Raw genomic sequence first — 112,003 nt, forward strand, 5'->3', positions numbered from 1 at the left:
CTGTGGAAAGCTGGTCGCACTTGATGCCAAATATAAACACACACCCAAAACAGCACAAAAATGGTAATGCTTGGTCAAAAGTGGCAATCTATGTTGGGTGATGCAGAATGTCAGATAATCACCTGAACACACAAAGGTCTAAAAATTCCCCAAGAATCCACAGGACTTTTGTATACATTCACGAAAGTATCCTCACCACCACTCTACCCAGGGTCCACGTGACCCACTTTGGAAAATCATGCATTGATTCAGGCTAGTCAGGACGTGCTTGCAGGAATTTTAGAATTACAAGCTTAATGTAGGGCAGAAATGGTGGTGACAGAGAAGGTTCTGAGGGGAACTGAGAAAGAATGGATAAGAGGCAACAGTTTGCCTACCCCTTACCAGGTGGTGTCCTCAACCTAGGGATAGAGTGACCTAGGGATAGACAGGCACAAGAGTTAAATGCCTGTCCTCCTGGGGCTTCTGCTCCAGTGGGAATACCAATAAGGAAAGTAACAAAATTCTTTCCCATGGTGACGGCACCTTGAAGGAAGCAGTGTCCTAATATAGAATGTGCTGGAACCACACAGAAGGGAGCTGCTGTACATGGGATCGTTCGGGAAGTTCCCAAGGGAGAAAAGGGAAGGGTGAGATGACCTGTACTCTGAGGGATCTGAGGGAGAAGCCTCTGGACAGAGGAAACAGCTCCCACAAAGATCCTGAGGCAGGACCAAGCTTGGTGTCCACGAAGGAGGCAAACATGTTGTGCTTAGGGAAGGCAGCAGCCAGGATGTGAGAGCAGTGGTGGAGCTCTGAGGGCATCTGAAGTCATCAATCTGGACTCCCAAGTGGAGGCTGGGCTGAGAGGTTGGGATGTGAAGTCTGATCGCTGGGAGGAGGCACAGGAGACCAGGAGAGGTTTTAAAGTTGTCTAGGAGAGACTTCTCTGGTGGTTCAGTGTTTGACTCCAGCTCCCAACTCAAGAGGCCCTGGGTTAGATCCCTGGTCAGGGAACCACATCCCACACCCTGCAACTAAAAATCCCGCCTGCCACAACTGAGACCCAGTGCAGCCAAGTAAGTATTTTAAAATGTTAAAGTTATCTAGACAACAAAATGACTAGGATGCTAGCTGTGGGGATGGAAATAAATGGAGGGAGGGTCTGGGACCTATTTTGGTGCGGGTGGCTGACAGGACTCTTCAGTGGATTGGGTGGGTGAGAGATGAGAGTTTTGGTTAGGAGTTACAGAAACCCAGATCAACATGAACAATAAGCAAATAGATTAAATAAGCAAAACCATGACAGTGTTCCACACTGGGGGATTCAGTGGCTTACTGTATTATCACAATCACAGATTCTTTTCTACCCTCTGTCATGCTCTTGACTCCTCCCTCCTAAGCCAGCTTCCCCTTTGGTCCAGATGTTACATGCAGATTTATAGCATCCAGGAAAAGCATGTCTCTTTTATCCTAAGCCCTGACTAATTGCCTTTATTACTGGTTGGAACTGTCACATGGAAGGGAAATGGGATATCCTTAGAGAAAATCAAGCCAATCCTGGATTTGGGCATAGGGCCAAGAATGGGAATGGATGCCTGAACAAAAGAAGGGTTGTGTGAGGAAGGACGAAGAGGGGAACGGGCTGATCATCACCTGTGTCTAGTAGGCTGTGTGGTTAGACAGCCACTCGCCAGGCTAGGGACCTAGGGAGTTTTGGGGGAAGCAGGTGGGCTTGGTATTGACACACTGAGTGTAAAGGGCTTGGGAAATATCCAGAGTCTGGCAGGCAGTTGGATCTACAGGTTTGGGGCTCTGGGGAAGGACAGAGCTGAAAGAAGTGATGTGCTCTGGGGGCTGAAACCAAACGGATGTAAATAGTCAACCAGGGTTTGGAAAGTGTCACCACACTGAGAACTAAGCATGTCACCAATTGTCCTGATGAAGCTGTTTCAGCAAGTGGTAGGGAGGAACCAGACTCAAGTTAGAGAGTAGAAAGGAAGGTAAGAAGCAGAGTGAGTTTCAAACCCTACTGTGCTGGGCTATACTGTACTGCATCCCAAGAAGCCCAGTCTCGGCCAGTTTGTTCATGTGGTGAAGACTGAATATAAACAAGGACAGGTGTGAGCCAGCATGCAAAAGAAGGTGAGAGGGAAGACGACGGCCAGAGACTCAAATGCCTCTGTTCACTGCTATGCTGGATATCCAAGCTGCAGAAGGATGAGATGTAAGGGATGCAGAGAACAAAGATATGGGCCCTGATACGGGAGCTCTTGAGGACCACTTTGCTCAATAAGTTGGCCGGAAATGCTGCAACACAAAGAGCCCAAGGATGAACAACCGATATAGATCTTACCATGCAATACTCGTTTCTAGCCTGCTTGCAAACTTTATGGATACACGACTGTATAAATATTTGTTACTAGACAAGATCACTGGCGTTATTATTGTTACAAGCTTTCCTTTCCAGCAGTCCAATGTACTTACTGTTATTTTAAAAAGAACATTAAGCCAGGAGGAACCTGGTCACATTATTCTTTCCTGCTCCCAGTGAAGTATGCCTTTCTAAATATGGAAAGGAAGTGTTTTAATATACTGGGGCTGCTATAACAAAAATGCCATAGACTGGGTGGCTTATAAACAACAAATTGTTTATTTGGTGCAAAAGTAATTGCAGTTTTGGACCATGAATTTTAAATTATTATAACTAGGCTCAAACACATCTTTATTAGTCAAAATAGGAACCATTACAATCAACACATTTTTGCCAACGAGAAGTAAGTTCGTTTATTCCTGTAGCGTAAAAACCCGTGCTTCGGGATTCGACAAACTCTTGGAAAGCATTTTCTGCATCCTGCTGGTTGTGGAAGCGTTTACCCTGCAGAAAGTTGTCGAGATGCTTGAAGAAGTGGTAGTGGGTTGGTAATAGGTCAGGTGAATGTGGCGGATGAGGCAAAACTTCGTAGCCCAATTCATTAAACTTCTGAAGGGCTGGTTGTGCGACATGTGGTCGGGCATTGTCGTGGAGAAGAACTGGGCCCTTTCTGTTGACCAATGCTGGCTGTAGGTGTTGTAGTTTTTGGTGCATCTCATTGATTTGTTGAGCATACTTCTCAGATGTAATGGTTTCACCAGGATTCAGAAAGCTATAGTGGATAAGACCGGCAGCAGACCACCAAACAGTGACCATGATCTTTTTTTGGTACAAGTTCAGAGTTTTCCCTCGATCCAACCTCTGAGCTGGTTGTTGCTGTTTATCAGATAAAATCCACTTTTCATGGCATGTCACAATCCGATCGAGAAATGGTTCATTTTTGTTGCGTAGAATAAGAGAAGATGACACTTCAAAACGACGATTTTTTTGAATTTCGGTCAGCTCATGAGGCACCCACTTATTGAGCTTTTTTACCTTTCCAATTTGCTTCAAATGCCGAACGACTGTAGAATGGTTGACCTTGAGTTCTTCGGCAATTTTTCGTGTAGTTTTAAGAGGATCGGCATCAATGATTTCTCTTAATTGGTCGTTGTCAACTTCTGATGGCCGTGCACTACGCTCGTCGTCTTCAAGGCTCTCATCTCCTTTGCGAAACTTCTTAAACCACCACTGCACTGTACGTTCCTTAGCAGTTCCTGGGCCAAATGCGTTGTTGATGTTGCGAGTTGTCTCTGCTGCTTTACGACCCATTTTGAACTCGAATAAGAAAATCGCTCGAATTTGCTTTTTCTCTAACATCATTTCCATAGTCTAAAGTAAACATAAACAGCAAATAGTAAGTCATTAGGAAAAAAACATACATCAAGAAATGCCCATTAAAATGATGTATAACAAAACCACATTTAAGAATATACTGCATTATCAAATGGAAAATTTAAAAATGCAAAAACCACAATAACTTTTGCACCAATCAATATAACAGTATTTTTGGATACCATCCACCAATGGGGAAGGAAAAATTTAACAAATATTTAATATTTATTTCCTTTAAGTAGAGAAGGTAGTTAACAGCCAAATTAAGTCACTAATGAGTTTTACAATACTGACCAATACCTACATTAAACAGCTACAAAAACAGATCTCACAACTCCAATGCTAAGATGGGGAAAAAAATCAGTGGAATGGATTCTGTGCCAATAGTGGCATTTCATACATGATAGCATGACAACAACTAGCAATTCAGTATCTTTAGAATAAATAATAAATTACCTAATAACAAACAGAATTGGGACAACACTGCTACACACACTGACACCATGAAGTGTCACAATTGTTTCTGTATTTAAAAACATTCTTAATCTGATTTCTTTCTGATTTCTCATTAATTTTATAACCACTATCACAGTAACATACAAATGTGAAAACTGAAAATATCCTACACTGGGATAATACCACTTTTAACTAATAGCTAGAAAGCAAGAGGAAACAAAATAAATCTACATGTCTGCATCATGGTATTAAAGACACCAAAAGCTTTACCTTCTGTTTAAGCCTTCAAATGGATCAATTACAAAGATGACTAAAGGGAAAAAAGCTCCTTCCTTTCCCCATCATTTTTCCCTTGGGAAAACTAAACCAACAGGTTTGTTTCTCAAGGAACATGTAAAAACTTACCTGTTGGCCTCTCCATGGGAGGAAGAAAAACATTATTTACATCTGATGTCCAAAGCCAAACTGGAAATAAAATCTTTTCTTCCCCCCACCCTCTTTTGGCGGCTCAGATCATCATGTGGGATCTCAGTTCCTTAACCAGGGAAGGAATCTGGGCTCCCTGCATTGGGAACTTGGAGTCTTAACCACTGGACCACAGGGAAGTCCCTAAACTCTTTTTAGGGACTCTTATTAACAACAACAACAACAAACTTTTAGGGCAGATCAAAATGAAGCCAGGTAAATAAGAAAGATGTAACAGAAAATAGGCATACTATTTCAGCCAACTGGTTTACTGAAAAAGCAAATAGATACATAATAATAGTAAACTTTTCATGCAGATATTTTGCAACAAGATCCACTATTTTTTCCCCACCTTCATGAAATTTCCCTTTACTGCATTTTTGTACAGAATTCTTACAATTTTTCTGGTCAGAGAAATTCCAAGTTGACATACTATGCCTATACCTTCCCTGGATCCTTTTATAAAAGATCACAAAACAGAACCTTCTTTTGGAAAAACGCTAAAAATTTTACACTCCACTCTGTAGTTGGTTGCCAAGTTGTGTCCAATTCTGTGACCTCATGGACTGCAGCATGCCAGGCCTCCCTGTCCTTCACCATATCCTGGAGTTTGCCTAAGTTCACGTCCATTGAATTAGTAATGCCATACAATCATCTCATCCTATGTCATCCCCTTCTTCTTCTATCTTTCTCAGCATCAGGGTCTTTCCCAGAGAGTAGGCTATTCACATCTGGTGGTGAAAGTACTGGAGCTTCAGCTTCAGTCTTTACAATGAGCATTCAGGGTTGATTTCCTTTAGGATTGACTGGTTTGATCTCCTTGCTGTCCAAGGGACTCTCAAGATTCTTCTCCAGCACGAGAGTTCAAAAGCATTTCTTTGATGCTCTGCCTTTTTTATGATCCAACGATCACATCCATACATTGACTACTGATTTGACTATACAAACTTTTGTCAGCCAAGCAATGTCTTTGGTTTTTAATACATTGTCTAGGTTTGTCATAGCTTTCCTGCCAAGAAACAATCGTCTTTTAATTTCACGGCTGCAGTTACCATCCACAGTGATTTCAGAGCCCAAGAAGAGGAAATCTGTCACTGTTTGCACCTTTCCCCCTTCTATTTGCCATGAAGTGACGGGACCAGAGGTCATGAACTTAGATTTTTAATATTGAATTTAAAGCCGGCTTTTTCACTCCCCTCTTTTCACCCTCATCAAGAGGCTCTTTAGTTCCTCTTCACTTTCTATCATTAGACTGGTATCATCTGTGTATCTGAGGTTGTTGATATTTCTCCCAAAAATCTTGATCCCAGCTTGTAACTCATTCAGCCCAGCATTTCCCATGATGTTCTCTGCATATAAATTTAAAAAGCAGAGTGACAATAAACAGCCTTGTCATACTCCTTTCTGAACCCTGAACCAGTCAGTTGTTGCATAAAGGGTTCTAACTGTTGCTTCTTGACTGGCATACAGATTTCTCTGGTATTCCCATCTCTTTTAAGAGTTTTCCACAGTTTGTTATGATACACAGTCAAGGGCTTTATGGTAGTCAGTGACACAGAAATAGGTATTTTTCTGGAATTACCTTGATTTCTCTATGATCCAGTGAATCCTGGCAATTTGATCTCTGGTTTCTCTACCTTTTCTAAACCCAGCTTGAATATCTGGAAGTTTCAGTTTATGTACTGCTGAAGACTAGCTTAAAGGCTTTTGAGCATAACCTTACTAGCATGGGAAATGAGTACAACTGGCCAGTAGTTTGAACACTTTTTTACTAATGCCCTTCTTGGGAATTGGGATGAATTGATCTTTTCCAGTCTTGTGGCAACTGCTGGGTTTTCCAAATTTGCTAATATATTGAGTGCAGAACTTAAATAGCATCATCACTTAGGATTTTAAATAGCTCTGCTGGAATTCCATCATCTTCACTAGCTTTACTTGAAGCAGTGCTTCCTAAGGCCCACTTGACTTTACACTCCAGAATGTCTGGCTCTGAGTGAGTGACCACACTATCGTGGTTATCTGTGTCATTGAGATAGTTTTTGTACAGTTTTTCTGTGTATTCTTGACATCTCTTCTTGATCTCTTCTGCGTCTATTAGGTCTTTACCGTTTCTGTCCTTTATTGTGCCCTTCTCTGCATGAAATGTTTGATATCTCTAATTTTCTTGAAGAGATTTCTAGTCTTTCCCTTTCTGCTGTTTTCCTCTATTTCTTTGCATTGTTCATTGAAGAAGGCCTTCACGTTGCTCTGGAACTCTGGATTCAGCTGGGTAAACCTTTCCCTTTCTCCCTTGCTTTTTGCTTCTCTTCTTTCCTTCATAGGTCAGTGCCTTGTTGTGGAGAAGGAGCTTGTGTAACTCAATGAAGCTATGAGCCACGCCACGCCACGTAGGGCCAGTGAAGAAGGACGGGTCATAGTGGAGAATTCTGACAAAACGTGATCTACTGCAGAAAAGACTGGCAAACCACTCCAGTATTCTGGCCGCGAGAACTCCGTGAACTGTGTAAAAATGCAAAAAAGATATGACACTGAAAGATGAGCCCCCCATGTTGGAACATGTCCAGTATACTACTGGGGAAGAGCAGAGGACAACTACTAATAACTCCAGAAAGAATGAAGAGGCTCAGCCAAAGCAGAAACAATACTGTTTTGGACGTATCTGGTGAAGAAAGTAAAATCCAATGCTGTAAAGAACAGTATTGCATAGGAACATGGAATGTTAAGTCCATGAATCAAGGTAAATTGGACGCGGTCCAATCAAGGTGAATTGGAAGCAGATGGCAAGAGAAAACATCGTCTTAGGAATCAGTGAACTAAAATGGGTGGGAACAGGCAAATTTAATTCAGGTGACTGTTATATCTACTACTGTGGGGAAGAATCCCTTAGAAGAAATGGAGTAGCCCTCACAGTCAACAGAAGAATCAGAAATGCAGTACTTGTGTGCAACCTCAAAAATGACAGAATGATCTCGGTTCCTTTCCAAGAAAAACCATTCAACATCCAAGTCTATGCCCCAACCACAAATGCTGAAGAAGCTGAAATTGACCGGTTCTATGAAGACCTACAAAACCTTCTGGAACTAACACCAAAAAATATCCTTTTCATCACTGGATTGAAATGGAAAGCTAAGGAAGTCAACATGCACCTGGAGTAACGGCAAGTTTGACCTTGGAGTACAAATGAAGTAAGGCAAAGGCTAACAGAGTTTTGTCAAGAGAATACACAGGTCATTGCAAACACCCATTTCCAATAACATAAGAGACTACTCTACAAATGGATATCACCAGATGGTTAACATTGAAATCAAGTGATTACATTCTTTGCAGTGAAGGATGGAGACGCTCTATACAGTCAGCAAAAACAAGACCAAGTTAACTATGGCTCAGATCATGAGTTCCTTATTGCAAAATTCAGCCTTAAATTGAAGAAAGTAGGGAAAACCCGGAGAAGGCAATGGCACCCCACTCCAGTACTTTTGCCTGGAAAATCCCAAGGACGGAGGAGCCTGGTGGGCTGCAGTCCATGGGGTCGCTAAGAGTCGGATACGACTGAGCAACTTCACTTTCACTTTTCACTTTCATGCACTGGAGAAGGAAATGGCAACCCACTCCAGTGTTCTTGCTTGGAGAATCCCAGGGACGGGGGAGCCTGATGGGCTGCCATCTATGGGGTCGCACAGAGTTGGACATGACTGAAGTGACTTAGTAGTAGCAGGCCATTCAGGTAGGACCTAAATCAAATCCCTATGATTATACAGTGGAGATGATGAATAGATTCAAGGGAATAGACTCTGGAAGACAGAGTGCCTGAGGAACTTTGGACAGAAGTTTGTAAAAGTATACAGGAGGTGGTGACCAAAACCATCCCAAAGAGAGGAAAACAATAGACTGGGAAAGACTAGAGATCTCTTCAAGAAATTAGAGATCTCAAGGAAACATTTCATGCAAGGATGGACACGATAAAGGACAGAAACAGTAAGGATCTAAGAAGCAAAAGAAATTAAAAAGAGGTGGCAAGAATACACAGAAAAACTATGCAAAATAATCCAGATACCCACAATGGTGTGGTCACTCACCTAGAGCCAGACATGCCGGAGTGTGAAGTCAAGTTGGGGTTAGGAAGGCTTACTGCAAAGAAAAGTAGAGGAGGTGACGAATTGCATTTGAGCTATTTCAAGTCTTAAAAGATGATGCTGTTAAAGTGCTGGACCCAGTATGTCATCAAATTTGAGAAACTCAGCAGTGGCCACAGGACTGGAAAAGGTCAGTTTTCATTCCAATCCCAAAGAAGGGCAATGCCAAAGAATGTTCAAACTACTGCATAATTGTGCTCATTTCACATGCTAGCAAGGTAACGATCAAAATCCTTCAAACTAGGCTTCAGCAGTATGTGAACTGAGAACTTCAGATACACAAGGTGGGTTCCAAAAGGCAGAAGAACCAGAGATCAAATTGCCAACATCTGCTGGATCACAGAAAAACAAGGGAATTCCAGAAAAACATTTACTTCTGCTTCATTGACTATGCGAAAGCCTTTGACTGTGTGGATCACAACAAATTGCGGAAAATTCTTAAAAGAAATGCACAGACCAACATAGTTGTCTCCTGAGAAATCTGTATGCAGCTCAAGCATCAACAGTTAGAACGAGACATGGACCAACCCACTGGTTCAAAATTGGGAAAGGAGTATGTCAAAACTGTATATTGTCACTCTGCTTATTTAACTTCTATGCAGAGTACATCATGTGAAATCCTGGGCTGGATGAATCACAAGCTGGAATCAAGATTGCCAGGAGAAATATCAACAACCTCAGACATGCAGATGATACCACTCTAATGGCAGAAAGTGAAGAGAAACTAAAGAGCTCTTGATGAGGACTAAAGAGATGCATGAAGAAGCTGGATTAAAATTCAACATTCAAAAGACTAAGATCATGGCATCTGGTGCCATTTCTTCATGGCAACTAGAAGGGAGAAAAGTGGCAACAGTGACAGATTTTATTTTCTTGGGCTCCAAAATCATTGTGGACAGTGAGTACACTCATGAAACTAAAAGACGCTTGCTCCTTGGAAGAAAAGCTATTACAAAGCTAGACAGAGTATTAAAAAACAGAGACATCACTTTGCTGACAAGGTCCCAAGAGTCAAAGCTATGGTTTTTCCAGTAGTCACGTGCAGATGTCACAGTTAGACCTTAAAGGTGGCTGAGTGCCTAATCCTTTCAAATTGTGGTCTTGGAGAAGACTCTTGAGAGTCCCTTGGACAGCTTCAAACCAGTCAATTCTAATGGAAATCAACCCTGAATATTCATTGGAAGGACTGATGCTGAAGGGGAAGCTCCAATATTTTGGCTGTGTTAGGTGAAAACGCAGCTCACTGGAAAAGATCTTGATGCTAGGAAAGATCAAGGGCGAAGGAGAAGGGGGAAAGAGGATGAGCTGGTTGGTTAGCATTACCGACTCAACGGACTTAAGTTTGAGTAAATCTAGGAGATAGTGAAGGACGGGGAAGCTTGGTATGCTGCAGTCCACGGGGCCACAAAAAGCAACATGACTTAGCAACAATACACATTACTGTACATAAAATAATTTTAAAACATTGTTGGTCATGTTCTCAAAGGACACACCTCTTGATCTCCCCCTGCATGTAAGGTATGACCCCCTATCTTGCCCTGGGAACATTACTTGCAAAAAGTTACACATTCCCCATTTCCTTGCCTCAGCTCTAGCTTTGCTGATATTGTCATATGAGGAAGTACAAGCATGTAACCAACAGATATACTAACCAAAATGCACACAAAGTAAAGAATGGATTTCTCTGGTAAGTGAAGGTTATGCTTCAGTATTTTCAGCTGTCTTAAATTTCCCAAATTCTGCAGTAGCATTAATCTGATACATTATATTAATATTACCATAAGCCAGGTAATTGACTGTGCCAAGTTGCTTCAGTCATGTCTGACTCATTGCGACCTTATGGACTGTAGCCCACCAGGCTCCTCTGTCCATGGGGTTCTCCTGGAAAGAATACTGGAGTGGGTTGCCATTCCCCTTTCCAGGGGATCTTCCTGACCCAGGGATAGAACCCACATCTCCTGAGGCTCCTGCACAGCAGGGGGATTTTTTACCTTCCCTTGAGCCTCTAGGGAAGCCACAGGACAATGACTACATCTACTGTATTTTACCCAGACCAGAAACAACATTGTTCCAAAGGAACATTTCATGCAAAGATGGGCTTGATAAAGGACAGAAATGGTATGGACCTAACAGAAGCAGAAGATATTAAGAAGAGATGGCAAGAATACACAGAAGAACTGTACAAAAAAGATCTTCATGACCCAGATAATCATGATGGTGTGATCACTCATCTAGAGCCAGACATCCTGGAATGTGAAGTCAAGTGGGCCTTAGAAAGCATCACTATGAACAAAGCTAGTGGAGGTGATAGAATTCCAGTTGAGCTATTCCAAACCCTGAAAGATGATGCTGTGAAAGTGCTGCACTCAATATGCCAGCAAATTTGGAAATCTCAGCAGTGGCCACAGGACTGGAAAAGGTCAGTTTTCATTCCAATCCCAAAGAAAGGCAATGCCAAAGAATGCTCAAACTACCGAACAATTGCACTCATTTCACATGCTAGTAAAGTAATGCTCAAAATTCTCCAAGCCAGACTTCAGCAATATGTGAACCGTGAACTTCCTGATGTTCAAGCTGATTTTAGAAAAGGCAGAGGAACGAGAGATCAAATTGCCAACATCCGCTAAATCATAGAAAAAGCAAGAGAGTTCCAGAAAAACATCTATTTCTGCTTTATTGACTATGCCAAAGCCTTTGACTGTGTGGATCACAATAAACTGTGGAAAATTCTGAAAGAGATGGGAATACCAGACCACCTGACCTGCCTCTTAAGAAATCTGTATGCAAGTCAGGAAGCAACAGTTAGAACTGGACATGGAATAACAGACTGGTTCCAAATAGGAAAAGGAGTACGTCAAGGCTGTATACTGTCACCCTGTTTATTTAACTTATATGCAGAGTACATCATGAGAAACGCTGGACTGGAAGAAACACAAGCTGGAATCAAGATTGCCGGGAGAAATATCAATCACCTCAGATATGCAGATGACACCACCCTTATGGCAGAAAGTGAAGAGGAACTAAAAAGCCTCTTGATGAAAGTGAAAGTGAGAGTGAAAAAGTTGGCTTAAAGCTCAACATTCAGAAAACAAAGATCATGGCATCCGGTCCCATCACTTCATGGGAAACAGATGGGGAAACAGTGGAAACAGTGTCAGACTTTATTTTTCTGGGCTCCAAAATCACTGCAGATGGTGACTGCAGCCATGAAATTAGAAGACGCTTACTCCTTGGAAGGAAAGTTCTGACCAACCTAGATAGCATATTCAAAAGCAGAAACATTACTTTGCCAACAAAGGTTTGTCTAGTCAAGGCTATAGTTTTTCTTGTGGTCATGTATGGATGTGAAAGTTGAACTGTGAAGAAGGCTGAGCGCCGAAGAATTGATGCTTTTGAACTGTGGTGTTGGAGAAGACTCTTGCGAGTCCCTTCGACTCGTGGCTTGAGATCCAGCCAGTCCATTCTAAAGGAGATCAGCCCTGGGTTTTCTTTGGAAGGAATGATACTAAAGCTGAAACTCCAGTACTTTGGCCACCTCACGCGAAGAGTTGACTCATTGGAAAAGACTCTGATGCTGGGAGGGATTGGGGGCAAGAAGAGAAGGGGTCGACAGAGGATGAGATGGCTGGATGGCATCACTGACTTGATGGATGTTAGAGTCTGGGTGAACTCCAGGAGTTGGTGATGGACAGGGAGGCCTGGCGTGCTTTGATTCATGGGGTCACAAAGAGTCGGACACGACTGAGCGACTGATCTGATCTGACCTGATTATAACACAAACTTAAAAAGTGGTAAATGAACTCCTACTTTTCAAGAGGTTATGACACCAAACTCTGGTTGGTTTTGAGATACTCATAGTCAAGATGTCAGTGGCCAGAAGTATGCATTAGCAGCACTGGAACATTTTGAAGACACCATGGTCTTTAAAGGTGAGTTTGAAATCTACCTTTCCGGCTGCTGTTTTGGCTTCGTTTCCACTTTTGAAGGAGCAGATTTGTAAAAGGTAAAGTTATTAGGTTGGTGCAAAAGTAACTGTGGTTTTGCACTGTTGGACTTTGCTGTTTGATATAGGGATACATTCTAAAATTAATGAGGTTATGCTATACATGAATGTAATATGCATTTATCGCTTTTTAAACTTTTGTTATGATTTATTACTTGCTATTTATATTTATTTTAGATTACAAAAATGATGTTAGAGAAAAAGCAAATTAGAGTGACTTTCTTATTCGAGTTCAAAATGATTGCACACACATTTGGCCCAGGTACTAAGGAAGGTACAGTGCAGTACCAGTTCAGGAAGTTTAGAAAAGGAGACAAGGGACTTGAAGATGAGGAGTGTAGTGGCTGGCCATCAGAAGTTGACAGCTACCAACTGAGAGCAGCATCAAAGGTGATCCTCTTACAACTACCAAAGAGTTGCCCAAGAATTCAACATCAACCATTCTACTGTCATTTGGCATTTGAAGCAAATTGGAAAGGTGAAAAAGCTCAATAAGTGCGTGCCTCATGAACTGACTTCAGATCAAAAGAATTGTGATTTGAAGTGTTGTCTTCTCTCATTCAATGGAACAACACTGAACCATATCTCAATCCAATTATGACGAGCCACAAAAACTAGATTTTTATCCAACAACCGGCAGTGACCAGCTCAGTGGCTGGATCAAAATGAATCCCTGAACTTGTACCAAAAAAGTGTCATGGTCACTGTTCGGTGGTCTGCTGCCAGTCTGATCCACTATAGCTTTCTGAATCCAAGTGCAAGCATTACATCTGAGAAGTATGCTCAGTAAACCGAGATGCACCAAAAACTGCAGCGCCTGCGGCCAGCACTGGTCAACTAAAAGGGCCCAGTTCTTCTCCACAATGCCAGACCATAGATTGCACAACCATGCTTCAGAAGTTTTACGCACCGGGCTACAAAGTTTTGCCTAATTTGCTGCCATATTTACCTACCCTCTTGCCAACCACTTCTTCAAGCGTCTTGACAATTATTTGCACGAAAGCTGCTTCCACAACCAGAATGACTAAGAAAATGGTTTCCAAGAGTTCATGGACTCCCAAATCAGAGTTTTATACACTAAAGGAATAAACAAACATTTCTCATTGGCAACAATCTGTTGATTGTAATGGTTTCTACTTTGATTAGTAAAGATGTTTGAGCCTAATTATAATGATTTAAAATTCACCTTCTGAAGCCACAGTTACTGTTTGCAAAGACCTAACAACACTGAATTTCTTTCCTGGGTTGAACCCCAAGAAAAAAAGAGGTTAGGGGCCTTGCTTTAGTTACAGCTGATAGCTTTGCCAATCTCCTCTTGAGCTTTGGAAGTATATAAAATGAGCCAAATTGCCAATATCCATTGAATCATCGAAAAAGCAAGAGAGTTCCAGAAAAACATCTACTTCTGCTTTATTGACTATGCCAAAGCCTTTGACTGTGTGGATCACAATAAACTGTGGAAAATCCTGAAAGAGATGGGAATACCAGACCACCTGATCTGCCTCTTGAGAAATTTGTATGCAGGTCAGGAAGCAACAGTTAGAACTGGACATGGAACAGACTGGTTCCAAATAGGAAAAGGAGTACGTCAAGGCTGTATATTGTCACCCTGCTTATTTAACTTATATGCACAGTACGTCATGAGAAATGCTGGGCTGGAAGCACAAGCTGGAATCAAGATTGCCGGGAGAAATATCAATCACCTCAGATACGCAGATGACACTACCCTTATGGCAGAAAGTGAAGAGGAACTAAAGAGCCTCTTGATGAAAGTGAAAGAGGAGAGTGAAAAAGTTGGCTTAAAACTCAACATTCAGAAAACAAAGATCATGGCATCTGGTCCCATCACTTCATGGGAAATAGATGGGGAAACAGTGGAAACAGTGTCAGACTTTATTTTTCTGGGCTCCAAAATCACTGCAGATGGTGACTGCAGCCATGAAATTAGAAGACGCTTACTCCTTGGAAGGAAAGTTATGACCAACCTAAATAGCATATTGAAAAGCAGAGACATTACTTTGCCAACAAAGGTTCATCTAGTCAAGGCTATGGTTTTTCCAGTGGTCATGTATGGATGTGAGAGTTGGACTCTGAAGAAAGCTGAGTGCCGAAGAATTGATGGTTTTGAACTGTGGTTGTTGGAGAAGACTCTTGAGAGTCCCTTGGACTGCAAGGAGATCCAACCAGTCCATTCTGAAGGAGATCAGCCCTGGAAGGTGTGATGCTAAAGCTGAAACTCCAGTACTTTGGCCACCTCATGCGAACAGTTGACTCACTGGAAAAGACTCTGATGCTGGGAGGGATTGCGGGCAAGAGGAGAAGGGGACGACAGAGGATGAGATGGCTAGATGGCATCACTGACTCGATGGACGTGAGTCTGAGTGAACTCCGGGAGCTGGTGATAGACAGGGAGGCCTGGCGTGCTGCGATTCATGGGGTCACAAAGAGCCGGACACGACTGAGCGACTGAACTGAAAATGAGCAAGGAATGTGTGGTATGGTGCAAACCGAGACCACCCCCGGGGAACGGAGCGGGATGGCGTCTCACCTCTTCCTTTACTGACCCCTCCGCGGAGATGACCTGCAGGAGGAAAGAGACGACCAGTGGGCGCAGCTCGCGAACAATACTGCTCTGACGCCCAGCAGCCACGGGCGCGTGACATTAACGGCCTTCACCGCACCGGTTCGAATAGCCCACCCAAGCTCCTCCGGCAGCCGAAAGTCCCAGAATCGCCCGGCGCCCGTTCAGGCTGGTCCGGCCGCCTCCCCGGCCCAGCGCAGCGGGCCTGGGCCTCGCGGGGCTCTGGGGACGGCCGGGCGGCGGAGTAGGCGTGTGCGGGACGCGGCCACTGCTCACCTTCCTCTTGGGCATCGTGGCGACGGGGCGGGCGAGAGCCGGGTGCCTGAGGGCCGCGGCGCGCCGAGAGCCTTCGCGAAGCTGAGTAGCCTGACCGCTGCCGCTCCTCTCGCCGCCCGAGCTGCTGGGACCCGCGGCGGGGGTGGTGGGAGAACCGGATGGAACCAGATTGGGAGCCCGCCCCCTCCTCCCCCTGCGTCCGCCGGCCGCGGGCTCCCCCTCCCCGCCGGCCGGGCCGCCCCTCGCCCTCGCCCCCGCCCATTGGCTGCGGGGTCCACCGCTCCGCGGCCCGCACCCCGAATAGGTGAGGCCGGCCGTCACTCGACCACTGCGCCCCGCCCCCGCTCTCGGCGCCCCCACCCGCCCGCGGTCTCGCCGGGGCCCCCAGACCCAGGCGAGGGGGCGGGGCCCCACAGGCCGCTCTCCCCTCTGGCCGCTCTCGCCAGACGGTAGTTTGTTTGAAGCCGAGCCGCAGTGTGCGGTCTTGCGCTGATTGGCGGATGCCGGCCACGTGGTCTCCGGGTGCGCCCACCCACAACCCTCCGGGCTACCGGTTGGCAACCAGCTACAGAGAAGCCCCGAGGAATGAGTCCCTTCTGTGTAGAGTCGGAAGGTTTATAGTTCACAGAATGGGAAGGGAGAGACAACGTGTTTAACTATGAACCAGTTTTTCGCCTCACTCAGTTGTTTAGTCGCTCAGTTGTGTTCGACTCTTTGTGACCTCATGGACAGCAGCACTCAAGAAAAGGTATGACTCAATGAACATGAGTTTGAACAAACTCCCGGATATGTGGACAGGGAAGCCTGGCGTGCTGCAGTCCATAGGATTGTAAAGAGTCGGACACGACTGAGCGACTGAAGAAGAAAACGTCCCCAGGGTGGGTGGTCTGCGGGAAGCGAGTCTTGGTGCGGGGACGGGGAGGTGGGGGGGCATCTTGGAAAGTTGGTGTGGGGCGCCACTGCGCAGGCGCGGGTCCTGGCCGTGCTTCCCTGATAGGTTTCTGGGTGGGGTCTTCGTGAGTAGCTTCTCTAAGTCGTGCATTGAGGGACCAAGAGTGCTGGCAGTTCGTCTCAGGAGCTTAGTGGGTTTCTGAGTCTCCCCCCCACACACACACCCACACCAGGCCCAGGATGCTCACCCTCTCTCAGACCCCACCTGGACCACCGATCCCCTCCTGTGCAGAAGGGAAAGCACATCCACCCAGCTCCTGCCTGTTTGTTTTATTTTTTTTAAACACTGGCTGACCTAAACACCTTTCCGAGGTGGAAAAGAGCTTCAGGCTGGAGGTCAGAGCTGGAATTCCATAACTGGTGAGATCACATCACCCAGTTTCTTTTCTTGCTGTTGTTCACTCGCTGAGTCGTGTCCAATTCTTCGGGACCCCATGGACTGCAGCATGGCCAGCCAGGCTTCCCTGCCCTATGAGTTTGGTCAAACACATGTCCATTGAGTTGATGATGCCATACAACACTTTCATCCTCTGTCACCCACTTCTACTCTCAGTCTTTCCCAGCATGAGGGTTTTTTCTAATAAGTTGGCTCTTTTAGCAGGTGGCCAGAGTATTGGAGCTTCAGCTTCAGCATCAGTCCTTTCAATGAATATCCAGGGTTGATTTCCTTTTGGATTGACTGGTTTGATCTCCTTGCTGTCCAAGGGACTCTGAAGAGTCTTCTCCAGCACCACAGCTTGAAAGCATCAGTTCTTCAGTGCTCAGCCTTCTCCATGGTCCAACTCTCACATCTGTACATGACTACTGGAAAGCCCATAGCTTTGTCTATATGGATCTTTGTTGGCAAAGTGATGCCTCTGCTTTTTAATATGCTGTCTAGATTTGTCATAGCTTTTCTTCCAAGAAGCCAGGGTCTTTTAATTTCATGGCTGCAGTCATCATCTGTAGATTCTTTGCTGAATAAGAAACTTTTGTTTAAAAGTACCGCTTGAGAACACAAGGGAACACACTGGAAATATAGGAAATACCCTCTTTGAACAACACAAACCTTTCTACACATGGTCATCACCAGATGGTCAATAGCAAAATGAGATTGATTATTTGCAGTCAAGGATGGAGAAGCTCTATACAGTCAGCAAACAAGACCTGGCGCTGACTGTGGCTCAGATCATGAGCTCCTTATTGCAAATTTTAGACTTAAATTGAAGAAAGTAGGGAAAACCAGTAAGCCTTTCAGGTATGACCTAAATCAAATCCCTTATGATTATACAGTGGAGGGGATGAATAGAGTCAAGGAATTAGACCTGGTAGACAGAATGCCTGAAGAACATGGACAGATTTTTTTTTGTAACATTATATAGGAGGTGGTGATCAAAACCATCCCAAAGGAAAAGATAGACAGGAAAGTAAAGAGGTTGAGAAGGTTTTAGAAATAGCTGAGAGAAGAAGAAAAGTGAAAAACAAGAAAGGGAAAAATACACCAAACTGAATGCAGAATTCCAGAAAGTAACAAGGAGAGATAAGAAAGCATTCTTTAGTGAACAATGCAAAGCAATAGAGGAAACCAACCAATAGAATGTGAAAGATGAGATCTCTTCAAGAAAATTGAAAATATCAAGGGAAGATTTCATGCAAAGATGGGCACGATAAAGGACTGAAGGTCTTTTTGTTAAGGACCTAATGAAAGCAGAATAGTTTAAGAAGTTTTGGCAAGGATACACAGAACTGTACAAAAAAGTCTTAATATCCCGGATAACCATGATGATGTGGCCACTCATCCAGAGCCAGACATCCTAGAGTGTGAAGTCAAGTGGGGCTTAGGAAGCATTACTAGGAACAAAGCTAGAGGAAGTGATAGAATTCCAGCTGAGCTATTTCAAATCCTAAAAGATGATGCTGTGAAAGTGCTCCACTCAATATGCCGCAAATTTAGAAAACTCAGCAAAGGCCAAAGACTGGAAAAGTTCAGTTTTCATTCTAACCCCAAAGAAGGGCAGTCCCAAAGAATTTTCACACTACCATGTAATTGGGCTCCTTCCACATAAACAAGGAGTACAGGAGTACATCAAATACAAAAAATGATCAAATAAATAACCTTTGGGCTCTTTAAAAAATAAAATATAATGTCGGACCATGCACCAGTTCTTGTACTGGAGGGAAGATGTTACAAAGGACGTTATTTGGTTAACTGACAAAACTGGAACACAAATGGCAGATTAGATAAAATACTGGATCAACGTTTACTTCACTGTAGTTGATAAATGTACTGTGATTATATAAGGGAATATTCTTAGTTGTATATTGAAAGATATAAAGTAAATGATAAAGCATAGGGTAAAATGTTAAATGTTAAAGTAGGTGAATATTAAAAAAAAAGGGTACTGGGTTTTTTGGACACCATTTATATATTTATGTTTGAATTTTTTTTTACTTGTTTATTTTGCTGCATTGGGTCTTAGTTGTGGCATGTGGCACTCATCTTTCCTTACAATGCAGGGGCTCTCTAGTTGTGGCATTCAGGCTGAGTTGCTCTCAAGCATAAGTAAGTGAAGTATCTCAGTCATGTCCGACTCTTTTCGACCCCATGGACAGTAGCCTGCACCAGGCTCCTCCGTCCATGGGATTTTTCTAGGCAAGAGTACTGGAGTGGGTTGCCATTTCCTTCTCCAGGGAATCTTCCCAACCCAGGGATTGAACCCAGGTCTCCCGCATTGTAGACAGACACTTTACTGTCTGAGCCACCAGGGAAGTCCATGAGGGATCTTAATTCCCTCACCAGGGATGGAACTGGAGTCCCCTGCATGCTTAGGCAGATTGTTAACCACGGAGCCACCAGGGAAGTCCCTGCTATTATTTTAAAATAACTTTTTAGAAGAAAAAGCTCATAACAGTTTTATTTAGAGATGCATTTCTGGACACAGTAAAAGCCTATGAAAAATCGAGGTCTAAATGAGATTTATTGCACTAACAACAGTAAGAAGTTCAATTTTTACCCTACTGAATTTTGCATCAGAATGGCTTAGCATAACAAAGAGAATGGTTCTAGCAATATTTTTCTTAAATAGAGGTGAAATTCACATGACATGAATTAATGCCTTTAAAGCATGCAGTCCTATTCAGCCATAACAAAATATCGAAATAATGCCATTTATAGTAACACAGATGGGCCTGCTGCTGCTGCTGCTAAGTCGCTTCAGTTGTGTCCGACTCTGCAACCCATAGATGGTAGCCCACCAGGCTCCACCGTCACCGGGATTCTCCAGGCAAGAACACTGGAGTGGGTTGCCATTTCCTTCTAGAGATAGTCATATTGAGTGAGGTAAGTCAGACAGAGAGATAGAAATATCATATGATATTCCTTATATGTGGAATCTAAAAAAGTACAAATGAACTTATACAAAACAGAAAGAGTTACAGATGTAGAAAATAAGCTTATGGTTACTGGGGGGAAGGGGAAGGGATAAATCAGAAGATTGGGATGGACATATACAAATTAGTATTAATATTTATAAAGTATCTAACTAATAAGACCTCCTGTATAATACAGGAAACTCTACTTAACCCGCTGTAATGGTCTATGTGATAAAATAATATAAAAATTTAGGTATCAATAGAAATGGTTCTTGATACAAATTGGAAAAAAAGTATACAGTCCATTGTCATTCAGTACATTCATGATGTTGTTCAACCACTATCTAGCAATAACCTCTCTGCCTTGAAAGATATTTAACATTTGCACTTTAAAATTCTGCACAAATGCTTTTTAAAAACTAAGAGTCAACAGTTAATAAAAAACAACAGCTCAAATTACAATCTGCTACACTTTCCTTTCTAATTAGCTCCTTATACACACATGTGCAGGCACATGCATACACACATAAGAATGCTTGAATATTCAACTATCATAGAATGCAGTTTTTCAAGAGATCCTAATTCATTCATTGTTAGCCATCTTGGACCTAGGACTGGCTGCCAATATACAGACAAGTTGAAGCCTCTGACAGCCACTGAACAAGATGATGACTATAAGATTTGTGTAAGCGAGGTACCTGCCTGCACTTCATTTGTGCCAGTCAATTACTGAAACAAACACTGCAGATTTTACTTAACTTACTCTGAATATCGATGTTCCCCTAGCTCCCAGTGGAAAGACTGTGGGTCATTTCCTTGGTTCAACCTTGTATGTGATCATCGTCATTATTTAGTACAACCAAGTGGGCAAAGCTAAGAAGAGGTGAATTCAGTTCCCACTAAACTGTTTCTTCTCTTTATTGCTTCTGTTTTCCCTGATTTGAGAATCCCTGAAGCTCATGGCATCTGGTCCCATCACTTCATGGGAAATAGATGGGGAAACAGTGGAAACAGTGTCAGACTTCATTTTTTTGGGCTCCAAAATCACTGCAGATGGTGACTGCAGCCATGAAATTAAAAGACGCTTACTCCTTGGAAGAAAAGTTATGACCAACCTAGATAGCATATTGAAAAGCAGAGACATTACTTTGCCAACAAAGGTCTGTCTAGTCAAGGCTATGGTTTTTCCTGTGGTCATGTATGGATGTGAGAGTTGGACTGTGAAGAAAGCTGAGCACCGAAGAATTGATGCTTTTGAACTGTGGTGTTGGAGAAGACTCTTGAGAGTCCCTAGGATTGCAAGGAGATCCAACCAGTCCATTCTGAAGGAGATCAGCCCTGGGATTTCTTTGGAAGGAATGATACTAAAGCTGAAACTCCAGTACTTTGGCCACCTCATGTGAAGAGTTGAGTCATTGGAAAAGACTCTGATGCTGGGAGGGATTGGGGGCAGGAGGAGAAGGGGACGACAGAGGATGAGATGGCTGGATGGCATCACTGACTCGATGGACATGAGTCTGAGTGAACTCTGGGAGTTGGTGATGGACAGGGAGGCCTGGCGTGCTGCGATTCATGGGGTCACAAAGAGTCGGACACGACTGAGCGACTGAACTGAACTGAAGCTATCTCATTTTCACCTTGCAGTTAGTTCAGTGTTGCCTTCTGGGTGTGCCTGTCTTGAGAAGACTCCACAGGTGGGCCGCCCTCAGTCACTGACCCTAAATCACTCGGTTCTGGGCATGTCTCTGGTTCCTGCTGAAGTTCCTCCAAGTATCTGACCAAGATTTGGTCTCCATTAGAAAACTCATTTCTCCAATTGTTGCTGGCAAAAATCTCGGCTTTCTCTACTCACCAAAGCCAAATAAAAAATACGGAGAGTTTGGAGGAAATAGAAAGGTGGCTTTAATCCTCAGCTGGACGAGAGGGGAACACAGTAGGTTTATGCCTCAAGAACTGTGCCCCCCTCCCCATTTCCATGAGGAGTGTTGGTGTCGTCAGTCACTAAGCCGTGTCCAACTCTTTGTGGCCCCATGGACTGCAGCATGGTTGGGTTTCCCTGTCCTTCACTATCTCTTGGAGCTTGCTCAAACTCATGACATTGAGTCAGTGATGCCATCCAACCATCTCATCCTCTGTCATCCCGTTCTCCTTCTGCCCTCCATCTTTCCCAGCATCTGGGTCTTCCAATGAGTCATCTCTTCCCATCAGGTGACCAAAGTGTTGGAGCTTTAGCTTCAGCATCAGGTCCTTTCAATGAATATTCAGGGTTGGTTTCCTCTCTGTATGAGGAGTCTAGGGACTGATATAAGATGAAGGCTCAAAGCTAGGGGTCGATGATAAGGAGCAAAAGTATTAGGGCCTCATATTCTTCCATTTGCAATGTTTCAAAAACAGTCATTGGCTGGCCTCTGGTAGCCTCTGACAGTCTGGTATCCTGGTAGTTTGATCCATTGTCTTTTGTTTATTGTACTGTGGCCTTCTTTCTGATTTGTAAAAAGAGAAAAGGGGTGGTCTGTGAAGAGAGTGCTGCAAAGGTGAACAACAGCTACAGGTTGTAATTAGCACAGAGTCAAAGGAGAATAGGTGCAAAATGGCTTAAGGGGCAGAACAGACACTTAGTTACAGACAGGCAGAGTCAGGGGGCAGAAAAGCAAACTTAGTTACAGACTACCGATTAGGAACAGTTAAAGTAAAAAATAGGAATGTTTAGGTCTGCTCACTGTTCTCAAGAAAGGGAAAGAAAAACTCATTCCTCTTTTTTCCTTTTCACTGCAACAGTCTCAGTAGTGGTTTAACATTGACATAAAAGCCACTGATATAGGGCAGGAATACACAGAAGAACTATACAAAAAAGATCTTCATGACCAAGATAATCACGATAGTGTGATCACTGACCTAGAGCCAGACATCCTGGAATGTGAAGTCAAGTGGGCCTTAGAAAGCATCACTATGAACAAAGCTAGTGGAGGTGATGGAATTCCAGTTGAGCTATTTCAAATCTTGAAAGATGATGCTGTGAAAGTGCTGCACTCAATATGCCAGCCAATTTGGAAAACTCAGCAGTGGCCACAAGACTGGAAAAGGTCAGTTTTCATTCCAATCCCAAAGAAAGACAATGCCAAAGAATGCTCAAACTACCGCACAATTGCACTCATCTCACATGCTAGTAAAGTAATGCTCAAAATTCTCCAAGCCAGGCTCCAGCAATATGTGAACCGTGAGCTTCCTGATGTTCAAGCTGGTTTTAGAAAAGGCAGAGGAACCAGAGATCAAATTGCCAACATCTACTGGATTATGGAAAAAGCAAGAGAGTTCCAGAAAAACTTCTATTTCTGCTTTATTGACTATGCCAAAGCCTTTAACTGTGTGGATCACAAGAAACTGTGGAAAATTCTGAAAGAGATAGGAATACCAGACCACCTGACCTGCCTCTTGAGAAACCTATATGCAGGCCAGGAAGCAACAGTTAGAACTGGACATGGAACAGACTGGTTCCAAATAGGAAAAGGAGTACGTCAAGGCTGTATATTGTCACCCTGCTTATTTAACTTCTATGCAGAGTACATCATGAGAAACGCTGGGCTGGAAGAAGCACAAGCTGGAATCAAGATTGCCGGGAGAAATATCAATCACCTCAGATATGCAGATGACACCACCCTATGGCAGAAAGTGAAGAGGAACTAAAAAGCCTCTTGATGAAAGTAAAAGAGGAGAGTGAAAAAGTTGGCTTAAAGCTCAACATTCAGAAAACAAAGATCATGGCATCTGGTCCCATCACTTCATAGGAAATAGATGGGGAAACAGTGGAAACAGTGTCAGACTTTATTTTTCTGGGCTCCAAAATCACTGCAGATGGTGACTGCAGCCATGAAATTAGAAGATGCTTACTCCTTGGAAGAAAAGTTATGACCAACCTAGATAGCATATTGAAAAGCAGAGACATTACTTTGCCAACAAAGGTCTGTCTAGTCAAGGCTATGGTTTTTCCTGTGGTCATGTATGGATGTGAGAGTTGGACTGTGAAGAAAGCTGAGCACTGAAGAATTGATGCTTTTGAACTGTGGTGTTGGAGAAGACTCTTGGGAGTCCCTTGGACTGCAAGGAGATCCAACCAGTCCATTCTGAAGGAGATCAGCCCTGCGATTTCTTTGGAGGGAATGATGCTAAAGCTGAAACTCCAGTACTTTGGCCACCTCATGTGAAGAGTTGACTCATTGGAAAAGGCTCTGATGCTGGGAGGGATTGGGGGCAGGAGGAGAAGGGGATGACAGAGGATGAGATGGCTGGATGGCGTCACTGACTCGATGGACGTGAGTCTGAGTGAACTCCGGGAGTTGGTGATGGAGAGGGAGGCCTGGCATGCTGCGATTCATGGGGTCGCAAAGAGCTGGACACGACTGAACGACTGAACTGAACTGCACTGAACTGAACCCCATTCTGTGAAGTGGTATGAAGAGGAATTGTTGTATTATGTCAGAGGTTCCAGTTTTTCTTTTTTTTTTGAGGGTCCAATTTTGAAAAAGAAATGGTTTGGTCAAAGCCCCCAGTGGTGATAGTATCTTCTTCCAGTCTTGCTCTGGACTGAGATGCATTTGTGGCATTATCACAATCTTTATTTTCTAAGGGATGGCTGCTTTCTTTTTTTTTAACTTGAAAATAGTGTGATGCTTGGATAGTGTTGTCAGCCTCCAACTGTTGGTGCTTTTTTGTTGTTCAGTAGCTGAGTTATGTCTCTTTTCGACCCTATGGACTGCAGCACAACAGGCTTCCCTGTCCTTCATCTCCTGGAGATTGCTCAAACTCATGTCCATTGAGTTGGTGATGCCATCCAACCATCTCATCCTCTGTCATCCCCTTCTCCTCCTGCCATCCATCTTTCCCAGCATCAGGGCGTTTTCCGATGAGTCAGTTTTTGAATCAGGTGGCCAAAGTATTGGAGCTTCAGCCTCAGCATCAGTCCTGAGAATGAATATTCGTGGTTGATTTCCTTTAGGATTGACTGGTTGATCTCCCTGCTGTCCAAGGGGACTCAAGAGTCTTCTCCAGCACCACAGTTTGAAAGCATCAATTCTTCACCAGTCAGACTTCTTTATGGTCAGACTTCTTTATGGTCAGACTCTCATGTCATCCATCCTCTATGGTCCATCCTGTATGGTCATCCATGACTACTGAAAATACCATAGCTTTGAATATAGGGCTCTTTGTCTGCAAAGTAATATTTCTGCTTTTTGAGAGCTGCCCAAATAGAGCAATAGGAGAGAGCTGAGTTACTCGAATTGGGTTGCCTTTGAAGACCAGGTACTGCTGGTCTTTTCTCACCACTGTTGTACTATCCTAGACTGGACACACTCCAGGTTTTTTTTTTTTTTAAACCAAATCCTGGGGAGCAGGCAATACTGTCCTCTTCCTCCTGAAAGTGGAGACTGGTTTCCGGGAAATGGACACAGGAGGACCTGCCTTCACTTTTCACAAGGTTGTTGCTGCATCCAGTTCTAAACTTTTAGTGGATAGAGGTAGCCAGGGTGCAGCCTTGGCTGGTCTGGCTTCAGGGTAAGGCTATGGAGAAGAAGCAGGCTCCAAGCCTGTGTTTTGGTAAGCTTAGCCACCTTTCCATGAAAATAATTCACTGTCTCTATTGAACAGTCACATCTCACATGTCTTCTTTAACCAGAAATTTGTAGAACCACAGCTCCTCCATTCATTTGGATTGGAAATTAGTTCTCAGACTCCAGCCAGGCAGAAGAGACAGCTAATCATCTTTTGCTTTATCTACTACACATAAATGGGATTAGGATCCTTTTACTGCAAAAGCGTCATCTTCATCTACATGTGGGTTTGTGCGCAGTCGCTTCAGTCCTGTCTGACTCTCTGCGACCCCATGGATTGTAGCCTGCCAGGCTCCTCTGTCCACGGGATTCTCCAGGCAAGAATACTGGAGTGGGTTGCCATGCGAGGATGGAACCCTGCGTCTCTTGTCTCCTGCATTGTCAGGCGGGTTCTTTACCACCAGCGCCACCTGGGACGCCCTTTTTTATAGGTTGAATGTAACCATGGCCTTTTACGATACTACTTATTTTTCAGGTATGCAGTTTTGTAAATTACTTAGATTTATGGACTTCCCTGGTGGCTCATTCGGTAAAGCGTCTGCCTACAGTGTGGAAGACCTGGGTTCGATCTCTGGATCAGGAAGATCCTCTGGAGAAGGAAATGGCAACTCACTTCAGTACTCTTGCCTGGAAAATCCCATGGACGGAGGAGCGTAGTAGGCTACAGTCCATGGGGTCGCAAAGAGTCGGACATGACTGAGCGACTTCACTTCACTTAGTTTTGAAATGTAAAGACTACTTACTGAACTCTACTTGCAAAACGTTTTTACGTTTCCTTGCTACTGTAATGACGGTCACTATTTACGGGACTGTGTCTTTAAAAATACAGTTGCTTAGGAATAAAGCTGAGTCAATTTAAAGAAAGTATTAATTACATAATAACACAGGTAGTTTGCTGATAAAACAAAACTAAAGTCACGGTGGAGGCCGAATTTGGAAAATAGGTTCCGCAGAGATGAAGGAACCGGAGGAAGAGGGCTACGGAAGCCAGGAATGCCAAGAAATTAGAAGAAAAGATGGCCCCGCCTCCCGAAGCGCGGCTCAGTGCGCAGGCGCGGCGGCGCCCCTCTGCGGGTCGCAGTTCTCAATGCGCACGCGCGGCCGTCGGCGTGGTCCCCATGGAGCTGCTTTAGCTGACCCGGCGACGCCGCTAGCTTCCGAGATGAGCGCTGCCGAGGCCGACCGCTGGGCGTGGCTGCTGGTGCTCAGCTTCGTGTTTGGGTGCAATGTGCTCAGGATCCTCCTCCCGTCCTTCTCCTTTTTCGTAAGTGGCTACCTGGCCCTCCAGGGACCGATGGGGTCGCAGCTTTGGTCCTCGGCCAACCTGCGGTAGACATAGGGGTCTCCAGCTGGCCGCCTGAGGGCCGGATTCGGCCTGCTGAGGCGTCTCGGTTGGGCTGTTCTGTGTTCTAAGATGTTTTTGAGTGTGCTAGCGTTTGGGTACAAAGCTTTACCCCTAAATCTGGATTTCTGGATTCTCGGTGAGAAAAAACAAAACATAATAACCTACCCACACTTGGCCACATTTTCACGTGGCAGCAGTCTTAAGCCTGGAGTGCCCAGTGCCTTTCTGCCGGCCTCCCCCCTCATTTCTGTTATCCTCTGGCCCCTGGGGGCGGAGAGCAGCCTTCGGGTGCTGAGGGCCAGTGCTCGGCAGCCGGGGCTCCGGGAGATCCCGCCTTGGGTGTAGTGTCTATTGTGCCAGGTCCCAAGGGATGGGTCTCAGGGTGCGGGGGCTCCCATTCGTGGGGCGGGAGGGGTTGGAGACAGCATAGACAGAGAATCTCAGTGCTCTTCGTGTTGTTTCCTGTACCCAGAGGAGCCACGGCCACCTCGGAGCACTTTGCGGGGCGTTTTGCCCATCATGAGTACAGTTCCTCGTGTTCAGTCGCCAGGACTGCTGTCACTGTCATCCCATCTTCCTACACCTCCAGGAGGAGGTGTCTGGCCCAGAGTCTAGTAGTTGTACTAAGTCATCCAGCTGGTGACTGATGGCTGGAGATTTGATCTTTGGTTTGTGATCCTCCAAGGTCTGCCCTTCTGGAGCGTGAATATGGATGGGGTTGGGTGGCACATTTGATGGGAGATGTGTTTGGGAGACGTAGGGAGCTGTTCCCCGGGGAAGGGCGCCCTCTGTATGCCCACAGTAGTTCTGAGGAGCTGTCTGACTCAGACCCAGACTTCAAAGGTGGGGAGCACCACACTGTAGCAGGATCCTGGGAACTCAGTTCTGCTATTCTCTCCAGATATAAATCTGCGGCGGCGGTGATGGTCGGGTGTTTAAAGATAGACAAGATTTCTACTTCTTTTTCTTTTACTCTACCCTGGAAGAGACCCTGATGCTGGGAAAGATTGAGGGCTGGAGGAGAAGGGGGCGACAGAGGATGAGATGGTTGGATGGCATCACCGATTCGATGGACATGAGTTTGAGCAAGCTCCAAGAGATAGTGAAGGACAGGGAAGGCTGGCATGCTGCAGTCCTTGGGGTCAGAAAGAATCGGTCACGACTGAGCGACTGAACAACAACTGGTATCCACCGAGTGCCTGTTTTATGTAAAACTCTATTCTAGGACCTTACCACCCAAGTGTGTGCTAGTCTTTTTGTGACCCCATGGACTATAGCCCACCAAGCTCCTCTGTCCATGGGATTCTCCAGGCAAGAATACTGGAGTGGTGGTAGCCATTTCCTCCTCCAGGGAATCTTCCTGACCCAGGGAACGAACCCGCATCTCTTATGTCGCCTGCTTTGGCAGGTGGGTTCTTTACCACTACCACCACCTTGCCCTGAGGCATGGGGAATTCTGTCTTAATCCCATCCCCCATTCAGAATTTTTCCTGATGCTGCCTTGTCTTTAAGATGATGTCCCAAGTACTTAGCATTGCATAAAATACCCTTGAAGAGCAGGCCCTTGCCCACGTTTCTTTTCTTTTCTTTTTTTTAAAATTGTGGTAAAATATACACAGCATGAAATTGACCACATTAACTATTTTTAGGTACATAGTTCAGTGGCATTGAGTCTGTTCACATCGTCGTGCAGCTGTCACCACCATCCATCTCCAGAACATCTGCAGCTTCCAAACAGAGACTCTCTCCCCACTGAACAGGGGGAGTTAGCCCCATGCTGCTTTCCCCAGCGCCTGGCAACCACCAGTTTACTCTTTTGTCTCTCTGAATTTGACTCTTCTAGGCACCTCGTATAAGTGAAATCATATTTTTCTGTCTTATATTTCATGTCCTTTTCTCTCTGGCTTATTTCTTCACTTAGCATAATGTCTTTAGGGTTCATCCCTATTGTAGCCTGTGTTAGGATTTCCTTCTTTTTTAAGGCCAAATAATATTCCATTGTATTTGGAGTAGGAAATGGCAACCCACTTCAGTATCCCTTCATGGAAAGTTCCATGGACAGAGAAGCCTGGTAGGCTATAGTCCATGGGGTCGAAAAGAGTTGGACACGACAGAGCGACCGAGTATGCACTTACGTATATACTGCATTTTGATTTTTACTCATCTTTTGATGGACATTGGGGTTGTTTCCACCTTTTGGCTATTGTGAGTAATGCTGGAACGTTGGTATTATAAGTGTTTGTTTGAATCTGCTTTCACTTCTCTTGGGTAAATATCCAGAAGTAGAATTGCTGGATCATACAGTAATTCTATTTTTATTTTTTTTGAGAAACTGCCATACTGTTTTCCACAGCAGCCACATCATTTAAATTCTCATCATTTCAATTTCTCCACATTCTCCATCACTTGTTATTTTTAGGTTATTATTTTTTTCTTTTTGGATAATAGCCATCCTAATGGATGCTGAGTGGCTTATCTTCATTTTCCTAATGATCAGTGATGTTGAATACCATCTCATGTGTTTATTGGCTATCAGTATATGGAAAATGTCTATTCTGATCTGTGGCCTTTTTTCTGGCCATGCCACATGGCTTGTGGGATTTTGGTTCCCTGACTAGGGACTGAACCTGGACCCTCAGCCCTCTCAGTTAGAGGTAGTGAGTTAGATGGTCTAACTGCTGGACCATCAGAATTCCCTGTGGGCCATTTTTCCATGGGGCTTCAGGAGCTGTCCCTGAGAGAAGGGTGCCCTCTGCGGGTGCACCTCCAGAGTAAGGGGCTGTGTTTTCATAGTTGAGTCAGACAGGGCTTCCCTCCTAGTTCAGCTAGTAAAGACTCTGCCTGCGGTGCAGGAGACCCGGGTTCAATCCCTGGGTCAGGAAGATCCCCTGGAGAAGGAAATGGCTACCCAGTCCAGTATTCTTGCCTGGAAAATCCCATGGACAGAGGAGCCTGGTGGGGTCCTACAGTCCATGGGGTTGCGAAGAGTCAGGCATGACTGAGTGACTAACACTTCAGTTCTTCACTCAGACGGTAAAGAATCTGCCTGCAAAGCAGGAGTCTCGGGTTTGATCCTTGGGTCAGGAAGAGCCCCTGGAGAAAGAAATGGCTACCTACTCTGGTATTCTTGCCTGGAGAATTACATGGACAGAGGAGCCTGGCGAGCTACAGTCCATGGGGTCACAAAGAGTTGGACACAACTGATAGACTAACACACTAGAAGTTTTTTATATAGTCTGGATATTAACTCCTTATTAAATATATGACTTGCAGGTTTTTCTCTCATTTTGTGTGTTGCCTGGCACACCTATAGAATCACCTAGATTCTCCCGACGTACCCCCATCTCTCTCCGCTTCATGTTGGCTGCTGCTGCTTAGTCACTTCAGTTGTGTTTGACTCTGTGCAACCCTATGGACTGTAGCCTGCTAGGCTCCTCTGTCCATGGGATTCTCCAGGCAAGAATACTGGAGAGGATTGCCATGCCCTCCTCCAGGGGATCTTCCCCACCCAGGGATCAAACCTCATCTTAGAACCACATACAGAACTAATCTCAGTTGTTCAAAGAGGCTGTTGGTTTTGTATTCCTCAGTGAATTGTTCCTGGGCTTCCCAGGTGGCTCAGTGGTAAGGAATCCACCTGCAATGCAGGAGATGTGAGTCATTTTTTAAAATTAATTTATTTTTTAATTGAAGGATAATTGCTTTACAGAATTTTGTTGTTTTCTGTCAAACCTCAACATGAATCAGTCATAGGTATATGTATATATCCCCTCCCTTTTGAACCTCCCTTCCATCTCCCTTCCCATCCCACCCCTCTAAGTTGATACAAAGCCCCTGTTTGAGTTTTCTGAGATAAAACAGCAAATTCCCATTGACTATTTTACATATGATAATGTAAGTTTCCATGTTACTCTCTCCATACATCTCACCCTCTCCTCCCCTCTCCCCATAAGTCTGTTCTCTATATCTGTTTCTTCATTGCTGTCCTGCAAATAAATTCTTCAGTACCATTTTTCTAGATTCTATATATGCATTAGTATACAATGTTTCTCTTTCTCTTTCTGACTTACTTCACTCCGTATAATAGGCTCTGGGTTCATCCACCTCATTAGAACTGACTCAAATGCTTTCCTTTTTATGTCTGAGTAATAGTCCATGGTGTATATGTACCACAACTTCTTTATCCATTCATCTGTCAATGGACATCTAGGTGGCTTCTATGTTCTAGCTATTGTAAATAGTGCTTCAATGAACAATGGGATACATGTATCTCCTTCAGTTTTGGTTTCCTCAGGGTATATGCCTAGGAGTGGGATTGCTGGGTCATATGGTGGTTTTATTCCTAGTTTTTAAAGGAATCTCCGTACAGTCTTCCATAGTGGCTGTATCAATTTGCATTCCCACCAACAGTGCAAGAGTGCTCCCTTTTCTCCACACCCTCTCCAGCATTTATTGTTTGTAGACTTTTTGATGATGGCCATTCTGACCCGTGTGAGGTGATATCTCATTGTAGTTTTGACTTGGATCTCTCTAATAATGAGCGTTGTTGAGCATCTTTTCATGTGTTTGTTAGCCATCTGTATGTCGTCTTTGGAGAAATGTCTGTTTAGGTCTTTCCCCCAGTTTTTGATTGGGTTTGTCTTTCAGGAGATGTGAGTTTAATCCCTGAATCAGGAAGGTCCCCTGGAGATGGAAATGGCAACCCACTCCAGTGTTCTTGCCTGGGAAATCCCATAGATAGAGAAGCCTGGCGGGCTACAGTCCATGAGGTTGAAAAAGAGTAGGACACAACTTAGCGACTAAACAAACACAAAAATAACAGCTATAAATAAGACCTATCATCATCTCCAGCTCCTTCCCCAAGCTTACAGGAAACCTAAGCCCTGTAGCTTCCACATTCTCATAAGAAATTATTGCTGCAGTCTGCACATGCATGAGGCTTGTGCCTTATTAGATGGCTGTTTGTCATTCAGGTGAAAGATACTGGGTTTGTCCTTGGACCCGGGTCATCCCTTTTGCTGCATCCTACTGCTGTATAGGCTGTCTAATCTCAAGCCAGTTGTTGTCGTTCAGTCGCTAAGTTGTGTCTGACTGTTTTCAGCCCCATGAACTGCAGCACACCAGGCTTCTCTGTCCTTCACCATCTCCTGGAGTTGGCTCAAACTCATGTCCATTGAGTCGATGATGTCATCCAACCATCTCATCCTGTGTTGCTTCCTTCCCCTGCCCTCAGTCTCATCAGTCTTTTCCAGTGAGTTGGCTCTTCGCATCAGGTGCCCAAAGTATTGGAGCTTCAGCGTCAGCATCAGTCCTTCCAATGAATATTCAAAGTTGATTTCCTTTAGGATTGCAGTCCAAGGGACTCTCAAGAGTCTTCTCCAACACCACAGTTCAAAAGCATCAATTCTTTGGCGTTCGGCCTTCTTTATGGTCCAGCTCTCACATCCATACATGACTACTGGAAAAGCCATAGCTTGACTATAAGGACCTTTGTTGGCAAACTGATGTCTCTACTTTTTAATGTGCTTGTCTGGGTTTGTCATAGCTTTCCTTCCAAGGGGCAAGCGTCTTAATTTCATGGCTGCAGTCACCATCTGCAGTGATTTTGGAGCCCAAGAAAATGAAATCTGTCACTGCTTCCTCTTTTCCCCCTTGTTTGTCCTAAAGTGGTGAATCAGTAGGATAACTGCCACAACAATCAAGATAAAGAATATCTCTGTGACCTCTGAAAGTCCTTTTCCCCACCCAGCAGTTTCTTGGTTTACAAAGTTTAAGCAGCATCTATGAACTCCTTCCTCTTAAGATGATTCTGTGGTTTTTAGAGCTAGTTGGGCACATTCCTGTGTTCTTCTCTAGGGTGGATCTGGCTGGAGTGTATGTCCTTTAGTTAGAGTGTAGGGCAGTGGTCAGTCCAGGGCAGAGTGGACGAGACGAGCAGAGCGGAGCTCTGGCTGCAGGCTCAAGGCCTGCAGGAGGCTTCGCAGTGGTAAACACGGTGTGCTGCGGCGCAGGCGCCCTCTGGCGACCGAAGGGCCTCATTGCTCGGGTGCCGGAAAGCGGCCCTGGTGCGGCGTTGAGGGGAGGGGCGCGTCTGCGCACCTGGAACTGAAGAGTCACCACACTGTGTGCCGGGCAGCGGGCATCGGTGCTAGAGGAACAGACTCAGTTATTGTGCACCTGCTATGTACCAGTACACTGAAATATGTTTATATGTTTTAAAATTTGAAACAAACACAGATGTGCAGAAAAGTTCAGTAGAAAGAACTGGTTTTGTTTCCTGAGCCATTTGAAAGTAAGTTGTGACCCTGAACACCCTCTTTCTCTTTCCATGAGGCTTCAGCGTATAAACAGCGGCCTCGTCCACAGTCCAAACGTTAGGTACGATCCTCCTGTCCCATTCAGGGTTCTCTGTCCTGACGAGGTCCTTCCGAGCAGAAGGACCTTAGTCAGCGTCGTCTGTAGCGCATACTTGTCAGGCCTCTCTAGTCTGGAAGGAGTCTTGGTCCTTCCCTGACTTGTGTGGCTGACGTTCCCGAGGCTCGCAGGGCAGTGGTGTTGCACGATGGCAATCTGCGGACGTCTCTGTCCGATGTTGGCGGGTTTGTCACATGAAGGGTGCTGTGTTTCATTACATCCCATCAGGTGCTGTGGGCATGGATTTGGGGATGTGCACGCATCACTCCGGGCCAATCCCGAGGGATTCTTAGTGCCCTACAAGGTTGCCCGTGGACCTCTGTGTGCCCCTGTGAGAGTGGTCACCTCTCTCTCCCCTTACTCTCCCGGGACCCTCACTCGTCCTCGTCGGTTTGGCACCACCTGGCAGCCACTGCCATCTGGAGTCTGGGCCACTGGCGTTCCTGGCAGGTGTGTGTGTGTGTGTTGTGGGGTGGTGCCTGGGAAGGGCGTCAGGGGTGGCGAGAGTGGGTCCCCTCCACTATCTGGGCACTAGGAACACCTTGGGGAGGGCGCCTGGGCCAGCTGCTTCCCATGGGGGCCCTGGCTGTGCAGGCATATCCTTTGCAAACATTTATGTCTGTTATTTCCTCTGTGTGTCTGGAAAGTCATGTGTCTCCAATTTTAATCTACCCCTGCAGGACTCATTCTAGTTCTCCACGGATTTTTATTTCTCACTCCCTTTTCTAACGATGAGAACGCTGCTACCATAATCCTTAGTAGGTTTACTTGACTAGCTCAGTGCTTTGTAAATGGTCCTCCGTCTCCAGCACCTTCCCATCTCTCTCTTGGGGCTCTGACACCATGATAGGCTGGGTTCCTTCTTCCTGTCGTGTATGCTTATGTATGCCCCCCTCACCTGCTGGGGCTCTGACTCTCATGCCAGGCAGCTCCTCTGTAGGAGCGCTGTCTTCACCAGCCACCACTTCATCCCTGACACCCAGCACCCACTCCTGCTCTGCCCTAATTGAGGACAGAATTGAATTCTTAAGGGCGGGAAGAGGATGTGGGATCCTTGCCACCTGAGTGCAGCTCTGGGGGTGGAATCAGTGTTCACTCTATAATCACAGTTTTACAGTAAAAATGAAGGCTACGTACATTTGTGCTATAGCAGCTGAAGGAAAGGCATAGTTGACAGGGGACTCGCCTGCAAGGAGTCTTTATCTGTGCGGTGATTGTGGGCAGCATGCCCAGCACGTGCAGCGAAGCCAGGCTGTGGAGGTAAAGGGCAGCTCACCCAGGGGCAGGAGGCAGCAAGCTGATAGGATGGAGGAGGTGGGGGACAAGGCCCCGACCCCGCTGTTTCCTCTCCCAGATGTCCCGGGTGCTGCAGAAGGACGCAGAGCAGGAGTCCCAGATGCGAGCCGAGATCCAGGGCATGAAGCAGGAGCTCTCCACTGTCAACATGATGGATGAGTTCGCCAGATATGCCAGGCTGGAGAGGAAGATCAACAAGATGACGGATAAACTCAAAACTCATGGTACTGTGCTCAGCTGTAGCCTGGAAAGCTTTGTAAGAGCTAATTCACAGAGAAGCCTTTATATGAAGCTGGCATAGCGTACACCCTTTGAGCTTCAATGTTCTGATGTTGATGGAGAGTTTTAAGTTGTCTGGAAGAGACCTGACAATAATTCTTACTTTCTCCTTAGTGTGCTGGTGAACCTTTGCTTTCTAAACACAGACACCTGGGAATTCCCTGGTGGTCCAGTGGTTAGGACTCTGCACTTTCACTGCTGGGGGCCCAGGTTCCATCCCTGGTCCAGAAACTAAGATCACGCAAGCCTTGAGGTGTGGCCAAAAAAAATTTTTTTTTAACTGAAAAAACAAAACAAAAAAACCCACACAGAAAGCTTTAACATCCTCTTAGATTTTCTTCATTCTCTGTAGGCTGATATTCTCAAATTCAACACTTTTCTGAGAGAAGCCCAGGAAAATCTTACAGTGAATTTTCAAGGGCTTTTGTGAACACTCTCTAAAAATTGCCCGGGAGTCTCCTTATCTGAGTGTTGACTTCAGGGTGGGGATCAGGTCTTACTCAGCCACTGTTCCTAACTCTCTCATGGGATGGAGAGGAGGTCAGCCTGTGTGCCAAGAGTGTGCGTGGCTCATAAAACACACCGAGGGAGCTTCCCCAGGCCTGAGACAAACTAGACTGTGGATTAGTGTTCTTTGTGGGCTGGGAAGTCTGGAAAGAAAGTGTAGTTCTGTTGGTTAAGTGCGTTGTGAAATGAATCTCTGATTTAGATGAATAGTTTTAAGAGTTTTTAAAATTAAAGCTTCAGGTCTCATAATCTGTGATTGTATTTTAAATAATGGCATAGTGAGTGATTTTTAAGAAATTCCATTTTATATTTTCTAAGCATGGTGAGCAAATGTTGTATACATAGTTAGAAAATATTTAATGAGAGGAAAAAACATTTCTGTGTTCTTGAATATTTTCTTTTTTTTTTTTAAGGACTGATAGCATTTGTTTTTCCTTTCAGTGAAAGCACGGACAGCTCAGTTGGCCAAGATAAAATGGGTTATAAGTGTTGCCTTCTACATATTGCAAGTAAGTGTCCCGTTGTGTCACCTGAGGCCATTGAAGTCCTCCAAAACCGAGTGACCCAGAATCCAGGCCTGGGAATTCAGGCTTTCCCGCTTCCAGCTGCCGGCTGCTCCTGCTGGTGTGTGACTCTGAACACTGGCCTTTCTTCCTCTTAGTCTCTTTCAGCTTTTCTCTTTGTTGTTGTTCAGTCACTAAGTTGTGTCTGACTCTTTGCAACCCCATGACTGCAGCATGCCAGGCTTCACTGTCCTTTACTATGTTCCAGAGTTTGCTCAGACTCATGTCCATTGAGTCAGTGATGCCATCCACCCGTCTTACCCTCTTCCGTTCTCCTCCTGCCTTCAGTCTTTTCCAGCACCAGGGTCTTTTCCAGTGAGTCAGGTCTTCACATCAGGTGACCCAGGTATTGGAGTTTCAGCTTTAGCCTCAGTCCTTCTGGTGAATATTCAGGGTTGTTTTCCTTTAACGCTGACTGGTGGTTTGATCTTGCTATCCAAGGACTCTCAAGAGTCTTCTCCAGCACTACAATTACAAAACATCAGTTCTTCAGCCCTCCACCTTCTTTATGGTCCAGCTTTCACATCTGTACCTGACTGCTGGGAAACCATAGCTTTCATTATACAGACCATTGTCAGCAAAGTGATGCCTCTGCTTTTTAGTATGTTGTCTAGGTTTGTCTTAGCTTTTCTTTTTTTTTTAGCAAGCATCTTTTAATTTCATGGCTGCAGTCACCGTCCACAGTGATTTTAGAGCCCAAGAAAATAAAATCTGTCACTCTTTCCACTTTTTCTGCATGTATTTGCCATGAAGTGATGAGACAAGATGCCATGATCTTAGTTTTTTGAATGTTGAGTTTCAAGCTAGCTTTTTCACTCTCCTCTTTTATCCTCATCAAGAAGCTCTTTAGTTCCTCTTTGCTTTCTGCCATTAGAGTGGTGTCATCTGCATATCTGAGGTTGTTGATATTTCTCCTGGCTACCCCCTCCAGTATGCTTGTCTGGAGAATTCCATGGACAGGGGAGCCTGGAGGGCTATAGGTCATGGTATCTGTAGTCAGACGTGACCGAGCTTTTCTCTTTAAGAATTGTTAAACGTTGGAATTTTTTTAGCACCTGAGCTTCTCTGGAGTTCTTCCATGTTGCAGTTTTGGGAGCCGGGGGGTCAAGTCAGAGAGCATATTATTATTTTTTCATCTTCCTATTTGCTTTTATTTATTTTTTTGTTGGCGGATAATTACTTTACAATGTTGTGGTGGTCTCTGCCATACATCTGCAAATCAGTCATAATTATATACACATATCTTCTTCCTTTGGAGCCTGCCTTCTGCCTCCATTCCGCCCTTTAAGTCATCACAGTGCCTCGCTGGGCTCCCTGTGCTGCACAGCAGCTTCTCACTGGCTATCTGTTTTACACATGATGGTCTATGCGTGTCAGTGCTGCTCTCTCTTTTCCACCCTCTTCTTCCCCTGCTGTGTCCACCAGTCCTTTCTCTGAATCTTTTTTTTCTTCTCTGTGATAGGTTCATCAGTACTGTTTTTCTAGATTCTACATACATGCGTTAATATTTGATATTTATTTATTTTTCTCTTTCTGACTTACTTTGTATAACAGGTTCTGGGTTCATCCACCTCACTACAACTGACTCAACTTCGTTCCTTTTTATGGCTGAATAATATTTCATGGTGTGTATGTATCACAGCTTCTTCATCCATTCATCTGTTGATCGACATCTAAGTTGCTTCCATGTCCTGGCTACTGTAAATAGTACTGCAGTGAACATTGGAGTGTGTGTGTGTTTGAACTGTGGTTTCTCCAGGTATATGCCCAGCAGTGGGATTGCTGAGTCACAGGGTGGTTTTATTCCTAGTCTCCATACTGTTCTCCATAGTGGCTATACCAGTTTACATTTGCACCAACAGTGCAGTAGAGTTCCTTTTTCTCTACGTCCTCTCCAGCATTTATTGTCTGTTGCTTCTGTTGTTTAGTCGCCAAGTCGTGTTTAGTGCCAAGTCTTTTGAGACCCCCTGACTGGAGCCCACCAGACTCCTCTGTCCGTGGAATTTTCCAGGCAAGAACACTGGAGTGGGTAGCCATTTCCTTCTCCAGGGGATCTTCTGACTGAGGGATCAGACTTGCATCTCCTGCCTTGACTGGCAGATTCTTTACCATCTGAGCCACCCAGGGAAACCCTTTTGTTTGTAGTTGATACTTATTTAGACATTATATTTTCTAAGGTGGTCAGTGATGTGGCGGTCGCTTGTCCCCGTGTAGATGACGAGTAGCTGTCTCTCCGTCAGGGGACGCCTTATTCTCACCCACGTCCAGCACCACTTCTTCCCAACTTTCTCATCCGGTGGGTTTTTCCTTGTTTCATTTCTCGCCCCTGCTCCTCTCCTTCCACCCTGAGGTTGTGGATGGGTTGCACCGGAGGCTAGAAGCTGCTTTCAGTGATCTCCGAGTGTCAGTGCTGGGAGCCCTGCCCCCACAGTCCCGGTGGTCTGGGTGTGTGAGGACTTTGATCCTGGGGCAGTCACTTTGCTACAAGAGAGGTTTCACAGGGACAGGAGTTGCGAGAGCCGCGCTCTTAGGTCTGGTCACCTGGGTGGCATCTTCAAGACCATGAAGAGGACGGAAGACAGCTGACAGAACGCTGCTGGGAAAAGAGGAGCCGTTGAACATCACAGAGGGCTGCTGCTGCGCTTGGGTTGAGGATGGGAGGAGCAGCTAGTTTTCTCAAGGGTCCGAGAGACATCAGTTTTGTCACAAACGAGGTGTATTTAGCATAAGCTGGCTACTCAGAGGAGTTGCTTAATGGGAAGGGAACACTTACACTGTGGAGACCTTGGATAATGTATCAGCTAATTTAATCGTGTGTGTGGATGGTGAGAACTGGATTGGCTGGGAGTGAGGTCACTGATTGGGAGAGTTTCCTGTTTGTCTTCCTGTTTCCTTGTTTTCCGTGGTGGTGGGTTGTGTGACGGGCAGGGTGTCTCCGTTCACCAGCCGTATCTCCACAGGCCGCCCTGATGGTCTCGCTCATCTGGAAGTATTACTCTGTCCCTGTGGCTGTGGTGCCAAGCAAGTGGATAACTCCCCTGGACCGCCTGGTAGCATTTCCTACGAGAGTCGCAGGTGAGAGGGTTCTGGCAAGCGTGGTAGGGGAGTGTGGCTAAGGCTGATGTGGGGCTGTGCAGTCAGATGACCTCCCCCTGCCGCCTGGGGTGAATAGTGCTTGTGTCCGCCCCTCCCACGAGGCTTGCAGCGAAGAAGCCAACACCAGGAGAATTTACTTAACTAGTCCCGCATGACCGAACTGTGAACTAGCAGAGCTATAATTCAGCCCAAGCCTGCCTCTGCAGTCCAAGGCCAACATCATGGTCTGATACCTGTGTTTTGAAACACCACTTCTAATTCCCAGATTCAGTGGCTCCTTTTGAATTCATACTATGCTTAGTCCCTCAGCAGCATTTCCTGCTGTTGGCCATTCTTTCACTTTTGAAAGGATTTTGTTCAGATGTTAAATCAGTCCATGTCCTGGGAATTCTCTGGCAGTCCAGTGATTAGGAATTTGTGCTTCCACTGCATGGGGCTCAGGTTCAATCCCTGGCTGGGAAACTAAGATCCTTCATGCTGCCTGGCATGGCCAGAAAAAAGAAAAATTAGTGCATGTGTTTGTAGAATGAGTAGAAATATCAGAAAAAATTTTTTTAAAGACTTGGATATCCCTCTTAACAGTGTGGTGTATTTTTTCCAGTCTTCTTTGCTATATATTTTTATACAGTAAAAGTTATCTGGCACATATAATTTTTACCCTTCCTATTATTTAAGCCTTTTCCCACATTGGGCTTCCCTAGTGGCTCAGACAGTAAAGAATCTGCCTGCAATGCGGGAGACCTGGGTTTGATCCCTGGGTTGGGAAGATCTCCTGGAGAAGGGAATGGCCATCCACTCCAGTATTCTGGCCTGGAGAATTCCGTGGACTGTATAGTCCATGGGGTCACAAAGGGTTGGACACGACTGAGTGACATTCACTCTCCCATATCATTAAGTTTCTTCACATTAGCAGACTGAAATGCTGCTGGCTATGCTGAGAGGGCAGCTTACGGGGTTTCTTTATGAAGGACTTGGAGTAGCTGTTCTTCAGTTAGGTGTGTTATCATTTATTACTTTCCCTGCTAAAGGACGTTTGTTTCAGTCCCGGGTAGTTGCTGTGGAGTGGATGCTGTAGGACACGTGCTGCTTGGCCAGTCTCTGGCTGTGATTTGTGGTCACACTGGAGGTGAATTACTACATCAGCTTAGCCAACCCCCTTCCTTCCCCTCCTCTTCCCCCTTTCTGGATTCAACCAGGAGGGCACGGCTGGTGGTTCTCAGTGGCTCTGAGCCGAGGAGCTAAGAGGCCACCCTTCCAGGCATCTTGTGGCCTGCCGTCCTGTCTCTCAGCATCAGTGGGGCAGGGAAAGCCCGGGGAAACATTGCTCCATGTTTGTAATGCTTTTGTGAGGAGGGAAAGACAAGTGGTCTGAGAGGGAGGTCCTACAGTCAGTTAATAATAATGTCAGTCAGTACGTAAATAATAAATAATACAGTCAGTCATAAATAATGATGCACAGCTCAGGCAGGAAAGAGAAATTCAAATCATTGTTTATTGTTCTGAGTAATTCCTGCAGGTCCGTGAATCGGTAGAAAGCATGATCAGTTTGAACCCACAGAACACAAACTTAGACCTAGCCCAGCATGACTCAGAGAGGACTGGCGTACTCCGTTTGCCAGAAGTCAAAGGCAGCAGGGGCAGGAAATGTGGGCGGCATTCCTGCATGTTCTCATGTTGAATTTCTTTGTTTTTAGGTGGTGTTGGAATTACCTGTTGGATTTTAGTCTGTAACAAAGTCGTGGCTATTGTCCTTCACCCTTTCAGCTGAAAACGAAGATGAATTTGACTACAGCACTTTCAAGAACAAATTTTCACTTAGGAGGTTGCAAGTCTGACTTATCCTTTTTTTTTTTTAAAGAAACACAAGCCACAGATTAGTTGTTGTTGAACATGTTTGTTCTTGGACTTCATGTTGAGATTCTTAGAAGAATCACGATTTTCTATACTTGTCATGGGCCGTGAAGGTCAGTCTCACACATGTGCACTGGCCACCATGGCACCAGATTTGGGACGAGAAATGTGTGACCTTATGGGCTACATGTTGTTACTTGTGATCGGCACTCGTGACATGTTTTAAAGGTCATCTTGCCAACTGGAAAGTCAGACTTTTCTAGTAACATAAGTGCTTTAAAGAGTTGGAGCTATTTTTAATCCCGATTACCAAGTAGCTTAATTTTAATACCACTACTAGAATTTGAAAATCTGTGTTTTAATTTCATGCAGTAGTACTGGGAGAGTAACACTAATTGACAGTGCTCTTTTCTTCCTCTGTTTCAAGTCATTTGTTGGGCAAACCTTCAGATATTGTCTACGTATTTGAAGCGAATGTTTCATTGCTCTGTTTTATAAATGTATTCATGAACCCATAATGCATTGTTTTATGCTTAAACTGTGTGTTTTATAAAGTATTTCCAATGAAGGGTATTTTTTAAAGCATATAATTTTTATGCTCTGTAGAATGGAAGAAAGTTAAAAAACAAGCTAGGACCCCTGATTAAATTACTTTGAGTGACTGCTTGTTTGCCCCATCAAGTACAATTCTGCTACGTATTTTTTAAATCACTTTTTTCTAATTAAAATTTTTGCAAGCGCTTGTGTGACTTCGTTCCTTATGGCCACTTTTTGCTACGACTGATCTGTGGTGGGAGCTTGCACGGATGACTAAGTGGGACTCAGCCCTGTAAAGCCAAATACTAGCGTGAGTTTTTGTTTTGTTTTTAAAGTATTTATTTGAATTGAGGTATAATTGTTTTATGATGTTGTGTTAGTTTCTGCTGTACAACAGCATGAGTCAGCTATATGTAGACATATATCCCCTCCTCCTTGAGCCTCCCTCTCACCCGTCTGTCGCAGCCGCCGTCTACGTCATCGCAGAGCACCGAGCTGAGCTCCCTGCGCTTCACAGCAGCTTCCCACTGGCTGTTTTACATGTGCTGGTGTGCGCGTCACTGCTGCTCTTGCAGTCTGTCCCACCCTCTCCTTCCCTGCTGTGTTCACCGGTCCACTCTCTGCACATGTGTCTCTGTTCTGCCCTGTGGAGAGGTTCACCGGTACCGTTTTTCTGGATTCTGTATATATGTGTTAATATGTGGTATTTGTTTTTCTCCTCCTAACTTCATGCTGTATGGCAGACTCTAGGTCCATCTGCATCACTGCAGATGACCCAGTTTCTTCCCTTTTTATGGCTGAATACTCATTATATGTGTGTACCACACCTTCTCTATCGCATCCTCTGTCAATGGACTTCTAGGTTGCTTTCATGTAGCACGAATTTTAAAAAATCATGTGTGTATCCTTGTACTCCCTGATGCTGTGATAAGTAAGCTCATTATTATTTCTGCTGATCATGCTATGAAGGGACCAAGAACTGTGTTGCTTCAGTCAGGTATCACCAGAGTGGGTTTCGGGTTCATCTCAGACTCACTCAGCCCCAGGCTGCCCCAGCTCTGGGAGACGATGCAGAACGGGCGAGACAGCCGTGCTTATGGCCAACACCAGTGTCTACCATCCGGTCACCTCACGGTTTATTTCAGCCGCAGGGGATGAGCCCTGACCTCGTCCTCATCAGTGGAGGCAATTACAGCAGCACAAGGAAGCTGTGGGGTCTCGGGCCCCTGGGAAGCCGCATGCCCAGTGTGATTTTATGAGCTGCAGGCATAAATGGCGGGTGACACAGTCCACAGTTGGGTGGCCAGGTACCCACCCCCAGGCCCATCCTGGGATCACTAATCCATGAAAGTCTCCTGGGCTAGATCCTCATTTCTCTACTAAGGATATAGTCTTTCTGCACGCGTTTTGACAGATCTCATTGAGGCTAGAAGAAAAGGTTTATAATTCACAGCTGTTCCCTTTTTTCCACATACATTAATAATAGTTTGTGAAGATTAAATAGGGGGCATTTAAATGTCTCATGTTTCACATCCTTGTGGTTTTTGAAAAGTTTTTTTTTTTTAATAGTAAATGTGGGACTGAATTCAAAAGACATAAAAAGCTGTGATAAAAGTACATCTTCTAAGCTTCTGCTGTCGCGTCCTCGTTTCCGGAGTTGTCACTGCTACCAGTGTCTTCTGGTGGTATTTCACACCTTTATGAAAATTGATACATGTGCTTTTAAGATAACTTTTCAAAAGTAACACCTAAAAAACTCTCCACAAAAAGTTTTATTTATTTTTTAAAAATCCTAGCTGGAAAGTGCAGGAAAGGAACTAGGAAGCGAAGTCTCCCGAGATTCCACAGAACTGGGACTGTGGTGTCATCGTTTGAGCATTTCCTTTCTTTCTAAAATTTTATGGATAGCTTTAGGTTTTGTGGTCCTATTAAAAATTACTGGATATGGTTTGTAGCTTCACATGAAAATAGACATCTGTTTGATTTAAAATACGTCTAAAGTGGGAATTCCCTGGAGATCCGGTGGTTAGGATTCTGTGCTTTCACTGCCAGGCCAGGGTTTGTTCCCTGGTGGGCGAACAAAGATCCCACAAGCTGCAGGCTGCAGCCAAAAAAAAAAGAAAATCTAAAGTTCTCTTCATACCAGTTTGGTTTGCTCTAAATTTATGATAAATCAAGCAGAGGAATCTTTTTATATACAAACCTATAATCATTTTAGTATGTGGTTAATACAGTCTGTTACTGGCACAGGAGGGTGGAATGCTACCTCGGCTAGTTTACTCTTCCCTGACATGGCCAGACTGTTTGGCCGCCCATGATTTTTCTTATACACAGGTCTGTGGGGGCAGTGTGTGTGTGTGTGTGTGTGTGTGTGTGCGCGCATGCAAGTATGTGTGATGCCTCTTCTGTCCAATCTATATTTTGTATGCTGAGTCACTTCAGTCATGTCTGACTCTTTTGCAACCCTATGGACTGTGGCCCGCCAGGCTCCTCTGTCCATGGGATTCTCCGGGCAAGAATACTGGAGAGGGTTGCCATGCTCTCCTCCAGGGGATCTTCTGAACCCCAGGATCGAACCCCCTGTCTCTTATGTCTCCTGTTTATATTTTATTGGACCTTTAAGATTATTTATGAAGCTTTTTCTGACCACTTTAGATGATAGTGATTTCTTTTTTCTTCCCCTCCTCGTCTGAACATCTGAAGTAGCGTCAGTATGACTAATCTGTCAACAAATTTTGTATTGACTTGTGATATCTGCTATTGTGTGTTTTTATTCCTAACGTTTGGTGGTGGCTTAGTCCATAAGTCCTGTCTGACTCTTTTGCGACCCCATGGACTGTAGCCTGCCAGGCTCCTCTGTCCGTGGGATTTTCCAGGCAAGAATACTGGAGTGAGTTGCCATTTCCTTCTCCAGGGAATCTTCCTAACCCAGGGATCGAATCCCAGTCTCCTGCATTGCAGGCAGATTCTTTACCATCTGAGCCACTAGGGAAGTCTGATTCCTAATGTTTAGGTCCTTCTTTTGTGATAAAGGGTTTTCCTTCTGTTGATGCTGTAAGTGCCTTTAGAGCCAGAGGCTGTTGCTTAGGCTTTTTTATACCCCTCCCAGCATGTTGTAAGTCAAAACCCAGGAATATTTAACTTAAAAAAAAAACTCCACCAAATAATGGTTTTCACCTAAGGCCCATGTACACCTTTTCAGGGAGTATTCACAATTGAGCTGTTACCAATTAGCAGTTAGGGGAGCTTCCTTGGGTGCTGTTCTCTTACAAGTTCATGGTGGAGCCTTTTGGTGGTCTCACCAGATCCACAGCTCTGTGTGTTTGCACCCCATGTGGATCCTGGGACACACGGCTCGTTTTCTGTCTGCGTTCACTGTTCTTTTCCTTTCGGGGGCGGGGGGTGTTGTGCGCGCCATGCTGTTTGTTGGGTCTTAGCTTGTTGGGCCAGGGGTCAAACCTCTGCTCCCTGCAGTGGAAGTGCGGAGTCTTAGCCACTGGCCCTCCAGGGAAGTCCCAGGTTCACCATTGTTTGTGTGTGTCGGCTTTGCTGCCTGTGTGTTTGGAACGTAAAGTGTACGCATTCCTCTTTCAGTATGGAGAGCACCGGCTCTTGCTGTTGAGTCCAACCTTAAGTTGAATGAACGCTGTGTATGCTGCTGATGCTTTAGAGGTTGCTTGTGCTTTTGGTGTCATTCCTAAGACTCCATTGCCAGATCCAAGTTCAAGGTTTATGCCTCTGTTTTCTTTTCAGAGTTTTATAGTTTTAGCTTTTACATTTAGGTCTTTGGTTCATTTTGAGTTAATTTTATATACAGAGTGAGGTAAGGATTCAGTTTTATTCTTTTACATGTGGGTATCCTGTTGTCCAGGCTTCCCTGATGGCTCAGTGGTAAAGAATCCACCTGCCAACGTGGGAGACCTGGGTATGATCCAGGAAGATCCCCTGGAGGAGGAAACGGAAACCCACTTCAGTATATTTGCCTGGAAAATTCCCTGGACAGAGGAGCCAATAGTCTACAGTCCATGGGGCCACAAAGAGTTGGACACGACTCAGCAACTGAGAATGCACGCATGCAGCCTGTTGTGCAAGCGCCATTTGTTAAAGAGACTTAAATCAGTGGACTATAAATACATGGATTTGTTTTTTGGACTCAGTTCTATTCCATCCATCTACATATCATTCTCATACCAATTCCATGGTGTTTTGATTACTGTTCCTTGGTATTAAGTTTTGAAATTAGGAAGTGTGAGGCCTCCAATATTTTTCTTTTGAAAGATTTTTTTGGCTGTTCTAGGTCCCTTGTGATTCCATCTGAATTTTAGAATCAGCTTTTCAGCTTCTTCAGTGATGCTAGCTGGGGTTGTGTTGCCATCTTGACATTATCTTTCAGTCCTTGTGCACTGAAAGGGTGTCTTTCCAGTTATTTCGATCTTTAATTTCCCTCAACAATGTTCTGTAGTTTTCAAATGATAGACATTGCATATCTTTTGTTAAATTTATGCATTAGTATTTTATTCTTTTAATGCCTATAAATGGAATTGTTTTAAAATTTCAGATTTTTTGTTTCAGGTATATAGAAATAGATTTTTGCATATTGATCATGTTTTATTGCTCCTCCCCTCACCTCCTTGGAGCAGTTCTCTCAGGGTTACTTGAGGTGCTGCCTCCTGGGCTTAAAGTCCTAAAAATTCTCAATGAATAAAACATAACTCTCAACTTTAAGGCTGTGAATATTTTTTTAAGTTCACACCCCATAACAACCAACTCTCTGGGACACCAGCTTGGTGTCCAACAAGTTAACTCAGTTCTGACAAACTTTACCTGGAGATGGTTTCAGATGCCACAGGTGAAGGTCTCAGTACCATAACACTGCCCCCTCCCCTTCCCCCACTTCAGATGCCAATCCCAAGTTAGGTTGTCATAGTGCTTCTGACCGACCAGTTGAATATCAGAGGTTCCCACAGCCCTCTCCTCAGCAATTGCAGTTTGATTAATTTGCTAGAGCTGCTCACAGAGTTCAGGAAAACCACGTACTTAACTGTTTTGCTGTTCAGTTGCTAAGTCATATCTGACTCTTTGTGGCCCCATGGACTGCAGCACACCAGGCTTCCCTGTCCTTCACCGTCTCCCAGAGTATGCTCAAACTCATGTCCATTGAGTCGGTGATGCCATCCAACCATCTCATCCTCTGTCGTCCCCTTCTCCTCCCACCTTCTATCTTTGCAGGGACCTTTCCAGTGAGTCAGCTCTTGGCATCAAGTGGCCAAAGTGTTGGAGCTTCAGCTTCAGCTTCAGCATCAGTCCTTCCAATGAGTATTCAGGGTTGATTTCCTTTAGGATTGACTGGTTGGATCTCCTTGCAGTCCAGGGGACTCTCAAGAGTCTTCTCCAGCACCACAGTTTGAAGGCATCAACTTTTCAGCACTCTGCCTTCTTTACGGTCCAGCTCTTACATCCATACATGACTACTGGAAAATCTATAGCTTTGACTATACAGACCTTTGTCTGCAAAATGATGTACATTTACTAGTTTTATTACTAGTTTTATTATAAAGGATGGGATAAAGAACCCCAATGAACATCAAGAGGAAGGAATTCGTAGTGCAGGGGCTTCGTGCCTTCTGTGGGCATGCCAGTCTCCCCAAATCTTCATGGGGTCACCAACCCAGAAGCTCCCCACCCCTGTACTGTTGGGATTTTATGGAGGCTTCATCATGTAGGCATGTAGGCATGATTGTCATTAACTCCATTTCAGCCCCTCCCCACTCAAGACAGTGGAATGCACGGCTGACAGATCCAAACTTCCAACCATGGCTTGGTCTTCGTGGTGACCAGCCCCCACCCAGGAGCCATTCAGGAGCCACCCGGAGTCAATTCATAGAAAAAAGACCCTCCCATCACCCAGGAAATGGCAAGGGCTTCTGGAGCTCAGTGCCAGGAGCTGGAGGCAAGGACCAAATACCAGAACAAAAGATGCCCTTGGTGATCTCATTACTGGAATCGCCAGTGTTTCAGGAGCCTTGTGCCCAGAACCAGGGGCAGAGACCATGACATGTTCTCTGTTTTATCTCACGATTACCTTTTGTTTTTCACATCTGTCTCTCCCATATGTTTTGAAGTTGATTTTTGCTTTAGTGCTTACACTAGATTTTTGCTTTAGTGCTTACCCTAGATTTTTATATCAGAGCTTAAAAGTTAGTATTTTACTCTTATCAGCAGTATAAGACTCACAACACTTTAACTCCAGTCCTTTCCTCCCAGTGTGAATGCTATGCTTGTCATAAACTTATGTGATACAGGATACTTCAGCTGTATCTTACCTTTTTGCAAGACCATGAGGGACCAATTATATAAAACTAAATTCCTTAACTTGTTCATCCTACTGTATAGCACAGGGAACTCTGCTCAATGTTATGTGGCAACCTGGATGGGAGGGGAGTTTGGGGGAGAATGGATACATGTATGGCTGAGTCCCTTTGTTGCCCACCTGAAACTGTCACAACATGGTTAACTGGCTATATCCCAATACAAAATAAAAAGTTAAATAATAAACAGTAATGTCGGGGCTTCCCTGGAGGCTTGGTAGTAAAGAATCCATCTACAAATGCAAGAGACATGGTTCTGGGAAGAACCCACATGCTGCGGAGCAACTAAACCTGTGCCATAACCACTGAGCCTGTGCTCTGGAGCCCAGGAACTGCAACCACTGGGCCCATGTGCCCTGGAACCTGTGCTCAGCAGCAAAAGAAGCCACTGAAGTGAGAAACCCATGAGCCACAGCTGGAGAGTAGTCCCCTCTTGACCCAACTAGAGAAAGGCCTGCTCAGCAGTGAAGACCCAGCACAGCTGAAAATAAATACAAAATTTTTAAAAGCAGTAAGTCACTTAAAATTACACATTTACTACTCTCTTGCATGAGACCTTTTAAACATCTCAAGTCACTTTTCTCCTGCCTGAAGTTTATCTGTTAGGACAAGGTTCACAAAACACTATTTGCAAAATCAGGCAGCAGCTGGACTTGGCCTATAGGCTGAGTGTGTTTACTTTATTGGAATGCAGCCATGCCCTGAGATGTCTGGGCTTACTGAAACAATTCCTTTGATATACATGTTTACTCTCCAGGGCCTGTATCCTGTTTTTCTCCATCCTGAATTTCCCTCGGCCATCAGGGGCAGCTGCAGTGGCTGATGGTTTTCTGGCCCCAGCATCCTTTGTTTACTGAAATGGCAGATGAGATTTTTTGTCCACAGTGGTATTAACACTAACATGTTAATAACTTGCAGAGCTGACCCCATTATCTATTGCTCCTGTTGGTTCTCTTAGCACTTTGTTTTCTTGTGTCTTTATCTTACCTCTCTTGGGAATTTCTTGAGGCCTGGATCAAAGCTAGCTTCTTCCAGAGAGGGTTTGCCTATCTACTGCCCTGGGGATACCACTTGCCTCGATCACTTTAAACTTTAGATTATAAATACTGGGTAACCATATGGTTAAGGCTATGGTCTATTAGCCATGTATGGATGTGAGAGTTGAACAATAAAGAAGGCAGAGTGCTGAAGAATTGATGCTTTTGAACTGTGGTGCTGGAGAAGACTCCTGAGTGTCCCTTGGACTGCAAGGAGATCAAACCAGTCAATCTTAAAGGAAATCAACCCTGAATACTCTTAGGAAGGTCTGATGCTGAAGCTGAAGCACCAAGGTGCTTTGGCCACCTGGTGGGAAAAGCTGACTCACCAGAAAAGACCCTGATCCTGGGAAAGATTGAAAGCAGAAGGAGAAGAGGGCAACAGGCAATGAGATGGTTGGATGGCATCACCGATTCATTGGACGTGAACTTGGGCAAACTCTGGGAGATGGTGAGGGACAGAGAAGCCTGCATGCTTCAGTCCATGGGGTTGCAAAGATTAGGACACAACTTGGTGACTGAACAACAACAACCCAATTCAGGCTTTCCTGAGGATGAATGCTGATTATGGTTACAGAGTTTCAGAGTTTAAGACAGTTTGGGAGCTCATGGAGGCTGGATGTCCCCTTATGTGGGAGGGAACTCCTCTGAGGCTCCTACTTGGGCTGGTTTTGTCCTCTGGGTTTTATCCTGGAGGCTTTTTGGATACTTATCAAATGCTCGGGGAACTAGAAATGTCCCCACCATGTCAATTAACAGAGGATGCTGCAGCCGCGGTGTTGCAGCCTCCCCAAGGTGAGCGCCAGTGGAACAGGATGCCCGCCATCTAGCGGTCAACTGCTGCAGCTGCCCTGGCAGTGCGCCCTGAGGAGACTCAGCATGTGAAAAAACAGGATCCTGGCCTCAGAACAAGTGTGCATCAAAGGAATGATTTCAGTGAGCCCAGACTCTTGCATCTTCTCATATGTAGGTGCACTAAATTCCTTAACTTTAGATGCCTGGTTTTCTTTAACAGTCATCTTTTGATGTTCTGACTACCTGGTCTTTGTTGTGAAAACTATATACCCTGGCTTCCCACCTTGCTCGCCTCTTCAGAGCAATCCCTCAGAGTGACCTGAGATGATGAGTCCCAGGCTTAGGTCCTCAGTTTTGTCTGTGGAATAAAGCATAACTTTTTTTCAGTCGACAATCTGTTAGGCGGAAGCTGACTTCAGAGCCCTCCTTCCTGCCTCCCTGGTGCCCACTTTCCTGAGTGTTTACCCACTCAACAACTGATCAAGAAATGTGTTTATATAGTTACTATGGCATTTTTAGCCTTTTTACAGCAGGAGACCCAGAGGACCTTGTATACCAGCCTACATGAAATGGCTCTCTTATTTTTATTTTGAAACCTTTTTTCCTCCTGTTTACAAAATTGTGTTCATTATAGAAAATCACAGTAAAAAAAAAAAAAAAAGCCAAGAATAAATTTAAAAATTGGCCACAATCTCAGAAATAAAAAAATCATTTATTACTCTAACTTCCTACACCTATAATTTTTAAAATAAGATGACCAGAAAATAACCATCTTAGTTTATATTAGATTATATTTTAAAATATTCCCTACAGAAGCTCTTTTAGATTGCTCTGATTTAATGTTACGATTTGTGCTTCTCTTGTGGGCATAAGAAAAGATCCCCTGAAATTCTCCATCTGCTATAAAGCAGGAGTAGGTGTTGGAATATTGTAATATTACTCTGTACACCATTTCATTCAATCCTGTATATTCATTGGAAGGACTGATGCTGAAGCTGAAGCTTGAATACTTTGGCCACCTGATGAAAAGAGCTGACTCATTGGAAAAGACCCTGATGCTGGGAAAGATTGAAGGCAGGAGGAGAAGGGAATGATAGAGGATGAGTTGGTTGGATGGCATTATCAACTCAATGGACATGAGTTTGAGCAAACTTTGGGAGATGGTGAAGGACAGGGAAGCCTGGTGTGCTGCAGTCCATGGGGTTGTACAGAGTTGGATACGACTTAGCAAATGAACACCACCACCACGACCATTTCTAAGAATCCTTTTAGTACATTTCTCCAGAATGTAGAGCTGAGCAGTTGTATAATGTCATGTGCATTAAGGTCTCCCCCTCTAGAAGCCTCTCAGAATTCTAACTCTCCTCCCTCCCTCTCTCCCCTTATCTTTTTGTTTTTTTTATCCCCCACTGTGATTTTCATAAAGATCAAAGCTTATACCAGTTCTAGTATTTAGAACTGGCATTTAGGGGCTGCAGCTGGCCCTTCTGAAGACCTCCAGGGAGGAGGGCTGCTGAGGGGCTCTAGAGAAGTAGGGGGGACCCCGCTTTTCAGTTAAATTAAAAAAAAAAAAAAAGAACTGGCATTTAGAACTTTGGTTTTAAATATAATTCTTTTCCAACCATGACTTCTGTTTCCTTTGGAAAATTTATTTGGCTATTCCCAGTTTTCAAAAGGGTGTTGCTATTTCCAAAGAAATAAAGCTCTTATTTTATGGTGAGACTTTAAACATAAACATTTCCTCTGTCCAATTGGGCCTTCTCTCTCCCCTTTGGTGTCTGTTGTGTGTCTGCATTAACCAGACCTCCTTAGGAGATAACATTCCTTCTTAGTCTCAGGAAGGATCACCACTGCTCAGGAAGATAACCTCCCTTCTTGATGTGACAAGATCATGGTGATTCACTGTTTGTATGTGTAGATCTGGATTGTGTAAACTAGCAACAGTAGATAATCTTTTGATAGATAACCCTTTGCCTTAAAAATGTACATAACTTACATAACTGCACAAAACTTACATAACTGCACTTTGACCTTTAGTGGGCAGAACAGTCCTAGAGCCTTCTGAAAGGTTGACTCCAGGTTTTAATCCTCAGCTTGGCTTGAATGAAGTTTAACATTTCTTAGATCAACTACAGTCTTAGATCAACAATATTACACACCAACTCATAAACATATTTGAAATAATATGGTCTAAATTATAAATCAGTTCAGTTTAGTTGCTCAGTTGTGTCCAACTCTTTGCAACCCCATGAATCACAGCATGGCAGGCCTCCCTGTCCATCACCAACTCCCGGAGTTCACTCAGACTCATGTCCATCGAGTCAGTGATGCCATCCAGCCATCTCATCCTCTGTCATCCCCTTCTCCTCCTGCCCCCAATCCCTCCCAGCATCAGAGTCTTTTCCAGTGAGTCAACTCTTTGCATGAGGTGGCCAAAGTACTGGAGTTTCAGCTTTAGCATCATTCCTTCCAAAGAAATCCCAGGGCTGATCTCCTTCAGAATGGACTGGTTGATCTCCTTGCAGTCCAAGGGACTCTCAAAAATCTTCTCCAACACCACAGTTCAAAAGCATCAATTCTTTGGCACTCAGCCTTCTTCACAGTCCAACTCTCACATCCATACATGACCACAGGAAAAACCACAGCCTTGACTAGACGGACCTTTGTTGGCAAAGTAATGTCTCTGCTTTTGAATATGCTATCTAGGTTGGTCATAAATTTCCTTCCAAGGAGTAAGCATCTTTTAATTTTATGGCTGCAGTCACCATCTGCAGTGATTTGGGAGCCCTCAGAAATAAAGTCTGACACTGTTTCCACTGTTTCCACTGTTTCCCCATCTATTTCTCATGGAGTGATGGGACTGGATACCATGATCTTCATTTTCTGAATGTTGAGCTTTAAGCCAACTTTTTCACTCTCCTCTTTCAATTTCACCAAGAGGCTTTTTAGTTCCTCTTCACTTTCTGCCATAAGGGTGGAAAATAAGTTACCCTTATACATACAATACTTTGGCAACAAAGGTCCATCTAGTCAAGACTATGGTTTTTCCAGTAGTATGGATATGAGAGTTGGACTATAAAGAAAGCTGAGTGCCGAAGAATTGATGCTTTTGAATAGTGGTGTTGGAGAAGACTCTTGAGAGTCCCTTGGACTGCAAGGAGATCCAACCAGTCCATCCTAAAGGAAATCAGTCCTGACTATTCATTGGAAGGACTGATGTTGAAGCTAAAAACTCCAATCCTTTGGACACCTGATGCAAAGAACTGACTCATTGGAAAAGACCCTGATGCTGGGAAAGAAGGCAGGAGGAGAAGGAGATGACAGAGGATGAGATGGTTGGATGGCATCACTGACTCAATGGACATGAGTTTCAGTAAACTCCAGGAGTTGGTAATGGACAGGGAGGCCGGCGTGTTGCAGTCCACGGGGTCACAAAGAGTTGGACATGATTGAGCGACTGAATTGAACTGAACTGATATTATGAATGAAGGTAAGTTAATTAACATTGAGAGTACAGTCTCCTCTGTACAGTCCTAATATAAAATATTCTAAGTATAATCAATATATTCATTAGGACTGAGCAGCTAACCCAGTGGACACTAATTATTACAATATACTGTTAAAGATTGATAGAAAAAGGATTAAGTTACAGGTATTAAACACATATAAATAAAAAATATGGACTCTTGGGTGTACTTGAGGAAAGTGTTAACAACCAGGGCAGGATACTGGATACCCAGTTTACCTGAATAAGAGATGCTCAAAAATAATTTTCATAAAACCAAGCTTGGTAATCAATGTGCTTTTTTGTCTTTTCTTTAAAAAAAAAAAGAGAGATTTCTTATATTCTCTTTCAGAGCTGCTTCCATGTTTTTAAGTTACAATGCAGTCTGATTCCTGATAAGGTTCTGACAGGTATGAGATGTGTATGTTTTGGGTTGACTAACTTAGACTTATTAGCTATGGAGCCCTATGGAATATTGAAATAATATAATGAATTAGTCTTCCAAACGATAGTGGACATGTTTCAGTTGTAGGAAAAAAGATGTAATTTTGTATTTGAAATGTAATTGGCTAATATACAATGGACTTTTAAAATTAGATTAGAAATAAAACAAAACCTTAATTTTTAAAAATCAGTTTAAGTATTGAAAACACACACATTAAAGTTACAAGACTAAAGGCCCATAAAGCCAGAGTGGGTTAGGATACTGATTATATTTAAATAATTATCTTTCTGTTTCCTTCTGTGGGTGAAGATGACTTAATAGAATTTACTACAGTTACTCCAGAATCTCCAAAAGCATTGCTGGCGGACGCCTGGCTAGTGGGTAGATGATGTATCTTCGTACTCTGCAAAGTCTCCTCGGGCTCTTTCATAACAGTAGTACTTGTTTGGTTGTTTTTTAAGACATAGTCTGATCCAAAAAGTTCCTCCATTAGATTGCTTTTCTTCTCCCTGAAAGTTGTGTCTTTTGCCTTTGTTCTGTAAGATTTAGCGAAGGAGGGTTCGTAGGCGATGGCAGGATGCTCCAGCTTCATTTCTTCCGAGTGACTGTGGTGCTTGCCTGTGCTGTGAGGGTACCTCGTGCTGCCTGCGTTGGCCGGCCCACCTGAGGCGGGAAGCCCGTGATGCAGGTTTTCGATTGCTTCCGTGAATGAATAATGCTTTCTTTGTCTGAAGGGTATTTTGATATGTGGAGCAGCATTTTTATCTGGCATATCACCCATGTCACTGATTTCTGGACTTCTTTTAAACTTGTATTTTTCTGTATCATCTTCCTGACCACCTTCCCCTTCGGGATGGATTACTTCAATTCTTTTTGGTGGTAGTTCCTGTTCTTCTTTCACTAAAGTGATCTTCTTTTCTTGATTTTCTGTTCTGTATCTCTGCTGTCCAGTATTCTTCAGAGATGGTTGTGCTTCCAAATGTTGTTCTTCCTTGGATAAATCTGTAGTAGAAAAATGGTCAATTTATTGATCTTTAAAATTAATAGATTTGTTTCAAGATGGCATGTTGAGCACTCTTATTTACACCTCCTGACAAGCACATTAAAATGACAAAGAGGAAATAAAAGTAATGCATACAACCCTAGAATACAGGGAAAGGTGCTATTAGCAAGTCTGAGATGTTATACTTTTTAGAACATACCAGGTAAGTGAAAAGTATGAAGCCAAAAGAAAATGATGCTCATAAACTTTGCCAATATATTATAACAGATGTTCAACATCACCAGCTAGGTTGTGCCAATTAAAAAACAATGAGAGTATTTTTCACTCATCCAATTGGCAAGTAATTTTCAGAACTGGTGAGAATATGGGGAAATGGAAACTTTTGTTCCCCATTGGTGGATGAGTAAGATGGTAGGTAGTTTGGATGGTGATTTGGAAATATCTATCAAAATTTTAGGTGAGCATGCCCTTAGACCCAACAACTTCCCTTTTAGAACCAAAGCCTACCAAAATATACAAAAGTGTGTCTAAGGATGTTCACTGTAGCCTGATTTAGTAAGAGTGAAACATCCTGAATATCCCTGGAAGGAGTCCTGGTTGAATCAATTAGAGCAAGTGCATGCATGCTAAGTCTCTTCAGTCGTGTCTAACTCTTTAGGACCCAAGAACTGTAGACCCCCAGGCTCCTCCATCCATGGGATTTTCCAGGCAAGAATGCTGAAGTCGGTTGCCATTTCCTACTCCAGGGGATGTTCCCAACCCAGGGACCAAACCCAGTCTCTTATGTTTCCTGCATTGACATTGGCAGACATATTCTTTACCATTAGTGCCACCTGGGAAGCCCCCAAGAACACGTGGGGCTGTGCAATCTGGGCAGTAATTATAGAGAAGGAGAAGGTAGCATGTGCTGACAAAAGAGACAACTGCAGAACACCGTCGAGTGTAGAGATGCTCTTTCCTCTGCTGCTTCTTCCCCAGGCACCCAGGAAGTCCTCTGTGCAGCCCTCTGCTTGTCCCAGGACCAGACCTGCATGGGTTCTGAGGAAACAGCATCACTCCCTGCCAGCCACTCAGCGAGGCCATTGTTTGTGAGGGAGAATGGGGACACAGTTGGGTATGCAGAGAGTTGAAATGTTTTCTCATGGGAATAAATTCTTGAATAAAATAATTTACCTACACTCTAGGAAAATGAAAAAAAAATACTAGGAGGAGAAAGTAGTATGTTTCAAGAATTAACGGTGAGCCTAGAAGCTAGTCAAACATATAATGACTTGTAAATAACTGCTAATGTTATGCCCTATAACACCTGATGAGAATGTTAACATTTGAGACCACGGGGGGAACATGCTTGTTTTCCCCTGCCTCCCCTGCCCCCTCCTGGCCTCCTTCTGGAGCAGAAGTGGGTCTGCTCCCTCCTTTGCTCCAGCTGGTTCCAGCTCCTGGGGACCTTCCTGGAGGCCACAGCCTTTGTATGACTCCTCCTCTGGCCCTGGTATCCCTAGGACATTCTGTGCCAGGAGTAGGTCGTGTCCTTACTGGTCTCTCCTGAGCTGTCTGGACTCAACCTCGTCCTTCCCTCCACCCCCCCTCACCACCCCCTCCTTAGTCTGGACCCTCTTTTTCATACCCATTGCCCTTCGTCACTGCCGATCTCCCCAAGGGCACAGGATCCCGAGGGCGTGGCATTTTCCCCCAGTATTTGGAACAGTCCCAGACACACAGTATATGCTCAGAAAATATTTGTCAAGCAAATGAAGAAAATTTCTAGGACAATATGTGTGTGTGTTAGTTGTTCAGTGGTGTCTGACTCTTTGTAACCCCATGGACTGTAGCCCACCAGGCTCCTCTGTCCATGGGATTCTCCAGGCAAGAACACTGGAGTGGGTTTCTGCCAGGAGCCAGCGTGAGGAACTCCGTCCATGGCAAAGGTCATGAGGAAGGAGGCTCGGCATACGCAAAGGTGGGATCGAGCCTCAGGAGTTCCCCTGGATATTCTCGAGCATCTACCCCCAAAACCAGAGTCTGCCTTCTTTACTGCTTTGTGCTCTCACCTCTGACTTTACGGGGGGCTCTCCCCCACCACCATCTTGCTCTCTCTGATAAAGGGTTAACTTACAGCTCCAGTTAATAAAGTTCCTGGGCATAATAGGAGTGTTTAAATCCAAACCCGTCAGATGGCTCTCTAACTTGCCTGACAAGTTTACCCGGACTCCTACAGCTATGCATATGATAGTTTACAGTCTCCCAACCGTGAGAGGCACGGGAAGCTTAAGATATTCAAATAGCTTAGAGCCTCTCGGAGAGTTAGAAGCTGTCAGAATAAAACTAGTAGAAGATTTCATTGATGAGCCAATGCTTGCTGCCAAGTTTCCACATCCCCTGTATTGTATCCTTGAATGTGTATTAATTAATATAGTTGGTATGTAGAAAAAATAAGTAGTGGCCTTGGTGTTAGCAACTTTAGACCCTTAAGGTAATAAATTCTTTCCTTTGTTGTAAACCCACTGCACCTCTGCCCTATAGGAATGCAACTTTATCTAACACCTTCGGAGGATGGCGCCAAACTTTAAAATAATTACTCTTAGAGAAAATAAGCCTTATGGTTGACAAACCTTTGTAAGAGTCATAAAATGTTAATAGGCCTTCTGGCCAGAAGATGATGTAAATCACCTAAACCATTTGTATATGATAAGTTTGCAGAAAAGAAACCCTGGTTTTGATAAGGATCAAAGACTGCTGACTTTGCATGATTTCACACCCTCTATTATCCTCTATGTACAACTTATGGTATAAAAGCCCCTGTTGAAAATAAAGCTACGGGCCTTGCTCACCAAAGCTTGGTCTCCCCATGTCATTCTTTCTTTCAACCTCTGGCTGAGTTCCCATCTGGAGAGCGGAGCCCCGCCAAGCTTACTAATTTTGCCTGGGCTTCTAAGATCCATCCGGGGAAGCCTCAGTGTCTCCTCTCCCACAGGAGAACGGAAGGACGCCTGTGGCCTACGTAAGTGGTGCAAACTTCTTGTCTCGAAGTTTTATTGGTTTTCCGCATAAACCAAGTTACTCAGCCTCTTTCCTCCACTGAATTTTCCTACTGAGCTATCCTTATTCTATTACTCTTTATATCTTTGATTAATATTTAATTAAAGCCAGTGTACTCGCTGACGCCGTCTCCCGTTCGAATTCCCTGGATCAGCCGGGGCTGGAGCCGGCAGGTTACCATTTCCTTCTCCAGGGGATCTTCCCAACCCAGAGACTGAACTCAGGTCTCCTGCATTACAGACGGATACTTTATCTTCTGAGCCATTACCAAATGGACTAAAAAACAGGCGGAAAACGTGAACAATACCAGTACAGGCGGATACTTTAATCTTCTGAGCCATTACCAAATGGACTAAAAACAGGCGGAAAGCATGACCAATACCAGTACAGGCGGATACTTTATCTTCTGAGCCATTACCAAAATGGACTAAAAACAGGTGGAAAACGTAAACAATACCAGTATTTACTGCACTGGAGCAGTGGCTTTCCAGGTGGTGCAGCCAGACCTGGGGGTTGTTTAAACTTCATTCTGGGACGGGGGAGCCTGGTGGGCTGCCAACTATGGGGTCGCACAGAATCGGGCACGACTGAAGCGACTTAGCAGCAGCAGCAGCAGCAAGGTCATTTGGGGACTTCCCTGGTGGTCCAGTGGCTAAGATTTTGCACTCCCAATGCAGGAGGCCTGGGTTTGATTCCTGGTCAGGAAACTAGATCCTACATGTCGCAACTAAGACCCAGCCCACCCAAATAAATAAACATTACAAAAAGAAAATAAAGCTTTCCTGGTGGCTCAGAATATGCTTGCAAAGCAGGGGACCGAGGTTTGATCCTTGGGTCAGAAAGATCCCCTTGAGAAGGAAATGGCAACTCACTGCAGTGTTCTTGCCTGGAGAATCCTATGGACAGAGGAGCCTGGAAGGCTATAGTCCATTGCGGTCACAAAGAGTTGGACATACTGCCACTAAGACCTGGCATGGCCAACTAAATAAACAGTACAAAAGGAAAATAAAGCCACTTGGGCCCCACAGCTAAGATGTGGCCTCTCCAGGCCCACTGCCCGAGGCCCTGAGGCCCCCCTGGGAGGTCTTTCCCATGGCTGCTCTTTCCAGGGGGTTGTGCTTGCCCAGCTGGGTGGAGGGTCCCCAGATGCCCCTATATCAATAATTTAACACGGAAACAATGGGGGAGTGTCTTCAACAGTCTGAAGGAAAATGATCTTCAGCCTAGAATTTTCTTGCCAGTCCATTACTAACCAAGTTTAGGGTAGAACCATGACATCCCCAGGGAAAGGTGCACAGGGTTGCCTAATGTGCACCTGTTTCTCAAAAAGCCAGTAGAGGTTTTGTTCCTTGTCCAGGATGGCATTCATTACAGAAGGACACAGGGAGGAGGGGGAGAAGGGGGGAGGAACCAGCAGGAAGGGTTGTGACCTTGTGCCCTGGACCACAGAGGCAAAGGGCACCACCAGGCCTGACGCCAAGGGCTTAAACCTTAAAGGCTGGCATCACCAAGACTCTGCTAGCTAACTCCCCAGCCTCTAGCGTCCTTGGTCCATCCTGACTGGCCCACAGCCTGGTGGAGGCGTCCCTCCCCCTGTGGTGTCTGCAGCCTGGGTGGGCTGAGAATGCTCCAGAGCCCAGTGCACAGGGCCTCTACCTGCACCAGCAGAGCAACCCTGCCACGTGTCTGGCTCTTATGGGTCCCCATCCCCCAGGACTGTGAGTGACCTTGACCCTGGCCAGGCCCTGTGCCCTCAGGGAAGCTGCAGCCAGTTTGTGTCCAGCCTGCCTGCTCTGGAATCTTCTTCAGGGGCGGTGCTTTCCTTAATTCAGCTGGGTTTGGGTTTGAGACTCAGTTTTTCAAAAGTGAATATGTTGTTTAGGATACACACAGGTTTGGGAGCTGTGGCAGAAAATGGAATGTCGAGGTTGCTTTTGGTGGTGGTGATGGGGCAGGGCAAGAACGTTATGGTTATGAAGGGCCCACAGGGTGTCCCAGGGGATGCTCATGTTCTGTTTCTTAAACAAGGTAGTGGCTATGCAGGTGTTTATAACGGTTCTCTCAACTGAACACATCTGTTTTATGTATACTTTTAAACACACACACAGTGAGTAATTCACAACTTAAAAAAACAAAGTGTAAAGGAGACTTTTACTAGTTGTTAAAATTACCTTCATATTTTCTCTTGGAATCCTCTTGGTTTGGTAGTTTGGTGATACAGGGAGGCATTGCATGGATTATTTCAATAGATTTTTCTTTATGACCATTGTTTCCTGTTGTCTTTTTGCTCTATAATTAGAAAAGTGGCAAAAAATATTTTTTGGTGGTAGAGATAATTTTAAATTGTGCTTTATTTGATGACTACAACTACTTTTTGTATAGAACGAGTGTGTAAAGCCTATGTTTGCAAAAGTATGTGTAATTAGACACTTCAAGAACTCAAATTTGCTGTACCTTAGTTGTCCAAGACGCAACATCTTCCGATTTTTGGGTTTCCTGGTGTCGCATACTTATAAATGGAAAACTTTTCCTGTCTGCTTGTACTGACTTCGTTGAAGAAACTACAGAACAGGTACATTCAATATATGTAAGAAGCATAGCTTGCATTTGGAAGCAATGTTGATTTTAAATAGAAAATAACAACTGAAGTTGGTAATGTAATAATGAAACAAAGTATACTAGACATTTTCTAAAGATGTTCAGTAAATATCAAACATTTGCCAGTTTCACTTTCTCCTCTACCACGTCAGCATTTTTGTCCTGTTTTGGGCCGCGGAGGTTATGGGTATCACAGTGGTATCCATACAAGCAGGCATGAGGATGCCTTGCTTGTGGGCCTTGCTCTGGGAGGACACAGCGGCCCCTGCTGGCAGGAGAGGTTCAGGAGCATAGTTCTGCAGTTGCGAGAGGGGCACCACCATGTCTCCTGCGTCAGAGCTCTTGGTTATCAATGGTTAGATCGCCCATGCTAAAGTTCATGACTTCTAAATCTGGTAGCCACTTTCCTCAGAGGTTTTATCCTATTTAAATAACCCCATGTTTGATTTTATCATCTCTGCTGGCTGTTATTCTGGATTATAAACCAAAAGCAAAGAGATTGTTGCCTTGAAAAGTAAACACAATCAAAAAATGGGCCAAAGAACTAAATAGACATTTCTCCAAAGAAGACATACAGATGGCTAACAAACACATGAAAAGATGCTCAACATCACTCATTATCAGAGAAGTGCAAATCAAAACCACTATGAGGTACCATTTCATGCCAGTCAGAATGGCTGCTATCCAAAAGTCTACAAGCAATAAATGCTGGAGAGGGTGTGGAGAAAAGGGAACCCTCTTACACTGTTGGTGGGAATGCAAACTAGTACAGCCACTATGGAGAACAGTGTGGAGATTCCTTTAAAAACTGGAAATAGAACTGCCTTATGATCCAGCAATCCCACTGCTGGGCATACACACTGAGGAAACCAGAAGGGAAAGCGACACGTGTACCCCAATGTTCATTACAGCACTGTTTATAATAGCCAGGACATGGAAGCAACCTAGATGCCCATCAGCAGATGAATGGATAAGAAAGCTATGGTACATATACACAATGGAGTATTACTCAGCCATTAAAAAGAATTCATTTGAATCAGTTCTAATGAGATGGATGAAACTGGAGCCTATTATACAGAGTGAAGTAAGCCAGAAAGAAAAACACCAATACAGTATACTAACACATATATATGGAATTTAGAAAGATGGTAACAATAACCCTGTATATGAGACAGCAAAAGAGACACTGATGTATAGAACAGTCTTATGGACTCTGTGGGAGAGGGAGAGGGTGGGAAGATTTGGGAGAATGGCATTGAAACATGTATACTATGATGTATGAAACGAGTCACCAGTCCAGGTTCGATGCACAATACTGGATGCTTGGGGCTGGTGCACTGGGATGACCCAGAGGGATGGTATGGGGAGGGAGGAGGGAGGAGGGTTCAGGATGGGGAACACATGTATACCTGTGGTGGATTCATTTTGATATTTGGCAAAACCAATACAATATTGTAAAGTTTAAAAATAAAATAAAAAAAAAGGAAAAGTAAACACATAGTTACTTCCTCTAGCAAAATAAGAGGTAAGTGTTTCTGTTGTTTCTCTTCTTAGCAGAATCTTGCTGGAAGGTCTTGTCTGTCAAGGGTGGGTTGGGGAGTGAGTAAGTACATCCTGTCTTGAAGGAAAAGGTACTCCTGATCCCCTGGAGAAAGGAATGGCAACCCACTGCAGTATTCTTGCCTGGGAAATCTCATGGACAGAGGAGCCTGGAGGGCTACATACAGTCCATGGGGTCACAAAGGGTCGGACATGACTGAACGACGAAACACAAACACAACACAGCAATAAAAAGGTACAAACTAATGAAAATAGCACAGCATAGATGAGTCTCAAACACACTATGCTGAACAAGAGAAGACAGATACAAAAGAGGACCTGCTGTATAATCCCACTTGTGAATCTGTAAAACAGGCAAACTGAACAACTGTGACTGAAGGGAGGTCAGAGGTGGCTTTGGGCTGGGGCTGGAGGATCCCTGACCTGACTGCCAGGGATAAGCGCACCTCCTGAGGAGATGGCCATATTCTACATCTAGATCGAGGTAATGGTTACATGGGTATAAGCGCATGTCAAAACCCACTGGACTGCACACTTAAAATGGATGCACTGCATTGAGGTTTATGCATACTCAGTTGTGTCTGACTCTTAGCGACCTCATGGACTGTAGCTTGCCAGGCTCCTCTGTCCATGGGATTTCCCAGGCAAGAATACTGCAGTGGGTTTTCCATTTCCTTCTCCAGGGGATCTTCCTGACCCAGGGATTGAACCTGCCTCTCCTTTGTCTCCTGCATTGGCAGGTGGATTTACCACTGAGCAACCCAGGAAACCCACTGTATTGAGGTGAGAGTGTTAGCTGCTCAGTCGTGTCCGACTCTTTGCAACCCAAGGGCTGTACCTGCCAGGCTCTTCTGTCCATGAAATTCTCCAGGCAAGAATACTGGAGTGGGTTGCCATTCCCAACCCAGGGATCGAACTCTGGTCTCCTGCACTGCAGGCAGGTTCTTTATCATCTGAGCCAAAGGTACCTAAATAAAGTTAACCTTAAAAATCTACACAGGTCTTCCCTGGTGGTCCAGTGAGTGGTTAGGACTTGGTGCTTCTACTGCAGGGGTGTGAGTTCCATTCCTTGGTCTGGGAACTAGGATCTTGCATGCCATGAGGCTCCACAAAAAAAAAAAAAAAAAAAAAAACAACCCAAACAGAAAACAAAACAAAAAATCCACACACTGGATGACAGATCTACCTAGAAAGTTCAGTATTTGGCAGACATTTTGCATTAAACTGCAAGTTATCCCCTCATTCACCTGAGTGAGGACATATAAGACTGAGCTGATGATGGGGGAGGACTGCATCTCTGTTTTCTTCTAGCTGTTTCAACCATGGGGCGGTTTCATTATTCTATATTACATTACAGTGCCTAACAAAATGATTTTTTAAAAAAATAGACTTTTGGACTCTGTGGAAGAAGGCGAGGGTGGGATGATTTGTAGATCACCAGTCCAGGTTCGATGCATGAGACAGGGTGCTCAGGGCTGGTGCACTGGTATGACCCTGAGGGATGGGATGTGGGGGAGGTGGGAGGGGGGTTCAGGATAGGGGACACATGTACACCCATGGCTGAGTCATGTGAATGTATGGCAAAAACCACTACAATAAGGTAATTAGCCTCCAATTAAATAAATAAAATTTTTTAAAAATGTCCATTATCTTGATGATATTAGTTAGGAAAATTTAACTACACATTTTAAAACAGATTTCAAGCAAAACTAATTGAAACACACTTTACCTTTTGGATAATCTTCTTTGTCATGTAAATTTCCAACTATCCGGTTAGAATAGATGTTTCTAATTTCAAGCTCTCGATCCTTCTCCTATAAAGAACCACAATACCAATATTTCTATAAGTGTTTACTTTTATCAACCTTCATTTTATGTAAAAAACTATTTAATGTGAGGAGCTTGGTAAGCTCTAACAGGAAAAGAAATTGGCCATGTCATCATATATCATTCCCAACATAAAAAAAAATTAGTTCTTTTAAAAACAATATTTATTTATTTTGGCCACACTGGGTCTTAGTTGTGGCATGTGGGATCTTGTTCCCTGACTGGGGATTGAACCTGGGTCCCTTGCTTTGGGGAGTCTTAGCCGCTGGATCACCAGGGAAGTCCCAAAAAAGCACTGGCTTTTAAACAGAGTGATAAACCATTGTGACTCAGACAATATTTTGAAGAGTTTGCAAGCCAAATTCTTTCACAGTATTTTTTTCTATTCCCTGGGTCTACTCTAAGAAGTTTACTGTCCTTTGTGGTGCAATGCAGTGGCCACTAGTCATGTTGCTCCTTGGATTAAGTAGAATTAAAAATAGTTAGTTCTGAGAGTCACATGACCTGTATTGTGGCTGCTCAGTCCTGCATGAGAGTGGTGACCACAAGGTTGGACAGTGAGAGAGAACACTGTCCTCATCACAGAAAGTTTTGTCTGTACAGCCAGTGCAGGGTGGGTGGGACCTGCAACAAAAATACTGCTCTTTAGCTTGAGATTTCAGTGCTGACTTTTTAAGTCTTGGCAAAACAAAAGGTTTGACACCCTGGTTTTCTGAGAAAAATTGAAGTATGGTTGATATATAGTATTATATAAGTTACAGGTGTAGTATAGTGGTCACAAGTTTTAAAGGTTATACTCCTTATTGTAAAATATTGGCTATATTCCCTGTATTGTACTGTGTTTCCCTGTAGCTTCAGTTCAGTTCAGTTCAGTTCAGTTCAGTTCAGTTGCTCAGTTGTGTCCGACTCTTTGCGACCGCATGAATCGCAGCACGCCAGGCCTCCCTGTCCATCACCAACTCCCGGAGTTCACTCAGACTCACATTCATCGAGTCAGTGATGCCATCCAGCCATCTCATCCTCTGTCTTCCACTTCTCCTCCTGCCTCCAATCCCTCCCAGCATCAGAGTCTTTTCCAATGAGTCAACTCTTCACATGAGGTGGCCAAAGTACTGGAGTTTCAGCTTCATCATCAGTATTTCCAAAGAAATCCCAGGGCTGATCTCCTTCAGAATGAACTGGTTGGATCTCCTTGCAGTCCAAGGGACTCTCAAGAGTCTTCTCCAACACCACAGTTCAAAAGCATCAATTCTTCGGCGCTCAGCCTTCTTCTCAGTCCAACTCTTACATCCATACATGACCACAGGAAAAACCATAGTCTTGACTAGACGGACTTTTGTTGACAAAGTAATGTCTCTGCTTTTGAATATGCTATCTAGGTTGGTCATAACTTTCCTTCCAAGGAGTAAGCGTCTTTTAATTTCATGGCTGCAGTCACCATCTGCAGTGATTTTGGAGCCCAGAAAAATAAAGTCTGACACTGTTTCCACTGTTTCCCCATCTATTTCCCATGAAGTGATGGGATCAGATGCCATGATCTTCGTTTTCTGAATGTTGAGCTTTAAGCCAACTTTTTCACTCTCCACTTTCACTTTCACCAAGAGGCTTTTGAGTTCCTCTTCACTTTCTGCCATAAGGGTGGTGTCATCTGCATATCTGAAGTGATTGATATTTCTCCCGGCAATCTTGATTCCAGCTTGTGCTTCTTCCAGCCCAGCGTTTCTCATGATGTACTCTGCATAGAAGTTAAATAAACAGGGTGACAATATACAGCCTTGATGTACTCCTTTTCCTATTGGGAACCAGTCTGTTGTTCCATGTCCAGTTCTAACTGTTGCTTCCTGACCTGTATACAGATTTCTCAATAGATAGATCAGGTAGTCTGGTATTCCCATCTCTTTCAGAATTTTCCACAGTTTATTGTGATCCACACAGTCAAAGGCTTTGGCATAGTCAATAAAGCAGAAATAGATGTTTTTCTGGAACTCTCTTGCTTTTTCCATGATCCAGCAGATGTTGGCAATTTGATCTCTGGTTCCTCTGCCTTTTCTAAAACCAGCTTGAACATCAGGAAGTTCACAGTTCACGTATTGCTGAAGCCTGGCTTGGAGAATTTTGAGCATTACTTTACTAGCATGTGAGATGAGTGCAATTGTGCGGTAGTTTGAGCATTCTTTGGCATTGCCTTTCTTTGGGATTGGAATGAAAACTGACCTTTTCCAGTCTTGTGGCCACTGCTGAGTTTTCCAAATTTGCTGGCATATTGAGTGCAGCACTTTCACAGCATCATCTTTCAGGATTTGAAATAGCTCAACTGGAATTCCATCAGCTCCACTAGCTTTGTTCATAGTGATGCTTTCTAAGGCCCACTTGACTTCACATTCCAGGATGTCTGGCTCTAGGTCAGTGATCACACCATCATGATTATCTGGGTCGTGAAGATCTTTTTTGTACAGTTCTTCTGTGTATTCTTGCCACCTCTACTTAGTATCTTCTATCTTCTGCTTCTGTTAGGTCCATACCATTTTTGTCCTTTATCGAGCTGTAGCTTAGTTTATACCTTCTACTTTCCTACCCCTATAGTACCCCTCCACCCTTCCCTCCCCACTGTTAACCACAAGTTTGTTCTGTATACTCATGAGTCTGCTTCTTTTTTGTTATATTCACTAGGTTGTTGTATTTTTTAGACTCCACATTTAAGTGATATCATACAGTATTTGTCTTTCTCTGTTTGACATATTTCACTTGACACTATTTTGTGGTGTTGGAGAAGACTCTTGAGAGTTCCTTGCACTGCAAGGAGATCCAACCAGTCCATCCTAAAGGAGATCAGTCCTGGGTGTTCATTGGAAGGACTTATGTTGAAGCTGAAATTCCAATACTTTGGCCACCTGATGCGAAGAGCTGACTCATTTGAAAAGACCCTGATGCTGGGAAAGATTGAGGGCAGGAGGAGAAGGGGATGACAGAGGATGATGGTTGGATGGCATCACTGACTCGATGGACATGGATTTGGGTGGACTCTGGGAGTTGGTGATGGACAGGGAGGCCTGGCATGCTGCAATTCATGGGGTCGCAAAGAGTCAGACACAATTGAGCGACTGAACTGAACTGAACTGAAAGTGTTAACAAGGTACAATACTATTACTTCATGTGATGAGATAAAAAATGATAACAGAAGTTTTGTAAATAGAGTTTTAATTTTTCTAATTATAATGCATATTCATCAGGCTGTTAACTCATTCTAATAATTTATGTTCCTAGGGGAAAAACTTAATTTGAGAAAGCTATTCTTTAAGTAATTTAAAGATATATTAGGCAGTGGCCACTGGACTGGAAAAGGTCAGTCCTCATTCCAGTTCCCAATAAGGGCAATGCCAAAGAATGTAAAAACTATGGTACATCTGCCCTTATTTCACAAGTTAGCAAGGTAATACTCAAGATGCTTCAAGCCAGGCTTCAACAGTACATGAACCAAGAACTTCCAGATGTACAAGCTGGATTTAGGAAAGGCAGAGGAACCAGAGATCAACTGGTTGCCAACATCCATTGGATCATAGAAAAAGCAAGGGAATTCCAGAAAAACATCTACTTCTGCTTCATGACTATGCTAAAGCATTTGACTGTGTGGATCACAACAAACTGTGGAAAATTCTTGAAGAGATGGGAATACCGGACCACCTTACCTGTCTCCTGTAAAACCTATATGCTGGTCAGGAAGAAACAGAAGCAGAAATGGAACAACAGACTGGTTCAAAATTGGGAAAGGAGTATGTCAAGGCTGTATATTGTCCCCTGCTTATTTAACTTATATTCAGAGTATGTAATGTGAAATGCCAGACTGGACAGAGCTCAAGCTGGAATCAAGGTTGCTGGGAGAAATATCAATAACCTCAGATACGCAGATGACACCACCCTTATGGCAGAAAGCAAAGAGGAACTAAAGAGCCTCTTGATGAATGTGAAAGAGGAGAGTGAAAAAGCTGGCTTAAAACTCAGCATTCAAAAAACTAAGATCATGGCATCTGGTTCCATCAGTTCATGGCAATTAGACAGGGAAACAATGGAAACAGTGACAGGCTTTATTTTCTTGGGCTCGAAAATCACTGCAGATGGTGACTGCAGCCATGAAATTAAAAGACACTTGCTTCTTGAAAGAAAAGCTATGACAAACCTAGACAGCATATTAAAAAGCAGAGACATCACTTTGCTGACAAAGGCTGATGTTGAAGCTGAAAATCCAATACTTTGGCCACCTGATGTGAAGAACTGACTCATTTGAAAAGACCCTGTTGCTGGGAAAGATAGAAAACGGGAGGAGAAGGGGACGACAAAGGATGAGATGGTTGGATGGCATCACTGACTCAATGGACATGAGTTTGAGCAAACTCCAGGACCTGGTGATGGACAGGGAGGCCTGGTGTGCTGCAGTCCATGGGGTCACAGAATCAGAGATAACTGAGTGACTGAACTGAATTGAAATATCCGTATAGTCAAAGCTATGGTTTTTCTGGTAGTCATGTACAGATGTGAGAGTTGTATCATAAAGAAGCCTGAGCACAAAAGAATTGATGCTTTCAACTTGTTGTGTTGGAGAAAATTCTTGAGAATCCCTTGGAGTGCAAGGAGATCAAAGCAGTCAATATTAAAGGAAATCAGTCCTGAATATTCATTGAAAGGACTGATGCTGAAGCTGAAACTCCAATACTTTGGCCACCTGATGGGAAGAGCCAACTCATTGGAAAAGACCCTGATGCTAGAAAAGATGAGGGCAAGAAGAGAATGGGGCAACAGAGGGTGAGATTGTGGGTTGGCATCATTGAACCAATGGACATGAGTTTGAGCAAGCTCCGGGAGATAGTGAAGGACAAGGAAGCCTGGTGTGCTGCAGTTCATGGGGTCACAAAGAGTCAGATGTGACTGAACAACAACAGCTCTGATATTTTTGGAAGCTGAATTTCACAAGTTTTCGTACATTTTGCTTTTAAAAAAAAGTACCTTAAGTTTTTGTTGAAGGTGTTTTATTTCCATCTGCAGAGTCTTTGTGGCAGCCTGAGCTGCTAAGGTCTTCCGGTTCTCAAAGGTCAGCTGCCGAGTAAAGGCTTTATTGTTCAGCCTCAATTGTTTCTCCAAGTCCTGAAAACAGTACATATTTCAGCTCTTTGTGACCAGTGTAGTATTATACAAAACTTCAACTGTAATGAAACTAATTACACTTATGAAAAGTTCAAGATTTTAATATAATTTTAGTGGGGAGAACACATATTAGAACTAAAAATTATCATACACACACAGAGAGGCACAAAGCCCCAAAATCTCAGATCCCAACTCTAGAGAATAAATATCATGTTTACAGTCTGATGTTTTTTACACTCTGGAATTTGATAAAAAAGAAATTTTTTTTTTTGGAACAGAGCCTGAAAATCAATAAGTATAATCAGTGTTATACTTTCAAACTAAACCTAAGCAATTGTGTTGAAATGAAGTATTATGCAACTTGGCATATAGTGCACTCTGTGAAAATCTTTCAAGCATCTCTTGCTGAAAGCTTTACCAGCATCAGTGCAGATCATGATTCTGTGGGACTGTGATTCTCAGATAACCGAGGTTGGAAATTATGCTGGGGCCTCACAGAGCCACACCCGTGTGAATGGGTTATACGTGAGACAGCGAAATGACTGACTTAGTAGCACAATGGAGTGTAGCGGAGTTGCTCAGTTGTGTCCGACTCTTTGTGACCCCATGGACTGTAGCTTACCAGCTCCTCTGTCCATGGGTTTTTCCCGGCAATAGTACTGGAGTGGGTTGCCATTTCCTTCTCCAATAACCTTCTATAAAAATGCAGGATTTACTATTGCATATTCACCTTTCTGGAATGAGACCTGTTTTACTGGAGAATTGTTTGAGCAGGACTTTAATAGGAGGTTGGCCTAAAAAGACCTTTCTTTCCTTTTTTACCATAAAGTTTCCCTTTATGGATTCCCTCATTATAACATTAACACTTTCTCATTAAAGTGTAAAATATGGTAAACTAATGAGGTTGAAATGAAATAATCTTTAAAATCACACTTTCTAAAATATTAACACTAAAAAAATACTTACATGTTTTGCTCCACAAATGTTTTCCCCCCACCAAATGCCCTAAAACCAAATGAAATCTCCTATATGACCAAGTGCTCCTGATAAGAAAATAGGTAAGTATTTCTTGAATTCTTTTTGGTTTTGGTTGTAGTATGGAGACATCGGAGAAGGCAATGGCACCCCACTCCAGTACTCTTGCCTGGAAAATCCCATGGATAGAGGAGCCTGGTGGGCTGCAGTCCATGGGGTCGCTAAGAGTCAGACATGACTGAGGGACTTCACTTTCACTTTTCACTTTCATGCATTGGAGAAGGAAATGGCAACCCACTCCAGTGTTCTTGCCTGGAGAATCCCAGGGACAGGGGAGCCTGGTGGGCTGCCGTCTATGGGGTCACACAGAGTTGGACACGACTGAAGCGACTTAGCAGCAGTAGCAGCAGCAGCATAGAAACATGAGCTACTTAAACATATGTTTAAAAATATGTAGATGAGATACAAATACATGTACTTTCACATGACAGACAGATGCTAAGATGGATTCAATGCTACCTGAATGGCCAAACATTAGAACCTTGGTACACTATTTACATCAGTAAAAAAGGAGGTTCCTCATTATGTCCTGTGGCTCACATATCCATTTTATGTGAGAAAATTCTCTTTGAAAATAGAGAAGGATTTTTACCAAAAAAGAAATAACTGAGAAATGGCTGAAATGAACTTAATGTCTTGTTATTTCAAGTAAATACTTGTCTACTTCACGAATGATTTCTATTTCATAGAGAATACTTGTCCTTCGCCATTAAGGAATGAAAGAGTAAGTTAATTCCATTTGTGTCCATTCCATTTTGTGTTCATAGTGACCAAACCACCTAATGTAGAATAGGCAGAATTCCCAGTGTAATCAGTGTTCTCCCAAATCACCCCGTGTAAACCCAAGCTTTTAACCACCATGCACCCTTGAGGAATAGCAACCTATCCATTCCTTCAGTGATTTACATTCCTTTCCCCTATCTGTCTCAGGAATATTACCTAGAAAACTTTTCTGTTTCCAGGACATGGGTCTTTGTGGTGATGACTGTACAGATGGATGAGGGAGAGAACAAGGAAGGGGGTGAGGAGATGCACTTACAGTTTAGGGAAGTGATCTTTTCAGAAGCACTTTGGAGCAGAGGCTCACTTTCTAAGAGAGGTTTCCCACAACATAGCACAACACGACATAGCACAACACACTGCCCTCCAGCATATGAACAGACTCCCCTAACCCTGGCAGCCAGAGCGTCTCAGAGAATGGTCTTTTCCAGATAAATGAGCCCAACTGTAACCGAGCAGGACACTATGGGGCTTTTTCTGGAACAGGGACCCCTCCTCACCACATGTCCTCCGTCTGCCTCCTGTCTTTAGAAAAACTTTAGCCTCCTACAACTTGCCTGAGTTCCAAAGAGCAAATTTAATCAGAGAAGTGAGAAGATGCAGAAAGAAATGAAAATAGTAAAGTAAGACAATTTGTTTCCCTGTGGCTCAGACGGTAAAGAAGCTGCCTGAAATGCAGGAGACCCAGGTTTGATCCCTAGGTCAGGAAGATACCTTGGAGAAGGGAATGGCTACCCACTCCAGTATTCTTGCCTGGAAAATCCCATAGACAGAGGAGCCTGGTGGGCTATAGTCCATGGGGTAGCAAAGAGTTGGACATGACTGAGCGACTAAACACAGCACAAGACAAAATAATAATAGTTTAGCTATTAAAGTTAAGAACTTGTAGTTCCTCCTCAAGGGCTATAGGTAATATTCTGAGCCATTTCCTGTGAGCTGTTTTGCAGATACTGAACCCCCACCAGGTGGAAGAAGTTTAACTGCATGCTGCCCACAAGCACATAAACCCCAGACTGGTTAGAACCAGAAGATTGATGACGCTGACTCCTGAATACCTCACCACCAACCAATCAAGAAGAATATCCATGAACTGATCACATAACACACCACCCCAAACCTTGTCTTTAAAAAATTTTCCCTGAAAGCCACTGGGGGAGTTCAGGTGTTTTGATCACTAACTAACTGGACTCCTTGCTTGACATTTGCAGTAAATGCTGTGCTTTCCTTTAGCACTTCAGCACAGTGTCAGTAGACTGGCTTTGCTGCCTGTGGACGAGTGGACCTGAGTTAGGTTGGGTGACACAAACACAGAAGGAGCCCTGGCTCAGTCCACAACAAGAGGGGCTGTTGCTATTTCTCCTGTGCACCTCCCCTTCCCTGCCCCCACCCCATCCCCACCGGATACCACCATCCGTGTGCTCAGCTCAGTAGTGCTTCATTCCTCAGGCAAGTATGATGAATGTGCACCCTCTCCACATTGCTTTTGGAACCTTAACATTCCTAGGCCTCTGAAGTACAGACCTGTATCTTTTTGTCGTTTGCCTCCATCTTAGCTGTAAGAATGGACAACCTCTGAGTGAGCTCTTCTCTCTCTGGAAGATTGTTCTCTTCAGAAATCTTCTGCAGTGCCTGCAAGGCATCTTTTGTCCTCAGAAGCTCACCGTCCATCTCTCTCAGCTTCCTCGACGTGGCTCTTTCCTTTCCCTGGGATTTCCTGAGGAGCTGCCTTAGATTTTTCACTTCGTTCTGATGTTTGGCCATAATTTGAGGTAGATTATTTTGTGAATTCTCATATTTTCCTATAGCTTTCAAGTGCTTAAGCTGGACTTGTTTCAGAAACTGGTTTTCTATGACTGTAGCTTCAGCTTTGTGGTGCAGATCAGCTAACTCATTCTTCAGTTCTTTGATCTTATGAAGCCTCGCTGACAGGATGCGGTGGATCATGGCATCACGTCGCTGAGCAGCCACACTGATCTGAGAGTTGAGAAATGGTACATTCCAGCTGTGCTTTTTTCTAACCGAGATTTCCTTCTGGCCTGTGTAAGAAGATAATCCAGTTTGTTACTACAGTCATATGTATGTGCTTAGTTGCTCAGTCACGTGCGACTCTTTGTGACCCCATGGACTGTAGCCCGCCAGGCTCCTCTACCCATGGGGATTCTCCAGGCAAGAATATTGGAGTGGGTAGCCTATCCCTTCTCCAGAGGCTCTTCCTGACCCAGGAATCAAACCAGGGTCTCCTGCATTGCAGGTGGAGTCTTTATGAGCTGAGTTACCAGGGAAGCCCAATCATGCATATAGATATATAAGTATGCAGGTATCTGTAATACCCACACCCGCTCTTCTCCCCTACTCCCACACACATATACACATACACACGCAAGGTAGAAGGGGAAGGAACTAACACTGAATGAATACTCGTGCTTTAGGCTAGGTACTTTATGTCTAGCTATCTCATTTAATGCAATCCTTTAAGGTCAGTAGTAGTCCATTTTATAGCTGGAGATTATAAGTCATTTGTCCATGGTTACATAACCACAAAGTGACATAAAAGGAATTGAAATCAGGTCTTCTCTGACTCTAAAACCCGCACTTACTTCTATTATAAAAGGTAAACTAAAAACCATAAGAATAAATAACATTTACCAAGCATTTCCCATATGTGAAGCATTGAATTAAATGCTTTGTGTAATAGATTATCTGATGTAATTCTGCCAACAAAATGTTATGAGGCAATTAGAGGGTAACATTAGAGCCAAGAGTTATATATGAAGGTCTCATAGATTTAAAAAGATGTTTAAAGAGCCATTAAATTGCTTAGAGAATTCATATAAGTATTCTATCTCTCAATATATCAAACATAGGCAGTTTTTCCTGTGTTGCTTTTGGCTAGGCACTCAATTAACCAGTTAGATGGTTTGTGCTCAGGAAACTATTTTAATCAAAAAGCATCTAAATGATATTACACCAAGCTCATATAACTGAATTTGCGTATGTCAACTGTATATGTAACATCATTGTATTATTATCCCATTTTATTTTTAAAATTATTTTTCATTGGAGTATAGTTGCTTTACAGTGTTGTGTTACTTTCTGCTGTACAGCAAAGTGAATCAGCTCTATGTGTACACACATCCCTTCTTCCTTGGATTTCCTTCTTATTTAGGTCACCACAGAGCACTGAGTAGAATTCCCTATATATTATGTTCTCATTAGTATCTATTTTATAAATAGTGTCAGTAATGTCTATTATCCCATTTTAATGATGATGCTTATCAATGGGCACACAGCTAGTAAGTGGTGAAACAGACTCAGGCCTGTGTGCCTTTGCCCCTTCCCCACAGGTATGTGCGTTTATATGATATTCATATGTGCATCTGTGTATGTACACATATGTGTGCCTGTATACATATCAGGATACCTATATTCTGAGAAAGAGCAGTTGGAACTGGATTCTAGAATTTAAAAATGTATGATCCTCATCCTGCAGAGAGAAAGGCTCTTAGTGGCCAGTGTCACTGGGGTCTTAGCCCTGAGCTATTGGCCTAAGTGAGGACACATTGTTTGAGACATGCCTCACTGTGTTTGGTCTCGTGGTGGGAAAGGCAATTCTGCCTGTGATGGAAACAATGAGCCAGCAGAGATAGAGGACACTTTCCGGGGATAAAGCATGTGGATCTTGAGGGTGACAGACCACACAGATTTCACAGTGACCACACTGTTTCCCAGGTGGTTCAGTGGTGAAGAATCTGCCTGCCAATGCAGGAGACACAAGAGACATGGGTTTGATCACGAGTTTGGGAAGATCCCCTGGAGAAGGAGGTGACAACTCTCTCCAGTATTCTTGCCTGGAGAATCCTCATGGACAGAGGAGCCTGGCGGGCTATAGTCCATGGAGTCACAAAGAGTCAAACACGACTGAGCAATTAGCACTTTCGTTTTTTTAAAAAAGCTGAATGGTTAAACTACTCTTAAGATACCTAGTTGTTAAACTACTAAGCTAAAACACTTAAATTATTTCACAAAAAACATGTACATCTAGGTTCATAGTTAGTTAAAAAGTGACTCTTACTACTCAAGACTAGTCATGCCTTCCCAGTACAAACAGTGAAATAAGCTCTTTGAACAGACCTAAGCCCAAGCCCCGCTTCACTGGCTCCAGCCTCTCCTCTTTCCTCAGCCTTTTCCCCAGGTGCACCCTCACCCCCATCCTCCTTTTCAAAGCACCTCTGTCCTCCTGTCACACTGCTGTGCCCATCCTCCCTGCCCCGTCATGGTCCTGTCATCTTCGTCTTTGTGTCGCAGTCCCATTCTGTTCCTGCCGTCGGCACCCTCAGTCTGGTTCAGGTCCTCATCCTGAGCCACGTTCCTGCTGGTGCTGGCTCTACCCTGTGCTGGGTCCTCTCTCTCTTCCAGGTCACCTTAAAGAAGGTGGCCCCTTCTTCCAAGGACCAGGGTAGGAAGAGGTTCAAAGGCCTTTCCCCTTCCTGTTCTCCACAGCTCCAGCATCAGTCGCAAAGCATACCTCCTCAACCCCACCTTAGGGCTTCCACCCACCTCTGCCCAAAGACAATAGGGCAAAAGGTGTCCCAAGCAAATGAATGCAGTAAAATAATTTTTCTTTTTGGCTATACCATTTTTCCCCCTTTTTAAAATTTCTGAGCTCAGAGCAAGTGTAGAAACCTTCATAGTTATAAAGATCCACAATAAAACCTTTTCATCATTGCTTAGAAATGATCAGTCTTTCATACACATACACCCACAGCCAGCTCTCACTCACCCACCAATAAGTCCTCAGTTATCCACAGTCACCTTTACACAAACACACACACACCTTATTTTAAATTATTCTTTTCCTTCTCAGAACTACAGAGATCATGCATCAGGCAGACTGGGAGCTCTTCTGAGGCTCAGATTTGGCTATTTTCATCACTGATCCACTTCAGTGAGAGAGGATCTCAGAGAAGGTATACCAGTTTTTTGAGTGACTATCACAAAATGTCTTGGTGGGCTTCCCAGGTGGTACTAGTGGTAAAGGACCTATTTGCCAGTGCAGGAGACATAAGGAGTCGCAGGTTTGATCCCTGGATCAGGAAGATCCCCTGGACTAGGGAATGACAACCCCATCCAGTATTCCACTAATGAACCTTGCCTGGAGAATCCCATGGATAGAGGAGCCTGGCAGGCTATAGTCCATGGGGTCACAAAGAGTCGGTGTGACCGAGGGGCTTAGCATGCACCCATGTGCACACAGGTTTTGGCATTGTACTGAAAAATCACAGCAAGGAAGGGTATAACTGAAGGAGTCTGAAAGTAAATTTTTCTACAAAAGAAAGAAATAACCACATTTTGAAAATCAAATTATAGAAATATATTGCTTGCTATTTACATTAGTCTAAAGAAAGGCAATGCCAAAGAATGGTCAAACTACCACTCAATTGCACTCATCTCACACACTAGTAAAGTGATGCTTAAAGTTCTCCAAGCCAGGCTTCATCAACACAGTTACGTGAACTGTGAACTTCCAGATGTTCAAGCTGGTTTTAGAAAAGGCAGAGGAACCAGAGATCAAATTGCCAACATCCCCTGGATCATGGAAAAAGCAAGAGAGTTCCAGAAAAACATCTATTTCTGCTTTATTGACTATGCCAAAGCCTTTGTGGCTCACAATAAATTGTGGAAGATTCTGAAAGAGCTGGGAATACCAGACCACCTGACCTGCCTCTTGAGAAACCTGTATGCAGGTCAGGAAGCAACAGTTAGAACTGGACATGGAACAACAGACTGGTTCCAAATAGGAAAAGGAGTACGTCAAGGCTGTATATTGTCACCCTGCTTATTTAACTTCTACGAAGAGTACATCATGAGAAACGCTGGGCTGGAAGAAGCACAAGCTGGAATCAAGATTGCTGGGAGAAATATCAATCACCTCAGATATGCAGATGACACCACCCTTATGGCAGAAAGTGAAGAGGAACTCAAAAGCCTCTTGATGAAGGTGAAAGTGGAGAGTGAAAAAGTTGGCTTAAAGCTCAACATTCAGATAACGAAGATCATGGCATCTGATCCCATCACTTCATGGGAAATAGATGGGGAAACAATGGAAACAGTGTCAGACTTTATTTTTCCGGGCTCTAAAATCACTGCGGATGGTGATCGCAGCCATGAAATTAAAAGATGCTTACTCCTTGGAAGGAAAGTTATGACCAACCTAGATAGCATATTCAAAAGCAGAGACATTACTTTGCCAACAAAGGTCCGTCTGGTCAAGGCTATGGTTTTTCCAGTGGTCATGTATGGATGTGAGTGTTGGACTATAAAGAAAGCTGAGTGCCAAAGAATTGATGCTTTTGAACTGTGGTGTTGGTGAAGACTCTTGAGAGTCCCTTGGACTGCAAGGAGATCCAACCAGTCCATCCTAAAGAGACCAGTCCTGGGTGTTCTTTGGAAGGACTGATGCTAAAGCTGAAACTCCAGTACTTTGGCCACCTCATGTGAAGAGTTGACTCATTGGAAAAGACTCTGATGCTGGGAGGGATTGGAGGCAGGAGGAGAAGTGGAAGACAGAGGATGAGATGGCTGGATGGCATCAGCGACTCGATGGACATGAGTCTGAGTGAACTCCGGGAGTTGGTGATGGAGAGGGAGGCCTGGCATGCTGCGATTCATGGGGTCGCAAAGAGTCGGACACGACTGAGCGACTGAACTGAATGATACATTGGGGTACAGGGATCTTCAGGGGCATAAAATTTGGGTTAAAGAAGCAGCCAAGATTTATTTAAAATAATTCGAGAGTATTCATACACAAAAGAGTACCCAAGGGAGAACAAGCAGGTTCTGCATGCTCAGTCACTTCAGCAGTGTCTAACTCTTTGTGACCCAACGGACTGTGGCCCTCTAGGCTCCTCTGTCCATAGGATTCTCCAGGCAAGAATACTGGAGTGGGTTGTCATGCCCTCCTCCAGGAGATCTTCCATACCCAAGGATCGAAGTCTTCTGCATTGGCAGCAGATTCTTTACCTGGGAAACCCTCACTTGGATCATGGAATGTAGGTTCTAGTCCACTGTGAAGTGATAGTTCATTTGGGCTGCTGCCAATTTATGAATAAGTATCTTGCATAAAGGACACAATAAGTATTTGTGGAATAAATAAATGAGGAATCAGTTTAAAAAATTTGTATTGTCTCTTAGAACTCAACATGCATTTTATTTCTTATAGAAATAATTTTATAAACACTAACTGCCTTCTTACACAGTTCTGTGAAATTCTAGACTCAGTGTAAGATGTAGTATATTGTTTGATGATTTCTTGTCATAAACCCATGGGGGCCAGACTACTTCTGAATTTTGGGGGGTTTATTCTTTGGGATGGGCTTTCCTGGTGGCTCAGCCTTTTCCTGGCAGGGTCTTCTGCCCTGGCCTTGCCAGTGGGTGCAGGACTCCCACCTCTCCAGAGGAAGGGCTGTGAAACCTTTCGAGAACCTGGAGGAAAACTATGAGTCCTTCTCCCTAGAAAGTTCACAAACACAAATAGATGCACACAGATACACACACTCACACACAAAATGCAAAGGATTCCCTAAGGTTCCCAGAGTCAGGTCTTAGATGAAGACTCCCTGCTCTGAAGCTGGGAAGAAGGGCAACTGAAGACTCTAGCTCTTCACAGGGTCCCAGGCAGGCTGGCTGTGGGAGGCAGGCCCTGGGGGAATGTGGCACTGGACGTGCTCCACATGCAACAGGCTCTTAATTGTTTTTCGGCCACTTACTGACACCAGTTCTGATGGTCCCAGCCGGAAAAGAGTGGCAGTGGTTTCTACACAGGGAATATTTATAAGCCCAGCATTGCATGTCTGGGAATAACCACAGTCTAGGCAAGGGGGCAGGAAGTGAGGAGGTCGAGGATGGTGCAGAGCTACTCCCAGTTTGGACAGTTAGAAGCTGATGCTGTTGCTACTCTTAAAATCCGCAAGGAAATGACATTAACAGCCTTTTGACCAGCCCTGTTCCTAAAGAGCATCTTTGCCAATATGCCTCACCGGACTCGAAGACCATCTTCGTGGGGTGCTGAGACAGATAGTTACATTTCATTGGAGATTGAAACCTTGCCTCTTCAGCTGAGATGAAAGGCAAGAAGCCCGTGAAATCCAAGTACTGTGGTGCGCTGTAACAGGGCCACCTGTTAACTAAAAACGGAACTAACCTCACTCACGGGTTCCAGGAGGGTGAGCTGGGCAAGAGGGCTTTCTGTCAATTTTGTGATTATTCTTAATTTCTCTATTTCCTACTCCTTCTGTAAAAAAATTCACTTGTAATACTTATAATTTTGTAAGTACTGGTACAATCTGGAAAAACAATAAAACTGAATATGGGCCACTCCCGATTACCAGTTCATTAAATAATAATGTCATTATAACCCGAAATTTGGTCTTGGTTGGGAGATTTTGCTTCTTACCTTTAAGTTGGGAGATTTTAGAAACATTATACTTCTTCTTCTCCTTTTTTTCTTTTACTGTGGGCTTCTCTAAGTAGTTGTTTCTAGCTGTGGTTTCTGAGCATGCAGACAGAAAGTCTTCGGAATAATCGTAGTGGGAGCTTGGGCTTCTGCAGGAACACCGAGATCTGCTATAATCAACACTCTTGTCAGAAGCGTCGCTGTTCCTGGGAAAACCTGGGCTGCTGCTCTCCCTTTTTGAGGAACTCCCGCCATTTTCGACGGCTGTGCCCGGGAAATGTCCACCCAGATTTGTTTCTGTTGGACCAGCCAATGACATAGTAAACAACCTAATAGAAGAAAAGTAGTTTTAGGTTTAGAGCTATAGCCCTAAAAACAGACCTATGCTTTATTATGTGTGTGTGTTCAGTTGTGTCCGACTCTTTGGACCATGGACTGTACCCCGCCAGGCTCCTCTGTCCATTGGATTCTCCAGGCAACAGTGCTGGAGTGGGTTGCCATTTACTGGGTGGTGAGGATCACCTAACTACATTCATTCATTCACCTGGGAAAATGACCAGCTGACTCCTCCATGTGTAGTCCCTGTTCTTTCCCAGAGAGTGATCAAGAGGAGAGCCACATTTATCCTTAGGACGTTGACTTTGGAATGCACACAGGTGGCAGGCAGCATCTAAGATGGCCTGCACCGATTTCCACTTTCTGGTGTAATCCCCTTCACTCTGGTGTGACTCAGAGGTGGCTTCCAAGGTGAGGTAACTAAAGGACTCTGACTTCCCTCTTTTTTAAAAAAAAAATTATTTATCTATTTATTTTTTAATACATTTATTATTTGTAATAAATAAATTAATATTATTTGTTTATAATAAATGGTCTTCCCTGGTGGCTCAGATGGTAAAGACTTTCCTTGCAATGTGGGAGACCTGGGTTCGATCCCTGGGTCAGGAAGATACCCTGGAGGAGGGAATGGCAACCCATTCCAGTATTCTTGCCTGGAGAATCCCATGTACAGAGGAGCCTGGCGAGCTACAGTCCATGGGGTTGCAAACAGTTAGACATGACTGAGTGACTAACACTTTCACTTGCACTTATGATAAATATGTTATATTTACATTATTTATATAATATTTATATTATAATAAATAACTAATGTTATCTATGATAATATATTAATATAATTTAATGTACATAATATTATATATACACACACACAGGTCTCCGTTCCTGCCCGTGGGCTTTCCCTGGTTGCAGCCAGCAGGGTCTACTCTCCAGTTCTGGAGTGCAGGCTTCTCATCATAGTAACTTCTGTTGTTGCAGACCATGGGCTCCAGGGGGCAAGGGTTCAGTAGTTGTGACACATGGTCCCATGGCAAGTGTGATCTTCTTGGACCAGCAACTGAACCCATGTTCCCTGCATTGGCACACGGATTCTTAACCTCTGGACCATGGGGAACATACAGCATGCTACATCTTGATATATCCAATTTATGATAGTGTACAGTTCAGATTTTCAGTTGCATTTACATTTTGAACAATCAGTGTTTACAGTATAACGATTCCCATTTTATTGCACTTGAAGCATGATTTCACTATGTTTCTATCATTATAGAGTTTATAGTATTAGTAGTCTCTTTGCTGTTACGTATGACTCCGGAATTGCAGGTCAAGAAGAAACAGAACCTGACATGAAACAGCTGGCTGGTTCAGATTTGGGAAAGGAGAATGACAAGGCTGTATATTGTCACCCTGCTTATTTAACTTACATGCAGAGTACATCATGTGGAATGCCAGGCTGGATGAAGCACAAGCTGGAATCAAGATTGCTGGGAGAAATATCAAAAACCTCAGATATGCAGATGACACCACCCTTATGGCAGAAAATGAAGAGGAACTAAAGAGCCTCTTGATGCAAGTGAAAGAGGAGAGTGAAAAAGTTGGCTTAAAACTCAACATATAAAAACTAAAATCATGGCATCAGGTCCCATGACTTCATAGCAAATAGAAGGGGAAAAAGTGGAAGCAGTGATAGATTTTCTCTTCTTGGTCTCCAAAATCACTACAAATGGTGACTGTAGTCATGAAATTAGAACACACTTCTTAGAAGGAAGGCTATGACATATGGCAATCTGAGCGTTTTAAAAAGCAAAGACATCAGTTTACCAACAAAGGTCCATATAGTCAAAGCTATGGTCTTTCTAGTAGTCATGTACAGATGTGAGAGTTGGACCATAAAGAAGGCTGATCACCAAAGAATTGATGCTTTCAAATTGTGGTGCTGGAGAAGACTCTTGAGAGTCCCTTGGAATGCAAGATCAAACCAGGTAATCCTAAGGGAATCAACCCTGAATGCTTTTTGGAAATCAACCCTGAATCCTCATTGGAAGGACTGATGCTGAAACTGAAGTTCCAGTACTTTGGCCACCTGATGCAAAGAGCTGACTCATTGGAAAAGACCCCGATGCTGGGAGAGACTGACGACAAAAGGAGAAGAGAGTGCAGAGAATGAGATGATTGGGTGGCATCATCGATTCAATGGACATGAACTTGGACAAACTCTGGGAGATGGGGATGGACAGGGAGGCCTCACATGCTGCAGTCCATGGGGTCCCAAAGAGTTGGACACAACTTAGCGACTGAACAGCAACAACAATGACTCAGGAATATAACCCACAATTAAAAAGACTAATGGAAAATGGTGAATCTTTTGATGATATGATTTTTCTGGAATGCACTGTAGTGAAAAGGGGTGTCTGCTTATATATACAATAAATTTGTAAATCACATTCATTTAATTATAGAATGAGAAATAAGATTGCTGAAGAGCAAGATTTATATCTGAATAATTCTGAATTCTACAGTGTTGTATAGTTGCTCAATTCTGCTTTTATAACAAGGCCAACCGAAAAATAAACACAAGCAAAAATGTTTTAAAATGAATAAATGTGGACTTCCTTGTGGTGGAGTGGATAAGAATCCATCTGCCAATGCAGGAGACATGGGTTCAGTCTTTGGTCTGGGAAGATTCCACATGCTGAAGGGCAACTAAGCCCCTGCGTCACAACTACTGAGCCCACGTGTTGCAACTACTGAAGCCCATGCGCCTAGAGTCTCTGCTCCACAAGAGAAGCCACTCCAGTGAGAAGTCTGTGCATGGCAACAAAGAACAGCCCCAACTCGCAGCAACTAGAGAAAGCCTGCACACAGCAATGTAGACCCAGCGCAGCCAAAAAATAAAAATGAATACAATTTAAAATAAAGATAAAATGAATTAATGCATACCTGGTGTTCTTTACCAGATGTTCCTAAAGTGTATGAAAAATCAACTTTATGTCCTGAGTGGAGGGGTCTTCACACTGTAGTATTTATGAAGTTTTCAGGATAGTGTTTTTTTGACATGTTTTGATTTCTTTTTAAGAAAATAATGTATTTCAAAAAACCTAGAATGATATTACAGAAGTAAAATTTTAAGAGCCCATATACAAACATTTATAAAAGAAGTTAACCTAGATGTCCATCAGCAGATGGATGGATAAGAAAGCTGTGGTACATATACACAATGGAATATTACTCCACCATTAAGAAGAATACATTTGAATTAGTTCTAATGAGGTGGATGAAACTGGAGCCTATTATATAGAGTGAAGTAAGCCAGAAAGTAAAACACCAATACAGTATACTAATGCATATATATGGAATTTAGAAAGAAGTTAACTATTACCCTGTATGCAAGACAGCCAAAAAGACACAGATGTATTGAACAGTCTTTTGGACTCTGTGGGAGAGGGAGAGGGCAGGATGTTATGGGAGAATGGCATTGAAACATGTAAAATATATGTGAAACGAATCGCCAGTCCAGGTTTGCTGCATGATACAGGGTGCTCGGGGCTGGTGCACTGGGATGACCCAGAAGGATGGGATGGGGAGGGAGGTGGGAGGGGGGTTCAGGATGGGGAACACATATACACTCATGGCAGATTCAAGTCAATGTATGGCAAAACCAATACAATACTGTAAAGTAAAATAAATAAATTAAATTTTAAAAAAGTTTTGAACCATTATTAATATTCATTCATTTGCATATGAATTGCTTTATACTTCACATACTATAAGGCTTTTTCTCTATCAAAGTGATTTGTAAATTATATGTTTCATGATGGTAGTATTTTTGATAGTTTTGTCTATGCTGTATCCTCTGTGCCTAGAAGAGTTCCTTGGAAATAATGTGTTCAATAAATATTGATTAAATAAATTAATGTTCAGGGTGCCTGTATGCTTAATTCCTGTCTCCATATCCATTACTCCTGACAAACTTCTCACTAGTGACCCGACTCAATGCCCTAAATAAATGCTTGCCAATATAATAAAGAAATACATATCTAAAACTAAAAGCAAACCTCATGCTTAACAGTGAAACATTAATTTACAGTGTTGTAAAAATTAAGATAAAGGTGCCAATGCTCACTTCTGTTGATTAATAATTGTTATGTAGGCACTAGCCACTGAAATTGGACATGAGAAAAAATAGCAGGTATAAATGTTGGGGAAAAAAGGCAAATTATTTATTATATGTGCTGCTGCTGCTAAGTCACTACAGTTGTGTCCGACTCTGCAACCCCATAGACGGAAGCCCACCAGGCTCCCCCATCCCTGGGATTCTCCAGGCAAGAACACTGGAGTGGGTTGCCATTTCCTTCTCCAATGCATGAAAGTGAAAGTGAAGATGCTCAGTCGTGTCCGACTCTTAGCGACCCCATGGACTGCAGCCTACCAGGCTCCTCCGTCCATGGGATTTTCCAGGCAAGAGTACTGGAGTGGGGTGCCATTGCCTTCTCCGATTTATTATGTGTGATAATATAATTTTAAACTTAGAAAACCTCATAAAACATTATAAAATAATGAGAATTCAATAAAGCCATAGGTTATTAAATGCATATAAAAGCAATGTTTTCTATATGTTAATTAAAATGACTTAGAAAACAGATGAAAAGACCCCACTTACTATATCAGCTAAAAAATCAAAAACATCTGATACAAGTATAATACAAATAATATGAAGAAAACTTTAAAACTACTGAAATAAAAGATTTATGTATGTGGAAACACATACTGTGTCCTTATATAGGAAGGACTTTGGTGATAAAGATGTAAATTCTCCCTAATTTAATTTACATAATCAAAATATTCCTAGTAAAAATGTTGAGTAATTTTTTAGAAATTTGACAAAATGATACTAAATTCACATAGTTATAAATATGAAAAATGAGAACAAAAAAGATTTTGAAAAAAATGAGAAAGGACCACCTCTATCAGATACTAAGGTATAAAACTACAGTTAGTAAAAGAGTTTGATTCTAGTGCTTGAATAGACAGAACAATATAATGAAATAAAGACTTCAGAAACAGAAACATATGGAAACTTGGCATAAAATAAAGGTGGAGAAGAGTAGACATTCAAGAAATGATGGGGTGGGGGCAACAGACTAGACTTCCATCTGGAAATCAAACAAAAGTGAATTCTTATTACCTTTCTTACACTGAAATAAACACTAGGTGAATTGAAAATGTAAATGTGAAAAACAAATGTTAAAAGAAAACATGGGGGGGTGGCAAGAAATAAAGCCCACAAACCACAAAGGAAACAATTAGAAAAACTGCACAAAATTTTAAGTTTTCTTATTGAGGTAAAGTTGATTTATAATATTATATCTTTCAGGGGTACAACAAAGTGATTCTCACAATTTTAAAATATTGTACTCCATTTATAGTTATTATAAAATTCTGGCTATATTCCTTGTGCTGTACAATATTTCCTTGTAGCTTATTTATTATATACATACTAATTTATACTTCTTAATCCCTTACCCCATCTTGCCTTTTCCCTACTCCCTCTCCTCACTGGTAACGATTAGCTTCTTCTCTATACCTGTGAGTCTCTTTTTCTTTTTTGTTATATTCACTAGTTTGTTTTATTTTTCCTCCCTCTGCAATTTTTTGGAATCATTTGAGAAGGACAGGTGTTAACTCTCCTCTAAATGTTTCATAGAATTCACCTGTGAAGCCATCTTGTCCTGAACTTTTGTTAGCTGAGAGTTTTTTTTTTTCACATTATTGATTCAATTTAATTACTAGTAATTGGCCTGTTTATTATTTTCTATTTTTCCATGATTCAGTCTTGGGAGATTTTACATTTCTCTGATAATTTGTCCATTTCGTCTAGGTTTTACATTTTATTGGCATACAGCTGGCTGTAGTCATCTCATGATCCTTTGTATTTCTGTGGTATTAGTTGTAACTTCTTTTTCATTTCTAATTTTATTGATTTGGACCCTCTTTTTTTTTTCTCGGTGAGTTTGGTAAAGATTTAACAATTTTGTGTATCTTTTCAAAGAACCAGCTCTTAGTTTAACTGATCTTTTCTATTCTTTAGACTTTTTTTTTTTAGTCTCTATTTCATTTCTGCTCTGATCTTTTTGATTTATTTCCTTCTACCAATTTTGGGTTTCATTTGTTCTTTTCCTTGTTCTTTAGTGGTATGGTTAAGTTTTATTTGAGAATTGTTTTTGTTTGTTTCCTGAGGTAAGCTCGTACCACTGTAAGCTTCCCTCTTAGAACTGCTTTTGCTGCTTTTGGATCCTTGTGTTTTCAATTTCATTTGTCTCCAGGTATTTTTTTTTATATCCTGATTTCTTCAGTGATCCTTTGGTTAGTTAGTAGCAGATAGCCTCCATGTGTTTGTGTTTTTGCCTTTTTTTCCCCTTGTAGGTATTTCTAGTCTCATAGCATTGCGGAGAAGGCGATGGCACCCCACTCCAGTACTCTTGCTTGGAAAATCCCATGGACAGAGGAGCCTGGTAGGCTGCAGCCCATGGGATCACGAAGAGTTGGACAAGACTGATTGACTTCCCTTTCACTTTTCACTTTCATGCATTGGAGAAGGAAATGGCAACCCACTCCAGTGTTCTTGCCTGGAGAATCCCAGGGACGGGGGAGCCTGGTGGGCTGCCGTTTATGGGTCTCACGGAGTTGGACACGACTGAAGTGACTTAGCAGCAGCAGCAGCATGTTGGGTGCATATATAAAAATTTAAAAACTTCTCTATAACAAAAAATAAGTCATAAACTTAAAAGGCACATCAGAAACTGGGAAGACTACTCTCAACATATATGACAAACAGCTAACTCAACTCCTTAATTTATAAAGAACTCATGATAATCCATGAGTAAAATGGGCGAAGGGTATGAACACATTATATACCAAGCACATTACAGCAACAGAGACAACCAAAAATATAAAAAAAGTTTTTTACCACTTCCCTGGTGATACAGTGGATAAGAATCCGCCTGCCAATGCAGGGGACACAGGTTTGATACCTGGTCCAGGAAGATTCCACATGCCACAGAGCAATTGAGCCTGTGTGCATAGCTATGGAAGCTAGTGTGCCTGCAGCCTGTGCTCCTCAATAAAAGAAGCCACTGCAATGAGAAGTCTGTGCACTGCAGTGATATCCCCATTCGTTTTTATGCTGGCTTCGAAGATGGAGGAAGGGGTCATAGGCCAAATATAGTCTTTTCTAGAAGATGTAAGAGGCAAGGGGATGGATTCTTCCCTGCATGCCTGGAAGGATCCAGCCCTGCTGATATCTTAATTTTTAGCCTCATGAGACACATTTCAGACTGCCGACCTCCAGAACAGATTTGTATTGGTTTAAGTCACTGGGCTTGTGGTATTTGTTAGAGCAATGACAGGAAACTATTAGAGATTGTCTTGAAAATCATTATGAATCAAAATGAGACTAAAATAGGCTATTAAAATGTAAAATAAAAAGATAAAGTATTATACAGTTTAAAGTCAAAGAAGAGGGTAACTTCAAGTGCTTTGGGAAAGTAACTTAATGTTCTCAAAAGAAGCTTTCTATACCTGGTCCAGACTACATCTAGAAAAAAGATCACCAACTCTGGAAAGCTGGTGGGATTGTTTGCTTTGGAAAAACTAGCTAGAGAAACTAGCCAGCTCTCTCATCAAACACTCAGGGTGGAGATTCTAAAAACCAAGAAGGCTGTCTGGTGCAAAGGCATTGGTGGAGTGGTGGCATGGCTGGAGGCTGAGAAAGCTGGGTAGGGAGGAGATGATGTGTGTAGGGGGCAGTGGGTGACAAAAGATGACAGCAAGATCGGGAGATTATCTACACAGAGCAAATAAGATCATTGAGGAAATCAAGTTGTTTTCTGCCTGAGAGAGTTTTACTTACACAGAGAGGGGGAAGGCTCAAAATAACCCTGAAGTGTTAGGTTTTATATATATATACATACACACACACATTTTATACACACAGGGACAGATATAGAAATACAGATGTGTGTGTGTGTGTGTGTGTGTGTGTGTGTGTGTGTATTTTTCCTAACTCTGTTGAGGACCTAGAAGCAATGACACCCCTGTAACAATGAGCACACTGAGCTCCATTCTTCACTAAATACCATTCTTTACAAAAGGAAATCAACCCTGAATGTTCATTGGAAGGACTGATACAGAAGCCAAAGCTCCAATACTTTGGCCACCTGATGCAAAGAGCTGACTCATTGGAAAAGATCCTGGTGCTGGGAGGGATTGAGGGCAGGAGAAGGCGGCAACAGAGGATGAGATGGTTGGGTGGCATCACTGACTCAATGAACATGAGTTTGAGCAAACTCCAGGAGATGGTGAAGGACAAGGAAGCCTGGTGTGCTGCAGTCCACAGGGTCACAAAGAGTTGGACACCTCAGTGACTGAACAACAACTACTAACTCGAATCAGAGTTCCTTGGAGAAACGGGTAATTCCAGGCATGGATCAGGTAAAGTTCAAGAAAAGCTGGTATGTGCTTAAAGGACATGGAAGCCAACTTGAAGTATTCTCCCATTAAATCTAGGACAATTTGAACATCAAAATAAATAAGGATGAAATAAGATGACAACCTGTTAAATAAGATAGGAACCTATGAGTCCATACTAATACAAATGAATAAATAAATAGAGAAAGGAAGAGAAAGCTCTTCCTTATGGCACAATGACAGCTAATAAATGTAGAAGGAACAGAGGAAAGAAACAATGACTGATGCCTATCAGGGAGTTAGTTGAAACAGGCAGGACCTGCCATTGAATGCTAAGTGCCAGTGAGTGTAAGTCTGATAAGGAACAGGATTGTGCATAATACTAAACAAAAACATGGAAAGAGGGTGGCTTTGTGCAGAAACCTGGCAGACACCTTGATCGTCATCTGGTCAGCAAGGCCTGAACCACCAGTGGGACAGGTGGATCTCATATGCCCCCTGGAGACTGCTAAGGGGAAAGGGTCATTCCTGAAATCTCCCTGCCAGGAACTGGCCTGAGTTGGGTCACGGGGAGACACCAGCTGGACCCAGGTTGAGGGTCATTCTACAGGAGGAAAAGCCTGAACTCTTTGACACAAAGTTCAGCAGAATGTAAAATGAATACAAAAGCTCTTCCTTTAGCTTACAAAACCAGTGTTACATATGTAAGATGATCACGTATTTTAGGGTTTTCAAGAACATGATTTTGAACACTGTATCCACCTTTAAGATGATGTTCCAGTGGGGGAAGGAGAGGTTGGGACAGATTGGCAGAGTAGCATTGAATATGCATTGCCATGGGTAATGGCAGTCAGTGGGAAGTTGCTGTATAACCCAGGGAGCTCAACCCAGTGCTCTGCAATGACATGGAGGGGTGGGATGGGGTGGCAGGAGGGAGGGAGGTTCAAGAAGGACGGGATGTATGTATACATATGGCTGATTCATGTTGCTGTATGACAGAAACCAGAACTTCCAGGTGGCTCAGTGGTGAAGAATCTGCCTGCTAATGCAGGAGACCTGGGTTCCATCTCTGGGTCAAGAAGATACCCTGGAGCAGGAAATGGCAACCCACTCCAGTATTCTTGGGAAATCCTATGGACAGAGGAGCCTGGTGGGCTACAGTCTATGGGGTTGCAAGAGTCAGTCATGACCTAGCAACTGAACAACAGTAATGGCAGAAACCAACACAATATTGTAAAGCAATTATCCGCCAATTAAAAATAAATAAGATGATGTGTCCCAACTTTTGGCTTCAGAAATGTGATCTCTCTAATAGTGAAGAAAGGCAGTTTAAGAATGAACACAGGGTTGAGAAGAAAGAGAGCATACTATAGAAGGGAAAAAGGCTTGTGTGGCATCTGAGCTCTTGCTCTTGGCAGTATATCTAGCTGTCTGGTCTCAGTGGTTTAATGTATGAAAATTTCTGCTTTCAATGATGTCTAAGGTTTAGTCCAGCACGAAAATCCATCCATTAAATATATCTATATACATCAGAAGTTGCAAGCTTTCTTGGATAACATGGAATTGTGCCATGTTCAAGGTTTGGATGGTTATAGACAAATTATGTAGGTTTTGGGTATTTAACAATTTTATGTATTTTATTTATTTTTGACAAACTGTTCAAATCCATTACCAGACTAGGCCTCCCAAAGAAGCACCTTCAGGGTTAGAAGTTCTACTCCCACCAAGCAGTGGCAAATGCAACTACCACACTTGTCTGTGCTCAGTCTCGCTCAGTATGGGGGACTCTTTTCGACTCCATGACTGTAGCCCACCAAGCTCCTCTGTCCAGGGATTCTCCAGGCAAGTATACTGGAGTGGGTAGCCATTTCGTTCTGCAGGGGATCTTCCTGACCCTGAGTCTACTGCACTGTAGGCAGGTTCTTTACTGTCTGAGCCACCAGGGAAGCCCAACTATTGCATGGGCTACAGAAAAATTCAACATTCTAGGGCTAAATTTATAGATGTGTAAACTTTTAGCTCTTCCTCCCAGCTGCTGCCACATATCTTTTTAATTTCCAGTGTTGACCTGACTCTTTTTCATTACAATGTTTATTTTAATAAAATTCCATAAAAATATCCCAGATTTGATCTTACACATTTGGATGTTCATTCATTCACTCTTTCAACACACAGTTGAGTGCTTACCACGTGCCAGGAGCTGTGTGAGGTGTGGAGGGTATAGTGAACACAGAAATGTGTCTGTTTTTGTGGAGCTAGTATGTCAGTAATAAAATAATCACTGTAGTGACTGTTCTATGTGTTTTAAAGCAAAGAGCTACAAGTCTGTGAGGACACGTGACAAAAAAACCTGATCCAGACAGTGACCTGGGAAGCTTCTCTAGAGCAGTGCCAGCTGACTGAGATATAGGGGGTCAGTGGGAACTGCCTGGGCAGAGAGAAATGTTTGGTATGAGGGAAGAATGGTGTGGACAGAGGAGGCAGCACCAGGGCTTGTCGATGGAGGAGGGCCCCATGTTTGGGGCCCAGTGAGAAACTCCAGGGGGTGCAGATGGGTCTCCAGAGGTCCAAGAGGTGAGCAAGCTTCAGGTCATCAGAAGGCACATTTATGATATGGCTCATTCATCCAAGAGGAACAGACAGCTAGCACTAAGAAGAGAGAGAGGCTGGGGAAGGGGGATATGATGAGCTGCCTTCTGAACAGGTGACTCTGGCTGCATTCTCCATCCCTGTGCAAGATGGAGAACAGAAGAGGGAAATGTCAGAGAGTAGTGGATGCAGAAGGCGGGACTAAGGAAGGCGGGAGCTTGGACCGAGGTGCCTGCGATGATCTGAAAGATGCATGGGGGACAATGTCACTGGGGCATGGAGGCCCACTGGATGCTGGCGGGAGGGAAAATGTCAAGGAGGAATCCTGGATTCCAGTGCAGGGGTGCCAGTGGGGTGGGTGGGGGAGACCATCAGGGCTTGTGTGTGCTAAGTTGCAGGGGGTCTGAGAGGTATTAAGTTGTGTTGCCACCCAACAGCTTGACCTATGGGTTGAACTCAGAAGATGCCAAGTGGAGAGATCAAGCTGGGGGGCCAAGAGCATAGAGATGGTGGGCATGGATTTGTGCCTAGTGTTGGAATCTGGGGGCCTGAGGGGAGGACACTGCACTTTGAGGAACTGCAGTGCTAAGAAGCCAGGAGAGGACAGCAGCTGGGATGGGAGCAGGAAGTGTGGAGGCTGAGGGCACAGGGGCCGAGGGAAGGCAGCCCTTTGCTGTGGGGTCAGGCTTAAATGCTGCTGGGAGACTGAGCAAGACTGAATGGCCAGGGATGTCTGATTAGCGGTTCTTGTTTTAATGCAGAGGTGAGAGTGGAGGGCAGACTGGAGCAGGCTGAGGAATGAGAGATGAGGAATGGATACACTGAATACCGCGATTCTTTACCAAAGTTTGCCTGTCGAGGGGGATGAGAAATTGGACATGTCAACTACAAACTGGCACTTGCCAAGAGCATTTGGCAGCAACTGAATAACAACAGGTGACGCTAGTGGTGGAGAATCTGCCTGCCAATGCAGGAGATGTAAGATATGTGAGTTCAATTCCTAGGTCTGGAAGATCCCTTGGAGGAGGGAATGGCAACCCACTCCAGTATTCTTGCCTGGAGAATCCCATGAACAGAGGAGCCTGGTGGGCTACAGTCCATGGAGTTGCAAAGAGTTGGACATGACTGAAGTGATTTAGCGCACACACACAAAAAACAAGAAGGACATTTGCCATCTGCCTGTGCTGCAGCTACTGACCTTCAACACTCCCTGAAGGGAATATAGGGTGGAGAGTGAGGCACTCTGTGCTCCAAGGAAACGTGGGACAAGTCTTTAGATAGATATTTTCAGGAACTGACTGCATGATCTCAATCTTTGCATCTCCTCATATCTAGAAAAGCACTAAACCTTTTTAAAAGTTAGTGACTAGCAGAGAACCTTTTTTAAAGTTAGTACTTCATTGCTTTGGCTCCCCCTTCACCAAAATCTTATGTATTGATCTTCCCCCACTGCCTCTTCAGGCTTCCCTGGTGGCTCAGGTGGTAAAGAATCCACCTGTGATGCAGGAGACCTGGATTCTATCCCTGAGTCAGGAAGCTCCCCTGTAGAAGGGAATGGCTACCAACTCCAGCATTCTTGCCTGGTTAATCTCCTGGCCAAAGGAGCCTGATGGGCTGCAATCCACAGGGTCACAAAGAGTTGGACACGACTGGGTGACTAAGCACAGCACTGCCTCTTTAGGGCAGTCTCTCAGAGCTATCTGAGGTGCTGCCTCCCCGGGCTGCAGTCCTCATTTTGCCCCACATAAAACTTAACTTGCAGCTCTCACGTTGTGCATGTTTTTTTAGTCGACAGTTATTAACTAGAAAATGAAGAGGAGCGCGGGTCAGGGAGCTTGTTTCTCTTTCTTTTGTGATGGGAGGTCTTCAGTTCAGTTCAGTTCAGTTCAGTCGCTCAGTCGTGTCCAACTCTTAGCGACCCCATGAATTGCAGCATGCCAGGCCTCCCTGTCCATCACCAACTCCCGGAGTTCACCCAAACTCATGTCCATTGAGTCGGTGATGCCATAAAGCCATCTCATCCTCTGTCGTCCCCTTCTCCTCCTGCCCCCAATCCCTCCCAGCATCAGAGTCTTTTCCAGTGAGTCAACTCTTCGCATCAGGTGGCCAAAGTATTGGAGTTTCAGCTTTAGCATCAGTCCTTCCAAAGAAATCCCAGGACTGATCTCCTTCAGAATGGACTGGTTGGATCTCCTTGCAGTCCAAGGAACTCTCAAGAGTCTTCTCCAACACCACAGTTCAAAAGCATCAATTCTTTGGCACTCAGCTTTCTTCACAGTCCAACTCTTACATCCATACATGACCACTGGAAAAACCATAGCCTCGACTAGACGGACCTTTGTTGGCAAAGTAACGTCTCTGCTTTTCAATATGCTATCTAGGTTGGTCAGAACTTTCCTTCCAAGGAGTAAGCGTCTTTTAATTTCATGGCTCCAATCACCACCTACAGTGATTTTGGAGCCCCCAGAAATAAAGTCTGACACTGTTTCCACTGTTTCCCCATCTATTTCCCATGAAGTGATGGGACCAGATGCCATGATCTTCGTTTTCTGAATGTTGAGCTTTAAGCCAACTTTTTCACTCTCCTCTTTCACTTTTATCAAGAGGCTTTTTAGTTCCTCTTCACTTTCTGCCGTAAGGGTGGTGTCATCTGCATATCTGAGGTGATTGATATTTCTCCTGGTAATCTTGATTCCAGCTTGTGCTTCTTCCAGCCCAGCGTTTCTCATGATGTACTCTGCATATAAGTTAAATAAGCAGGGTGACAATATACAGCCTTGACGTACTCCTTTTTCTGTTTGGAACCAGTCTGTTGTTCCATGTCCAGTTCTAACTGTTGCTTCCTAACCTGCATATAGGTTTCTCAAGAGGCAGGTCAGGTGGTCTGGTATTCCCATCTCTTTCAGAATTTTCCACAGTTCATTGTGATCCACACAGTCAAAGGCTTTGGCATAGTCAATAAAGCAGAAATAGATGTTTTTCTGGAACTCTCTTGCTTTTTCAATGATCCAGGGGATGTTGGTAATTTGATCTCTGGTTTCTCTGCCTTTCCTAAAACCAGCTTGAACATCTGAAAGTTCACGGTTCACGTTTTGCTTAAGCCTGGCTTGGAGAATTTTGAGCATTACTTTACTAGCCCGTGAGATAAGTGTAATTGTGCGGTAGTTTGAGCACTGTTTGGCATTGCCTTTCTTTGGGATTGGAATGGGAGGTCTTAAACATGTTTAAAAGCCAAGGGAAAGAGCCAGCAGAGATGGGAGAGGTGATGACACGGGTGAAAGAATGGGCAGCCAAAAGTAACAGCAAGCAGGAGGGGGTAAGACCCAACGCACAGGGGAACTTGCTGCGGTGGTGGCTGGAGCTGGAGGAGAGTCCCCTCCTGTGGCTTTAAGAGGCTCTGGGACGTGAAAGCACGCGGGATGAGGAGGAGCCGCAGGAGAGTGGAACATCCCACAAACCCTCTGCAAATCGCAATTGTTCTACTGTTGCTCCTTTCCTCAGTCAGGGTTTCACGGGATGGAAAAAAAAAGAAAACGAAGGTGGGCGTTTGCGATTGGCCAGGGGACAGGTGGGCGGGGCCATCCGCTCCCAGAGAGTAGCGGACAAGTCTTGTCAGTCATTGCATCACTCTGTGACTGACAGGACTTGCTACCAAAGGGATCAGCCCAGGAATGCTACTGTGTCCCCATTTCAATTCACCTCTCTTGGTGCTTCTCTAAAACACCAAACAAGAAAGACTACTAACAGAGTGTAAAATTCTTCCACGACTTCTTTTTCTCACTGGGAAGAAGTCTACAGATTCTTTATTTCTTCCCTAAAATCAGTTAGTTTTAATGTTCTTGCCATAGCTCTATCCAGAGACACTGTCCTAAGCCTCAGAAAGCTAAAGGGCATCTTTTGATTTTTAGCTTAATAGTAAGGCACTTACGGAGCTTTATCTACTGGTTTAAAGGTCACAATTCTCAAAATACATACTAAAAATGTTGTATTGTTATCTATAAACTATAAAATTCAAATCCTTAAAAAAAAAATAACCCCACCTAACTCACATGAAATAACAGAGAAAGGGAAAATAGCCTGTCTCTACTCAATGCAGAGAGACCAATTAGGAGGCTTCTGACATAATCCAGGACTGGACCGGGGTGGTGACAGTAGGGGTTGGGAGAAATGGTAGGACTGTACATCTATTCTAGGTACATTCTGAAGGATGTGTTGACAGACTGAAGGTGCAGATGGAGGAAGAAAGGGAGTACAGGAGGACTCCCAAGGCCCAGACAACTGACAATGGCTTCTAGTAACTGGGATGGGGACGAGTAGGTTTGGGAGAAGCGTTCTGGACTTGCTGTGTAGGAGATGGTTAGTCATCTATGGAGAGATGTGGGCAGAAGACACGAGTCCGTAGCTCAGAGGAGGCTCAGGACAGGAGAAACGCAGTTGGGGTTCATCGGCATTGAGATTGGTTTTGAGCCTATGACACTGGATGAATTCATTAAGAAAGTGAGTGTAGATTAAAAAAAAAAAAAAAAAAAGACTCAAGGTCACGTTCCGCAGTGAAAATCTGGTCTGAAAAAAGTTACCTGTTGGCACAAGTGTGGCAAGGAAATGTTAACGCGCCACCGGGAAATTGCGGACAGAGAGCTCCGAGCCTGAGTTCAGCGGGGGAGGGGCAAACATACAGATGCTGTTGCAAAGGGTTCAGACTTCCAGGGGATGGGGATTAAGGGACCGTCAGCGCTGAGATTAGAAGAAAACAAAGCAAAGCAAAAGCAAGCCGGTAGATGCATAAACGAAGGTGTCAGATTTAAAAGGGAAATAGTGAAAGCGAGTAAATTGGGGAAGGGGTGAAATTTGCCCCCGCGTGATGGGGCAGGGGGGGGTGGGGTGGGGTGACTGGGGCCGGCCGTCCCCTGCCCGTCAGCCTCTGGCGGCCAGTCTGCGTGCGGGCGGGTCCGGGACCCGCCACCCGCCCGGGACAGCGTGGGCTTGTGAGTGCGCTGTGTGGGCTGAGTCACAGTGTCTGAACCAGGAAAGAGGACGCCGAGGGCCGCTCCTCACCAGACCGCGTTCGCAGGAGGAAGCGGCCTGAAGACCCGGCTACGTTACCAACTCCAGAGCCAGGCAGCGATGCCCGAGTTGGGCAGGGGCGGACTGAGTGATCGGGAGACACCGGAGGGCTCAGAAAGGTTAGCAGGAGGCTCGGCTGGGCGCGGCGGCGGCTGGGCGGTTAACGGTTCAGCGCTACTCGCGCTGCAGCGCCAGCCCCGCGGCCCCCGGCTCTGACGCGTCGCCCTGGAAACCGGCGCGCGGGGCCTCCTGGGACTGGCCCGCCAGCCGGAAGGGGCTAGGGAACGGGCCCGCAAGGCCTGCGCGCACGCGCACTCGAGACCGCGTCCGTGCGGCCTGGGCGGGGACGTGAGTTCCGTCCCAATGGACTGTTAGGGTAAAGTCAGCTGGCTGCGAAGATGTTCGCAAACAAGCCTCCCACCGCTCCTCCTCGGCGCTTAGGACCACGCCTGCGTCCTGGCGCGCTCGTGGCGAGGGAGACGGCCCCTCGGCGTCCCTGTGGGCGCAGAGTTACCGCGGATCCTTCCCGCGTCGGGTCCCTCGCGTCCGCGCACCGGCTGTGTTGAATCCAAGTCCGATGTGTATGTCCGCTCCCCAGCCTGGTAGGGCCGTGTACCTAGAGCACAGCGCCCGTGTTAAACTCTATAAAGATGGATTTCTCCGTAGCAGAAAATCTGATCCCAAAGCAATGCATATTTGGTGAAGACAAATTACCATGTAGAGAAAAGTACCAAGGAAAAGTAAAAAAAAAATGAGTGATTGATTAGGAGTTTTTAGTGGTACAATAGAGCTTCCCTGGTGGGTGAGACAATAAATGTCTCCAAACCTTAATCCACATTGAGGGTAATCGTATTTCTTAAAAAAAAATGTATGCCCATGTTATTGTCGCAAAGTGACACCTTGGAACTTCTCTGGTGGTCCAGTGCTTAAGATTATACTCCCAATGCAGGGCCCTGGGTTTGATCTCTAGTTTGGAAACCAGAATGAAAGAATGAAAACCACAATCACAGAAAACTAATCAAACTGAAAGAAAGTGAAGAAGAACTAAAGAGCCACTTAATGAAAGTGAAAGAGGAAAGTGAAAAAGTTGGCTTAAAGCTCAACATTCAGAAAACTAAGATCATGGCATCTGGTCCCATCACTTCATCACAAATAGATGAGGAAACAGTGGAAACAGTTGCTATTTTTTTTTTTGGGGGGGGGGGGCTCCAAATTCACTGCAGATGGTGATTGCAACCATGAAATTAAAAGATGCTTACTCCTTGGAAGGAAAGTTATGACCAACCTAGACAGCATATTAAAAAGCAGAGATGTTATTTTGTCAACAAAGATCCATCTAGTCAAGGCTATGGCTTTTCCAGTATTCATGTATGGATGTGAGAGTTGGACTGTGAAGAAAGCTGAGTGCGGAAGAATTGATGCTTTTGAACTGTGGTGTTGGAGAAGACTCTTGAGAGTCCCTTGGACTGCAAGGAGATCCAACCAGTCCGTCCTAAAGGAGACCAGTCCTGGGTGTTCATTGGAAGGACTGATGTTGAAGCTGAAACTCCAATACTTTGGCCACCTGATGCGAAGAGCTGACTCATTTGAAAAGACCCTAATGCTGGGAAAGTTTGAGGGCAGGAAGGGAACAACAGAGGATGAGATGGTTGGATGGCATCACTGACTCAATGGGCATGAGTTTGAGTAAACTCCAGGAGTTGGTGATGGACAGGGAGGCCTGGCATACTGTGGTTCATGGGGTCGCAAAGAGTCGGACACGACTGAGTGACTGAACTGAACTGAACCAAACTGATCACATGGACCACAGCCTTGTCTAACTCAGTGAAACTATGAGCCATACCGTGCAGGGCCACCCAAGACTGATGGTCATGGTAGAGCATTCTGACAAAACATGGCCTGCTGGAGAAGGGAATGTCAAACCGCTTCAGTATTCTTGCCTTGAGAACCCCATGAACAGTATGAAGAGGCAAAAAGATAGGACACTGAAAGATGAACTCCCCAGGCCGATAGGTGCCCAACATGCTACTGGAGAACAGTGGAGAAATAACTCCAGAAAGAATGAAGAGATGGCGCCAAAGCAAAAACAACACCCAGTTGTGGTTGTAACTGGTGATGGAAGTAAAGTCCGATGCTGTACAGAACAATATTGCATAGGAACCTAACGTTCTAGGTCCATGAATCAAGGTAAATTGAAAATGGTCAAATAGGAGATGGCAAGAGTGAATAACCACATTTTAGGAATCAGTGAATTAAAATGGACTGGAATGGGCGAATTTAACTCAGATGACCATTATATCTACTACTGTGGGCAAGAATCCCTTAGAAGAAATGGAATAGCCCTCCTAGGCAACAAAAGAGTCCAAAATGCAGTACTTGGATGCAATCTCAAAATGACAGAATGATCTCTGTTTGTTTCCAAGGCAAACACAATCAATATCACAGTATTCCAAGTCTATGCCCCAACCAGTAATGCTGAAGAAGCTGAAGCTGAACGGTTCTATGAAGACCTTTGAGACCTTCTAGAACTAACACCCCCAAAACATGTCCTTTTCATTATAGGGGACTGGAATGTAAAAGCGGGAAGTCAAGAGATACTTGGAGTAACAGGCAAATTTTCCCTTGGAGTACAAAATGAAGCAGGGCAAAGGCTAACAGAGTTTTGCCAAGAGAATGCACTGGTCATAGCAAACACCCTCTTCCAACAACACAAGACAAGATTCTATGCATGGACATCACCAGATAGTCAATACCAAAAGCAGATTGATTACATTCTTTGCAGCCAAAGATGGAGAAGCTCTATACAGTCAGCAAAAACAAGACTGGGAGCTGACTGTGGCTCAGATCATGAACAGGATCCTTATTGCCAAATTCAGACTAAAATTGAATAAACTAGGGAAAACCACTGGACTATTGGGCCAAAGTACTGGAAATTCAGCTTCAGCATCAGTCCTTCCAATATTTAGGGTTGATATCCTTATAAATCATGGGAAATAGATGGGGAAACAGTGGAAACAGTGTCAGACTTTATTTTTCTGGGCTCCAAAATCACTACAGATGGTGACTGCAGCCATGAAATTAAAAGACACTTACTCCTTGGAAGGAAAGTTATGACCAACCTAGATAGCATATTCAAAAGCAGAGACATTACTTTGCCAACAAAGGTTCGTCTAGTCAAGGCTATGGTTTTTCCTGTGGTCATGTATGGATGTGAGAGTTGGACTGTGAAGAAGGCTGAGCGCCAAAGAATTGATGCTTTTGAACTGTGGTGTTGGAGAAGACTCTTGAGAGTCCCTTGGACTGCAAGGAGATCCAACCAGTCCATTCTGAAGGAGATCAGCCCTGGGATTTCTTTGGAAGGAATGATGCTAAAGCTGAAACTCCAGTACTTTGGCCACCTCATGTGAAGAGTTGACTCATTGGAAAAGACTCTGAGGCTGGGAGAGATTGGGGGCAGGAGGAGAAGGGGACGACAGAGGATGAGATGGCTGGATGGCATGAGATAGCTGGATGGCATCACTGACTCGATGGACGTGAGTCTGAGTGAACTCCGGGAGTTGGTGATGGACAGGGAGGCCTGGCGTGCTGCGATTCATGGGGTCGCAAAGAGTTGGACACGACTGAGTGACTGATCTGATCTGATCTGATCCTTATAAATCAAAAAATATTAGGGCTGTTTTTCCAGTTGGCAAAAGCAAGACTGAGGCTCAGATCATGAACTCCTTATTGCCAATTCAGACTTAAATTGAAGAAATTAGGGAAAACCACTGGAGTATTCGGGTGTGCTCTAAATCAAATCCCTTATGATTATACAGTGGGAGTGACAAATAGATTCAAGGGATTAGATCTGATGGGCAGAGTGCATGAAGAACTATGGATGGAGGTTTGTGACATTGGTTGAGGAGGCAGTGATCAAGACCATCCCCAAGAAAAATAAATGCAAATATGCAAAATGTTTGTCTGAGGAGGCCTTACAAATAGCCGAGAAAAGAAGAGAAGTGAAAGGTAAAGGAGAAAAAGAAAGATACACCCATTTGAATGCAGAGTTCCAAAGAATAGCAAGGTGAGATAAAGAAGGCTTCCTCAGTGATCATTGAGTAGGTGATGACATCCAACCATCTCATCCTCTGTCCTCCCCTTCTCTTCCTGCCTTGTCTTTCCCAGTATCAGGGTCTTTTCCAATGAGTCAGTTCTTCACATCAGGTGGCCAAAGTATTAGAGTTTCAGCTTCAACATCAGTCCTTCCAATGAATATTCCAGACTGATTTCCTTTAGGATGGACTGGTTGGATCTCCTTGCAGTCCAAGGGACTCTCGAGAGTCTTCTCTAACACCATTATTCAAAAGCATCAATTCTTTGGCGCTCAGCTTTCTTTATAGTCCAACTCTCATATCTGTACATGACTACTGGACTTTTTAATATGCTGTCTAGGTTGGTCATAACTTTTCTTTCAAGGAGTAAGTGTCTTTTCATTTCATTCCTGCAATCAACATCTGCAGTGATTTTGGACCCCCCCCCCAAAATAAATCTGCCACTGTTTCCACTGTCTCCCCATCTATTTGCCATGAAGTGAAGGGACCGGATGCTACAATCTTAGTTTTCTGAATGTTGGGCTTTAAGCCAAACTTTGTCACTCTCCTCTTTCACTTTCATCAAGAGGCTCTTTAGTTCTTCTTTGCTTTCTGCCATAAGGGTGGTGTCATCTGCATATCTGAGGTTATTGATGTTTCTCCTGGAAATCTTGATTCCAGCTTGTGCTTCATCCAACCCAGCATTTCTCATGATGTACTCTGCATATAAGTTAAACAAGCAGGGTGACAATATACAGCCTATACAATCAGCAAAAATGAGACTGGGAGCTGACTGTGGCACAGATCCTGAACTCCTTATTGCAAAATTTAGACTTAAATTGAAGAAAGTAGGGAAAATCACTAGACCATTCAAGTATGACCTAAATCAAATCTCTTACAATTATACAGTGGAAGTGACAAACAGATTCAAGGGTTTAGATGTGATAGAGTGCCTGAAGAACTATGGATGGAGGTTCATGATATTGTGGAGGCAGTGATCAAGACCTTCCCCAAGAAAAAGAAATGCAAAAAGGCAAAACGGTTGTCTTAGGAGGCCTTACAAATAGCTGAGAAAGGAAGAGAAGCGAAAGGCAAAGGAGAAAAGAGAAGATATACCCATCTGAATGCAAAGTTTCAAAGAATAACGAGACATGAGAAAGCCTTCCTCAGTGATCAATGCAAAGAAATAGAGGAAAACAATAGAATGGGAAAGACTAGATCTCTTCAAGAAAATTGGAGATATCAAGGGAACATTTCAAGCAAAGATAGAGACAATAAAGGAGAGTAATGGTATGGACCTAACAGAAGCAGAAGATATTCAGAACAGGTGGCAAGAATACACAGAAAAACTATAGAGATACCAAAGGAACATTTCATGCAAAGATGGGCACAAAAAGCACAGAAATGGTACAGACATAACAGAATCAGAAGATATTAAGAAGAGGTGGCAAGAATATACAGAAGAACTATACAAAAAAGATCTTCATGACCCAGATAACCACAATGGTGTGATCACTCACCTAGAGCCAGACATTCTGGAATGCGAAGTCAAGTGGGCCTTAGGAAGCATCACTATGAAGAAAGCTAGTGGAGGTGATGGGATTCCAGTTGAACTATCTCAAATCCTAAAAGATGATGCTGTGAAGTTGCTGCACTTAAAATGCCAGCAAATTTGGAAAACTCAGCAGTGGCCACAGGACTGGTAAAGGTCAGTTTTCATTCCAATGCCAAAGAAAGGCAATGCCAAGGAATGTTCAAACTACCGCACAATTGCACTCATTTACATGCTGGCAAAGTAATGCTCAAAATTCTCCAAGCCAGGCTTCAATGGTAGGTGAACCATGCACTTCCAGATGTTCAAGCTGGATTTAGAAAAAGCAGAGGAACCAGAGATCAAATTGCCAACATCTATTGGATCATTGAAAAAGCAAGAGAGTTCCACAAAAACATCTACTTCTGCTTTATTGACTGTCAAAGCCTTTGACTGTATGGATCACAACAAACTGGAAAATTCTTAAAGAGATGCAAATACCAGACTATCTGACCTGCCTCCTGAGAAATCTGTATATGGGTCAAGAAGCAAGTTAGAACTGGACATGGAACAACAGATTGGTTCCAAATTGGGAAAGGAGTCCATCAAGGCTGAATATTTTCATCCTGCTTATTTAACTTATATACAGAGTACATCACGTGAAATGCCAGGCTGAATGAAGCACAGGCTGGGATCAAGATTTCTGGGAGAAATATCAATAACCTCAGATATGCAGATAAGGAACTAAAGAGCCTCTTGATGAAAGTGAAAGAGGGCAGTGTAAAGTTGGCTTAAATCTCAATATTCAGAAAACTAAGATCATGGCATCTGGTCCCATCACGTCATGACAAATAGATGGGGAAACAATGGAAACAGTGAAAGACATTTTTTTTTTTTTTGGACTCCAGAATTACTGTAGCTGGTGATGGCAGCCGTGAAATGAAAAGACACTTGCTCCTTGGAAGAAAAGCTATGACCAACCTAGACAGCATATTAGAAAGCAGAGACCTTACTTTGCCAACAAAGGTCCATCTAGTCAAGGCTATGGTTTTTCTAGTAGTCATGCATGGATATGAGAGTTGGACGATAAAGAAAACTGAGCTCTGAAGAATTGATGCTTTTGAACAGTGGTGTTGGAGAAGACTCTTGAGAGTCCCTTGGACAGCAAGGAGATCAAACCAGTCAATCCTAAAGGAAATCAGTCTGGAATATTCACTGGAAGGACTGATGTTGAAGCTCAAACTCCAATCCTTTGACCACCTGATATGAAGAACTGACTCATTGGAATAGACCCTATGCTGGAAAGGATTGAATACAGGAGAAAAAGGGGTAGACAGAGTATGAGATGGTTGGATGGCATCATTGACTGAATGGACATGAGTTTGAGTAAGCTCCGGGAGTTGGTGATGGACAGGGAGGCCTGCCATGCTGCAGTCCATGGGGTCGCGAAAGTCAGACACGACTGAGAGACTGAACTGGGAACTAGATCCACAGAGCAAGCAATACTCAGAACAGTCAAATAAATAAAAATAAATGATAACTACATATATATATATATATATATATATATATTAAAGTGACACTTTACTATGATTTTATTCACAACTTGGTTACTAGGAAGGATAGGCATTTTTTGCTGTATTTTTAGTGACTATTTGTGCTTTCTTTGTAAAAATTGATTTGTTAGAACTTTTGAGTATAGTATATGTTGCAAATATCTCCTTTAGTTTTAGCTGGGAGGCCTGCCAGGTTGCAGGCTGAAACCAGAATGGTGATAGGGTGAGGAGTAAGTCTGTGACAGTGACACGGAGGGATGAGGGCTGATATGGTGAACTAGATCCCACAGAGCAAGCTCAGGCTAAGAACAGCCAAAGGATAACTTAATAAATTCTTGGAGATAGGAATTTATCAGATGTTTTTATAATTTTGATATGTATTTCCAAAATGGCACTTTATTAAGATTTAATGCAGATTCACATAGAGTTCGTTACTTGAGTAACAATATAGGATTTTCAGGGACTTCCTGGTAGTTTTACTTGCTAATTGTGCTTTTTTGTTTATACCTTTATCTGTTAGATCTTTTGGGGGAGTATAGGATTTCATTGAAGAGTTTTTAGCTCTCAGGAAAGGGAACTATTTCAGGAAACTAAGACAGTGGCCATAGTCAGGATGGTCAAGTAATTGGATTAATTTTGTTTACAGTGTATTTTGTGTTTGTGTAGTTTAGTTCAGTTCTGTTGATATTTGTGTTCTATTCAGTTATTTTCTGTTCAGTTGATATATGACACATTGATTTTTTTTCATCTGAGGTTATTGATATTGTGTACTTTAAAGCTATCCATTTCCCTTCTTTGTGTGTGTGTGTGTGTTTGGTTTTATATGATAGGGGCAGTGGGCATTTCCAAGCAGACTCTTTTTTTTTTTTAAATTTTATTCTTGTTGTTATTGTTCAGTTGCTAAGTCGTGTCTGACTCTTTGTGACATCATGGACTGCAGTAGAGCCAGGATTCTCTGTCCTTCACTATGTCCTGGAGCTTGATCAAACTCGTGTCCATTGAGTCAGTGATACCATCCAATCATTTTGTCCTCTGTTGCCCCTTTCTTCTCCTGCCCTCAGTCTTTCCCAGCATCAGGGTCTTTTCTAATGAGTCAGCCCTTCACATCAGGTGCTGGAGTTTCAGCTTCAGTAATTTTATTGAAATATAGTTGATGGTTGGATGGCATTACCCACTCAATGGACATGAGTTTGAACAAGCTCTGGGAGTTGGAAATGGACAGGGAAGCCTGGCGTGCTGCAGTCCATGGGGTTGCAAAGAGTCAGACATGACTGAGCAACTGACCTAAACTGATTAAATATAGTTCCCTGTGCTATACAGTAGGTCGCTATGTGTTTCTACAATCTTGGATGATGAGTTATTCATATAGAGTGGGTGGTGGTTTTTGTTATGGGCCAGCTGGGCACCATCTCCAGACAGACATACATTAGACAAGTATTGCCCTAGACTTGTTCATGGAAAGATGGCTGGTTCATGGCTGGTGGCACTCCCAAGACAGCAACAAAAGTGACTGCATATTATTGAGGGGACATTCCAATTACTTGGTTCTCAGGATTGGAGGACCCTGAAAGATGGAGGATCCTCAGAATGTCCTTTCCCATCTGAATGGTCTTTATCTCTCTTTTTTTGCCAGCTCTTTGCAGTCTATAGTCTTTGCTTCTGCCTTGGAAAGAGGTGCTCCTTTTCTGTTTGTGTGTTATGGAAGTGGAATAAGCCCTGAGTAATTATGGTGATCACCTCCATCATTATTAACCCAGGCCTTCATTGCTCTAAAGGTTGCTGTAACAAATTACTACAGAGCTGGTAGCTTAAAACAGCAGAGATTTATTCTCTAATGGGTTCGGAGGTCAAAAATACAAAATCAAGGTGTCAGCAGGGCCATGCCCCCTCTGAAGTCTGAGGAGAATCCTTCCAGGCTTTTCCACCTCCTGGTGGCTCATGGTGTTCTTTGGCTATGGCCACATCACTCCAATCTCTGCCTCTGTCTTTGTGTCTCACTATGTTTTCTCCTCTTCTTATAAGGACATCAGTTATTGGATTTAGGGCCCACCTGAAATCCTGGATGATTTCATCTCAAGATCCTTAACTGGGCTTCCCTGGTGGCTCAGCAGAAAAGAATCCACCTGTCAATGAAGCAGACACAGGTTCCATTCCTGGTCTGGGAAGATCCCACATGCCGTGCAGCAACTGAGCCTGTGCACCATGACTATTGAGCCTGTGCTTTAAAGCCTGGGAGCCACAAATACTGGAGCCCACATGCCCTAGAGCTTGTGCTCTGCAACAAGAGAAGTCACCACAATGAGAAGCCTGTGCACCACAGCTAGAGAGTAGCCCCCAATTGCTGCAACTAGAGAAAAGCATAAAGACTCAGCACAGCTGTAAATAAATAAAGCTTTTATTAAAAAAAAAAAAAAAGGTCCTTAACCAACTTCATCTGCAAAGACTCTGATTCCAAATAAGGTCATATTCTGAGGTTTTGGGGGAACACTAATTTTTTTTTTTTTTTGCGGGGGGGGGGGGGACAATATTCCACCCACTACTTTTGCTATTACCAACCTAGACAGCATATTAAAAAGCAGAGACATTATTTGCCAACAAAGGTCCTTCTAGTCAAAGCTATGGTTTTTCCAGTAATCATGTATGGATGTAAGAGTTGGACTATAAAGAAAGCCGAGTGCCAAAGAATTGATGCTTTTGAACAGTGGTGTTGGAAAAGACTCTTGAGAGTCCCTTGGACTGCAAGGAGATCCAACCAGTCCATCCTAAAGGAGATCAGTCCTGACTATTCATTGGAAGAACTGATGCTGAAGCTGAAACTCCAATCGTTTGGCCACCTGATGTGAAGAACTGACTCATTGGAAAACACCCTGATGCTGGGAAAGAATGAAGGCAGGAGGAGAAGGGGATGACAGAGGATGAGATGGTTGGATGGCATCACCAACTTGATGGACAATGAGTTTGAGTAAGCTCTGGGAGTTGGTGAAGGACAGGGAAACCTGGTGTTTTGCAGTCCATGGGGTCGCAAAGAGTTGGACATGACTGAGCGACTGAACTGAACTGAACTGAACTAAACTGTTACCATGATAGTCACCACTGTTATTCTGCATAATAAAAATCAGCCTTTACTTTTCATTTTATTTTACCTGTAAAGTTATATAATTAAGCTAAGCATAGCATCTGGTATCATTTATTGTAAGATCATCTGAGAAGCTCTGCTAAGTTTGGAGCCAATATATCATACTTCTATAATTAAAACTATATGAAATTGTCTTTTCACAGTGTATACATCTATCAATCATCATGATTTACACTTTAGATATCTTACAATTTTATTTGTGAACTGTAACTCGATAAAGCTTGAAAAAAGAAAATTCTGTTAAAAATTAGGTCAGATCTAAAACTATTGTTATTTAACTTTAACATCAAGAATTACAGATCTGAAATAATTAGGCTCTTTCATCTTCACTCGATCATGCAACTTATTTCTGAAGTGAAACTTCAAAGTCAGAGATTCATTGAGCTTTCTTTTAAGACTCATTTGGAATGTTTGATATTTGTATTAATTATCTTGAAGCTCATGAGTGTCATTGTAACAAAAGATCTTTCAGTTAGAGTTTTCAAGTTTCTGATTTGTTCCTTTGCATGGTCATTATTAAAAGGATAAGCTTTGAAGAATAATTCATAGTGAAATAAAGGAGCACTAGAAATTTGAAGGTAGGAAATTAGGAGTTTTCCTGGTGTGGTATGGATGTAAATGGGGTTGAGTTCAATTCCTGGACACACTGTTTACCTTTCCCATCATCTCCCATTCTTTCTTTCTTTCTTTTTTTTGCCATGCCTCAAGGTTTCTGGGATCTTAATTCCCTAATTAAGAATCTATCCTGGGCCCTTGACAGTGAAAATATTGAGTCCTAACCACTGGACAGCCAGGGAATTCCCCCATCTCCCATTCTAAGTCCTCATCCCTGAGGATGGATAGTAATAGAACCTGGTTTTAGAGCTGTTGTTCGGACCACGGGAGTGGTTTGTAGATGAGTTCTGGCATGGCAAACTGCTCAAAATTGTTAACTATTATTTTAAATAGGAAATTTGTTTATCCCTGTGGCAAGCAGCTCAAGGGGATGTCAAGACTGAAGTCAGTTTTACCCTACTGTTACCAAACCAAACTTAGGTTCTCTGGCTTTGTGTACAATAATGTCAATCTACTGACACGGAGTTGTGAAGGAAAGCACAGGGTTTGTTGTAGGTACCAAAACAAGGAGTGTGGGCAGCTGATGGTAAAAAAAAAAAAACAACCCTGAGCTTCCTGATGGGCTTTAGGGAAGTGTTTTTATGGGTAAAGTGAGGGACAGGGAGGCTGCAGGGTGGGTGATCAGCGTGTGCACAGTATTTGATTGGTTGATGGTGAGGATACCAGTTATCAGGGTGGTGTCACAGGAGTTAACATCATCAGGCTCCAGTCAGTCTGAGGGCTATGTGCTCATGGACATCATGCAGTTAGCCTCTTCCACTGGTGGGGGCTTTAGTATCTGTAAAACAACTCAGGAATGTGCATGAGATACGTTATCCATGTACTTCAGGGAGGAACTAAAGATTCTGTGACTGCCATATGACTGATTTACTGTTTAAATTGTTACCAGTTCTCTTGGCTCAACTGCTACTTTTCTCACTACATGTTCACATACTCAATAATTTTTTTAAAAAATAGTTTTATTTTTTATTTTTGGCTGTGTTGCCTCCTAAGGTTTTTTCTAGTTGCAGTGAGCAGGGGCAACTGCAGTGCATGGGCTTCTCACTGTGGTGGTTTCTCATGTTTGGAGAGCATGTTGGAGAGCACAGGCTCTGGGGCGAGAGGGCTTCAGTAGTTGTGGCATATGGGCTCAGTAGTTTTGGCTCTCAGGCCCTAGAGCACAGGCTCAATAGTTGTGGCATACAGGCTTAGTTGCTTTGTGGCATATGGGATTTTCCCAGGCCAGGGACTGAACCCATGTCTCCTGCATTGGCAGGCAGATTCTTACCACTGAGCCACCAGGGAAGCCCAATCAGTAATTCTTGAGCCAGGCTTTTGTGACTCAGGGAAGGCCTGGGAGACTATAGCTTTTCTACAAAGGAGAGGCAAGCAGAGGATATGGAGGGAGGGGTTTGTCCCAAGAAGCCCCCATAGGGGACCCCATAGACTTAGGTCCTATACATAATGAAAAATAGAGTCATATTTAACCTTTCTAGAATTTGACCCAATTTTATGTCTGAAGTTTCTTTCCAGACTTTTATAATTTAATAAGCTGTGGCTATGGTTTTTCCCGTAGTCATGTATGGATGTGAGAGTTGGACTGTGAAGAAGGCTGAGCGCCGAAGAATTGATGCTTTTGAACTGTGGTGTTGGAGAAGACTCTTGAGAGTCCTTTGGACTGCAAGGAGATCCAACCAGTCCATTCCAAAGATCAGTCCTGGGTGTTCTTTGGAAGGAATGATGCTAAAGCTGAAACTCCAGTACTTTGTCCACCTCACGCAAAGAGTTGACTCATTGAAAAGAGTCTGATGCTGGGAGGGATTGGGGACAGGAGAAGGGGACGACAGAGGATGAGATGGCTGGATGGCATCACCGACTTGATGGACATGAGTTTGAGTGAACTCCGGGAGTTGGTGATGGACAGGGAGGCCTGGTGTGCTGCGATTCATAGGGTTGCAAAGAGTCGGACACGACTGAGCGACTGAACTGAACTGAACTGAACCGAAGCTGTCGCTATGCAGAATCAGTATATATACATGATCAGTAAATGTATATTTTCTAGGCACATGAGCCATAGTGTATATTAAGATTTACAAAGACATTAAGAAATATTCAGAGCTTATTATTCTTAATATTTGGAGCAAAATAATATGCTTATGTGGTGGACTTAGGACTAAGGTGTTGAAAAAATGTTTTGTATGACAAAATAGCATATACTCACTGTAGAATTTCCTCTCGGCTGCTGCCCCTGACCTCGGACGTGGGGTGGCTCCTCTCACCTGCGCTTTGGCGCGCCCGTCGCAGCCCCCGCTGGATCATGGAAAAAGCAAGAGAGTTCCAGAAAAACATCTATTTCTGCTTTATTGACTATGCCAAAGCCTTTGACTGTGTGGATCACAATAAACTGTGGAAAATTCTGAAAGAGATGAGAATACCAGACCACCTGATCTGCCTCTTGAGAAATTTGTATGCAGGTCAGGAAGCAACAGTTAGAACTGGACATGGAACAACAGATTGGTTCCAAATAGGAAAAGGTGTTTGTCAAGGCTGTATATTGTCACCCTGTTTATTTAACTTATATGCAGAGTACATCATGAGAAATGCTGGACTGGAAGAAACACAAGCTGGAATCAAGATTGCTGGGAGAAATATCAATCACCTCAGATATGCAGATGACACCACCCTTATGGCAGAAAGTGAAGAGGAACTCAAAAGCCTCTTGATGAAAGTGAAAGTGGAGAGTGAAAAAGTTGGCTTAAAGCTCAACATTCAGAAAACGAAGATCATGGCATCCGGTCCCACCACTTCATGGGAAATAGATGGGGAAACAGTGGAAACAGTGTCAGACATTTTTCTGGGCTCCAAAATCACCACAGATGGTGACTGCAGCCATGAAATTAAAAGACGCTTACTCCTTGGAAGGAAAGTTATGACCAACCTAGATAGCATATTCAAAAGCAGAGACATTACTTTGCCAACAAAGTTTCGTCTAGTTAAGGCTATGGTTTTTCCTGTGGTCATGTATGGATGTGAGAGTTGGACTGTGAAGAAGGCTGAGCGCCAAAGAATTGATGCTTTTGAACTGTGGTGTTGGAGAAGACTCTTGAGAGTCCCTTGGACTGCAAGGAGATCCAACCAGTCCATTCTGAAGGAGATCAGCCCTGGGATTTCTTTGGAAGGAATGATGCTAAAGCTGAAACTCCAGTACTTTGACCACCTCATGCAAAGAGTTGACTCATTGGAAAAGATTCTGATGCTGGGAGGGATTGGTGGCAAGAGGAGAAGGGGACGACAGAGGATGAGATGGCTGGATGGCATCACTGACTCGATGGACGTGAGTCTGAGTGAATTCCGGTAGTTGGTGATGGACAGGGAGGCCTGGCGTGCTGTGATTCATGGGGTCGCAAAGAGTCGGACACGACTGAGCGACTGATCTGATCTGATCTGACTGTAGAATTTTTTAAATCTATTTATTTATTTTGGTTGTGTGGCTTGGGGTGGCTTAACTCCAACTCAAATGACCAGGGAATTCCATGTAGGAATTTTGAAAATACAGAAAAGAAGAAAAGACAAAACGACTTATAATCTTCAGTTGGTGTTAGTTGCTCAGTCATATCTGACTCTTTGCAACACCATGGACTGTAGCCTGCCAGGCTTCTCTGTCCATGGAATTCTCTAAGCAAGAATACTGGAGTGGGTTGCCATTCCCTTCTCCAGGGGATCTTCCTGATCCAGGGATCAAACCCTGGTTTCCTGCACTGCAGGCAGACTCTTTACCATCTGAACCACCAGGTACAATGAGTTGGTGGGGTTTAAAACAAAAAGCTTGTGACTTAAATTTGGGGAAGCATTAATCATCTTCACTTAATTTGGGGAGTAAACTTTGTATGTTGAGGCTGTAAGTTAAATTATGGTGGGTTCATCTTGACCATTCATTCTGATGTAAATGAACTGAGCTATATTCTGGGCTCAGGGTAGCCTTCTCTTGCAAGGAACTTACGTGAGGGGGAGAGGAGGAGGCCTCTGGACCTCCTGGCTCTGGTGAAGGGGTTGGATGCAAAAGCCTGAGAGGTTCCTCCCTTCTCTGGGATCCCACAGCCATGTCCCCCATAAGTAGCAAGGGACTGAAAATCAGAGAGTGACTTGCTTATTTCTCTCATTTTTTTTTAAGAAAGAGGAGAACTTTGTTTACATAAATGCTCCATCACTATATTTTCATATTTTGGCCATGCTATAGGGCATGTGGGATCTAACCCTCATTCCCTGCAGTGGGAGTGAACGCAGAGCCTTAACCACTGAACCACCAGGGAAGTCCTAAGACTATTAAGAAAACTAAATATAGTCTTCCATCTTTGCCCCAAACGCCCTTGATCTTGACTTTGAAACCCATCAGGAGAGTTGGGTGGCTTCTATCTGGGCTTCTTACTAGAATTTTAATGCTAATGTTTAACAGAATTCAAATTATCTATACAAATAAGACACAGAGAGAGAGCCTGTTACAAACAGATCCCCCTTCCCCCAACGGCTCCAAAATAGTGGAGACAATTTGCTTGTTGATGTCACTGGTGCTGACAAGCAGGCCGCCACCTCCCTGCCTGCTTTAGGGTGTCAGTGAAACCTGACACGGTCCTTGGCTTGTCAGCTTCTGTTCTTTAGGAGAAACAGGTGGTAAAGGGAGAAAACTGGAGACAGGCCACTCCTAAAGGAATCTATTGTGTGGCAGCTCATTTTTTTTTCTCAATGGAAAAAAACATCATTAGTTTTACTTTTTAACTGTATCCATTGGAATTGTATTGGAAGGTTTCATTAAGGTATTCCTCAGAGTAGATTTGAAAAGATGAGTATTCATAAATGATAATGAACAACGACTAAGTATTAATGTTTTAGGGACTTCTCTGGCACTGCTGCTGCTGCTAAGTCGCTTCAGTCGTGTCCAACTCTGTGCGACCCCATAGATGGCAACCCGCCAGGCTCCCCTATCCCTGGGGTTCTCCAGGCAAGAACACTGGAGTGGGTTGCCATTTCCTCCAATGCATGAAAGTGAAAAGTGAAAGTGAAGTCGCTCAGTCGTGTCCGACTCCCAGCGACCCCATGGACTGCAGCCCACCAGGCTCCTCCATCCATGGGACCCTCCAGGCAAGAGTACTGGAGTGGGGTGCCACTGCCTTCTCCACTACAGTGGTTGAAATACCTCTCTGCTAACGCTGGGAGCACTGGTTCCAGCCCAGGTTGGGGAACCAAGATCACACGTGCCATGCGGTGTGGTCAAAAGATTAAAAAAAAACCAAACATACTTTGTACACTAGGTGCCACTACTGAATGGCTTAATAATAAAAATCACGCACTCTTTAAAAACATTTAATAACCAACCGCTACTGCTGATCCAGAAGGGATACTCTTTCTTATTAATGACAAACGTACTTTCTTGAGTAAACTTTCATCACTTGTTCCTTTATTTTTTTTCACTCAGCGAAATTTATCTGATGCAATATAATAAAGCAAGACCTATGTAATGCAGAATTAAAGTGGAGATTCATTAAAGCGGACTCCAGTTGAAGGTCATTTAATTTTTTAATTTGTCATAAAATTCTAAATTAAGGAAGCCCGTCTTTATTTATTTAAAGGCTTCTATGGCTGTTCTGAC

General features: G+C 43.7%; 3 protein-coding genes and 2 non-coding genes across 16 annotated transcripts; 1 reads left to right on the plus strand and 4 right to left on the minus strand.

Annotated features, from left to right (window-relative positions):
* Nucleotides 1-2,609: 2,609 nt before the first annotated feature.
* LOC133250536 (histone-lysine N-methyltransferase SETMAR-like) lies at nucleotides 2,610-16,253 on the minus strand. Its single transcript, XM_061421886.1, has 3 exons — nucleotides 15,642-16,253; nucleotides 15,333-15,365; nucleotides 2,610-3,724 (listed from the first exon to the last, which is right to left on the minus strand). Exons 1-3 carry the CDS (start codon nucleotides 15,654-15,656, stop codon nucleotides 2,708-2,710), a joined length of 1,065 nt encoding a protein of 354 aa, XP_061277870.1. The 5' UTR covers nucleotides 15,657-16,253; the 3' UTR covers nucleotides 2,610-2,707.
* A 10,368-nt stretch (nucleotides 16,254-26,621) lies between these two features.
* Nucleotides 26,622-41,642, plus strand: GET1 (guided entry of tail-anchored proteins factor 1). Of its 3 annotated transcripts, none has more exons than XM_061421906.1 (5): nucleotides 26,624-26,813; nucleotides 34,663-34,828; nucleotides 35,804-35,899; nucleotides 38,914-39,028; nucleotides 40,744-41,642. In XM_061421906.1, the coding sequence occupies exons 1-5, from the start codon at nucleotides 26,637-26,639 to the stop codon at nucleotides 40,778-40,780; spliced, it is 591 nt and encodes a 196-aa protein (XP_061277890.1). In that variant the 5' UTR covers nucleotides 26,624-26,636; the 3' UTR covers nucleotides 40,781-41,642. The 3 variants fall into 3 exon arrangements, with proteins under 3 accessions (XP_061277899.1, XP_061277890.1, XP_061277881.1); XM_061421897.1 differs by having other exon boundaries at nucleotides 26,626-26,813; nucleotides 35,832-35,899; XM_061421915.1 differs by lacking the exon at nucleotides 38,914-39,028 and having other exon boundaries at nucleotides 26,622-26,813.
* Nucleotides 41,643-53,759: 12,117 nt separating this feature from the next.
* Nucleotides 53,760-95,724, minus strand: LCA5L (lebercilin LCA5 like). Of its 10 annotated transcripts, none has more exons than XM_061421803.1 (11): nucleotides 95,464-95,724; nucleotides 94,986-95,142; nucleotides 82,294-82,451; nucleotides 79,018-79,346; nucleotides 78,602-78,748; nucleotides 72,087-72,601; nucleotides 68,613-68,750; nucleotides 63,517-63,601; nucleotides 60,084-60,190; nucleotides 59,801-59,918; nucleotides 53,760-54,589 (listed from the first exon to the last, which is right to left on the minus strand). In XM_061421803.1, exons 4-11 carry the CDS (start codon nucleotides 79,334-79,336, stop codon nucleotides 53,859-53,861), a joined length of 2,160 nt encoding a protein of 719 aa, XP_061277787.1. In that variant the 5' UTR covers nucleotides 79,337-79,346; nucleotides 82,294-82,451; nucleotides 94,986-95,142; nucleotides 95,464-95,724; the 3' UTR covers nucleotides 53,760-53,858. The 10 variants fall into 10 exon arrangements, with proteins under 10 accessions (XP_061277787.1, XP_061277803.1, XP_061277839.1 ...); XM_061421819.1 differs by having other exon boundaries at nucleotides 94,986-95,054; nucleotides 95,464-95,691; XM_061421855.1 differs by lacking the exon at nucleotides 78,602-78,748.
* Nucleotides 75,225-75,294, minus strand: LOC133255332 (small nucleolar RNA U2-30). The gene has a single exon (XR_009738923.1). It is a non-coding gene; the product is annotated as a small nucleolar RNA U2-30 (small nucleolar RNA).
* LOC133255339 (small nucleolar RNA U2-19) lies at nucleotides 75,424-75,503 on the minus strand. The gene has a single exon (XR_009738924.1). It is a non-coding gene; the product is annotated as a small nucleolar RNA U2-19 (small nucleolar RNA).
* Nucleotides 95,725-112,003: the final 16,279 nt, after the last annotated feature.

Source organism: Bos javanicus, chromosome 1, assembly GCF_032452875.1.
Source record: "Bos javanicus breed banteng chromosome 1, ARS-OSU_banteng_1.0, whole genome shotgun sequence".
In the NCBI taxonomy this organism is placed as follows: Eukaryota; Metazoa; Chordata; class Mammalia; order Artiodactyla; family Bovidae; genus Bos; species Bos javanicus.

Excerpts from the sequence above, each read along its gene's own strand:
- LOC133250536 (XM_061421886.1), bottom strand. Across the intron at positions 3,725-15,332 it reads AGGGGTCAGTAAAGGAAGAG|ACTATGGAAATGATGTTAGA; the intron begins GTGAGACGCCAT and ends TGTTTACTTTAG.
- GET1 (XM_061421897.1), top strand. The coding sequence starts at position 26,637 with ATGCGCACGCGCGGCCGTCGGCGTGGTCCCCATGGAGCTGCTTTAGCT. Across the intron at positions 26,814-34,662 it reads TCCCGTCCTTCTCCTTTTTC|ATGTCCCGGGTGCTGCAGAA; the intron begins GTAAGTGGCTAC and ends TTCCTCTCCCAG. Across the intron at positions 39,029-40,743 it reads ATTTCCTACGAGAGTCGCAG|GTGGTGTTGGAATTACCTGT; the intron begins GTGAGAGGGTTC and ends CTTTGTTTTTAG.
- LCA5L (XM_061421803.1), bottom strand. The coding sequence starts at position 79,336 with ATGTCATTGGCTGGTCCAACAGAAACAAATCTGGGTGGACATTTCCCG. Across the intron at positions 68,751-72,086 it reads CAAACGACAAAAAGATACAG|GACTTGGAGAAACAATTGAG; the intron begins GTCTGTACTTCA and ends TACTGTTTTCAG. Across the intron at positions 59,919-60,083 it reads TTGCGTCTTGGACAACTAAG|AGCAAAAAGACAACAGGAAA; the intron begins GTACAGCAAATT and ends TTCTAATTATAG.